The sequence below is a fragment of the Rattus rattus genome, chromosome 1 (genome assembly GCF_011064425.1).
Source record: "Rattus rattus isolate New Zealand chromosome 1, Rrattus_CSIRO_v1, whole genome shotgun sequence".
In the NCBI taxonomy this organism is placed as follows: domain Eukaryota; kingdom Metazoa; phylum Chordata; class Mammalia; order Rodentia; family Muridae; genus Rattus; species Rattus rattus.
Window position 1 is genome coordinate 5,235,399 of NC_046154.1, and position 141,703 is coordinate 5,377,101.

The 141,703-nt window shown below is 48.6% G+C and overlaps 3 protein-coding genes, 1 long non-coding RNA gene and 1 pseudogene across 5 annotated transcripts in view; 3 read left to right on the forward strand and 2 right to left on the reverse strand.

Moving 5' to 3' along the window:
• Positions 1-1,551: 1,551 nt before the first annotated feature.
• On the reverse strand, positions 1,552-65,855 carry Cfap74 (cilia and flagella associated protein 74). The gene is made up of 39 exons (XM_032893404.1): positions 65,709-65,855; positions 60,146-60,231; positions 58,193-58,268; positions 57,911-58,054; positions 56,697-56,795; positions 49,855-49,959; positions 47,206-47,379; positions 46,581-46,691; positions 45,954-46,056; positions 44,250-44,407; positions 42,707-42,908; positions 41,343-41,501; positions 39,581-39,754; positions 38,771-38,889; positions 35,229-35,295; positions 34,693-34,782; positions 31,967-32,131; positions 30,714-30,849; positions 28,077-28,156; positions 27,237-27,359; positions 18,022-18,143; positions 17,510-17,638; positions 15,004-15,091; positions 14,143-14,316; positions 13,497-13,630; positions 8,735-9,011; positions 7,797-7,895; positions 6,589-6,719; positions 5,893-6,027; positions 5,646-5,755; positions 5,430-5,485; positions 5,206-5,325; positions 4,723-4,878; positions 3,764-3,893; positions 3,414-3,568; positions 3,075-3,207; positions 2,642-2,772; positions 2,256-2,390; positions 1,552-2,054 (listed from the first exon to the last, which is right to left on the reverse strand). The coding sequence occupies exons 2-39, from the start codon at positions 60,210-60,212 to the stop codon at positions 1,953-1,955; spliced, it is 4,869 nt and encodes a 1,622-aa protein (XP_032749295.1). The 5' UTR covers positions 60,213-60,231; positions 65,709-65,855; the 3' UTR covers positions 1,552-1,952.
• Positions 65,856-74,650: 8,795 nt separating this feature from the next.
• On the forward strand, positions 74,651-86,718 carry Gabrd (gamma-aminobutyric acid type A receptor subunit delta). Of its 2 annotated transcripts, XM_032893420.1 has the most exons (9): positions 74,651-74,807; positions 82,648-82,760; positions 83,070-83,137; positions 83,231-83,451; positions 83,777-83,859; positions 84,410-84,547; positions 85,086-85,241; positions 85,499-85,710; positions 85,987-86,718. In XM_032893420.1, the coding sequence occupies exons 1-9, from the start codon at positions 74,740-74,742 to the stop codon at positions 86,275-86,277; spliced, it is 1,350 nt and encodes a 449-aa protein (XP_032749311.1). In that variant the 5' UTR covers positions 74,651-74,739; the 3' UTR covers positions 86,278-86,718. The 2 variants fall into 2 exon arrangements, with proteins under 2 accessions (XP_032749311.1, XP_032749304.1); XM_032893413.1 differs by lacking the exon at positions 74,651-74,807 and having other exon boundaries at positions 82,235-82,760.
• Positions 86,719-108,528: 21,810 nt separating this feature from the next.
• Positions 108,529-109,339, forward strand: LOC116886048. The gene is made up of 3 exons (XR_004386087.1): positions 108,529-108,705; positions 108,834-108,991; positions 109,228-109,339. It is a non-coding gene; the product is annotated as an uncharacterized LOC116886048 (long non-coding RNA).
• Positions 109,340-110,318: 979 nt separating this feature from the next.
• On the reverse strand, positions 110,319-110,667 carry LOC116886054 (annotated as a pseudogene).
• Positions 110,668-114,790: 4,123 nt separating this feature from the next.
• The window catches only part of Prkcz (protein kinase C zeta), a 111,758-nt gene continuing 84,845 nt past the window's right edge, over positions 114,791-141,703 (forward strand). The window contains exons 1-4 of the mRNA XM_032893433.1: positions 114,791-115,029; positions 118,615-118,736; positions 120,056-120,145; positions 122,137-122,187. Coding sequence (XP_032749324.1) covers positions 114,959-115,029; positions 118,615-118,736; positions 120,056-120,145; positions 122,137-122,187 — 334 coding nt within the window. The 5' untranslated portion in view covers positions 114,791-114,958. The remainder of the gene's footprint in view (positions 115,030-118,614; positions 118,737-120,055; positions 120,146-122,136; positions 122,188-141,703) is intronic.

Sequence of the window (141,703 nt, forward strand, 5' to 3'; positions counted from 1 at the left end):
GAGTATCCGCCCTCTCTGCTGCCCTCGTTTCTTCTCTGTGCATACACTTGCTCATGTCTCGGGTTTCTCCCTCAGTGGGTAGGCGTTCTACAGATGTCCTATGCAAGTTGGGGCATGTGCCTTGCCTCTCAATAGCCCTTTCTGCCAGGCCAATGAGCCTTTGTTTCTAAGTCGCTTCTGTCCTTTGCTCCTCTGTCTTGGCTGTGCTTGGTACCCGTAGGGCCAGCACTAGAATAGGGAGAGTAGATGTCAAAAGTACAGTGTGGGGGTTGGGGGTTTAGCTCAGTGGTAGAGCGCTTGCCTAGGAAGCGCAAGGCCTTGGGTTCGGGCCCCAACAGCGAAAAAAAACAAAAAAAAAAAAAAAAAAAAAAAAAAAAAAAAAAAAGTAGTGTGTGAGGCTGGGACCAGAGCCTGAAAAGCTCTTGCAGAGGACCCGGGTCCGTTTAACCAGGTCTGGGTTCAGAAGGAAGTGGCCTGCCGAGGGTAGTGCTTTCTCTAGAGCATGTGCTGGTGAAGCCCAGACTGGTCTATTGGCCCTGCCTTGTCCACCCATCTGGCCTGGAATCAAACCTTGAGGTCATAACTGGTCAGCTACTGTCAGAGAAGCCAAAGGCCTGGGCCTGGTCTACCTCCGAGGGGACTCCACTACCTAAAGACTATACATTGACTTACCCTGTACTCTGACCTCATAGTTAGCAATGAATATCCTAGTAAGAGCACCAGTTCCGGGGAGGGGCAATGGGGGAGGTGGAGAGGGAACAAAATGCCATTTTTAAGATCAGTGCAGCTGGCTCAGTTAGGGGCCGTGTCAGGCTTGGAGGCATCAGGGGCACTAAGGGCTTTTGTGGGAACATCGTTCATCAGAGAGATGTCGTCCTCCCCATCGCCCTGCCGGGCCTAGGAAGGCTGACAAGGCTCTCTCGGTAGCTTGTCCCCATTGGGTGGCAAAGTGGGCACGCTGCATGGGTAGGGGGCCAGGCTGGATGTGCTCCAAGGAGAAAGCTTTCCACAGGCCGTACTTCAGAGGGAAGAGCTGGTGCAGTGTTGGAGTGGGGGTGTCAAAAGCAGAACCCATCCTTTTCAGAGAGGTATGAGCTCAAGCTCAGAGGCTGGACCCCCGCTTCGCACCCGGCTGGCCCCTCCATCATCTGGGTTCCTGGGACTTGGGAAGAGTTGAGAGGCTGAAGGGACCTTCTCTGCACTTTGGAACCTCTTGTCCCCCTCTTATCTTCCCTGTGCCTTTCCATATCTGAACCAGGCTCAACCCTGGCTCCGCACCCCCGCCCCCGCAGCATCCTGCGCCGGCTGCTGTTACCCTCAGTGATATGGATCTGGTGGCGTGGAGGGGGTGTCCTCCACGGTGTGGGGCAGGGTGAACTCCCTCTAGTTATCTGGCAAGATGCCACCCTCTGGGAGGTGCTTACTAGCCAGAACACTTTTATGGGTTGGGTTATGTGAGTGGGGAGGGGGGCGGGTATGGGTCAGATTTCCTTCAGGTTCTCCATCCACCTCACTCCGCCGTACTTAGGCTCCACACTGCAGACCCATGCGTTGGTTCTCAGAGTTTATTGAAAGGCCTATGTTGAGATCTCCTGGGATCTCTGAAGCCTGGGGAGGTGCTGGTGGGTTTGAGATCTGGGGGTTGGGATGTTGCATCTAGGAGCAGGCTGTGTGCGTGCGTGCGTGCGTGCGTGCGTGTGTTGAGTTGGATGGATTAGTATTTCTTGGTGTATGTGTGGGGGGTGGTCTTAGATTGCTCACAGGGCAGAAGGAATTAGCTATGTCTGTAGGCTGGCTCTGACTATGTCTGTTAGCTCTGGCTCTGGGGCTGTTCACTTGAACCTGCCCAGCAGGTCCCAGGCCTAGGGGAATGGATTGGCTTGGCCCACAGCCTGGGAAGGGGTTCAAGAGTGGATAGCAGAGTCCAGGAGGCTCTGAGGTTTCCTGTGACCTCACAGCTCAGTGACCACGTGGGCTACGAAGATGACTTTGTAGGTTTCCTTTATGTCCCCCCGGAGCTGCAGCAGGCTTGACACGATGAGTGGGTGGTCTGGCTGGAAGAAGAAGAATCCTTAGTAGGCTTTCCAGACAAATCTGTTTTGTTTTTTCTTTTCGGAGCTGGGGACCGAACCCAGGGCCTTGCGCTGAGCTAAATCCCCAACCCCGACAAATCTGATCCTTCCCAATGTGTGCCTTCAGCTCACAGGTCTGTTATAGCTGCCCCTCCCTGCCCAGCTTGGGGTCCCAACACTTACATCAAAGTCAGCAGGTGGTACCCAGGAGATGTTGATGGTCTTAGTCTGGCCACGCTCCACAAAACCCCTGGAGGGTTCGATGGAGAAGCCCTTGTGCTGAAGCCATGATACACTGTCGAGGCTGAACTCCACAGTCTGTGAGGCATTAATACTACTGCAGGTTACAGGGTCAGGGACTCCCAGGAGGTAGGACTAGAAGGGTGAGGGGGCCCAGCTTTACCTACCCCTCAACTCTGACTGGGGGTGGGAGGAGTCAACACCCTACATCTGCTGCAAAAATCCTATGCAAGGCCAGTGAGGTACAAGGCCAGGAGAGGTCGGGAAGTCCCTGGCCAGGGAGGTCAGGGAGGCTTCTGGGATTTAGCTCGAGCTAGGGTTGTGATCACCTTCCTCGGTGATGGCTGTGTGGTCCGGATACAGCCCACTTGCAGCTCTCGGGTGGCGGGCGAGGTTGTCGTGTCTGTGTCAAACTGGACATAGTTCAAGGTCACCAGGATGGGTTTTATCTCCTCAGCTTCTGGAGAGGGAGAAATCTAGCCGAATGGTGTCTAGAGGAAGGGTGTGGCCTGAGGGTGAGGGAGGGTAATTGTCCAGTGTGGCACAGCGGAGGTGAAGGGTGAACCCGGAGAGCTGGCACCCTCCAGAGCAAGCCTCCTGGCTCTGGGATCAATGGTCTGGAATTCTATCTGTCCTTCTCCACTGGGTCTCATTATGCCCACTAGCTGGCTTGGGGTAGCGGAGGGCCTAGTCATTGAGCCCTAAGGTAAGTACCCCTGCCTTCCCTTTCTCCGAGCCAGAAGTCACACGGTGGGGGCTCACCTTCTTTATGCTCTGGGTCAAAGGCAGTGGTCACTGCCAGGGACTCCACAGGCACATCCAGGGGGTCTGATCCCTCCACAAACATCATGTGCTCACGGGCAGCACCCTTTAGAAAGATCTGGTGGGAGACTTTCTGGGGACAAGAAGCAGAGCAGCCTGCCCTGAAGCTTGACAACTGAGAACTGAGGCTCCTTCAGGGGTGGGGCCTGGAGAACCGGGGTTGCTGGCCTCCAACATAAAGCGCCAGACAATCAAAGCTGCCAAGGGGGCAGACAGGGGACCTGTACGGATCCCTCCCAGGATGGGTGGAATCCCTGGGGGCCCAGCTATGAGCTCTACCTTTTCAAAGAGCACCACTTGGAGCAGGTCAGAGAAGTAGAGGCTCTCGTGGTCTGGACTGAAGGTTACGGTAAACTCTTGAGCCTTCCCGGGGAACATGAGGCCCTCAACTGGGGAGATACTGAATACGCTCTGGCCATTATAGTTCTGAGTGCCTGTGGGCAGGACAGGGGTTATGGTCAACACTGCCATCCTCCTCCACTGAGCTCAGACCTCTCTACCTCCCTTCTCGCCCAGCCTCTCCACGATCTGCCTGGCCCCACTGCACCCCAAACACCACCCTCTTTTCCCAGCACATATCTCATGGAGCTGTACCTCTGTGGCTCCTGGCAGTGCATTAGTTAGCTCACCAACTATTTCTGTCCTCTGCTCACGGGAGGTAAGGAACTTTGGCAGCTGCTGGTTGGTCTCAGCCTTCTTTTTGGAGAGGCTCTCCAGGCGCACCCAGAACTTAATGGGAAGCAAGGACTCATTCTGTAGCTGCAAGAGCAAGATGTCAGCTGACTAGCACACCCGTGCCTAGGTTACCTGCTGCTGGATCACTGGTCAGGACCTTGGTGGCACTACACTCTAGTAGTCCTTTTTGGTGGCATTATGTGCCAACAGTAACTACAATAACAGTGTTTGCGGCTTTTGCTATTTGGTCACTCCCTTCTCCCTGACCTTTTCTAAGGCTGGTTGGTAGCCTTCTTCCCTGCCCAGCTGTGTGGCCAGCTCTGTGCCTGTCAGCTGTTGTCCAGAGCTCCTCTTGGCTGAACCACATCCTCATGTAGTCTCCTCCCCTCCCTCGATCCCCTTTGGAAAGCACTGTGTCTTGTGCTCTGCTACAGGACCCTACCAGAGCAGATGGGGAAGTAGGTTGCTTGAGCCCAAGCCTAGGGTAGACATCAGGATGAGGCAGGCCCATGCACATGGGGAGATGAGGGAGCCCAGGTGATGGCATGGGTCTCCTTAGAGGTCTACCCACTGCGGGCCATCTGCACAGAGCTTCAGAGAAGTAGACTGGTAGCAAAGCAGAAGCTCCATGAAGGCCTGATGCAGAAGGACATGAAACATCCTGCAGGCCGGGGCTTTGGCTGAGGGTCAAGGGAGGGGTGCTCTCCGCTTCCCCCATAAGGGTGGGCTCTGGGGTCCCTGCTAGAAATGCATCAGAAATGACAGCCTCTTGGGAACAGAGCATTCGAGTGGGGGGGGGGGAGACTGTGCCTCCAGTGACTCCTCAACCAGCTGGGTGCCTCCAAGTGCAGAGTTCACTGCCTCCAAGAAATCCTTTCCCAGGAAGCTGGGCCAAGACAAAGGCTTAATTCACCTTAAAACTTGTTGAGACAGATTCTCTGGCAAGCACATAGCCCATGTTGAGGGTGTTGCCTTCAATGGAGCATGTAATCATGGATGCCACACCGGTGCCCAAGAGGGTGAGGCTGAGAGTGCCTCTCTTGGTGATGATGTCCAGGGTTTCTTGAGCCTAAGGGGGTCATGTCCTTTAGCAAAGAGCAAATGTGGGAGTTTTTCTCAAGAGCCGCTGGCTGATATAGCATTGGGCTGCCACCGAGACGGCTTGGAGATCTTTGCCTCCACAGACAACTCTTGTTGGCAAGAGTTGGGGTCAGGAGGATAGGCTGCTCTCAGGCCGCAGTTGATCGTTTGGCTCTGAGAGCATGGGGTATTTTTGTCCCGTCCCCCCGGCCTCCACCCCCTCAACACCCCTTCCCACCCACACTATGGTGGCCACACTATGGTCCTGAAGTGTGAGGATCCCAGGGCAGCAGCATTGCCTGGGGGCTGCACTCACCAGTATGCTCTCACGGGGTGAGAAGGACAGCACTAGGGTTTGTGTCTCACCAGAGCACAGCTTGCTGAAGGGGTTCAGCCGAACGAAAGGGCCGTTGGGGTTCAACACTGAGTACTCCAGCTGGGCATTGTCAAGGGTGAAGGTAACCGTTTGCAGGCTCTGCCACACACCTCACCCCCATCTCCAGCTCTGGAAGCTGGCTCACTGGGTATGGATAAGGATACAGTAAGGTCCTCATTGCAAATGTTCTGGAGGGTGATCTTCTCTATGCTTCGATGCCCTGAAATGTGGCAAAGAGTCAGGTAACAGCTCCTAGGCCCCGAGGAGCACCTCTCTCAACGGCATGGTCAGGAAGCAGATGCTAGCTGGAGCAGCCCTGGCACCCAGGGTAGAAGCTGTGCTCCAGGGCGTGAGAGCTGTCAGTATACGTCAGGACTCACCCACAGCAATATCGCCGAAGTTAAAGACAGTCTTGCCGTTGTGGGATGTCACCACAATAAATGGAGCCACTGCTGGACACCACAGCTCCAGATATAGAGTATTATGGGGGCTAGAACCGGGACAAGGACAAACGAGGGCATATTAGGGTGACCCAGTGCCCCTCGGGCCTCAGATCTGACCAGCAGTAGAGGAGGGGCAGTGGGTTTATGGCCAACCACACCCTAGCCTGTCTCAAGAACCCCACACCTGAAGCTCAGAGGTTCCGTTGTCTTCCTGTCTTTGATGTCACCACTGGCAACAACACAGGGGATCACAAACCTCTCAAACTTCCCCTGGAAGGCCTTGGACAGGGTGGCTTGTGCAGTTTGGAACTCAATGGAACTGGAAGGAAGCAACAGAACACATCCATGCACGTTCCTCTGGCCTCTCAGGCTCTGCCCCTGGGATACGGGCGGTGCGGGACCAGGCCTTCCTCATCTGTAATGTGTATGGCTACTCTTTAGGGCTCGGGCTCAGGTGGACTCTCTGGGGAGAGCTTCTTCCCCACTGTGGATCCTGGTTACCCAGAGTGAGCAAATGGTCTTGTCACTACAGAGCCATATTCCTGGGTCCACAGGGACAATTTCTGGGCTGGCAAGGGGGCCCAACCTATCAGTGCTTGCCTGGGCTTATTCGTTTTCTGGGAAGGCTACAGTCAGACCATGGAGTAGTCTGTTCAGGGGGACACAAGGTCCACAGGGATAGCCAAAGAGCAGATGCTCAGCAAGAAGAGCCCTGGGTCCAGCTACTTCTGAAGCCGGTGAGTCCTGCAGACACACAGGCCAGTGATGCTCTGCTCCATGCAATGTGTGGGAAAACCTCTATTGAACAAGGTGAGTTTCGTCCGAGCAGGGGTGGGAGATGGTGGGTGGGATATAGATGGGGAAGACCCCTTCATCCTACCTGGTACTGACCTCCAGCCTCTGCAGTTCTGTACTTTGGGTCGTGGAGGTCCGGGTCGGTCGCTCCCGGTTGTGGACCCGGACCATGGACAAGGATTGTTTCCACAGTTCTTTCTTTTGCCCTGCTTCCTTCTGGAAATGTAAGCAGGAGCAGATGCTGTAGGGTGGCCCCAGGGGCTTATCCCTGGGCATAGCAGGCTTAGTAATGTCTCCCCCACCACAGGCTCCTCTGAGGCCTGGCCTAGCTGGCTTGGTCTGACCGCTTGCTGAGTGGCAGAGGCCACCAGTTCAAGTTTGGAGAAAATGGTGTCCTCAGACCAACAGGTACCCAAGGGAGTCTGACAACAGGTGCAACAGGGGATTAACACAGTAAGCAACGGGGTCAAGGAAACATCTAGGGGAACCCGGGAAAGCCCAGCACAGAGACAAGTTCATGGGCTGAAATGTCTGAACTTAAGAGGGACCAAGCCACAGACAAGTAAGTCTACACAGCTAGGGTCCTAGGTGTCCTCCCGCCCATGACTCTCTTGTACCTCACTGCCTCAGCAGCGGTGGCAATGTCAGGGCTCTTTGCCTGTGTGTATACCGTAAAGACATGAGGCCATGGTGTGGCCAAAGGGCAAGCCCACAGCTACTGGCTTTCCTAGGCTGGGTGCAGTGTGCAAAGCCAGTGCATAACACTGGGTGAGGCTTGCCCTCTGTTTCAAGGCTGCCTTTCGAGGGCGGTTTCCATGTTACCCTTGGTGAGAGGCTATGCTGTGTTTTTATCCCAGTTCTGCTTTGGTTAAAACCTCAGCTGCCTCCTTAGGGCCAGCTTTGTCTGCCCGGTGGTGCTTCCAGAAGAGGGAGAGGTCTTGCTTTGTTTTTTGGTTCTTTTTTTTTTTTCTCCGGAGCTGGGGACCGAACCCAGGGCCTTGCGCTTGCTAGGCAAGCGCTCTACCACTGAGCTAAATCCCCAACCCCGAGAGGTCTTGCAAGACAACCTTTCACACCCTCTCTCCTCCCCTTGCCCTTCCTGGGGAACAGCTTAAAGCACAGTGCCAGGAAAGCCTGCCTTGTACTTCTGTCATATGGGCTAGCCTAGGATAGGTTGCAATCCCAAGTGCCACACACATCTGCACCCCCTTCCCTCTTCTGGTCTGCCTTTCTTCTTTCCTCATGCCCCTCCCCTCTGGCCACTATGCACCTCCTCTAAACTACTTCACGTACCGTCTTGGTCTCTGTTTCCTTGCCCAGGAGCTGAATGGCTTCCTCTAAGATTTTGTCCTGTGGCAGTATGGGCTGGAAGGCCACCTGGACCAAACACCTCTGCAAAGAGACACTCGGATTGCCAACTCTCCCCCTGAAGCCCAGAGGGCAGGGGTGACCCTGCTGGTACACCTCTTTCCTCCCATAGTGTGTTCTCTCTCTCCCTCTGTCTCTGTCACTTTCTCCCTCTCTCTGTCCTCTCTCTATCCTTCTCTCCATCTCTTTTTCCCAAGACAAGAGTCTCTCTCTGTAGCCCTGGCTCTTGTGAAACTCTGTCCGTAGACCAGGTTACCCTCAGAGTCAGAGATCTGCCTGTTTCTGTCCCTCAGAAGGCATGTGCCACTGAGCCTGGCTGCATTTCTCTTAAGATCATTTGGTTTCGAGACTTTTAACATCGTATGCCCTTCCAGGAAGGTTCTCCTTGATGACTGTGGACTGGAGCAGACTTTAGGCTCTGTATGTTGGGGTCTGTTAACTGTAGGTACTGAAAGCAGAGTCTGGAATGGACCAGAACCTCACCAGACAAGAGTAAGGATGAGACAGGGAACAGGGAGCCCTTCCCCATCTGCGGCAAGTCTCCATGGGACAGATCTCTGGAAAGATTCCACGTTGAATCCCATGTGGGTCATGTCTCCTTGATGCTCAGGACAGGGAGGGTGTAGGGGATAAAGTGATGGGTGAGAGGCAGAAGAGAAGACAGAGGAGGACAAGAGTGAAAGGGGGAGGGAGAGGAGGGAAAGGAAAACCATGTCTACTTTCCACTATTCCTATTTGGTCTCTGGATCATGTTCCTTGGCCCTGCTGTGGTTAAACACCCATAGTTAGGGTAGGCCAAGCCAACCCTGGGAGAAAGGCAGGGGAGTTTCACCTTCTGGCTCACCACTGGGGCCCATACTCACCTTTCCAGGTAACACGGTCCCCACAGACGGGGAGATGGTGATGGGTGACTTAGGAGGCAGCAAGAACTCAAAGGATGTTGGTCCCACTGGGGAGGCTTCCTCTGAGCCGATCCGAGGCAAGGAGTGGATCAGCTTGTTCATGCTCACGTGGGAGTTGATCACATACAGTGTGGACACAGAGGTGTCGTACAGGGACGTGGCTGAGAACTTGATCTGGTAGTGGGACAGCTCCAGGGGTGGGTGGACACCTATGGCTTGGCAAGACAGCTTGAAGCACCTGAAAGCAACCAGTGCACGTGGTGTTCATCTGTGCCAGGGCATCTGCGGCCCCTCTGCAACCCTGGGTGAGGAGACACTTAGCTCCCCACATGCCAGCTGTGATGGGCAGGTCTGTTGTGCTGGTGACATCTCAGGCACCCAGGACTTACTCCTGCAATTAATTACCACAGTTATTTACTACCTGACTAGCCGATTTGGAAAAAAAAATGTGTTGGCTGATATATATATATATATATATATATATATATGGCTAAAAAAAGTGTAAGCAAAATTATATAAACAAAATAAAAAAATAAGTGGGTTCATGGATGGAGGGATGGCTAGACTGGTGGCTCTCAGCTTTCCCGAAGCTGTGACCCTGTAATACAGCTCTGCATGTTGTGGTGATCCCAGCTATAAAGCTATTTCATTGCTACTCTTTATAACTGTAATTTTGCTGCTGGTATGAATTGTAATGTGAACATCTGATGTCCAGGATATCTGATATGCAGCCTCCAAAGGGGTTGGAATCCACAGGCTGAGAAATGCTGGCTTATGAGTTAGGACCTGGGTTCAGTTCCCAGCACCTACACAGTGGCTCACAAGCACCTGTAACTCCAGTTCAAGGGGAGCAAAGTCCCCTTCTGACTTCTGAAGGCACCTGTGTGCACGTGCTGTGGTGCATATTCAGATAAGCAAGCAACCACGTACGTGTAAATAAAAAATAAATATTTGAAGAAAAAAAAGTAATACAAAGGGTTGACTTCTGGCTTATGATATTAAATATTTATTGACAATTAAAAGTCCTCCTTTCTTTACCTCCAGAATGCTGGTATAACAGGAGTGTTTCACCATGTCTCTTCTGGGGGGCGGTGGGCATGGAATTCAGGGTTTTGAGCGTGCTGGGCAAACATGCTGGGCAAGTGCTCTACCACCTGAGCTGCATCCCCAGCCCCGGAGGGTCGGCCTCTTTAACCACTGGACGTTTTGCATCCTGTGTTTTCCCTGTGCTCTCCTCACCAACTTTTTGTTTTGATTTTGTTTTTCAAAAGAGGGTTTCTCTGTGTAGCTCTGGCTGTGCTGGAACTCACTCTGGAGACCAGGCTGGCCCGGAACTCAAGGATCTCTGCCTGCCTCTACCTCTGCCTCCTGAGTGCTGGGATTAAAAGCCTGTGCCACCATAGCCTAGCTCCTCATCAACTATCTTTTTTTTTTTTTTAAAGCCTCCTGTGATTGGCACAGGCACATCTCTCTCTCTTTTCTTTTGTTTATTTTTTATTTATTTATTTTTTTTAAAGATTTATTTATTTTATATACAGCATTCTGCCTGCATATGTGACTGCAGGCCAGAAGAGGGCACCAGATCTCATTACAGATGGTTGTGAGCCACCATGTGGTTGCTGGGAATTGAACTCAGGACCTCTGGAAGAGCAGTCAGTGCTCTTAACCGCTGAGCCATCTCTCCAGCCCTCTTTTGTTTATTTTATGTGAGTACACTGTCCCTCTCTTCAGACACACCAGAAGAGGCATTGAATCCCATTACAGATGGTTGTGAGCCACCATGTGGTTGCTGGGATTTGAACTCAGGACCCCTGGATGAGCAGCCAGTGCTCTTAACCACTGAGCCATCTCTGCAGCCCATCAACTCCCATCTTAATTGCACTTGTTTTCTGTGCTGAGGATTGAACCCTAGTCCTTGTGCCAGCCTTAGACGGAGCTTAACTGTTCAGTTGCCCACAGCACTTGTTACTCGTTTGTTTTAAATTTATGTGAGTGGCCATTTTGCCACATGTCTGTGCACTACAAGCTTGCAGGGGTCAAAGAGGGCATAGGGTCCCCTGGGATTTGGGTTATAGACCATCGTGTGCCACTGTGTGGGTGGTGGAAATTGAGCCTTGGTCCCTCCTAAAAAAGTGACCAGGACTTTTAACTGCTGAGCCATCTCTCTAGTCCCATTACCTGTGTTTTTAATGCTTTAAACCAGGACATGGAATACCCAAGAAGCTCTCGCGTATAATCAAAGTGTGTCCGGGGCTGGGGAGATGACTCCATTGGTAGATCACTTGTAGGGTAAGTAAACAGACCCATAGAGCTCTTATCCCTTAGAACCCACATAACAATCTGAGCACAGCGGCACATACTTATAATCCCAGCAATGGTGAGATGGGAGGGAGAGTCACAGCTCTTTGGAAATGCGCTAGTTGGCTAGCCTGGCCTACTTTGTAAAGTTCCAGGCCAGGGAGAAACTTTGTCACAAAGAAATATTGAAAGGTGCCACACCCTAGGCTCTATACACGTACATATGTGTGTATATATGTGTATGTATGTGTGTGTGCTTGCACATGCTATAGTGCCAAGGGCAGGGACGTCAGAGGACAGCTTTGACAGTTGCTTCTTGCCTTTTGCCTTAGTTTGAGGTAAGGTCTCTTTTTGTTTACTGTTTGTTTGTTTGAGGCAGGGTTTCTCTGTGTAGTTCTGGCTGTCCTGGAATTCACTTTGTAGACCAGGCTGGCTTTGAACTCACACAGATCTGCCTTCTTCTGCCTCCCAAGTGCTGAGATTAATGGCATATGTTGCCATGCCTCTCCAGGGTCTGTCTGTCTGTCTGTATTTCATTTAAAAATTTTCTTTATATATACTTAGTGTATTTGTGTGTGTGTGTGTGTGTGTGTGTGTGTGTGTGTGTGTGTGTGTGTTACATCTGTCATGGCATATGTGTGGAGGCCAGTTCTCTCCTTCTACCAGATTGCCAGGCAAGTGCCTTCTCCCACTGACCCATCTCACTAGCCCAAGGCTCCATCTTTTTGTTGAGGTTCACTGCTGTCTATGCCAGGCTTTGTCTATGCTGGTCCTTGGGTCTTACGAGGATTAACACCCTCACAGCCCTTAAGCCTTTTATGCTTTGTTTTTTTTTTTTTTAAGATTTATTTATTTATTATATATAAGTACACTGTATCTGTCTTCAGACACACCAGAAGAGGGCATCAGACCGCATTACAGATGGTTGTGAGCCACCATGTGGTTGCTGGGATTTAAACTCAGGACCTCTGGAAGAGCAGCCGGTACTCTTAACCTCTGAGCCATCTCTCCAGCCCTTATGCTTTGTTTTTTTTTTTTTGTTTTTTTTTTTTTTTTTTTTTTTTTGTTCTTTTTTTTTGGAGCTGGGGACCGAACCCAGGGCCTTGCGCTTCCCTAGGCAAGCGCTCTACCACTGAGCCATCCCTCCAGCCCTTATGCTTTGTTTTTGAAACAGGATCTCACCGTGTAGCCTTGGCTGGCCAGGAATTCACTATATAGACCAGGATGGTCTCAGATTCACAGAGATCTGCTTGCTGAGGGCTGGAATTAAAGGCATGCTTCATTACACCTGGCTCAAATCTTTATTTATTTATTTATTTTTTTCGGAGCTGGGGACCGAACCCAGGGCCTTGTGCTTGTTAGGCAAGCGCTCTACCACTGAGCTAAGTCCCCAACCCCTGGCTCAAATCTTTAAATTAAAATTTAAAGTGTGGCAGGGCAGTGGTGGCACATGCCTTTAATCCCAGCACTCCAGCAGAGGCAGGTGGATCTCCGAGTTCAAGGCCAGCCTGGTCTACAGAGCGAGTTCCTGGACAGCCCAGGGCTACACAGAGAAACCCTGCCTCAAAAACCAACCAACCAACCAACCAACCAACCAACCAACCAACCAACCAACCAACCAAACAAACATGTGTGTATGTGTGTCTACATGTTCAACTGTGTGAGTTTATGTGTGTCATGTGCGTACAGGAGTCTGATGAAGCCAGAGAAGGCATGATTTCCTAGAACTGGAGTTACAGATGATTGTGAGCCACCATATGGGTGCTGGGAACTGAACTGGGGTTCTCTCCAACAGGCAGTGAGTGCTTTTAACTGCTGACCCATCTCTTTGACTCCTCTTAAATTGTAAAACAAATTTTTTTTTGTTTGTTTTGAGACAGTTTTGTTTTGTTTTGTAACCCAAACTGGCCCCAATCACATTACATGGCCAATGATGACCTTCACTTTTACTGTCCCGCCTCTGCCTCCCACGTGCTGGTATTATAGTCACTTATTAACAGACCGGCTTCCTGTGGGCTTCAAGCATGTGAGGCGAGAACTCCACCAAGCTATGCCAAAGATACCAACTTACAAAGGCCAACGTACTGACAGTGAATGATGGGCGAATACTTATACCAAGATACTTTTCAGAATGTACATGCGCACACACACACACACACACACACACACACACACACACACACACACACACACACACACGCTCATGTTTACAACACTCAGGTTTAGCTTATCATCATTTCCTTATCTCCTCACATGCAAGGACAAAGCTGGTACAAAGTAAACGGTCATGGAAACCCAAAACCTATCTCTTCCTGGGTCCTGGGCTCCTATTTGCCACCAGAGCTGTCGATTCTGGCCCGAAGGTCAGCCTAGCAAAATCTGAGGAGAGGAGGGTCACATGCCCCCTCTTGTCTAGCAGGCTTACCGGTTTATCTCAGATTTGCAGGTCAACTCAAATTTGTATTCCCTGGCCTTGATGGGCTGGAAGATCAAATCGAGTCGCAAAGTTTCCAGTGGCAAGATCGTCCCAAACCCATCATTGGGCTGGATGTCTATATACTGCAAAATGGGAATGCATTAGAACAAGAATGAAAGCCGTGCTTGGTAGAGTAGCTGGTTGGAAACGATGTGCCCTGTGGGGGGAAGGGAGATGTGAACATGCTAGTTTTGGAGCACACATGGAGGGTATGAGAGATGTGTATGCGCGTGTGTATGCGTGAGTGCTCAGCCTAACTGAGTGTGAGGGCAAAGTGAGCTGAGTGTGTGGGAATGGGTAGAGGGACAGCCTAGCTCCTTAGGCTGATGGCAGCCAGGCCTGGGCATCCTTTTAGACTGTCCTGTGGGCCTTGGTCAGGTTAAGTCTTAGAAGGCAGGAAGGGAGAGAGAGAGGCTGCAGCTTTTTGGGTGTACCTTACAGACAAAGAATTCGAGGTCAGGGAGGGGCCTTTCCGTCCTGAACAAGCAGAGGGTCAGCTGGGAGGTATGGAGGACAGCAGGGTTGCGGATACCTGAGCCTGGAGAGCAGCTGTTACGTCTCACCCCTTATCGCCAGGGCTGACCAGAGCAGGTACCTTGGGAAGTCCAACGAACCCAAACTCCTGGGGCAGCAGGGAGAGGTTGCTGAGGCGGAACTCTGTCCGGATAGCCTCGTAGATGGTACAGTAGCCAAAGTTTATCTCTGAGGGGTTGATTTCCAAGTCTGAGGTGGTGACGATGGCCTGGACAGTGAACCTCACTGGTTTGATCTGAGGTTCAGAAGGCAGAGAACATTCCCAGCCACGGGAAGATTTATGCAAAGCCCCCAGGTAATAAAGGCTGCCCAACGCCATACTCTTTCTGGAACGGGAGTTCCTCAAGCAGCCCACTCCCCAGTGTTATCTGGTGAATGAGCATCTGAGCCAGAGATCCATGGCGAAGATTAAAGGAGGGGCTGGCAGCAGTGTAAAGGACCAGCTGTGGCAGTGAGTGCATGGGGCTATGTGTGCATGGATTGCCTGTAAGCACAATGTGTGGAGCCCTGGTGATAAGGATAACATGTGTCTCTCTCTCTCTCTCTCTCTCTCTCTCTCTCTCTCTCTCTCTCTCTCTCTCTGTGTGTGTGTGTGTGTGTGTGTGTGGTGCATTCATGTGTGTATCCATGTTCAATTATGCCGGCATGTTTTTTGTGTGTATATGTGAGCAAAGCATTTGAATCAGCTTGCTTGGACCAGAATAAGAGGGGCCCCTTGCTGGCCCACGCATGCCTGCCCTGTTTCATACTATGTAGGGGTTGTGTGGATAGATGGCAAAGTTGCCTGCCAGGCCACTGGCCATCATCAGCTGGAAAATGAGAATGGGTTCTGAAGGTGGGGTTCTGTGTGTGTAGATATTGTCATTGAGGGTGTGGGGTTTCACTGCCCTGGAGACAGTCCCAGAGAGTGTTCTGTACAGACCTGGTCAGCTACCCGAATTGTCATCGGAGCCTCCAGAACTCGACTGGCAGGGTCGAAATACTTCCTTGCATCTTCTGGGAGGGATTGTCTGCAAGAGGTAGAACCCACTTGAATGTACTTTTCCTCTTTATACTTTCTACAATAAAAACTGTTCTAAAATCGAAGGGCAAGGGCGAATAAGAAAATGCACACACACACACACACACACACACACACACACACACCACACCCCCACACACACACACACACACACACACACACACACACACACACACACACACACACACACACACACACACACACACACACACACACACACACACACACACACACACACACACACACACACACACACACACACAGACACACACACACTCACACACACACACACCACACACCCCCCACACAACCCATCTCACACACATACACCCATCACACACACATACACACATCACACACACACACACACACACACACACACACCACACATCACACACACACACCTACACACATACACAATACATATGTATAATGACGGATGTGTGAATCAACATTAGGACACTCATTCCTTCATATACTAACTTTGAAAACGAAATGTCTTGCCCACCAAGTCGGCTAAGCAGGACTCTCATGGGCTCACAGAGAATGAAAGGGCAAGCACAAGGCCTGCAGGGGTCTGCATCAGGCCCTCTGTTGTGTTATGGCTTAGTTTGGTGCTCCTGTGGGACTCCTAACGGTGGAGTGGGTACATCTCTATCTCTGACTCCTTTGCCTCTTCTTGAGACTCCTTCCCTGCCGTTGGGTTGCCTCTTCCAGACTGAATACGAGGGCCTTTTGCCTTGTCTTATTGTGTCTTGTGTTGGCCTGTTTGGCTGCCATCTTTTGGAGACTTATCTTTTCTGAAAGGAAATGGAGGGAGATCTGGGGGAGAGGGGAGGTGGAGGGGACCTGGGAGGAATGGAGGGAGGGCAAACTGTGGTTGGGATATATTGTATGAGAGGAGAAGCTATTTTCAATTAAAAAATTAAAAAATAATTAGCTTGGCTTAGCCAGATGTAGTGGCGCATGCCTTGACTCCGGCAACTTTAGTGGAAGATGCAGGTTACTCTCTTTGTGTTTGAGACCAACCTGGTCTCCATAGTGAGATCCCGTCTCAGACAAGTACCAAAAAAGAGAAAGAGCTTAGTTTAATTATGCCATATTCTCCCATTCCTCTCTATTCCCTGAGTGTATTAAGACATCATATATATCTCATAAATATGTACAGCTCTAATTCTACAATGAAATTAGAATTCTATGGTTTTATTTTGAGGGGGAACTTGTGTATCATTGTTTGTGTGTCAAGGTCAGGGGTTAACTGGCAAGAGTTTGATCTCTCCTCTATTGTGGATTCTGGTACGTGAACTCAGGTCACCAGGCAAGCCATCTCTTTAGTCCAAAATAAAAGTTTTAATGACAAAAATCGATAAACTGGTAGGGCATCTATTATTTGAAGGAATCCTAAAATTCCCTTTCAGAATTATTTAAGAGCAGGTTGCTCATGGGACTGGTATATGCCTCAGTGGGAGGTAGAGCACACGGCCCTGGGTTCGAACCCCAGTTCGGAAACATGAAGTGTTTGGTTGTATACACCTGTAATAGGCCAGAAGACCATAATGTAAGCCAGGCAGCCTGAGGTACTCGGTTATGACTCTGTCTCGAAAAGTTTAATTTTTTTACTATAAAAAGAATTAGTGTCATTATAGAAATATAAAAAAAAAAAATACAGAGGAAAAAATGTCCCCTTTTACCATGATGGGCAGTCTGCAAGAATGTCCAAGAAGCAGCTCAGACTTTAAAAAGCTTCAGTTCCTCTTCAGTACCCTGTGAGTGTGCCGCCTGGCAGCAGATCGCCCTTGGCCGCCCAGCTCCACAGCCTGCTACACTTACTTCTCTGGTCCAAACTCTGTTGATAGCCTAGGATCTATATCTTAGCCCCGGGAAACAGGCTCAGTGGCAGGAACCAGGGGTCACTTAGGGCAACAGAGCAACCAATGTGAAAAACAGGACTCTGGGTTGCCAAAGCACCAGAAAAGTTGAAGTCCATCTGAGGAAAGGCAGAAGCCAAAGGAAAGGACATACCACATAGCAAAACGGCATGGACACCGGCTGTGCAGGTATCCCAAGGGTAAGAACCAAGAAGTGGGATGCAGGGAGAACCGGGAGACAGAAACGCCTTATGGAGCGTTGTGACAGAGGTAAGGAAACAAGCTTCAAGTGTTCGCTTCAGGTAGATGCAGGGCCTCATGGAGCCGCAGGAAGAGAGAAAGATCTCCAAAGAGCAGGATGTATTCCAGCAGAAACCAGGGTAGGACCTTGCGTGGAGTGTCAGGGTATTCTTATCTTGGCAGAGTCAGGTCCCGGATGCCGTGACCAGCACAAAGCACCCACTGGCCCCGCCCCCTCCTCCCATCATGCTCTGGTCCTGCTCCCTCCCATCATGCTCTAGGGCTTTCCTAGTTCTCACCGAGGCAGGAACTTGAGCTGTACTGAGTAGGTGGACTGGGCCTGGATGTAGCCAGTTTCTGGCAATAGCTCTATATGGCCTCTCAGCTCCTTACAGACTTCAAACTTCAGGCGCAGGGCTGCTTTTGATCTGCAAGAGGTCACGGGTGACTCTGTGTGTTTAATCCCTCGACTCATTAAGGTATTTGTAATGATAGAACCAGTGTGAGCATCTCAGAGGACAGAGGCCAAAGGGGGACTAGCCAGACTAAAGGTCAAGATGAGGTAGAACTGGTTCCTTGTGGAGATTGCAGGGGACCCCCCTAACCCTCTTTAGATTCTGGCATTCCATAGCTTGTGGTCCCTTCCTCTGTCTTCAGATCTGTACCTCTACAACGACTGGACAACACTGGGATCTCCTGGAGAGTTAGGATTACTTTCTTTAAGGTTCACAGCCTAGTCAGCTGCCTAGTCCTCTGCCATCTGTGTTTAGCCAGCTCTAGGCATGGCACTCCTGGCCACCGTGGGGCTCACCTCGTGTGGACAGTGATGGAGTCCTGGTAGAGTCGGTCATACATGCAGATCTTCAGGTCCACCGTGGCCCTTGGCACCCAGACTGGCACATCTATGGCAGTTCCAGTGGCTCTGAAATATAACTGAGGTAGAACATATGTTTAAATTGCCGTGTAGGAGTCTGCAATGAGCGTTAACACCGTACTCAGCAAAAAGTTTCATGGCTTGACTTTTTGCAACTTACTGAATTACAAGCATGAGGTTGATAATTGAGCGTGGCGTGTGCTAAAGGGTTTTGTGATTTTTTTTTCCATGTGATTATCCTTTTCTACGGGATCCAGAGAATTGCCGCATAATTTTTGCAGAGCCATTGTGTATGGCACGAATTCCAGAGTGATGGCTTCTTGGCTTTGAAGTAGCCTTCTGTAAATACTCAGTGTCTGTATCTGAGGTTTTATGGGGGTTCCTTTTGAAGGATCCACAGCTTCTCTGAATAACGTAGTCCCAGAGGAGATGTACTTGGCAGATCAGGAAGTCTCTCTTCTGTGGCTAAGAGTTTTTTAGGTAATGATTCCTTCAGACAACTCCTGGATCAGATAAGAGGTTTTGGTGTGTGGAAATTGACTTGCTGGGAGCATCTTTGTGTACTGCAGAGTGGGGTTGGGGTTCGGTCCCGCAGAGGCTGATCCCCTGGCTGCTGAGGAGCCTGATTCATCCTGCGTTTCTTTCTTTGTTCAGTCATCCTAGTAACCCCAAATACTGACAGAAGATAATCTATAACAGTGAATGAGATCTGTTAAGTGTATAGCAAGCCAGATCGGTCCATAGTTAGATGGTGGTAAAACATCAAATTTGGTGCTCAAAATCTTCAGCGGATTTGGGGTGCGATGCTGCACATCTTTAATCCCTTACTTGGGAGGCAGAGGCAGGCAGATATTTGTAAATCTGAGGCCTTTGTGGTCTGAATTGTGAGTTCCAAATCAGCCAAGACTACAGAGAGAAGCCCTGTCACCCCTACCACCATCACCACGAAAATCCATCAGAAATCAACTGGGGCACCGTGTTGAGGCAGAGAGTCTTGGAGAGAGAGCAGGGTGTCTCTCTGGATGAATCTTCCAAGCAAAAGAACAAATGACTGCACACGGAAACATCATGTCCAGGGAAGGCAGACTGGGAGCTGACGTCGATGATCCCACCACAGCTGAGCAGTCAGCCCCTTACTGACGGCATTTCAAACAGCTCCATGGTTCTTCATTAACTGCCCACCGCAGTCAGAAGCTTTTCTGACCGAGGTTGGGATCAGCACAGATGTATACATTATGTAAATATAGATACTTAGAAGACACTTAGACCACATGACCATGGCAGTGGGTGACTGCCAGATGAGGCATTCGCCTTTCTTTGATTCAATGTTAGAAGAATTAATTATTAATGACTGTAAAAAGAGGACATACAGGAAATTTTGAAAGAGGCGAAAGAGGATCTTTAGGTAATGTGGAGGAGAGAACTGAGGCTGGGTGTGATAAAGACATGTTGTACACGTGTGTGAAAATGTCAAAGTACAACAGACCGGGATGATAGCTCTGGATGCGGTTGGCCTCTTCTCACTTCAGATCCAGACAAGCTTATCTTACAGTATCCTCCAAGACCCCTTGTTCAGGGATGGGCTGCCCCTCATCCCTACCCTGCAAGAAGGAGAATGGTAGACAGGAGAAACAGTCCAATGTTGAAAATAGCATGTCCTTGACAACAAGAGAGTAAATCATTTGAGTGTGGACAGCTGACAGATAAATAATTCCCATCAATCTTCCCACAGTGAAATGCTCAGCTATCCTGTGGTATAGAAATGTCTGTGGTGATGCTGGGCGGTGGTGGCGCACACCTTTTGATCCTAGCACTCGGGAGGCAGAGGCAGGTGGATCTCTGAGTTGGAGGCCAGCCTGGTCTCTAGGGCGAGTTTCCGGGACAGCCGGGGCTACACAGAGAAACCCTGACATCCAAAGCAAAAAACAAAACAACAAGAATGTCCATGGCGGGACTAACTGAAAGTCTCACCCAGGAGGAGATGTCCTGTCTGGGACAGTCTTTGTTCACCAGTGACTCTAGTGTCTCCCTGTCAGTTTCTGCTTGACAGTAAGACTGATGTAATGCTTTTTGCTTCTGGTTGTTACTTCTGCCTGCCATGTCCCTAACAAACTCACTCACTCAAATCTGAAATTACAGCTACCTCCTATAGGACATTATCATCCTAAAATGTCTATTGTTTGCTTATTGTTTTTCAAGACGGGGTTTCTCTGTGTAGCTCTGGTTGTCCTGGAATTTACAGGGATCTACCTGCCTCTGCCTCCTTCCTGAGTGCTTGGATTAAAGGCGTGTGCCACCAATGCCCATCTTAGAGTGTCTTCCGTTATCAGCAATTATAAACATAAAACATGTAACTCAATACTGAATGGCCACAGACTTCTCATCCAATTTAAAGTTTAACAAGATTTTAAATGGCTTGAAACCTTGGGTTAGGGATGCAGCTTGCCTAGTTTGTTCAAAGCCGCCGGTTTGACCCCCAGCACTACAAACAAAACAACGCAAATCCTTGATTGGAAAATAACACACCATACAGAGAGGGGTGTGTGTTGTGTGTAGGACTGGCAGAGATAACACAGACTGGAAGCTACAAAATCCAGCCATTGTGCAGGGATCTGGGAAAGTAGTGGTGACTTTCCTGAGTTTTTGCCTGCTGGTTCTCCCCACTGGGGCTCACTGGGTCTGACTGGTTGAGTAAAGTGAGTGGGTGGTAGCCTGAAGGGATGGCAGAACTTGGAACTAAAGGGAGCTTGGCATCAGAGTGAAGTCCACTGGGTAGGTACTATTGTGTCCTGATACTATTTGGTTAATAGAGACCTCTGAAAATCTACATGACTAAAGGACTCAGCCTGGGATAGAGGACTGTGCCTTTTAGACCATCGATAGGGTAAGTTGGTGTGGGAGTTAGTGGGTAAGAGGTTTCCTTTTGCATAGGCTAAAGGGCTTGTGCCATTTAAAATGTTCCAATTATCAAGTCTGAGGCCACGGGGTGGCCAAAAAATGCAATCTATTTCTGGATCAGAGACAAAGTCAAAAAACATTCCAGGGACACGGTTCTGCAGGGGGGCAGGAGCCTGCACAGGCTGGCTGAGATGCTAAGGGGTCAGTGTAAGCCTATTACAGCAGAGACTAGGTCCTATGGGGCATGTGGGTAGCTTAGATCTGGAGGACAGACAAGAATGACAAAAAAGGAAGTTCTAGTAGTCTCAAAAAGCAAGGGAAGTCACAATTCGTAGGTGGTCCAGCTAGGATGGATCCTTCTCTTGTCTTTGTCCTCCTCCGTCCTCATCCTCCTTGTGAGCTATCTAATTTATTTCTACTATTTTGATATTTTACATTTTTGGATCTTCAAGACAGTCTTTTTATTGTTCTTAGTGGAATTGTTGAGGCACATCCAGTAAATACTGCATTTTTATTTGGAGCATCCAGAGTTCTCAGATAAGACTGTTACCTACTTTGTCACTGAGAGGGATTGGTCCTCAACCCCTGGGGGCAGGGAATACTGGAGTGGTTCAGGGTACAAACTTGGGACAGGGTGGGTAGGGTGTGAGGCTGGCAGTGTGGACTCTGTCAAAGGAGAGTTAAAAGAATGAAGGAAGCCAGGGACAGGGGCTAATACCTGGGTCCTTTTCCCTTTATATGAGTTACCCACCCCCAAACAAACAAACAAAAAGCCAGAGAGAGAGAGAGAGAGAGAGAGAGAGAGAGAGAGAGAGAGAGAGAGAGAGAACTAAAAAGAAAATGACCACAAAATGGAGTGACAAATGGTGTTTGTTTGGGGTGAAATCGTAACTCTAACTGAAGCGTGTACTCCCTCATGTCCCAACCAGTAAAGCTGTTCTATGATCTTGACAGCAAGACATGTAAAAACATAAACAGGAAGGAAGACAGATTCATGGGAGGGACAGTAGGGAAGTGACCCTGTTACTAAGTTTGTTTTCAGCTTCAAAGCAGACACACCTTTCTTGCAGCTACTTGTCATTTCTGGATAAGCCTTGCCTCTGCTAACAGAGAAAACTTTAAACACTTTTAATACTAAAAAAAAGGCAGGTCACCGTTTTTGGGACCTGACACCCTGACAATACTCATTCTTTTGGGCAGGAGACCCTGGCCAGCAGTAGAGGTCCCTCCCCACAGGAGAACATATGTAAATTATACATCAGACTGGTGGGATGATGGGCTTTGATACTGTTAGCATGTCTTCCTGGCTGGGGCAGGCTCACTAAGTCCAGCTAATGTGCAGGTGCCTTAGTCACCATTCCCCACCGCCTGCTGTGTACAGACGAAAGGCAGGTGCAACTCAGAGGCGAGGCAGTAGGACCTGGTAGAGACTTTGCCTCTGCCTCTCTGTAGGCAACCATCTACACTCCAAGAGGGATTGTCCAAACCATTCTTTGAGTTGTCCTGTTGCTCCATTTCAGAGAATGGTTCGTCTGTTTCTTTTCTAAAATTTATTCTTCTCTCACATATCACTTCCTGACTGCAGTTTCCCCTCCCTTCTCTCCTCCCAGTCTCTCCCCAAGATCCACTCCTCTTTGGTTTCTCTTCAGAAACCAGCAGACCTCCCCAGGGATATCAACCAAACATGGCATAACAAGCTACAATAAGATGAGGCACATGTCCTCACATCAAGGCTGGACGAGGCAAGTCGGTGGGAAGAAAAGCAGGCAAAGGAGTCAGAGGCACATCCTTGTGGTGTCCTTGACCCCTCTGCCTGCTACAATTGCCTGTGTTCAGTTCTATCCTAGGTCTCTGGGCTGGCCAGCCTCTTGTTCCTGGCCCTCCAGGCAGTGTCAGGCGTGGGCTCCCTCTTGTGGTGTGAGTCTTGGACAAGGCGTTGTTGGCCACTCCCATGAATTTTACCCCAGCACATCTTGTAGGCGAGACAAATTGTAGGTTGAAGGTTTTGTGGCTGGGTCGGTGTCTCAATCCCTTTCCTGGAAGCCTTGTTTGGTTACAGGAGACAGGATTCAGGCTCTGTATCCCCCATCACCGTCATAGATTCCAAGAGTTTCCATTGCACTAGGTTAACTACCTGGCCCGAAATGTTCCCCAGCTCTGGTCATCCCTCTTCCTCCACCACGTGACCTGATTCCTCCTGTTCCCATCCCCACCCATCCCTAGTCCACCCCTGGAATCTATTATTCTATTTTCCCTTCCCAGGGAGATCTATGCATCTCTCTGAATGCTCTTTGTTACCTGTCCTCTCTAGGTCTGTGAATTGTATCATGATTATAGCATGATTATCCTTGATGGCTAATATCTACTTATGAGTGAATACTATGTTTGTCTTCTGTAGGGAGCAGTATTGGATTTGGGCCTGGACGCTTTGTGACTGTATGGCCACAGTTAAGATGACTGCCATAAAGTCTTGAGATTGTTGGACAAAAGCCTCTCTCATGAATTTACGGCACAAGAAGATAACAATCACGGAATGCTTTCAGCCTGAACAAGACCCTTCTGGGTCTCTTGCAGGGTTTGACCCCTGCTAAGCCCTGCAGATGCATGTGGAAGCCTTTTGTTCCTAACAAAGGAGCAGTCTGGCCTGGTACCACACACCTGAGTGGTGGTCAATTCTTTTCCTGCCTTTTGTCTTCTCGGTCTTTGTCTTTAAGATTTAGGCTGGTCTTCCTGGATATTTCCCTAGTTATTCAGGTCACATAGTCGGTCTCGAGCCAGGGTTTCCCACTGTGCTTCCCAAATATTTTCTACCTGGTGTACTTGGGGTATATAGTTCGGTGAATAAAGTTACAGGAGGCCCTTCCTCTTCTGGCTTGACACGAATAACCTGTGTGTATGTTTCTATAATCCCACAGGCTTTTGCCCGATTCTCGGTACCCTGTCGGTGCAGACGCCGACAGTCTTTCTAGGTCTGGGTTACCTCACTCAGGATGATTTCTTTCTAGCTATAGCCATTTGCCTGCAAGTTTTGCCTGCAAATTTCATGACTTTTTTTTTAAACTCCATATGACATTATGCTCAAGGTCTGTAAAGAATTGTGTTGGGGTTTTGATAGGGATTGCATTGAATCTGTAGATTGCATTTTTACTACGTTAATCTTATAGATCCATGAGCATGGAGATCTTTCCACTTTCTGATATCATCTTCAATTTCTTTCTTCAAAGATTTGAGGGACTGGAGAGATGGCTCAAGCAGTTAAGAGCACTGACTGCTCTTCCTAGAGGTCCCGAGTTCAATTCCCAGTAACCACATGGTGGCTCACAACCATTAGTAATGGGATCCAGTGCTCTCTTCTGGTGTGGCTGAAGACAGCTACAGTATACATTAAGTAAATAAATCTTAAAAAATTTGAACTTTTTGTCATACAGGTCCTTCATTTGTCTGGTTAGAGTCACCCTAAGATATTTTAGATTGTTCGTAGCTATTGTGAAGGATGTTGTTTCCCTGATTTCTTTCTCAGCCCGTTTGTCATTTGTATATAACAGGGCTACTGATTTTTTTTTTTTTTGCGTTAATTGTGTATCCAGCCACTTTGTTGAAAGTGTTTATCAGCTGTAGGAGTTCTCTGGTAGAATTTTTGGGGTCAGACCATCTGTGAACTGTGATACTTTGACTACTTCCTATCCAATTTGTATCTCCTTGATCAGTTTTTTTTTTTAATTTGTTCATTCATGTATATGAGTATACTGTAGCTGTCTTCAGACACACTAGAAGAGGGCATCCAATCCCATTACAGATGGTTGCTGGGAATTGAACTCAGGACCTCTGGAAGAGCAGTCAGTGCTCTTAACCTCTGAGCCACCTCTCCAGCCCTAGTTATTTGTCTTTTTTTTTTTTTTTTTTTTTATAGCTTTAGCAAGAACTTCAAGTGCCATATTGGATAGATTTGGAGAGGATGGACAGCCTCGTCTTCCTGGTTTTAGTGGAATTTTTGTTTTTCTTTGAGTTTCTCTCCATTTAATTTGATGTTGGCTATCAGCTTGCTTTATTGTGTCTAGGCATGTCCCCTGTGTCCCTCATCTCTCCAGGACTTTTATCATGTAGGGTATTGGATATGTCAATGGCCTTTTCTGCATCCAGTAAGGTGATTGTGTGGTCTTTCTTTCGTTTGTTTGTTTATATGGTAGATTGTGTTCATACAATGTTGTATGTTGAACCATCTCTGAATCTCTGGGGTGAAGCCTACTCCATCATGGTGGATGATTATCTCGGTGTGCTGTTGGATTCGGTTTGTGAGCATTTTATTTTTACATCAATGTTTGTGAAGGAAATTGGTCTGTAATTCTCTTTCTTTGTTGTATCTCTGTGTGATTTGGGTATTAGGGTGACTGTGGCCTCATAAAATAAATTTGTCAATGTTCCTTCTGTTTCTACTTTGTGGAATAATTTGAGGAAAATTGGCATTAGCTCTTTGAAAGTCTAGCTCTGGGTTCTTTTTGAATGGGAGAGTTTTAACGACCGCCTCTACTTCCTTAGGGGCCATCAGTCTATTTAATTGTTTATCTGATTCAACGCTGGTAAATGGTATCTATTGAGAAAGTTATCCATTTCTTTTAGGTTTTCCAGTTTTGTGTAGCACAGGTTTTTGAAGTAAGACTGATGATTCTCTGGATTTCCTTGGTCTGTTGTTATGTATCCCTTTTCAGTTCTGGTTTTGTTGATTTGGATACTGTCCCTCTGTCTTTTGGATGGTTTGGGTAAGGGTTTGTCTATCTTGTGGATTTTCTCAAAGAACCAGCTCTAGGTTTCATTGAATCTTTGTGTTGCTGTCTTTGAATTCAGCCCTCAGTGGGATTGTTTCCTGCGTCTACTCCTCCGGTTGTTCAGGTGCATGGTTAAGTTGCTGGTATGAGATCTCTCCAGGTTCATTATGAAGGCACTCAGTGCTGCGAACTTTCCACTTGGCGTCACTTTCATTGTGTCCCATGGGTTTGCACATGTTGTGCAGTCTTTGTTTCTTTCTTTCTTACTGATTTGACCCAGTGGTCATTCGACGTAGAGTTGTTGGGTTTCCATGATTTTTTTTTCCCTCCAGATAGGTTTCTCTGTGTAATCCTGGCTGTCCTGGACTCACTTTGTAGGTCAGGCTGGCCGCAAATTCACAGAGATCTGCGTCTGCTTCCCAAATGTGGGCCACCACTATCTGGGTTAATTATCCATCTTTATTTAATGTGTATGGGTGTGTTTCCTCCATGTTTGTCTGTACACCCATGTGCATGCAGTGCCTATGGAGGTCAGAAGAGGGCGTCAGATACTCTGGAAGTGGAGTTACAGATGGTTGTGAACCACCATGTGGGGAGGGGTGGGAGCTGGGAATCAAACCTGGGTCTTCTACAAGAACAGTCAGTGCTTTTAGCCAGTGAGCCACCTCTCCAGCCCCTGGGATTTCTTCTTTACCTATCCTTGGTGTTTCCACATTAACCAAGTGATCATCTTCTCTGATTATAATTTAGTAAATCTATAAGATTGTAAATTAAGAAACACATTTCTAATTATTAAGTGCAGGGGGTTAGGGGAGCTGGACAAACAGCTCACCAGGTGAAGGTGCTGGCTGTGTAAGCATCAGGCCAGAGTTTGGGTTCCTAGCACTCACAGAAAAGCCCAGTGGGCACAGTGGACTCTCTGATAATCCCAGGATGCAGAAGATAAGAAATCTCATGAGTAAGCTTACTATCGAGGCTAACTGCGTCAGTGTGCTCTGGTGTAAGTGAGAGACCTCCCCTCAGAGTGTAAAGTAGATAGTAATCAAGAAAGAGGCCCAATATCAACCTCTGGCCCCGTAAACAAACATGCATCACATTTGTACACACATGTGTGACCATATGTATGAACATTCATTCACAGGCATGTACACCAAATACATGGAAAACTTGCAAACAAGAGTACGGACTAGAGCCTGAGGTGAGGCTCATTGGCAGAGCGCTTGCTCAAGGTTCTGAGTTTTATCTCCAGTGATATAAATATTTTAAAAAGAGAGGTGGAAGAAAGGAGAGAAAGGAGAAAAAAGCAAAGTAGTTTGTACAGGTGAGCATCTGAACACTCATGTGCTCATGCGCGTTATTAGCTGAGGTGTCAGCCATCTGTGCCACCCACTAAAGATTTAAACAAGGGCAAGTGAAAACCTCACATCACCAAAAGCAGCTGTCTGGTGTAGCTGTGGAGATCAGTCACACCAGGTAGCACAGGGTACTCACCGTCGGACTCTGTGGATCCTTAAACACGACCTTGAACTTGTTTTGCACCTCTCCTGGGATAATGGGAGTGAAGATGATGGGCACTTTGATGGAACTGAAGGGACCGATTTCCCCCTCTCTTATCTGTGTAAGAGGAGAGGTGCCATGGGGTCAGAGTGTAGGCATTGTGGTTTTTAGTAGGGTGCTTCCTACTCACCCTGATGCTTGCTACCACTGCATGGATGGGTGGTAGCAGGACCATGTATGTCCATTGGTCACATACAGGTATTCTTAGTTCTAAGGCTGTCTCTGCTCTTGAGTGCTTACTGCTGTGGAGTCCCAACAGACTCTGCAGTGAGTCACCTGTGTGCTTTCCACACATCCTCAGTCCCAAACAGAGGCCAGGTCCTTTTCACCAGCATTAAAGCTTGATAGAAGACGGCTGCATTTTCTATCTTGTGTACAGGACACACAATTCCCTACCACCCTACCCTACCTCCAAGCTCCTGGAGTTTCAAAGATCCCATTCCTGATTCTAAGGTTCATAGTCCACTTGGACTGGGACGAGAAAGGCAGCCTGAACCTTTCTCTGCATCTCCCTCCACATTTCAGCTCATCCTTGGTGTCCTCTCTAAGCCGAACCACACACAGAAAACTGGCCCCGCTGCTCCGGTCCTATCTATGGTTGACACTGGGAGGGGATGCCTTGGTACTAGACGACAGCTGCCTGGAGGCTGTGGGTTTAGTCTGGCTCTGGACAGGTGAAAGAGCACCCTGAGAAGAGGGAGGTCGTTGATCAAAGAGGGTGTGGCTAGGGCTGGAAGAAGATGAGCTGCTACCTGGCAGGGCAGGTGCACTCACCTCCCCCAGTGTGATCTCTGCCTGCTCCTCGCTGGGAGGCACGGTCATGGCACTGACCGCAGCTGTGGTAACCTCTGCGTCTGGAAGAAGACATATGAGCCTACATCAATAATCAGTAGAAGGAAGACTTTCTTGCTGCAAACTCAGAGGCACTGCTGAGGAAAAAGTAAAGATCATGTGACCCACTGGGCCACCATCCTTATGGTTGAAGACTCAATATGCCAAGATATTATTTCCAAACTGGTGACACATTCAAAACTGTACCAGTTATATCCATTCCAGGCTTCCCCTCTTTTTCTTTTCTTTATTTTTGTTTTTGCTTTCTCAAGACAGGTGTTTCTGTGTGTCCCTGCCCCCTAGGCTGACCTCAAACTCACTGAGATCTACTTGCCTGTTTCCTGAGGACTGGGATTAAGGGATTGAGCCACCATGCTCAGTCTTCTTTCTCTCTCTCTCTCTTTTTTTAAGGTCTGGCTTAGCCCAGGGATGGCCTTGAACTCAATGATCTTCAACTCCTGATCCTTTTGCCTCTATTTCCTAGGTGCTGGGAGTATAGATAGATATGTATCAATGTACCAACATGTATGTATGTGTGTGTGTGTGTGTGTGTGTGTGTGTGTGTGTACCAAGAAACTAATTCTAAAATGCAACTGGTAATGCAAGGAACCAACACAATGCAAAGCAACTACTTTGAAAAAACAAAGTTGGGTAGCAGGCACTTCCTGGCTTCAAGACTTAGTCTAAGCTCACCAAGAAAGTATATTAGTATAAGGTAAATTGATCAACTGGTCGGAAAAGAGAGCCAAAAGTATATTCCTGCTTAGATAGTCAATAGATTACTAGCATAAACAACCCATTCATCCAAACATATATTTCTTTTTTGTTGTTGTTTTTTGAGACAGGGTCTCTCTGTGTAGCCCTGGCTGTCTTGGAACTTGCTCTTTAGACCAGGCTGAACTCAGAGATCCTCTGTCTCCTGAGTGCTAGGATCAAAGGTGTGCGCCACCTCTGCCCAGCCCAAACACATTTCAGTGAAAGTTTCGAGAACAAGAGGCCGTCCTCACAGAGACTGAGACGCAGACAGAAGCTAATTTGAATGAGTCGGTTCTAAGGATTCAGCTGCCTCGCCGTCGATGCCTCACCCCGTGTTGCAGCCTACAGCCAGTTTCCATGAAGGAAGTGCATTCCTTATCCGGTCCTCTATTTGTCTGACCCCTTTGCTGATGCAGGTAAGGACCTGCTTCCTCCTGGGAATGAGAATTGTACCCAGGTAAGAATTGAACAGAGAGATGGCAGGAAGACCCATACATGCACCGTCTCCTGCTGATGAGAATGATGAAAAGGACCCAGCCAAGGCGTGTAAGAAGAAGTGTGCAGAGGTAGGGTCGTCGCACACAGAGTGTGGAGAAGTGACTCAGCTTCAGCCTCACAGTGGGAGAACACGTGACACGCTGGGCAGAGGTGGGAAAGCGAAGGGTGATTGGCATGCTGGAGACCCGTGGGTTTTAAGTGCTTGCGGCTCTGAGGCTTAAGTGACAATCCCTCAAAATGGGTGGTGTTTGGACTATGACAAACTGAGAGGAACTCCTCAGCACAACTTTTTAAAGTTTGAAATAGACTACTGACAATCATAAATGTATGTGTCACAGTTGTATGACATTTGGCATGGGGAGGATAGCTCAAAGGGCACACACACAGCCAAAACAAAGATTAAGTTTGTAAATCTTAAAGAACTACAGTTGGGCAGTGATGGCCCATGCCTTTTAATCCCAGAACTCAGGAGGCAGAGGCAGGAGGATTTCTATGAGTTCAAGGCTAGCCTGGTCTACAGTGTGAGCTCTAGGATAGAGCTATGTAAGCTGTGCGGCTACAAAGAGAAACCTGTTTTGAAAAAAAAAAAAACACCAAAAAACCAACAAAACAAGAAAGAAAGAAGGGAAGGAAGAAAGGAAGGAGAGGGAAGAAAGGAGGGAGGGAGAGACGAAGGGATGGACGAAAGGAAACAGGACGGGCAGCAGGCCGCATTACATTAAGGACCAGTGCCTTGACAAGGTACTTCTTTTTCCAGTCAGCACAGGATTGTTCAGTTTTAAAAACTGTCCCCGTATATCATCCATACTTCTGTGTAGTGTGAACCAAGAACCCTCCTCAGAGACTGGTTACCCTGATAAACACCAGCACAGGCAGGGACCATAGGCAGGGCCTTCAAAGCCCTCAAACCTGCACATCCTGTGACCAGCCTGGCTGTCCAAAGCTGGGGCTTCTGTTGATGCTGTTAGTTTTAACACAAAAAGAATCTCAGTGCACACCTCACCCAGTGCAGGTTTGCGCATCTGAGTGTCTTTTATGTTTACTGTCTCATAACTGAAGCCCCAAGAAAACTCTGCACTTGGGTCACAGGCCTGTCAGTCTCTAAGACTCTGGCTCTCTGGCTCTTCTGGTTGACCTGAGGTACTGTGGTGACTGTGCTGAGGGTGGCTCCTGGATGGCCTCCTTGGAAGGCCCTTGTGCCCATGCCAGCCCTCTTTGTTGTCTATTGAGTAGGCACCTGAGCCCCACTGTCCTAGCTGGCTCAGGGGTAGCCTGAGGTAGGCGCCTCTTACAAGGCACCCCTACCCCCGCCCCCCCAGCCCTTACCATCCAGCTGCTTCTCCGACTCCTTTTGGCTCAGGAGGTCCATTGAGGGGAACTCATTGACTTCGAGCTGTTGCTCAGAGTAACTGCTAAAGAGCTTCTCATACAGAGTTTTGTCCTCACAGTTGAAGAGGCTGCTCTGAAAGGAAAGGAAGACTAATGTCTTCAGTGCCCATTCAACTCACCAGATACCCTTGTCCCAGGAGAGGATACAGACGCGTCTGTCCCCAGGGCTCCCATTCCCCCATCCTGGGTCGTTAGGCCACAGCAGCAGCTTGCCTAGGCTGAGAGTGATTATTTTATCTTGGCCAAGCTGGCTCCTCTCTGTCATCAGCACCCATGTTCCATCATGGACCCCACCCACCTGTGAGCAGCTGAGTCCGCCATCTTTACACTCTATAGGTCATTAGTCCAGAGGCTGGCTCTGCTCTCGCCTGGGTTGACTATGCTTTCTTCACCGGTGGTTGGAGGCAGAGCTTCTAGGTGCCTGGGAGCCTCCTGAAGAACCCACCTCCCTGCCCAGAGCAAGCCTGGTTTCTCAGTCTCCCGTTCCACCTGCCTTGCTCTCTGGTTCCTTCCCCCACAGTAGCTTGCTGTTCATCCTGCCTTGGCCACAGCTGCTCTATTTGCCCTGCCATCCCTTGGAGTGAGATTCTTTCTGAGGTCTTTGTTTGGGCACCTGAACAGAGACAACATGATTGCTCCATGCTTCTCAAAAGAATGCTTGACTCTTTTAGAAGCATCTAGGGAAAGGTACATCTCCTTCTGTTCACCTTCCCCCATCTCCACAACTCATGAGCATGGTGAGCTCATTTCTTGAGTACGATTACCCCCTTGCTACCCCCACCCCCAGGCTGTTGCTGTTCACTACGGCCCCTGAACAGTCTTGGAAAAGGCAAGAGGGTCTCTTCCTGCCTTGGGAAGATAGATAGCCGTGGTCTCTGATTAGATTCTGGTGGGATTCCAAGGGTTCCTGGTCAGTGAGTACCCCCATTCTGCCTCTGTTGCCCCTAAAGCCAGACTGCATGTGTGTCCTCACTGGAGCCAGACATTTTGCTCTCACTGACTTAAGGCTATCCTGACATTTTCCTCTCCCCCCGCCACCGATTTGCTGACAGCCTTATTTGCTCACTCATTTCTATCCATGTGAGGTTGCATACATGGCTGGGAGGCTCCCCATCCTGTCCTTGGATAGGCAGAACTGCAGACACCCATGGTAACCATGGCTGCTGGTCAGAAGCAGACTGAACACTCACTATTTTTACGACGGGCTGGGAATCGTCCATCTCATAGAGCTCGGAATCGAGGAGAAACTTGAATTTGGTGCCCAGGCCCCCGACATTGGTCAGTGTGATCATCCGAGATGTGGTCTCACCCACTACATAGCTCCCAAAGTCAATGAGCTCCTTGTCCAGGGACAGCTGCCAAAGAACACAGGTGTGAGCCATGGCGGCCTCTAGAGCGGCTGGGTCCTCAGTCACAAGGGAGGATGGGCGGATGCTGCCAGGAATCTCGGACCAGAGGACCCAATGTCTCATTAGGAGAAGCTTTCCTCTCCAGAAATATCAGATGTAGTCCCAAGAAGCCAGGGTAAACCTGACTCTTCTCCTTCACAGACGCCTGCCTTACACTCCGGTCAGGACAGGAGGGGTTTCGTGGGCCTCTGTCTCCTGTGCATCAGGGACTCAGCGGCTTAAGAAGTCACAGATCATACAGTAACCAGGACAGCTTGGGACTCCTTTCTTAAGAAAATCAAACCAGCAGCTCCCTGATTGAGAGATGACAGTAGTTGAAAGAGGGGAGTCTGGGAGGGATGGACAAGCCAACAGCTGTCACTCCTGGCTGAGGTAAGCTGTGCGGCAGATACAGGGCCTGGAAAGTGCAGTGTTCAGAGTGGGGTTGTGTCATTCATGCCGTCCACGGGCCACAGACTCTCTGTGTTCAAACTACGAGTGCCATGCCTGGGTGTCACGATGGTTCCACAAATGGCCATTTCTCACAAGGCTGTTTGGGAACACCAGATCTAAAGCCAGGGCTCCACCTGCAGTGCTTTTCTCTAGAGATGAGACAAAGGACCACTAAAACAAGCAGAGCAAAGTATAAAACAGAGTAGTCCAGATGCAAGTCAGAGAGGCAAGTGCCGTCATCTTCCCCAGTCCAGACAGAGCTCTTACTATGTTTGCAGCCTGGCCTGAGAGCTCTCTGCCCTGAGAGTTCCTCTTGCATAGGTGGGCCTCAATGTCTGTGACAGAAACTTGGCATGCAGCAGAAGGGAGTGTGGGACACATGGTGCATACAGCACCAGCTTCCTAAAAATGGTTCCTACTTATAGTGAGGAGAGAGGATTAAAGGTGGGAGGGAAAGTGGAGGGGGAGGGACTTAAAATAGTCCCAAAGTACTTCATATACATACACATACATAGGAAAGTGCCCAAACCCAAACTCAATGAAAGCCATTTTTTAATAACTACTTCTGTTTTATTTTATGCATGAGTGTTTTTCCTGCATGTGTGCATGTACATGCATGCCTGAGGAGTTCAGAGGAAGGCATAGGATCCCTGGAACTGGACTTACAGATGGTTGTGAGCGGCCATGTGGGTTCTAGGAGTGTCTGGGAGCGCAACAAGCAAGTACTTTTAACCAGAGCTGTCTTTTAGCAAAGGACAAATTGGCCTTAACTAGAATTCACCTCTCTCTGCTTCCTGACCCTAGGACACGATGTGACTAGCTGCCTCAGTCTCCTGCAGCCATGGTTTCCCCACCATTAGGGACCGTATCCTCAGACCATGAACCAGAATAAATCCTTTCCTCAAAAATAAAATTGTTTTAAAATCTAATTTGACCTAGTACCTAATTTAAAGGAACACAGGGGGACAGTGGTGACACGGGGACTGGGATATCAGGGGGGCAGTCACAAAACACAACGCACAGGGTTTTAAAGAGTTGGCTGAGTAAGGCCTTATGACCCAGCACTGGAAAGGGGGCTGCTCTTCTAGGTCAGAAAACATCAAATGTAATCTCAGTGCATCAGAAGTAACTGCTCTGTAAATGGTATTGTGGGGACAGTGGGTGCTTTGGCTATTCATGGAGTATTGGTGACAATCAGGAGCTGCATTAAGACCCCACTGGTGTGATGCAGACTCTTACCTCAGCTCTCCCCCCTTTCTTCCACATATCACACCGGAGAAGCCCTCTCTCGGCCCCACTGGTTTTGAACTTGTATGTGTGCCTTGGTTTGGCCAATAAATCCCTGGGATATGTGTAATAGGTGAAGGAAGACATTTGCTGGTACTGCTGGCTTTGATTTCCATGAGAACGTCATGCTAACGGAGGCTAGACATTACTCTCAGAAGGTCACGGTGAGATGCTGGGGCAGAGCCCCGACCCCGCTCAGCCCACGTCATCAGATCACAGCAAACCTGTGACAGGCTTATAAGCCTGTGTGGGACTAAAGCCATGTTGCAGTCTGTCACAAACACTGAGTCTGTGTCCTGTGCAGTGTCACTGGAAAGAAACAGTGGCATGGTGGGCTCTGTGTTTATTAAGGGTGTTGAGTTTGATGTTGGTAATTTCCTGTGAAGTGGCCCTACAACAGTAAGTTGTGTATAGATGAAGCCAATGTGGCAGTGTTGAACACTCCCTGATGTAGGTAGCGAGCATATGAAAATTCACCACATGATTCTGTTCTTAATTAGATTTGAAAATATACTCACAATAAAAATATCTGGAAGCCAGTAGCGGTGGTGCAGATCTTTAATGCTAGCACTCAGGAGGCATAGGCAGAGGCAGAGGCAGGTGAATTTCTCTGAGTTTGAGGCCAGACTGGTCTACGTAGTGAGTTCAAGGACAGCCAGAGATGCATGGTGAGGCCCTGTCTATAGACAGAGGTAGATGTAGATATACTTCTGTGGTGGAGCTCTGGCCTCATGCCCTCAGTACTCCAAGGCCCTCACCCTGAAGAGATTCAGGGAATTGAAACTTACAGAACATTTTTTCGTTGAACACTTCAGTGGAACAGAAAAGCCGCCCGTCTGAGCCAAAAATGAGACATTTCCTTCCAGATCTTTATTTATCTAAAAAACAAAGCAACCCTAGTCACCTCGTCAATGATATCTCTGATGTCACAGTTATCCAGGCAGCATCTATATAACCATGCCTGGTCCTGCCTGCGACTTGTCTAGTGGACTCCCCCACCCCGGGGAAGAGTCCCAAAGTGTTTCACATAAGCAAGTCCTGAAGAAACGCATGTCACGGGGTTGGGGATTTAGCTCAGTGGTAGAGCGCTTGCCTAGGAAGCGCAAGGCCCTGGGTTCGGTCCCCAGCTCCAAAAAAAAAAAGAACCCCCAAAAAAAAAAAAAAAAAAAGAAAAGAAACGCATGTCACAGCCTACCGGAGTCTCTTGGGTCAAATCAAACTTTCCAGCAAGGTTTATTTCACTAGCATCACAGAATGATGCTGAATGTTGTTGTTGACATTAAGCTAGAAAAAAAACAGCACCCCGTGTGGCCGTTTGACTTACCATAGGTTTGAAGGTGACAAGGACTTCACAGGACATGCCAGCTGACATGGGACCAGGGGGGTCAAAGCTGCGGAAACAGGGATTCACAGCACATGGGTCGTTAGGTCCCTGTGGAAAGTGGATGCTTACTACAAACTCGTCTGGGCCTTCTGGAGTCTCTTTTCTCTTTCTGTTCCAGGAACCACACCTGTGCTGGCTAGTTTTATTAGTCAAATTAACACAGGGTAGATTTACTTGGGAGATAGAAACCTCCATGAGATCCAGCTGCAAGCAAGCCTGTATAACATTTTATTAATTAGTGATTAATGTTTGAGGGCCCTAGCCTATTGTGGTGGTGCCATTCCTGAGCTAATGATCCTAGGTTCTGTAAGAAAGCAGGCTGAAGCCATTATGAGCAAAGCCAGTAAGCATCACCCTTCCATGACCTCTGCATTAGTTTGAGCCTTCAGGTTCCTCTCCCATTTGAGGTCGTGATTTCCTTCAATAATGGACTATGATGTGGAAGGGTAAGCCAAGTAAACCTTTTCCTCCACAACCTGCTCTTGGTTGCAAGGTTTTACCCCAGCAGTAGAAACCTGAGCTGAGACACCGCCTCTGCCTGGATGCATTAAGTTAGCAGCCCTAGGTCTGCTGTGCTCCCTTCTGACTGCGTCTTCTGAAGAACAGGAGACTTGGGCAATCTTCAGATATCTGTCCAGTGAGGGAGCCAGCACACTAAGGGAGGTACATTCCCAAAAGTCAGCTCCAGGAGGATGGAGCTGTGGGCTGGGGACACACACCGGGCCTAGAATCAAGGACGTTGACTTCTAACAGCAACATGAAGTAAATCAGGCCATCCAGTAAAACAGCCCCAAACTGCTGAGAAATGAGATGGGAACCAGTCAGCGCTAGAAAAGAGCCCAGTGTGGTGCTATGTCCTTGGGATCGCAGCACTGGGGAGGCAGACTGGAGACTGAGTGGTAAGAATCCAAGGCTACGTGCACGTGGGTGTTCATGAACCAGTGCAGTGAGAACCAGGGCCCAACTCTTTTTTTTTTTTTTTTAACTTTTTTATTTATTTATTTATTTATTTATTTATTTATTTATTTATTTATTTATTTATTTATTATACTGTACACTGTAGCTGTTGTCAGATGCACCAGAAGAGGGCATCAGTCCCATTACAGATGGTTGTGAGCCACCATGTGGTTGCTGGGATTTGAACTCAGGTTCTCTGGAAGAGCAGTCAGTGCTCTTAACCACTGAGCCATCTCTCCAGCCCAGGGCCCCCAACTCTTAAGAACACATACAACAAACTACTGAAACTATTGCATGACTGAGTGGAGCTTCTAAAAGGCATGTGGTAAGAGAGTAAAGCCATAGACAGAGTTATGGGCAGGAGGAAAGAAAAGGACACTTAAGAAATGCCAGCTCATCTGAAAAAGAACTAGGAATTTTTAGAAATGAGAAAGTACTGAAACAAGACACACAGTCAGCAGTTTCTGCAGCCAGCTAGACGCAGCTGAAAAGACCAGTAAGCTGGGGACATCACACACATCCCTGAATAGGCACTGGGTGTGAAGCAGGCGTCATAAGGACAGGGAGGCTGGAATGGCAAGGCTTTGCATGGGAGGAGCAGGGCAGACAGTCATGCGGGGAGGCCGTCAACAGGGAGAGAAGATACTTGCGGCCTAGGAATAAGAGATTTCTAGAGCTGCTCAGAGATAGGAAACTCAGATCCAAGACATACAATGAGTCTAAGGAGAATCAAGCAACTCAGGCATGCTGCAGTAGGGGCTCCAGGACACAGGGCCAGGGGTCTCAATGCAGCCAGGGGAAACTGAGGAACACTCTAGATGGACACAGCTACAACAGCAAAAGAAATCAGAAGACAGAAATGGAGAGAATCTTTAATCCAGGCCTGGGAAGGGGAGCTTTGTGGTAGCCGAGGTAATGGTGACCACCTAGTCTGGGTCTTCCATACACTCTTCAGAAACCATATAAGCTAACAGAAGCAAGTGACTCATGCTAAAAAGACAGAGAAGCTCTGAGGTGTCACGTGAACACAGTGGGTAAAATGAACAACTTTTAGCAATAGTCCCCCCATGCAAGCACTTTGCAGATAGCTAGGAGATTCTGCAAATTGTCAGAAAGAGGGAGCAGAGAACCAAAGATCCTCCTGTCCACCTTCACTCAGTTCCCAAGAGGACAGCACCTCTCAGGTGGGAAGTACCTATCAGAGCTCTGTCAGCCCGTGCTGCCTATGGAGAAATGATACAGCAATGTAGTCCCCTGGGGGGAAGCCCCATGAAGAAGTCCTGCAGGGGAGAAGAAAGGGACCCCTGGTATAGAGGGATTTTAATCCAGTTACATGGCTACTCTGGCCGGAATGCAGACTCACTCTTAATGCACACCTTTAATCCCAAACAATGAAGGTAAACCTAGTTTGTAGAAGGAAGTACCCATGTTTGAAAGTGATATCTAATTGAGAGGCAGACAGAGTGACGAAGCAGAGAAAGTTTTGACAGGATAGGATATGCCCAGCTCTCACCAGAACAGAGAGAAAGACAGACGACTTAAGCGAGAGCACTGCAGAGAGAGAGGAGGGGAGACGGAGGCTTTACCAGGACAGTTGTATATATACAGGCTGGAGAGGGGGTTGATTCAGTCAGAATCTGAAAGAAGTCAGTTTACTCAATCGGCGCAGAGAGGAGTTGGAGCCACAATAGTGGAGTTCAGGAAGATCTAGAAAGGGTGAGCTTGTTTAGCTGCGAGTCTCAGGTTAAAACCATTCTAGGCCCAGATAAGACTGCATGGAGGCGAGACGCTTCCGGGACTAGGCCACGGTTAGCAGATGGAGGCAGTAGACCTCGGAGATGACAAATACTTCAGGCAAATAAGGTACTTTTCCCACCCTGAGCAGAGGAGTCCCCATTTTAGAAACTGCATATCACACACTAACAGATGTAGGTGGCTTGAGCTGTGAACTGACCTGTCTATAAGCTGGATACAGTGAAACACACCTGCAGTGTCAGCTGTTTGGGAACAGGGGCAGGAGAATTGCATGATGAGTACAAGATCAGGTGCAGAGCAAGACCCTGTTTCAAAAACAACAAAAAGAAAAAAGGAAAAAATAGAAAAGAAATGGAAGGCCAGATGCTGAGCAACAAAAGACGAGAAAATGTCGGGGAGTGAAGTCAGGAGGGCGGCATGGATGGAGAAGCAGCAAGCGTCAAAGGGAGCTACAAAACACATGCCTAAGCCAGCAAAGAAGTGACTGCACGTCCACCAGGAGAGTCCGAGGAGAAGAAGGAAACTGGAACACTAGCACAAAGAGAAAAAAGTAAATTATGGTTCAGAAAAACAAGTCTTGAAATCCCAGGGAGAGCATGCTGGCTGCCGACTTGGTCTCCTACAGGGCCGAACAGCATGCACAGTGACAAGCGTTAGGAGAATTAGGCAGCCTATCTGAAAGTTCCGTCATGTGTTCGGGGGAACTGGGCTGGTCTTTGTGACCTCTCCAGTTGGCCTGTGGTCTCATGCTCAGACTCCAAAAGACTTACTCAATATGGATGAAGTCCTTCAGGTTCTCCTCCACACCCACCAGCTTGCAATAGTTGATTGTGTAAGTAGCATTGATCAACGTGATTTTCTTTTTGTACACTTTGCCAATATCAAAGTCCTGTAGAGATAGAGGGGACGTGATGACTCCAAGTCCTTCAACTGGAAGAGGAGTCTACCCTGGTGCTGACTCAGGAGAGGTTAAGGATCCTGAGGTAGAAAAGGTTCCCCCGGGGTTGGGGATTTAGCTCAGTGGTAGAGCGTTTGCCTAGCAAGCGCAAAGCCCTGGGTTCGGTCCCCAGCTCCGAAAAAAAAAAAAAAAAAGAATTAAACAAGCTTTAAAAAGAAAAGGTTCCCCCGGGTCATGATATCCAACCTGAGGTCTGAGAAAGACAGGGAAGGGCCTAAGTCATGAGAATTTTCTCCTCAGCAGGATATGAGTTTTGTGGGGACTGAATGGGTGGGAAAGAGGACAGAAACACAGGCTGCATATCTTACAGGTGCCCTTCTGTAAATGCTAATACCAGCCAGGTGGTGGTGGGTGCTGGTCCTTGGGGCCACCTCACGAGAAGGTGGGATTTGCCAAGCAAAAGGGGCCTAACAGGTAATTACCCTGTTATTTTCCTTCCCAGAAGTCCAGGCCTCTATTAAGGAGTGACCAGGTACTTTCTGTTGCTTAGACTGTCATCTCAGCCCTGAGCTCCAGCCCCAAAGCTGAAGACTTTTCTGGGTTTTCCATGGTTGAAACAGAAAGCATTCGAGGCAGGAGAGTGACAACAGGCTTGCTTTTCTGACCACCCCTCAAGGCTCACCTTGAAGTGGATGACCTCAGGCTTGCTGTTGAATGGGCGGCCCTTGAACTCCCGCCCAGATACCACCTGCTTTTGGATCACCCCACTGCGCAGCCTCTCCATGGTCCGAGCCAGGATATCCTTTTCCATCTTACTTCCGCCCACAGGTTTCCGTTCCATGTCCTCCTTGGGCACCTGGGGTTCAGATAGACAGAGGTCCGTGCTTGTTCAAAGCCTAACAGTGAACAAAGTGCAGGACCTAACAGGGCTTGCACCCAGGAGACTGTTCTGAAGGGTCCCAGCCTGAGAGAGACAGAGACAGAGAGACAAGCAAAGACAGAGATAGACACACACAGAGGGGGAGGGACACAGAGACACACAGAGAGGAAGAGACAGAAAGAGAGAAGGGCCAAAGGGAGAAAAGCAGAAATACTTAAGACTTTGTGGGAAGTAACAGCAGAAACGACTGCTCTAGATTGCCGAGTCACGGCAAAAGAACACTTTTGGGGGATTCTGTAGGACACAATTTTTTTTTTTTCTTTTCTATTTTTCGGAGCTGGGGACCGAACCCAGGGCCTTGCGCTTGCTAGGCAAGCGCTCTACCACTGAGCTAAATCCCCAACCCCCACACAGTTTTTTTGAATGACAATGTTAGTGTAAATCAGGCAACCTTGATAACTAATGTTAGCAATTGGAAAAAGTGTAATCCAAGATGGGCCTAGAATTTTCCTTTTGACATCTGTGTGAAATCTGCCTGAGACCCTGGGCATCCAGGTTACTGGTTGGATTTCTCCCTGATTCTGCAGCGTGGGGAGTGCCTCATGCCTGCCTAGGTCACCATCTTTCTGCTGAATTTAAATGGGATGGCTAACCCAGCCTGCCTTCTCCACTTCTTCCCTAGAAGAAGGAGACTCAAATCTCTGTTCCAGGCGTGATGTTAACTGATATTTACAGAAGCTCAGAGGATTCTGCTTGGGGATAGGGCTGTATAGCCCGTGCCTCTTGTAATCTGTGATCCAGAGAACCAGTATTCCCGGTGAGGCATGTTTCTTGAAAAGGGCATTAAAGGAAGTTTGAACTCATGGATTTTTACAGAAATAAGTTTTCTTGGGCCAGAGAGATGGCTCAGCAGTTAAGACTGCATAACTCCTCTCCCAGAAACCCTAACTTGATTCCTAGCACCTATATCTGGCAGTTTACAGCTACCTGTAATTCTAGTTATAAGAGATCGGACACCTCTGTGAGTGCCTGTGGACACACACACACACAACACACTAAAAATAAAATATTTTTAGAAGGGAAGTTTTCTCAGTAGTAAGCAGAGTGATACAAGCTCATTTTGGAGCCTTTTGGCACCTCTGTTGCTCCAGGCTATGTGCAGCAGTGTGTGGTTGAGCCCTGAGTCACAGTGAGAGGGGGACAGAAGTGTGGGTTCATCATGCACATCCCAGTTCTCTGTCTCTGTCTGTCTGTCTGTCTGTCTGTCTGTCTGTCTGCCAGTCTATCTTGGTTTTTGAGACAGGGTTTCTCTGTGTATTAGAACTTGCTCTGTAGACTAAGTTGGCCTTGAACTCAGAGCCTGCTGCTGCCTCTATTAAAGGCATGTACTACCACCGCCTGACACAGGCCATTTCTCTTAGAGACTATGGAAAGGGATGAAGGTCCTAGAGTTTGGGGTGACAGGTACAGAATGGGGCATGAAGGTAAGTAACTGTAGGAATCTGGAATCTCAGTGTGGCTCGGTGTGACCCTGGCCAAGGACCCGATGGAGGAAAGCTATTACCTGGTGTGGCTGGTATGACTCTTTGCTCCAAAGCCCTGGGACATCTGGTTCAGCCAGCACCTCGTCCTCTGTATTGATACTCCCCGGGTCCGTCTGCATAGACTCACTGGAGATGGCTTTCAACACACGCAGAGGCTTAGGATATAATAGCATCTCGTCCTGCGGCAGAAGAGCAGTGAGACGAGATTACAGAAGGGACCGCGTGCAGCTGAGTAGGGCAACACGTGCTCATCGCAGAGTGCGGGGCCTGACAGTAGAAACAACCCCCGTTGCTGCCTTCTGGGGACTCAGCCCGACAACCTCACACGGTCCTTCCAGGTCTTTTGTTTTTTACAGAGAGATAATTGTATAGTCATAAATCCTTGTCACTTTTCCATTTAAAATACAGCACACATGTCTGTGGATTACCAAATGCCTTCCTATAGCGTTCAGCAGAGGCCACTGCAAAGGCTTGTTCGTGGGAATAGTGTGAGTTGTGGACGCTTGTGATTTTCTCTACCGTTCCAGCAGCCACGCTCAATTCGCTGGATTTTCATGACAATGGCACACCAACCCCAGAAGGCCGTCCTGGCTTTACTGGAGCTGTTTGGGGGGCCAGGACTCTAGGGCTGCTCTGGGAAACCAGGGTCTTCCCTCCTGGAGGAAAGGTCACTGTGAAGCCTGGGATGTGTTCCCAGCAGGGTAGACTAAGGCTGTGGGACAGGGGCATTAGAAATGCAACTGTGGTGTGCGACTGTGGCGTGGCAGGGAAGGCTGCCGGAGCCGAGGCTGCCGGAAGTGTGTAGAATGTGCCTCCAAGGGGGAACAGCGGTAAAGGGCCTGATGGGCCCCGCGTTGGAAGTGGCTGGGATGCAGAGGCCCCACCTGGCACCTGTGCAGCGGCACCAAAACACACAGGAAATGCTCCAGGGGCCAAAGACCAGGCCGCCTGTGGGCGGGGCTCATGTAGGGTGCAGGGTGCTGCGTTAAAGGATATCCAATGTCCTTGCACTATACCCTCAAGGAAAGGAAAAGTAGAAACAAATCTCCCCAACTCGGGATGTCGGCTACACAGGCAACGTCTCAGATCAGGCCTTTAATGTGAGTGAGCATTTGCTACACTGGGCTTTCAGGGAGACTCTAGGAACGCCTGGCAGTGGCTACACACATCTCTTCACATGAGGCTGTCTCCACATTGTATGCAAGGATGAAGGAAGGACTTTCCTCCGTCTCACAGACAGCATCTCCGTAGGGCTGCGTAGTATCGTGAGGGAGAAGAGGATCCAGGTACAGGGACATGGCCTCCTCTTCCCGGCTGAGCCTAGCTCTCCCACCTGCACTGTCAAGTGCCTGACCTCAGCTTGAAAAGGCCTCTTCCTACTCACCACCTGGTAAGGGCTGGTGCACACATTCTTCCCTTCACAAATATCAGAGATATACTTCCAAGTCCTGTCTCTCAGAGTCCATCGGTCTATGGCTTTAGGGGGTGGACGCTGTCTCCTTTTCCTTTGCTCTTCCTCAGCTTCCTCTTTCAAAATCCGACTTACAATCTCCTGCTTCCGGAGTTTCTGCTCCTCTTCAAAAGCCCTGTGGGGGTGTTTCTCAGGTAAGAGCCAGGCACAGCACCCACTAGCTGGGCACCCGGAGGCGCCCTGGTCCTTGCCAAGAGCTTAGGTTTAGCCTAGGAGGGCTCTGGTGTAAGGATACCCTGTCTTGGGCAAGCTCCATGGAGAGTAGAACAGATAAACCTCACAAGGGCAAGGTGGCTGGAGGTGTGACTTGAACTCTTACCTCACCTTAACCCTCCCTGCCCTGTCCAGCTCTGTACCTGACCTGTTTAGCTTCAGTCTACAAGTCTCCACAGCAAACCCTGGCCCTCGTGAGCCTCCCTGGCCCTCGTGAGCCTCCCTGGCCCTCGTGAGCCTCCCTGGCCCTCGTGAGCCTCCCTGGCCCTCGTGAGCCTCCCTGGCCCTCGTGAGCCTCCCTCCACTAGTTTCTGGACTGGCAGCTGAGGAGTCCTCGATGACACAAAAAGCAAAGGCAACATGAGCGTTGGCGACCTTTCCCTCGGTCTCTGTTTCTTCACAGCCATCCCCAGGAGGCACCACCCACGCAACCGATCTACCAAACACACATGGGCAGGCTGACGGGACACATCAAAACTCTGGTGGCAATTGTAGGCTGTGTGTGTGTGTGTGTGTGTGTGTGTGTGTGTGTGTGTGTGTGTGTGTTGCATATTTGTGAGACACTGTGAAGAGGAGAATTCCCTACAGCAAGAAAGCTAGCAGGCGGGGTTGGGGATTTAGCTCAGTGGTAGAGCGCTTGCCTAGCAAGCGCAAGGCCCTGGGTTCAGTCCCCAGCTCCGAAAAAAAGAAAAAAGAAAAAAAGAAAAAAGAAAAGAAAGCTAGCAGGCAATATCCAAGCAGATCCTCTGCAGTGACCAGCAGGGAACAGGGACTTGGAAGACAGGGCTTGGCCCTTCAGAATGAGACAGCTTTAGGCAGAGACACCAAGAAGCTGGTGTGTGCAAGGTGTACAAGTCTAGGTGTGAGGCAGGCCCCTGTGAGGGAACTCTTTAGGACCAAGCCTAGGGGAGACCAAAAAATGAAGCAGAAGGGTGATTTGTGTGGAATGAACACCAGGTATTCCCCAGGAAGGAGGTGGCCACAGGAGTTCAGGAAGCCAAGAGAAGAAATGAGGGAAAAAGTATCATATACCCACTAAGAGCCTCTACATGAAGTCCCCAAATGGCAGAACTCCCTGGAGACTTTTCTTGGGAGCTGGGTTGGTTGGGGACGGGGTGCTGCGGTCCTCTCTCACAGCCTGCAGCAGCTTTCGGGCAGGAATGCTTTGTTACCTTCAGGTGTTGCCTGCTGAGCCTCTGACCCTCTGTGCCCACTTCCCAGACAGGTGCCTCTCGGTTCTCACCGCTTCTGGGCTTCTAGTTCCTGGTGCTTTTGTTGATGGCAAAGGTACTTGAACGCATCTCCACCTTGGGCCAGGACCTCTTCTTTCTCTGTAAGGGCCTTCTGATTAGCCAGCTCTGCCCTGGTTTGGCTCCATACTTGGAACTTCTTTAGCGTTTCCTGGAAATAGGGGACTCTAAAGTCACAGGATCAGCATATACCCATACACACACACACACACACACACACACACACACACACACACACACACCCCTTGCATATACTCATTCAGATATTTTCTTTGAATGGATGCCTTTAAATCAATGCTGAAACATGTAGGTCCCATGGTAGGAAGTTTTCAAACACCCATAATTTTTCACGTGTTTCTCACCTAACACACAGCCCAGGGCTCCTGGGTCTAGAATTCTCTGCAGTACTGAGCATGTTGACTCTGTGCAGTAGTGTGCGTGTTCATTCTGTGCAGTGGTGAGCATGTTGACTCTGTGTAGTGGTGTGCGTGTTCATTCTCTGCAGTACTGAGCATGTTGACTGTGTGCAGTGGTGTGCGTGTTCATTCTCTGCAGTACTGAGCATGTTGACTGTGTGCAGTGGTGAGCATGTTGACTGTGTGCAGTGGTGAGCATGTTGACTGTGTGCAGTGGTGAGCATGTTGACTGTGTGCAGTGGTGAGCATGTTGACTGTGTGCAGTGGTGAGCATGTTGACTGTGTGCAGTGGTGAGCATGTTGACTGTGTGCAGTGGTGAGCATGTTGACTGTGTGCTGTGGTGAGCATGTTGACTGTGTGCAGTGGTGAGCATGTTGACTCTGTGCAGTGGTGTGCTGTGTGCAGTGGTGAGCATGTTGACTGTGTGCAGTGGTGAGCATGTTGTTGACTGTGTGCAGTGGTGAGCATGTTGACTGTGTGCAGTGGTGAGCATGTTGACTCTGTGCAGTGGTGAGCATGTTGACTGTGTGCAGTGGTGAGCATGTTGACTGTGTGCAGTGGTGAGCATGTTGACTCTGTGCAGTGGTGTGCATGTTCACTCGTGTGGTGAGCATGTTGACTGTGTGCGGTGGTGAGCATGTTGACTGTGTGCAGTGGTGAGCATGTTGACTGTGTGCAGTGGTGAGCATGTTGACTGTGTGCTGTGGTGAGCATGTTGACTGTGTGCAGTGGTGAGCATGTTGACTCTGTGCAGTGGTGTGCGTGTTCATTCTGTGCAGTGGTGAGCATGTTGACTATGTGCAGTGGTGAGCATGTTGACTGTGTGCAGTGGTGAGCATGTTGACTCTATGCAGTGGTGAGCATGTTGACTGTGTGCAGTGGTGAGCATGTTGACTGTGTGCAGTGGTGAGCATGTTGACCTTCTCCTATTGGTTGCCATGCCTGTGAGTGTTCATGATGTGGCCCACTCTTCCATAACCCAGGTCTGAGCCCTAGTGCTGGCCCTCACACTGCCCTTGGCCCTGTGACTTCTGCTCCACTGAGAAGAGGCCCTCTCAGAACAGTCTAAGTTGTTCTCTTTCTGCTGGACCATGGTTCCTGTTTGCAGTCCAGGTAGGAAGCCTGCGGTGGAGGCAGGCTGGTTGATTCAAGGAAGGATCCCAAGGATAGAATAATTCTGGCTTCCAAGAACAGGACCCAGGGCGTGGTCAGTTGGCTAAGCATGCCAGAGGCTGGTGTTGGGGCCCAAGTAGCCTAGAGGTGAGTGAGGCTCCACCTACCCGACTGGCACTGATGTTGTTCTTCAGGGACAGCACAGCATCCATGCGCCGTTGCATGTGCTTGCGCGACTCCATCTCTTCCTTCTGCTCTTGCTCACGAACTCTGCAGTAATGTGCATTTTATTTATTTTTATTTTTTGTTTGTTTGTTTGTACTGTGGCAGGGTCTCTCTATGCAACCCTGGCTGTTCCTGGAACTCGCTATGTAGACCAGGCTGGCCTCAAACTCAGAGATCAGCCTGCCTCTGCCTCCTGAGTGCTGGAATTGATGCCTGGTATAATGTGCATTTTCAATAGGGATGTATGCAGGCAATGCTGGTGATTACAGAGCTATAGGAGCCTTAGGTGCTGGCCACTTCTGCCAGGAAAACAATAAAAGCCGACAATGTGAAGGTGAATGGTTAGGCTCTCTGTCAGGGCTGTCCCTGTGCGAGCCATGGCCGGGGATGTTCTCTGCACTCTAGGGCTTCAATGTGTCCCATGCTCCTCTTGCAAGTATAAATAGCACTTTAAACTAAAACTGCAGACATATTTGTTTCTGATGATTAGGTAATGACTTAATTAGTGAAATCTAGGAACCCACTCCTTAAGGGCATTGTGGAAAGAAAGATTTAAGGCAAAAACCCACCTTCCCAGAGAGGCCTTCAGGAACTTCACTGCGATTCTGTGGTTTCTCTGGGCATCCTCCACGAGCTTCTGATGTCTCAGCCCCAGCTCCTTCTGTGTATGTAAAGATTTCCTGCAGTGACAGGCAGAAACTGGAGTAAGTGTCACATAAACTTGTCTGTCACAGATATGAAGGTGCTGCTGGGGGCTCTGGTATGAGGAAGTCATCAAAACCAGGGTTTGACCCAGGCTGGGCAGGAACCTGACAGGAGAAGAGACCAGCAAAGATGGTGGTGTAAAGAGATAAGAGGGGCCTCTCCATCTTGAGAGAGCAGCGTCCAGTGGACCCGATGTCCCTGGGGGGTCAGAGGTTAAGCAGAGATAGGCAACACCTCAGTGAGACGTGTGCAGGCAAAGGAGTATCCAAATGTGCGATGGAAGCCAGAAGACAGCACAGCTGGAAGGGATAAAAGAACCCGCAGCAGGAAGGGCCTGATGGCTGCAAGTCAGTGGCTGCAGTGGGCACTTAACATGGAGCCTTCAGGACCCAGCACACAGATGCAGAGAGGGGGCTGTGGGCTGCTTCTGGAGTGACTCAGTGTAGAACAGGGAGGAACTGGCCAGGGCCACGTCTGGGTGGTGCTTACCGGGCCCTCAGCAGGCGGTTCCTCTCCGAGTTCTCCAAAGCTTCTTTCTCCTTTTGAAGCTGCTGAGCTGAGTGCACCTTGAGGCTCCTCTGTCTAGCTTCTGCCTCTTCTTCATGATGCTTCCTGACATCCTCAAAAAGCCCCTTCTGGATCTCAATGTGCCACATGGCATTCCTTGTGAAAATAGACCATTTGTTGTTTATAGTGGCTAAGGATTTGAAGACCTTGGTCCACTCCTCTGTGAAGCACCCATCTGGGGATTGAGAAGATCTTTCTCTTGATAAACCCTCTAGGCAGATATTAGACACCACTAATGAGGAGTCAGCACCCTCCTCTAAGGCCTGGGCTTGGCTCAATATTACCAGAGAACGAGGTCTCACTACCTGGTCTCTAAAGGAGAAAAATCACCGTCACATTAATTCTAGCCAGAGCTAACATCTGGCCTCAGGCACTCACCTGACTTCAGATTGAGTCAGCTCTGCAGGAGCCCCCTTGCCTGACTGAAGTGGAAACCTAAGGGTTCTTTGGAAAGTTGGTCAGATGGTATTTTGCTGGGGCAAACACATGAAGGAATGTTTTATTAAAGTAGACACAGATGTGAAAGGCTAAGGCAGACTCATTAAGGAACATTTAGCTGAAGCAGACACAGGACAGAGGATGTTCTGCTAAAGCAAGCACGTGAAAGGACACGTGATGAAGGATTCTTTTCTAACAGCATGCCTGTATTGGTCTGCCTTACATTGCACAGTTGAGCTGCATTTGTTGGACCCCATAGAGAGAGATGCATCAACAAACTCTGGTGGTGAGCTGCAGTTTCTTGCCGATTCAGAGGACTTGGGCTTATTGGATGCATGTGCTGAGGTGAGACCAGTGCTGAGGCAAAACCAGTGCTGAGGCAAGGCACATGGAGGACATGTGATATTTGGAGGGCATAAATAGGACTCCACGGAGTGACGCAGACAGAGCTTGGCTTGCCGGTACAGCTAGCTGTGTAACACTTGTTGGTCTCCAGTGATCTTCACTTCCCTGAGAAAGGCACAGCTGAAAACTTCTCCTTCTGGGTCCCTCCTGCTGAAGCCTGGTTGTCTCTGCTAGGTTGTGCCACCACTGCTGATTCCTGTTCGCTATCGGACTCTACAGAACTGGACTGCTGGTATCTGTGAGGTGTTTGTGAGTGGATTGACCTGTGAACTGATCTGCTGATTTCCAGACAACATAGATGGGGATTGCTGTAAGGAACCCTTCTAAACAGGCCCACTTTCCCTGTATCCTTTTGTTCCCACTACCTCTGGCAGGTGGTGGGCTACAAGGGAAGTTAAAGCATTTAAGAACCATCATTAAAAATAGATTTTGAAAAAATTAAAGTTACACCTGGCTTGAAGAAAGATCTAGAAAATGTCTTCTGAGAGGTTCATTGGAGCTACCACAAAACACCCCACGTCTTCAAACACGCTTAGGAAGAGGCTCAGAGAATGGTAGCAGCCATTCTCTGCCTGGGGCGTATCTGGATAACAAGGGATCTGGCTGACTCTGGTCTTGGGTGACTCGGCATCTCTGGTGACTGTGGGGTGCACAGCACTCCCTGGGTTCCCAGTACCAGCCCAGGAGCTCTGCAGCTCTTCTTCATTTGGGATGAGATGCAAGAAAGAGTTGCCTTTCCTAGGATGTGGGAATCCGTGTGTCCCTGCATCTGTGCGTCCCTGCGTCCCTGTGTCTCTTTAAAGAGCTAAGTTTCTAGCCATCCCAGCTGACACATATAGATGTGCTACAGAATACTGACCAGCGTTACACACACAGCATCATCTCCTGGGGCCTTGCCCTGCCTGCAGGATGGCCTGGCTGGAAGCTCTGCCCGGAAGACCCTGGCAGACCAGAGCTAATGACAGAAGTGCACGGGTTACCACACAGCACTGGGAAGAAGTATTCCAACCCTACAGACCTGACAGTAAGGCAAATACCTCAAATCATCTGGTGAGCTGAGAGCCGTGGGTCTTTAAATAAATGTGCTAACTTACATTAAGAAAATGTCCTTCCGTTCTTATCCTGTTTAATTTTTAAATCGTGTTTATGGAGCTGAGTCCAGTCTTTTCTCCTCAGTCAGTTCCATGGCAGTGGGAGGAAATCTGGACTGAGTTGAAATACTAGGAGTTCCTCAACGCTGGGTGGCAGAGAGAAGGAAGGAGCCGTGTATCTGGAGAGAACGTGCTACGGAAGTTTTGTCTTGGGTAGGGAGCACTCCCATCAATACCGCTCCAGTAACACTCAAAGCCATGATGGCCCTGTGACATGAATTAGGGATACAGGTGGGAAACTCTGCCTTTAGAGATGGGCTCTGTATTGATGGCATCCCAAGAGCCAGAGAGAGCGGCCGGGGGGACATGCTTGGTCAGTGTGCCTCAGTGCAGAGAGGACAAAAGGCTCAGGGAAAGTGGCAAACTGTTATCAGATCCTACACAAGTGGGTACACCTCTGGAGACCTTCATTTCCATCACCACTGTGGTCAGGAGATCACAGCAAGAGAAGTATTAAGGGAAAAGGAAGCTACTGGCGCTGAAGACAGGAGATGCCATAGCCACTAGAAATTACCTGGTAATTAATTAGCCAGGTGCTAACTTACAGAGCTCGTCTTGCAGGCTCTTGTAAACTTACTCGCTTTCCTTCAGCATGGCTGTGATTTTGGACTGCAGATCTTTCTCATTCTCTAGCTCTGTTTGCAGGCGTCTGGATGCAGCCTGGAGTCGGCCGATAGCAGCCCTGGAGAACAGCAACAGAACAGAGGATGGACTGACAGCAGGTAACCACAGTGGCCTTACTGACAGGGAGAGCACTGAGGACAGCATGGTGCTTTCCCTTGGCCATCCCTTACTCAAGAGGAAATCCATCTGAAGCAGATGACCAGAGGTGAGATCCTGTGGTGTCAAGTAAGGTGTTTCCTACACCCATTTCCAGCTGGGCAAGTAGGACCAAGGTAGGGCCTTATCCAGGGTCTGTGGAGGTCACAGGTTGGTGGGGTGGGGGTTTTGTTTTCATCTCCACTCATGCACTCTCTGATACTCTCCTTTCATTTTCCCTTAGGAAACTAGAAGCCAAAGTCCTACTTGTCAGGCCCCTCAGAATATAGGGCCAAGGCCTTAAGTTCAGGAAGGACTAGCACACACCCTGAACACACCCAAGGCCTGGTACACTATCCCAGAGCCACTCTAAGTCTTCACTATTCCCCTCCCTTCGTGTACTGTCTACTGTTGTTGAGGCCCACTCATACCACCAGATGCAAGCCCTTTATGAAGGGTGAGCCAGTATCTCCTCTCAGCAGAAACATCTGGAGGGAAAGCCAAAAGGCCTTGTCTTTGGGAAGTGCCTGAGGACATGGCCAGGGGACATGGATGAAGAATGCTCCTGCACTGTGCAGTGCCGGTGAGCACATTTCTTGTAACTGACCGACTGACCATCTGTGGACACCAAGCTGCTGATCACAGAATCAGATGGGGTTTTTAATCCCACAAAGAGCTGTGTGGTGGCTCAGTCTTCTGGTGCTTGGGGTTTGCGAGGCAGAGGACTGTGAACCTGAAGATAGGATGGACTTCAGAGTTAGACTCTGTCTCTAAATAAATAAGTCAGCAGATATAAGCATTCTACAAAGAAGCCATTCCTACCAGTGACCAATGCTACCACTTTTGCTTCAGGAGCTGCATGGACTCAGCTTTGTCTTTTCCCTGACTGAGGTATCCTATACTAAAATTTCTTGGCACTGGAGTGGCAGGTCCCCCACAGTCCAGACACCGCCTGGACCTGAAGGGACCAATCAACAGCTCTCTGCACCCAAATCCTGTGGGAGGGAGAGCTAAACCTTCAGAGGGGCAGATACACCTGGGAGGACAGAAGAGACTACACTCGGCCCACATTTCTGACTCCAGAGGAAAACACCTAACGCCATCTGGGACCCCGGTGCACGGGAAAAGGCGGTGCAGGCCCTCCTGGTTGCTGCCCTCACAGAGAGCTCAAAAGCAGCCCCCCAGGAGCCATTTCAGGTGTGGACGACAGGTAGGACCAACGTTTCTGCTGCAAGTGACCTGCCTGGTAGACTCAGGACACAGGCCCACAGGAACAGCTGAAGACCAGTAGGCAGGAAAGACTACACGCAGGAAAAACTACACGCCTGAAAGCAGAACACTCTGTTCCCACAACTGGCTGAAAGAAAACAGGAAGACAGGTCTACAGCACTCCTGACACACAGGCCTATAGGAAGGTCTAACCACTGTCAGAAATAGCAGAACAAGGTAACACCAGAGACAACCTGATGGCGAGAGACAAGCACAGGAACCCAAGCAACAGAAACCAAGACTACATGGCATCATCAGAGCCCAATTCTCCCACCAAAGCAAACACTGAATATCCAAACACAACAGAAAAGCAAGATCTAGATTTAAAATCATATTTGATCATGATGCTGGAGGACTTCAAGAAAGACATGAAGAACTCCCTTAGAGAAATGCAGGAAAACATAAATAAACAAGTAGAAGCCTATAGAGAGGAATCACAAAAATCCCTGAAAGAATTCCAGGAAAACACAATCAAACAGGTGAAGGAATTAAAAATGGAAATAGAAGCAATAAAGAAAGAACAAAGGGAAACAACCCTGGATATAGAAAACCAAAGGAAGAGACAAGGAGCCGCAGATACAAGCATCACCAACAGAATACAAGAGATGGAAGAGAGAATCTCAGGAGCAGAAGATTCCATAGAAATCATCAACAGAACTGTCAAAGATAATGTAAAATGGAAAAAGCTACTGGTCCAAAACATACAGGAAATCCAGGACTCAATGAGAAGATCAAACCTAAGGATAATAGGTATAGAAGAGAGTGAAGATGCCCAGCTCAAAGGACCAGTAAATATCAACAAAATCATAGAAGAAAACTTCCTAACCTAAAGAAAGAGATGCCCATAAACATACAAGAAGCCTACAGAACTACAGAACTCCAAATAGATTGGACCAGAAAAAAAATCCTCCCGTCACATTATAGTCAAAACACCAAATACACAAAATAAAGAAAGAATATTAAAAGCAGTAAGAGAAAAAGGTCAAGTAACATATAAAGGCAGACCTATCAGAATCACACCAGACTTCTCACCAGAGACTATAAAAGCCAGAAGATCCTGGACAGATGTCATACAGACCCTAAGAGAACACAAATGCCAGCCCAGGTTACTGTATCCTGCAAAACTCTCAATTAACATAGATGGAGAAACCAAGATATTCCATGACAAAACCAAATTTACACAATATCCTTCTACAAATCCAGCCCTACAAAGGATAATAAATGGTATAGCCCAACATAAGGAGGCAAGCTACACCCTAGAAAAAGCAAGAAACTAATCGTCTTGGCAACAAAACAAAGAGAAGAAAAGCACACAAACATAATCTCACATCCAAATATGAATATAACAGGAAGCAATAACCACTATTCCTTAATATCTCTCAATATCAATGGTCTCAACTCCCCAATAAAAAGACAGATTAACAAACTGGATACGCAATGAGGACCCTGCATTCTGCTGCCTACAGGAAACACACCTCAGGACAAAGACAGACACTACCTCAGAGTGAAAGGCTGGAAAACAACTTTCCAAGCAAATGGTCTGAAGAAGCAAGCTGGAGTAGCCATTCTAATATCGAATAAAATCGATTTTCAACTAAAAGTCATCAAAAAAGATAAGGAAGGACACTGTCATATTCATCAAAGGAAATTCCACCAAGATGACCTCTCAATCCTAAATATCTATGCTCCAAATACAAGGGCATCTACATACATAAAAGAAACCTTACTAAAGCTCAAAGCACACATTGCACCTCACACAATAATAGTAGGAGATTTCAACACCCCACTCTCATCAATGGACAGATCATGGAAACAGAAATTAAACAGAGACAGACAGACTAAGAGAAGTCATGAACCAAATGGACTTAACAGATATTTATAGAACATTCTATCCTAAAACAAAAGGATATACCTTCTTCTCACCACCTCATGGTACTTTCTCCAAAATTGACCATATAATAGGTCATAAAACAGGCCTCAGCAGATACAGAAAGATAGAAATAATCTCATGTGTCCTATCAGACCACCACGGGCTAAAGCTGGTCTTCAATAACAATAAGGGAAGAACGCCCACATATACATGGAAGTTGAACAATGCTCTACTCAATGATAACCTGGTCAAGGAAGGAATAAAGAAAGAAATTAAAGACTTCTTAGAATTTAATGAAAATGAAGGTACAACATACCCAAAATTATGGGACACAATGAAAGCTGTGCTAAGAGGAAAACTCATAGCTCTGAGTGCCTGCAGAAAGAAACAGGAGAGAGCATATGTCACCAGCTTGACAGCACACCTAAAAGCTCTAGAACAAAAAGAAGCAAATATACCCAGGAGGAGTAGAAGGCAGGAAATAATCAAACTCAGAGCTCTAATCAACCAAGTAGAAACAAAAAGGACCACAGAAAGAATCAACAGAACCAAAAGTTGGTTCTTTGAGAAAATCAACAAGATAGATAAACCCTTAGCCAGACTAATGAGAGGACACAGAGAGTGTGTCCAAATTAACAAAATCAGAAATGAAAAGGGAGACATAACTACAGAATCAGAGGAAATTCAAAAAATCATCAGATCCTACTACAAAAGCCTATATTCAACAAAACTTGAAAATCTGCAGGAAATGGACAATTTCCTAGACAGATACCAGGTACTGAAGTTAAATCAGGAACAGATAAACCATTTAAACAACCCCATAACTCCTAACGAAATAGAAGCAGTCATTAAAGGTCTCCCAACCAAAAAGAGCCCAGGTCCAGATGGGTTTAGTGCAGAATTCTATCAGACCTTCATAGAGGACCTCATACCAATATTATCCAAACTATTCCACAAATTTGAAACAGATGGAGCACTACCGAATTCCTTCTATGAAGCCACAATTACTCTTATACCTAAACCACACAAAGACCCAACAAAGAAAGAGAACTTCAGACCAATTTCCCTTATGAATATCGATGCAAAAATACTCAATAAAATTCTGGCAAACCGAATCCAAGAGCACATCAAAACAATCATTCACCATGATCAAGTAGGCTTCATCCCAGGCATGCAGGGATGGTTTAATATACGGAAAACCATCAACGTGATCCATCACATAAACAAACTGAAAGAACAAAACCACATGATCATTTCATTAGATGCTGGGAAAGCATTTGACAAAATTCAACACCCCTTCATGATAAAAGTCCTGGAAAGAATAGGAATTATCAAGGCCTATACCTAAACATAGTAAAAGCCATATACAGCAAACCAGTCACTAACATTAAACTAAATGGAGAGAAACTTGAAGCAATCCCACTAAAATCAGGGACTAGACAAGGCTGCCCACTCTCTCCCTACTTATTCAATATAGTTCTTGAATTTCTAGCCAGAGCAATCCGACAACAAAAAAGAGATCAAGGGGATACAGATTGAAAAGAAGAAGTCAAAATATCACTATTTGCAGATGATATGATAGTATATTTAAGTGATCCCAAAAGTTCCACCAGAGAACTACTAAACCTGATAAACACCTTCAGCAAAGTGGCTGGGTATAAAATTAACTCAAATAAATCAGTAGCCTTCCTCTACACAAAGAGAAACAAGCCGAGAAAGAAATTAGGAAACGAAACCCTTCATAATAGTCCCAGATAACATAAAATACCTCGGTGTGACTTTATCCAAGCAAATAAAAGATGTGTATGATAAGAACTTCAAGCCTCTGAAGAAAGAAATTGAAGAAGACCTTAGAAGATGGAAAGATCTCCCATGCTCATGGATTGGCAGGATTAATATAGTAAAAATGGCCATTTTACCAAAAGCAATCTACAGATTCAATGCAATCCCCATCAAAATACCAATCCAATTCTTCAGAGAGTTAGACAGAACAATTTGCAAATTCATCTGGAATAACAAAAAACCCAGGATAGCTAAAACTATCCTCAAAAATAAAAGGACTTCTGGGGGAATCACTATCCCTGAACTCAAGCAGTATTACAGAGCAATAGTGATAAAAACTGCATGGTATTGGTACAGAGACAGACAGATAGATCAGTGGAATAGAATTGAAGATCCAGAAATGAACCCACACACCTATGGTCACTTGATTTTTGACAAAGGAGCCAAAAGCATCCAATGGAAAAAAGATAGCATTTTCAGCAAATGGTGCTGGTTCAACTGGAGGTCAGTATGTAGAAGAATGCATATCGATCCATGCTTATCACCCTGTACAAAGCTTAAGTCCAAGTGGATCAAGGACCTTCACATCAAACTACATACACTCAAACTAATAGAAGAAAAAGTGGGGAAGCATCTCGAACACATGGGCACTGGAGAAAATTTCCTGAACAAAACACCAATGACTTATGCTCTAAGATCAAGAATCGACAAATGGGATCTCATAAAACTGCAAAGCTTCTGTAAGGCAAAGGACACTGTTGTTAGGACAAAACGACAACCAACAGATTGGGAAAAGATCTTTACCAATCCTACAACAGATAGAGGGCTTATATCCAAAATATACAAAGAACTCAAGAAGTTAGAATGCAGGGAGACAAATAACCCTATTTAAAAAATGGGGTTCAGAGTTAAACAAAGAATTCACAGCTGAGGAATGCCGAATGGCTGAGAAACACCTAAAGAAATGTTCAACATCTTTAGTCATAAGGGAAATGCAAATCAAAACAACCCTGAGATTTCACCTCACACCAGTGAGAATGGCTAAGATCAAAAACTCAGGTGACAGCAAATGCTGGCGAGGATGTGGAAAAAAAGGAACACTCCTCCATTGTTGGTGGGATTGCAGACTGATACACTCATTCTGGAAATCAGTCTGGAGGTTACTCAGAAAATTGGACATTGAACTACCTGAGGACTCAGCACGTGTGTGTGTGTGCGTGATGTGTATGTGCATGTATGCTCAGTCACATATGTACATGCATGTACTGATGTGCCAACATCAAAAGTCTTTCTCAATCATTCTCTGCCTAATTCTTTTGAGACAGCCTCTGTCACTGTGTCTGGAACTCACAGATTCGGCTAGTCTCGTCAGCCAGTCAGACCTCTGGATCCTCCTGTCTCTGCTTCTCCTGCGTCGGGATTAATGGTGTGCTCTGCACTGCTGTACACGGGGGTGGGGAGTGAGGGTGGGGTGGGCTCAGATGCAGGTCCTCATTCTCAGGTAGCCAAGTATTTCACCAACTGAGCCAGCTCCTAGACTGACATTTCTTCTTTGTGTTATATTGTCTGTTTGCCACCTGGAGAGAGCTATTTGCCTCTTGACTATCTGAACACTGCTGGAACTTAACACTATTGTTAATTGTTGAATGAGTGAATGAACCTCTGTGGCATGATACTATCTTAGTCATCATGGTAGCACTTCGCTGTCCAACCTCCTTGTAGGTCACAGGATGACCTACATGTTGTTGGCTTCTTTCTCTGTGGCGATCTCAGCCGCCAAGCTCTCCTGCTGTTTGTCGAGGAGGTCCATCCTCTGACGACAGATGCGCAGCTCCCCTCTAGAACATTGAAACAAGAATTGGCATGTTTTCCTAAGGTTCTATCTAGCCCCGGAAGGGGCCAGTGGAGCAGGGAAGGGAGGAAGCGTAAGGTCCAGGCCAAGGACTAACAATACTTTGTTTTCCAAGGGGTCTCTGACGCTGTCAAGTCCCATGACTGGGATGCTTTCTAAAAACCCTCCCAAAGGTGATATGACTAGGAAGCCACGGGAAGCAGAGTTAACGTGGATCCGAGGAGCACGCAGCTACACACAGCTGCAGCTCTTCGTCAGCATGCAGCAACCCAGACCGGAGCAGTTCCCTGTGTAGGCCTGGATGAAAGGCTCACTCCTGCTATGTGACTGTCATCTCAGGGGAAAGCAACAGAACACAACCTAAAGTGAGTTCTAAAGGACACCCAAAGGATTTTAGGACCACGCAACACGCCATTGCTGTTGGGTAGAATCCTATACCCACAGGTGATGTCATGTGTTGATGTCTTGAGAAGGATGCTTTTGTTTTTCAGAGACACTGAAATAGGAGCAAAGCATCAGATTCAGCACAAGAATCACAGCTACCACACACACATGCACACACACGCTGACATGCTGACACAAACACATACACATATATACACACATACATACACACACGTGCTCACACACACACACACACACACACGCTGACACACTCAGCGGGTGTCATGAGGGGACATCTGCCTCCTACTAGTCTCCAACCTTCCTGTGTGTTGGGGACACACTCAGTATTCAGCCGACTATGCTGTCAGGCCAAGTGCCAGGGAGCCAAGGCCAGCAGGACCCTGAGAAGTAGCAGGCTATGCACTAAGGCCTCAGTCACACCCGAAATATGTGGAAACGAGGTGGTCATGGAGGCCCCAGCAGGACCCGGGAGCACCTTACTTCTCTGGGAGCTTGTCTGGACTGAGGGTGGGGGTGAGGGGAGCTGGAGCCTTGGGCACTTCATCTGTTCAGGCTTGTGGGTTGCTCCCTCCCTGTGAAGACTGTGACAAAACTCTCCAGCACAGCGCTCTCAGGAAGACAAAAGGCGGGACCTCCTACAGGGACGCTGTACAACAGAAGGTGTGGCTAGGCCTGGTCTTCAGCTAGAGGGCTCACTTGGTCTTCTGGATGAAAACGTCCTTCTCTTCATGCATCTTGTCTAGGAGGTTCAGGCTCTTCCGAAGATGCAACGCCTGGACTCTGTCTTTCGTGGTTGTTTTCTTCATTGTCTCCAAGTCCGCACTCTGAGTTTTGGCCAAACTTGACATAAAAAGATAGCACTTGCTTCACACACAAGCCCTAACACTCAGCTTTACCCTTGACTGCTCTCCGCCCCGCAGCTCCACTAGGGATGCAGCCTTCCTTCGAAGGAGGGCAGAATGCGTCTCAATGAATTACCTGTTGTCACTGTCATCCTCTAGTTCCTCAGGAGGCTGTTCTACCTCAATCTCCAGATCCTCTAACTGGATTCTTTCTAGAAATCAAGGGAACAGTCAAAACAAAACGGAAACAACACAGAGCCAAACCACAGTCAGAGGGTGGTGGTGCCCGCCGTGCCTATGTTTCCAGCACAGGAAGGATAAAAGCAGAAGCAGGAATTCTAGGTCAGGTCTAGGAAGTTCGAGGCCATCCTGGACTATGTGAGGCCCTGTCTCAAAATACAAAACAAAAAATATCATCAGGAGATAAAAATACTTTTAAAAAAGAAAAAAAAAGTAAGCATATACACGTGTATCCAGGGAACCCTGGGTGTCCTCACTCAGACGGTTTCCATGGATACCAACACTTCATTTTCCCTTTTCTTTCCACTGTTTGGTAGAGTTTGTGGTGGCCACAGGACTTGTACCATGCTGTACCTGTTCTCTGTTGGACCGGATACTATTTCAAGTACAGTAGTTCACCATTGCTTTTTAGAGGTATTTCAACTTTACCTTTTTTTTTTAGATAAGGTATTTATAGCTTACACTGCTAGACCTGACCTTGCCACCGCCCTCCTGCCTCAGCTGGAGTTTGAAAGTTGTTTCCACCAAGCCCAGCTCAGTTTTTACATTAGCTATGACTTGCTTTCGTTTGAGACAGGGTTTCACTTTGTATCCTAGCTTGGTCTTGAACTCATGTCAGTTCCTCTTGCTTTGACCTCCCAAGTAGAGAGAGATGATCTCACTGTACAGCCTTGGCTTCCCTAGATCAGGCTGGCCTCAAACTCACAGAGATCCACTGGTCTCTGCCTCTGGGATGGGATTAAAGGTGTGTGCCAATATATATATATATATTATAGAAGGGTTCTCAAAAAACCTGAAGGCCAGCTAAATGGCTTAGTGGGTAAAGGAGCCTGCACACAAGTCTGATGACCTGAGTTCAAATTCCAGAACCTACACATTGGAAGGAGAGAACCAATTTAGGCAAGTCGTCGTCTGACCTACACACACACCCCACAAAGTAAAAACCACAATTTTGATTTTTTTGTATAAGTGTTTTCCGGCATGTATGCATGTGCACCTTGTCTGTACCTGCAGTAACCAGAAGGTGGCAGCAGATTCCAGGAACTGGAGTTATACATAGCTGTGAGCTGCCATGTAGGTGCTGCAAACTGAACCTGCTGTAAGGGCAGCAAACCTCTGAGACAGCTTCCTAACACCTATTTTTAAAAAAAGCCTTTTTTTTTCCTTTTTGAGAACATTGTCCTGAGAACATCCCTGTAGACTTTTAAAAAACACGGAGAATTATGGGTTTATCTCCATATACTTACTGTATTGATGTAAAAATTACTGAATAGAAAATGCAAAAATTCAGAGCCTACCACCACAAGGAGGATGAGAAAGAGGCAAGTGGGTGAGAGGAACATACAAACCCAGGAGGAAAAAAAGTTGGATCAGGGAGGAGCAGGGTCTGGGTCAGACAGGAGCAGGGCCAGAGAAGAGCAGGGCCAGAGAGGAGCAGGGCCAGGGAGGAGCAGGGCCAGGGGTCCTTATAGACCCAGAAAGCAAGGTCAGGGGGTCAAGTCTGTAGGCTAGAAGGGATGCCAAATCAAGGACATCTCTTAAAAAGTTTGGATCATCAGAAAATTTTAAAAGAAATTCTAAGACAGTCCAGAAAAGGAGAAATAGGTCAAAGGACTAAGTTTTAAAAGGTGTCAGTTTATTATTAATGGTGGTGTTAGAAACTAGAAAAACAAAGTGTCACATTGAAATTCTCAGCCTATTTATTATTTTCTAGCTGAGAACAATAGCAGAATTCCCTGTTTGAAAAGTTAATTTAGACGACAAACTTTCCCTGGAATAAAGGGCAACCAGGAAACACACTGTGTTTCCTGTTCTGAAACAGTCTGTGCTGGGAAAAGGCCTCTATTACCGTCATCCAGGGTAGGGAAGTTGTCCACAAGTTCCTCATCAGAAAACTGGACAGTAGGTTCTTCCATACTGGGAGTCAGAAATTAGCTGCAAAATAGTATCATAAAATATACATCAACAAGATTATAGATTAAAAAAGCTTTAAGATTTCTAATAACTTAAGGGTGCTGAGAGACTCGTACCCGTGGTCCCAGAAATCAGGAAGCTGGGGAAGAGAGAAGTTTGAGAGTACCGTGGGCCACACAATACCACTCAAAAGTACAAAAATCTGTAATGATTTCTCTTATATTAATATCCATTAAGAAAGTGGACAAGCTAGAGACTAAGAAAAGATACTTACAGAGGAACCACTGGTAAAACTTTGTATCCAGAAGATAGAGGTCCTAACTGTGAACAAGGTAAAACTACAAACTTGCAAAGGGTAAAGGCTGTTTAATACATGTTGCAAACGTGATGCAGAAATGGTGAGTAAACCTATCTGTTCACTCTCACCTAGCATGGATGGTCTGGGTTGCTGAGGTGGTTCAGAAGGTAAGGGCGCTTGCTACCAAGTCTGACAATCGGAGTTCGGTCCCCAGGACCCACTTGATAGGACTGGCCCCCGACAGGTTGTTCTCTAACCACACGCGTGCTCCGTCACATACACACAGATTTAAAAGATACTAAAGGTAAAAATGGATCAAATGACCCAATTTCTTCAATGAATAATCATCACCGAGCAAGAGGAGAGGTGGGGATGTCTCTCGGATCAAAGGCTCCAAAGACAAACCAGCCATGTGGCCCGTGGGGATTGTGTTTGGTTCTTGATTCAAGCAGACAACCCTAAATGAGATTCTTGGGATAGTTACGGAAAACTGGCAACAGGTGTTGATTTTATGAAGAAATGACTGTTAATTTTGTCAGAGTTGAGATGGCTTTGTGAGTTGGCTGAAAGTGCATAGGCGTCTACTAATGTTTTCAAAGAGAGATGACAGAGTATGGTCAGTCATCTTCACGATGTGTCAGCCCAGTCGGAATAGCTGTAACAGGAGTAAGACAGCACTGATCTTGCTGTTGGAATCTAGGTTTCATAGTATCCTTCTACGGGTGTGTGTGTGTGTGTGTGTGTGTGTGTGTGTGTGTGTGTGTGTTCTCTCTCTCTCTCTCTCTCTCTCTCTCTCTCTCTCTCTCTCTCTCTCTCTCTCTGAAAGGCCAAAGAGGGTTTCATATTCCCTGCAACTACAGTTACAGGTGGTTGTAAATGGCCTCACATTGGCTCCAGGAACTAAACTTCAGTTCTTTGCAAGAGCCACAAATGCTCTTAACAGTTCAACCATCTCCCCAGCCTCTTCTCCTTATTTTTGTGATTCTGGACTTTTCTCTTTAAAAAAAAAAAGTGCAAAAGGAAGAAAACAAAGAAACAGACTCAGGTTCAGGCACTGGAGACATCCTATAGTCAGTCAATTTTAGATTCTCTAAACTGTATTCAAGTCTCAGCAAGGGTCTGAACATGTGTCGGCACCTGTGTGCGTCCGATTGAGGAAAATAAATCAGAAGCTTGCCCAGTGGATTTTAAAATATATGTGGAAGAACAAAGAACAGTCGTATTGAAGAAGAAAGAGTGTTGAGTGTCCTACCAGTATTTATTCTAAAGTTACAAAGTTACAATGGTACCAGGCACAGAGAAACAGGCCTAGAAACTGGTTGCTAAGGACTGAGGCCACTTAGTACAAAATCTGATTGCTCTCCAGTAGGGCTGGGTATATTTCAGTGGGCATGATAAGAAGCTGGACCCTTTCCTGGAAAATCAGCTCCACGTGGATTAAGAGCTCGTTTATGAAAAGTGAAACCACCACAGTGGAAGTGGCCAAGACAGGTTATGACATCTGCGTTCCGAAATAAGACACCAAGCATATCAGGTATGAGAGAAAATGCTGGAGTCACACCTATATTTGCATTTAAAACTTCTGATAGATGACATCCTAAAGAGACTCGGAGAAAAGCTATGGGGCAGAGGAGAACTACAACCTGTAGCTTAAAAGGGTGACCGTCAGGCAGAAGTTTCATTGCTAGGAGCGTTATAATAAAGGACATTCTACCAGCACAGGCAGGCGCCAGTGTTCAGTTCATCAACATCCCTGCTGTACAACTCTTCTCCCAGTGTTATTTAATGGCGTCCTCATTTGAATGATAAACGATCTCCTGAATATAACCTAAGAAAGGCTGAGCAGGGTGATGGAGGTGCACGCCTTTACCCAGCACTAGGCAGGCAGGGGCAGGTGGAGCTCTGAGTTTGAGGCTAGCCTGGTCTACAGATTGAGTTCCGGGACAGCCAGGCATCACAGAGAGACCCTGTCTCGAAAACCAAAGGGAAAAAGAAAGAATGAAAAGCTGTTCAACATGGTCTGGAATCAGGGAACTGCACACCAAAGCTACAGTGACCTGTCATTACATGGTTGTCAGACTTTGGAGCACAAGAACACGAGGATTTAGCAGGCGCTGGACAGCACACGAAACAGTAAAAAGGCTCCAGAGTGGAATGAGGCAGAAGAACTGGGGCTTGGGCATTAGGAGCATTCCGCAGGGAAAAACAAAAACAAAAAAGAACAAACTCTTTGCGTTCCCTATTTTTTTAAAAAATAAATTACCACATATTTGGTGACTTAAAACAGTACAAATTTATCTTGTGCTAGAGCAGTAGTTCTCAACCCCATAGCCCTCCCTGGCTGGTTTGTTTTCTCAGATGAGATCACTGGTGTCTTACATGGGACTTTATAGCCAGATTCTGCTTCAGAGACGTCCCTGACTTCCCAATTGAGCCTCTCCGTTTTTGACAGCATCTCATTATAGCCCTGAATCCATAATCCTCCTGTCTCAACCTCCGTAGAGCTGGGGATAACAATAGTGTGCCACTGTATCCAGCTTTGATATTTGTAGCCATCTTTGGCTACTTTGTGGTTCTTTTTTTTTTTTTTTTTTTTTTTTTTGGTTCTTTTTTGGAGCTGGGGACCCGAACCCAGGCCTTGGCTTCCTGGGCAAGCGCTCTACCACTGAGCTAAATCCCCAACCCCGGTTCTTTTTTCTACCCATTCATCCCTCTAACACTAGACAGAAAGAGGGATAGAGAGGAAAGGGAAGAGATCCCTGAATAAAGTCAGGGGTCAGAAAGAGGGTGATGTTCTCATTAGACTGCTTCCTACTGATTAGGGGCACTGAGTTCTGTGGGGCAAGCTTGACCTTCATGTCAGGATATCTAATTTCTTGTTGTTTCTTCTTTGTGTAGAGCTGTTTAACAAACCGTAACAGACAGCAGCCAACGGCAACCAGTAACCAACCAACAGCCCAACAACAATAACCCACCTACCAGGGCTCTAGCACTTATGATACCCTCTGAAAAGTCCTCAGACTTCCAAACACTCACACACTCACAGAAACCATTTGCAGCTGGCAAAATCACACCCCTGCTCGAGCACGAGGCAAATCGCAGTCAGCCACGGTGGTCAGTCTGAAGTAGACCTGTAGCCCACACCTGGAATTAAGGCAAAAGCATATTCTTTTTTTTTTTTCCTTTTTCTTTTTTTTCAGAGCTGGGGACCGTACCCAGGGCCTTGCGCTTGCTGGGCAAGCGCTCTACCCCTGAGCTAAATCCGCAACCCCCAAAAGCATATTCTTAAATATTTCTGTGTCTTTTAAAGAAACCAGAACTCCCAAAATGTCACTACGGATAATTGTTTTCAGATACATCGGCACACTACAGAACGATTGAGTTTGCTCTGGTTTTATTTTGAGGTAGGGTTTCTGTTTAACCCCATCCCTCACTCTGTAGACCAGGCTGGCCTCTAACTCACAGAGATGGCCTTGCTCTGCTTCCCGAGTGCTGGGATTAAAGGCGTGCGCCATTGCCACCCAGCAAGTTTGGATCTTCGCTCTACTCCACAAATTGACCCAAAGTTTTTGACCCACACTCGGGTTCTATCTGGTCTGCTGCCATTCGGGCCCACACTTATAAGCTCCTGTCCCCCAAAGCCTGGCAGTAAACCGCGCTTGGTATAAGCCTAGATTTGTCTTTCTCTTCTTTTCAGTCTCACGGCACCTAGAGGCTCGTCCTTATAAATCAGGAGTGGGTTGTTCTGCAGCAGCAGGGCTGTGTGCACCTTCTTGGAAGCCAGAGAGGGTGTGTCTACTTTCCTGGCCTTTCCCTTCTGTCTAGAGCCACCTTTGTCAACATGTTCAAAGCTGCAGTGTCAGCTGAGCCAGTCCTGCCGTAGCCTCCGATGATCTCTCTCCTACCTCCCTCTTCCACTGAGAAGACCCAAGATAATTCTTCCATTTCAAAGGAAGCCGATGAGCCATGAGCCACCTCAGGTCCTCCTAGCCATATTTTAACTGGTTCGGAGGACTGGAAACGTTGGAATCTCTGGGGCCACTGTACTGCCTGCTTTAACTTTTCTTCTGAGAGGATGACCCTCTCCTTAGCGAAGGCTGCAGAAACTCTTACTTGTCACAGTAGTTTTCCAGGGTTGTCATAACAAAGTGGCTCAACCTGTATTCTTTACATAACTGAAATGTATTCTGTCAGTCTTGAAGCTTGTCTTATTTGTTTTTTCCCTCTATCTTTATTAAATTGGGTATTTCTTATTTACATTTCAATTGTTTTTTTCCCTCCATCTTTATTAAATTGATCTTATTTGTTTTAAAGACAGGGCTTGGGGATGGAGAGATGGCTCAGAGGTTAAGAGCACTGTCTGCTCTTCCAGAGGTCCTGAGTTCAATTCCCAGCAACCACATGGTGGCTCACAACCATCTGTAATCAGGTCTGGTGCCCTCTCCTGGCCTGTAGTTGCATACATGCAGGCAGAAAGCTGTATGATGTATACATAATAAATAAATAAATGGTTTTTTTTTTTAAATAAAAATAAAGACAGGGCTTCAAGCTGGGTGTGGTGGCACCAGGACTTCTAGTCCCAGCATTCGGGAGGCAGCAGATCTCTGAGTTTGAGGACAGCCTGGTCTGCAGAACAAGTTTCAGGATAGTCAGGTCCCAAAAACCATTTAAACTATTGTAGAAGTAGGAGTGAGAATCATGGGTTTGTTCATAGCCAGAAGAGGAGGGTACTGTGTTATGGGTAAAAATGAGATTCTATTTATTGTCTAGGGTGGGCTTTGGATGATTGTTTGAAAATCACTCCTTAAAGTGTACACAAGTTAGGCATCATGTGTCTGAAGAGAATATCCATCAGTGAATACCTGAGCAGTCCACTCACCACCTAGTGCGGTACTTGGCCCACAGGAGTATTTTGCTAAGCATCCTTACCCAGATATAGGAATCATTTTATGGAAAATCAAGCTAAGGAGGCCTATCCACTTGCAATGAGGGTTCTGTATTTAAAACCAGGCTGCAAGAGCGGGATGTGACGCCTACTTGCACCTCTCAGACTGATGCCTGACGCTTCACCAGCAGCGTTGACTCTGCCTCTTCCTATGCTGTGGTAACCACGTGATTCACGGCCACGCGTGCAGAGACGCCAACCGTGTTCAGAGCATCCTCAATGTAACTCCCAGCCGAACTCCTCACCAGTACCCACCTCTCTGGCCAGTCCAGTGATGTTCCTCAGCGATGAGATTTCAGCAAAGTCCCCCAGGAATGGGCTGGACTGTGGGCAAACCCCCTCAGGAACGGCTCCTCGGTGGAGGTCTCTCAGCAACAGCCCCTCAAAAATGGTTCCTAGAGACCTCCCCCTTAGCAACGACCCCTCACAAATGACCCCTAGACAGTGGTCCCGCAACAGGGTCGCCCCCCCAACCCCCAGAAACAGATCCTCGGCCACGGTTCCTCAGCACTGGCCCCACAGGATCAGTTCCTTAGCCTCTTAACTGCCCGACTGCCCCTCAGCCACAGTGGGTCTGAGGCTGCGTAGTTTGGACGCGCAGCTCCATGGCAACGGAAGGCTGTGTAGGGTTGGCGGGCAGGGCTGTGGCTGCGCAGGCGTAGTGCAGCAGCCGGTGGGGTGGGGAGTGGTAGCGGGGGAGGACTTGGGAGGGCTTGGGAGCGTCGCGAGGGCTGAGTCGGAGGTGACTGTTGCCCCTAGGATTCTCCTGGAGACTGGGGCAGATGATTGATTGCTTGACTGAAGCCAGCTGAAGCTTGGGGGTCAACTACTAACTTAAAAGACCATTACATAAAAGTTGGAATCTCCTGCGTCTCTTGAATCTGGATTCCGGCTTTCTCAGGTCCTGTGCAGACCGTGTTCTGTCCTCTAGGTGGTGACATTTGACTCCTCTGTATAACCCACAGGACTCTCTGGGTTGTGTTTGGTCGTTTAGGCTGGCGTTGTGACCAGTCAGGGCAGGAGGTGGGCTCAACAGTGGACAGGGCAAGTCCCCTTTCCTCAGGATTTTGGAGATGGAGAACCTTCAGCGTCAAGAAGTCCTCCAAAAACACCGAGGCTGTGGAAATGTTAGTGGAGATTGGTGCGGGTACCTCTGCACTCCCTTCAGATACTTTGTCTCTCAGAATTGTAAGCCTGAGAAATATTACTGCAATACTGTATAAGTGTGTGTGTGTGTGTGTGTGTGTGTGTGTGTGTGTGTGTGTGTGTGGTGCGTGCGCGCGCGCGCGTGCGGTGTAGATGGGAACTGAACCCAGGTGTTCTATAAATTTGGAGCATTGTGTATGGAAGCCGGATGTCCTAGTTTGCTCCTCAATTGCTATGATAAAACACTGACCCAAAGCAATTTGGAAATGTCGGTATGTAACCTTTAGCTGTGGGAGAGTGTGAACTGAGCCTCCTTTCTCTGGGTTGTCCCTGGTATATGGCTGAGCAGAGATGGTTGTGAGGCAACCATATCCAAATGCTAATATTTTTTGGTAGGAAGTGTAATCCCCACCTCAGTAAAATAAGTGAATAAATTGACCTTCTCTTTCACGTTGCCTCAACTTGCAGAGACAAAACCCTAATTAACACGTGCACAGTATTCTCTTGTGGATACTGTGCTCCTCTGTAGGGTTGGTCAAACCTATACATTAGGTTTGTCCCCCTCCTACTTCTATCTCAATATGTCAGTTGAGAATCAAGGACCGAAGGCATTCTCAGTTACAATTCTTTCCCCTCCGCTGATCATCCCAAGATGTGAGCACCTACTAAATTTCTTGAGTCCCTCCTTCTATCCCACATCTTCTAACTGGAGGACATGGGTTGGCACCAGGGGTGCAAGAAATGAGGAAGCGGACTGCAGGGGATTTGGAAATGGGTTACTCACTGTCTTCTTAGCAATGAGGAGCCCTGCCTAGGCAGCACGTGAGTACCTCGTATAAGGAGGCCATCGGTAGATGCTAACACCCTTCTGAAATCTGGTGTTACCTTGGTAGTTGGTAGGAGCCTGATCTCTCAAACAGAGAGAGCAAAAGACAAGCAATGCCGGAACAGGAGTGAGCTCCAGGAATGACCAAGTCACTGTTGAACAGGCTTTACCAAAACTAGGCCACAGTCCTATCCTGTGGACCAGTGCCCAGGCCTGTGTGGTGGGTACTCACTGATGTCCTTGTGTCCTTGAGTATGGGGCTGTCCCAGACTCTTCTGAAATGACTTCAGAGCATTTCAAGGTAGCGCCTGCCTTACTAGGAAGAGATAGCACCCCCAAATAAAGACACAGTAGTGGTTTGGTGCTTTATTTTATCCTCTCTCCCAAGGGCAACAAGGGGCAAGATACTTTCTAGTCAACTAATAAGTAAAATCCACGGGCTGCTGACTTGTACTGAACTCCCAAGGCCCAACTGACCAGCTCAAACCGGAACCATTCTCATGTCACCACAAACAGCAGGGTGTTTCCTTGACCTGAGAAACTGGGAGAGCAATGTGATAGCCAAGGAGTTTCATAAGCATCAATGTAAATAAACCAGGAAATGCCACACGAAGACATATAATAAACAGAGGTAAGACATAAATAAACTATCTTTAAAGCACCCAAAGGAAAGACCCAGTTTTATAGAGTGCACCAAGAGAACCAAAGCCACAATCCAAGGGACAGACATCCTGAAAACACTGAGAAGAATAAGCAAAGGACAGACTGACAAGTGCACCAATAACCTAAGGACAGACTGACAGGTGCACCAATAACCTAGTTACCTGTGTCCTAGGAAGCTGGCTGTTGAAAATGAACACAATGTTATAGCATGCAAACCATTGACAGAGAAGTTGTTTTCGTTTAAAAAATAATGGCTGAGCAGACGGTTTAGCTCAGTTGACAGAGTGCTTGCCTAGCATGCATGAGACCCTCTGTTTAATCTCCAACACTGCATAAAACAAGCATGGTGGCACTCATCATTAATCCCAGCCTTTGGGAGACGGACAGGAGGATCAGAAGTTCTGCAGTATCCTTACTTACATAGTGAGTTTAAGGACAGCCTGGGCTACATCACACACACACACACACACACACACACACACACACACACACACACACACACACACGCTGGTACTCAGAAGTTATGAGTATTTCTCAGAGAACCTAAGTTGGTCCTCAGCACTCACACTGGGAAGCTTACAGCTGCCTGTAACTTTAGCACCAGGTTCGGACACACCCTCTGGTCTCTGAGGGCACCTACATGCATATGGCATACGCCAACAAAGACACACTCATATGTATAAATAAAAACTATAAGTTAAAAGATAAATTCAGGGCTGTAGAGATGGCTCAGAGGTTAAGAGCTCTACCAGAGGACCACAATTAGGTTCCCAACACCCAAGTCAGTAGCTCAAAACCCTCTGTAATTCCAGCTCCAGGAGATCTGATGCCTTCTTCTAGACTCTGAAAGGACCCGAACTCACGGACACACAATACGCTTTTTAAAATAAAATGTTAAGGGAAAAAATGTCTTTAGATTTATTATTTTTATGTTGTGTGTATGAGTGAGTGTTTTGCCTGTATGCACGTGTATGCGCTACATGCATGCCTGGTGCTTTCAGAGTTGAGAAGATGTATCAGATCACCTAAACTGGAGTCACAGATGTCTGTAAGCCACCATGTGGGCCAAATTCTTTTAAGTGCTAGCCCCTAAAATAAACTTTTTAAAAATGAAGATAGATAGGCAGCATAACTTGGTGGGCAGCAATCATAGATAACATGTGAAGGGTCCTGGTTTCAACCCCCTGTGCTGCAAAACATACAAATAAATAAATACATGAAAAAAATAAAGGGAAATTTCTGTTACTTTCTTTCTTTCTATCTGGAACAACTTTTAAAAAAAACACTGAACAAAATACACAAGACGTAAACAGTTCTCATGTTATTGGGCATCAGGTCATGACCTTGGAGATGAGAAGTGTTAAGTTATTGGGTATCAGGTCATGGAAGTGGGCGAGGGAGCTTATCTTATTTTTAGGTCACTATGACAAAACACCGTGATGAAGGCAACTTATAAAAGAGAGCCTTTAGTTTGTGCCTCACAGTTCCAGAGGGCTAGAGCCCATGATCGAAAATGGTGGGAGCATGGCATCAGGCAGACCAGGAGCTGGAGAAGTAGCCAGGAACTAATCTGACCCACAACGATGAGACAGAGAAAAGGAGCTCTGCAGATAACCTGAATCAGGGACACCCCTCCTCTAAAAAGGTCACACCCCTCATCCTTTCCAAACAATTCCACCCAGTGGAAAGTAAGCTCTCAAATATAGATCCCCATGAGAGCGATTCTCATTCAGACAGCCACAGAGCCCTCAGATGATGCCAACTTCTACCAAGGAAAGTGCCCAGGCCATGTTCGAGGCAAGACAGCAACAGTAAAAGAAAATATATAGTGTAGATTATTTAATAAAGATTAAAATTTTCTGGGCCAGCAGGGCAGTGGTGTTGTGAACCTTTAATCCCAGCACTTGGGAGATAGAGATAGGATCTATGAGTTTGAGGCCAGCCTGATCTATAGAGAGAGTTCCAGGACAGTTAGGGCTGTGCAGAGAACCCTGTCTGGAAAACAAACAAAATAGCAAATGAAAACAACAATCTCTGGGCCTGCAAAAGATTGGCTGAAATGGAAACTAGAGAAGCTCTAGACTGGGTGGAAATATTTATAAAACATTTCTCTGAAACAAACATAACTATCCGGTTCAATAAATAGAAGGCAAGTAACCTCGTTATTTTATTTAGTAAGAAATTAAAATTAAACACCAAAAAGGTACTCAGCACCTTAGTCATTGCAAAATTGCTCATTATATCTGTAACGAGATACCTCTGCATAGCTTTAAACTGGTCCAAATTACAGATTTGCAGTGTTAAGTGCCGGTGAGGAGGCGAAGTAATACGAGACCTCACATATCACCAGTGGGAGCACTAAGTGGTACAGCCACTTTGGAGAGCAGATCCCAACAATCTTACACCTACATATTTATCCCAAAGAAATGAAAACATATGTCCACTCGAAGACTTGTACTTGAATGCTCAAAGCACTCTTACTCATAATAGCCTAATGACTGCCCACAGGTGGGAAGTTGAACAAATTAAAGTCCATTCAGGGCAAGGAAGCTCGGCAATAAAAACAACGCGGATGGCCAGGCATGGTGGTGTATGCCTTAAATTCCAGCTCTCAGGAGGCAAAGGCAGGCAGCTTTCTGTGAGTAAGGGTAAGAATCTATCATTCCCCTGCCCTGCCCCCAACCCAAATTGCGGATGCACCCAGCCACAATGTTCGTGTGTTCCCAGCTCTGCAGTCACCTGTCACTTGAGATTCAGGGGGCTCAAGGTAATTCAGGCATTACCCACTTAGAGGCTCCATGAACGAAGGGGACACGATTCAGTTTCTCTATCTGGGGACGGGGGCCGATGTTCCTCCTGGCTTTGAGTATGTCAAAGCTGACCTCCTTTCCTTCTCTGCCATCTGTCAGAAGCACGATGAGTATGGGGCTCCATCAAAGAATGGAAACACCAGATGTGCCTGCAAGACGTAAGCCAATGTTTTTCCTGACCAAGGTGATTCCTTTACACCACAGGAATATCACTGGGTCCAGACCATATAAAGGGAAGTGGGTTCTAGGAACCAGAGGCAGGATTGCTGGAAGCAACTTTGGAAGGCTACCTACACCGTGTTCCATTTATAAAGTATGGAAACAAAGACAGAGATCATACTTTAATTTTTTTTTTTGAGGCAGCATCTTGTTATCTAAACTAGAAAGCTAGGAATATGCTAATGTAGCCCAGTTGTGTCTTGTCCTCCTGCCTCAGCTTCCTGAAGGCTAGAATGACAGGAATTCACTACCATCCCTAGCAAACCTTCATTGACTTGCTAGACATCAGCACACGTAATCAAAGAATCCAGGTCCAGGAGACAGGTAAACCTTTCTCACAAGGGCAGCCACAGAAGTTCCGGTCTGACCCCTTGTATATTAAGTCTAGTATAGGGTCTTCTTAACAGCCATTTTTAGGAGTCTTGTGACATAGACCCACTTATGCTAACACCTAGTGTAGAGTTTTTCTCATTGATTGACAGCTCTTTGTTTAGAAATGTTAATTTGTGTCCAACATTTTCTATCATGTGAAACATTTCAATGTGTCACCTTCAAAACGGAATTTGAGAATAGAATTCGGACTTTGCTACACTAAATTCAAATAATGGCACTTTGATACCTGTCTTGCTCCAGGCAGAAACAAATGTTCTAATTGTCCCGGGTAACTCTTTAGTGAGGTATGGGGTTGAGATTACTGAGGAACCTATAATTAAACCCTCTTCTGAGTGGACCACATGTTTTCTTTGAGCAGTCTGTGGTGTTTAGTCTGATCCAAGTATTTTGTACTTGATCCTTTCTGCCAAGTTTCCCCTGCTTATCCAGATGAACAACTCTATCTGAAAACCACAAGATTAATAATTACACTCTAGGCTCAATGAAACCCTATTTGGATCACTGTCATTTTCCGTATTTAGTGCATTTCCCCCAGGAAAATAGCAAAGCGACTTCATAAGCGCATCAGGCAAGGATTTTAAATTTAGCCAATTGTGGTTTCCTCTTGTAGGCTATGTGACTCACCTCCACCTCCTGGGGCCAACCTGTTGCAGTAATGGGCTTAGGCCAGCTCCCCTGCCCAGGTCTCACATTTGTACCATCCCTTCCCTTGTGCTAGGTGCACCGATCAAGTGACCATCCAAATCTAAGAAGCAATGTGCTTCCCCCCTCATCCCCCTGGAGCCATTGCCTTGATCATCTAACAATAGATTCTACCCAATAGGAAAAACAGAGGTGGTAGATGATGAGTAAGGCTCTCCCTCAGAGCAAGAATAGGAGTGAGTGGAGAGAACACAAGAACAATCTATAGTGTTTGCAGAGGAAGAAGCAGGCCAGGGCAAATTAGAAACAGCCTAAGGGGTTGAATGCACTGACTGTGCTTCCATTGATCCTGAGTTCAATTCCCAGCAACCACATGGTGGCTCACAACCATCTGTAATGGGGTTTTGGTGCCCTCTTCTGGCAAGCAGGCAGAACACTGTACATTATAAAACTTGAGAGAGAGAGAGAGAGAGAGAGAGAGAGAGAGAGAGAGAGAGAGAGAGAGAGAGAGAAGAGAAGAAGAAGAAGAAGAAGAAGAAGAAGAAGAAGAAGAAGAAGAAGAAGAAGAAGAAGAAAGGAGGAGGAGGAGAAGGAAGGAAGGAAGGAGGAGGAGGAGGGAGGGAGGAGGAGGAGGAGAAGAAGAAGAAGAAGAAGAAGAAGAAGAAGAAGAAGAAGAAGAAGAAGAAGAAGAAGAAGAAGAAGAAGAAGAAGAAGAAGGGGAGAGGGGAGAGGGGAGAGGGGAGAGGGGGGAGGGGGAGAGGGGAGAGGGAGAGGGGAGAGGAGAGAGGAGGGAGAGGGAAGAGAAGAGAGCCTAAGACCAACAGCCATGCAGGACCAAGGCTCTGTTTCCTGGTCTTGGGCAAGTTAGCTCCATAGTTGTCTTTCCTGATTCCCTGAGAAGAACCCAGGTGAGAGGTAAAGACAGACCCATAATTCATGTTCAAATATATACACACAACCAATATGCATATATGTGTAGGAAGGAATCAAAGCTCAGAAACTACTCAGGAATCTTGCTAGGAACAAAATTTTGAAAGCTTGTAGTCCCAGGACTTGAGGGGAAGCCAGATGGATGATCAGGAGTTCATCCTTGGTCATTATAGAAAGTTCAAAGCCAACTTGGACTACATCGGACCCTGTCTGAAAAATGAAAAATATCTACAGAGACCCCCGTGTTAGAAGCTCTGTAAGTCACCTTTTTCTATTTCTATGCACCTGACTGGCCAGGGGCCAGGCATCTCCAGGGGGGCTTATGTCACCTGAGCATGTAGGACATTCTTACTATGTCGATTAGGCTGTATCTAAACTCCTGATCTTCTGCTTCAGTTTCTGCAGTAGCTGGGACTTCAACTGCTCACCATCTGTAGGTGGACTCTGCTTATTTTAGTGTTTTCTGTGATCCCAGGCATCTAGTAAGGTCAGTGGATGCAGCTGAACAGGGGCTAGAGCTTGTGATTAGTTTTTAAAGGGAATCCTCCAAAACTCTGTACTCAAAAAGAATTAAAATGGAAGGAAGATGTGTCCAGGGAAAGGCACACTAATTGGTTATCCAATACCAAATGGTCAGCCCTGAGAACAAAATACAAAGTAACATTATACACACTGAGCCAGTTATATATATGTGCATATATATATATGTGTAACTATATATATGTAAATATATATATTTGCACATAACAACAATTAATGAAAAAAGAGGCCATGAATTTGAAAGAGAGAAAAGAGTGGTGGTATACAGGAACAGAGGAGGAAAGGAGGAAATGATAAGAATTGCAATTTCAAAAATAAAAAAAGACAATTTTAAAAAGATAAAAGATATGTGAGCCTTCTGCTCTCCCATGGATGGTTGATGTCAGCGTTGTCAGCAGGGCCTGTCCTAGTTGGTGTTGGATAGGTAAGGAGGGGCCTGACCATCCAGATTCAGGTCTCAGTATCCTCTCTTTTCAGCGCCGGGTCAGAGAGGTAGTCAATAGTATCTACCAGCTTTCTCTCTCACGAGGGAGGCCGCTCAGATCGAGGGTGTCCAGGGAGTGGGATGTGGGGAGGTGTCTTTTCCTTGATAGAGTGGACAGTGGCTTCAGGAACGCCCCCTGCCTAGGCAACCCAAGCCTGATACCCTCACAAACCTCTCCAGCAAGCAGGGCCTCAGGGGTGAGATTTTGCACTACCTGTATAAGGGAGTCCTCACAGGTCTTCTGTCCTGGTCGCTTGTGCTCCAGGCAGACACGTGGAGGAACCTGTTTGCTGACAGCCAAGGGCCACAGCTGGAGGAGGGTCTGGGCTGCCTGACTTCTGACAGCAATGGAGAGGACGCGGTGTGCGAGGCTCTGGGAGCGCGGTGGAGCTACCACCCGGTGCTATGCGGTGCGCAGAAGCCTCCCGCGTGCAGTGGGGCGCGCGAGCGGGGGTGGGACTGGAGCGCGGGGCGGGGCGGGGCGGGGCAGGCTCGACGTTCCGTCCTCCCCCCGCGCCCGTTCCACTCTCCTTCGCGCTCCCGCCCTTCTGGTGCCGCCGCGCGGCCGCAGGCGAAGCAACTTTGCTTGCGCTGGGGCTAGCCGGACCTGTCCCGCGCACAGCCCGCAAGGCCATGGACGTTCTGGGCTGGCTGCTGCTGCCGCTCCTTCTGCTGTGCACGCAGCCGCACCATGGCGCCAGGTGAGCAGCTCCTGGGCCGGGGACGATATGAGGCGGGAGGGATTCGTCCTTTGGCGGGCACCCTCGGTGGGGCAGAGTTCCGAGTTGCCAGAACCCTGAGTCTTCACCCATTAGGTCCACCCAGTTTTGCTTTGCGCGTGCTGCTATTCCAGTTCTGAGGACCCCTCTGACCTCTCTCCCGCCTCCCGGGTGCTGTCCGCCGTCCTCGGTGCTGAACGCTGTGCTTTGGGGAGGGATTGGAGTCGCCAGGCGAGGTTAATGTAGACACCTCTCTTCATTCTTGCCCTTGGCCACATCCCACTGAGCTGGTACCTACTCCTCTGGTACCCTTCCAGGTGCTGAGCTGAAGCTCGGCAGGATGAGCTGAGGGCAAGAAGAAGGAAAGACTTAAGAACTGGGAGGGGGGGTGTGTGAGGAGGGGAGCGGGTCTGCCCTTGCGTGAGTAGGGAGAAATGATTCTCCCTTTGCCTCTGGCTTGTATGAACGCCTCAGGAAGATTTGTCCCAAGCCTGTCAGTAGAGAGCAAAGGTGACTGTGGGTCTTCTCTCAGGAGTTGCGTCCAAGTTTACACACTGAATCCTGATTGCAGGTGAATAGCAGCCAAGTAGTCCTGTCGCATACGCCCGTGGAAGGAGACTATCTATATTCTTGGGGAGGAAAGAGGGCTGTTTCCCCAGAGCGGGAAGAGCCTAAGTAGGAAGGCCTTAGGCTGGGGTTTCCTCTCGGGGCCTCCAATACTCTACAGTCCCTGCCTTCTTTCTCTTTTCGCTGGGACTTAAAACCCAATCTTGGTCATCTTGGGCCGAGCAACTTGCCATGAGAGTCACGAGAAGCAAGTGAAGGGGCCTTTGTGAAAATCCTTTGAGGGAAAGGCAGGAGGCAAACAGCGGAAACAGGTCCCTTGAGCTCTGGACTTGAGGGCTAACTGGTGCGGACATGGGAGAGGGTTGGACAACAGATATGGCTACACGCCATCTGTGTTTTGGCCGTAGATACCCAGGAAGCACGTCATGCAGGTGTCTGAGCTTCTCTGCTGGCAGGTGGGGGACAGGTCCAGAAGGCCTAGATCTGGCTACAAATATAATAACTAGGTTGGGGAGCAGAGAATGGTCACTGACCGTAAGTCTCTGATCAGCCAATGCCCAGGAAAGGGTTTTCCTTATTTAGTTCCTGTGGGCTTTACTTCCTTTCTTCTCAGAGGGTGAAACATAGTAACATGGCTGCAGCTGTCACATTTGCGGCTCTGAGGTCAGAGGTTGGCCCTGTCCATGGCCACCTAGTCAAGAATTTGAAAACCGAGAAGCTCTGACACCCCAACATTTTAGTCTGAGCATGACACTAAAACTCATTTGTTGGCAAATCCTGTCCTATGCTGACAAGGAAGCTCATTTTTTTCTGCCTATTTATTCTATTTATGGGACCTATTTATAGGTTGCTTGCTGGGAAATTCTCCAGACCCCTCCCTCAACTCTGCATGTGTAGCCTATCCCTCTTCCCCAAAGTGAAAAAAAAAAATCTAAATCCTGGCTTGTGCAGGACTTCTGAGGCATTAGACAAGGGGTTGTGTACCTGTTTTTTTTTTGGGGGGGGGAGTTGAGGGATCCAAGCCTGGGGCTTATCATTATCCTAATCTTATGTGAATCGGCACCATGAATAAAGTGGAGGACGCACTGCTCTGCTGAGTCTCCATTTCATCCTCGAATCGAAAAATAGTTATGGTCTTGTCATATCTTGAAAGTCTGTCCTTAGATGGCTCTGTCCAGACCTCCTTCTCTTGGTCTGTCCTGACAATTACATACCTGTCAGTGGGATAGGGCTAAAAGCTCTCTGCAGAGAGGGAAGGAGCCAAAGGCACAGCTGCCAGCACAGCCCTTGTAGTGACCTTCAGATTTAGCCAGGTGCTGTCTGTCTGTCTGTCTGTCTGTCTGTGCTCTCACCTTTTCCGGCCCCTCTACTTTGGACACCTTCCCTTCTCCGTCTCCAGATCTCCTCGGTCTTAGCTTCAGCGGTTCCTTGTGGGGAAGGCTTTGCAATAGGAGGACAGCGTCTGTGTCATAGTTGTGGGCTGGGTGAAGAGTACGAAGACCTGCATCTATAGTGGGCACCGTGCGGTTGTCAACTGCACTCCCGTGTGGGTGTCCCTCCCAGGCTGTTGGCACCTCTATCTCCCTGGCACTCACGGTGCGATGGTCGCAGTCCTCGTCTTTGCCTTGGTAACTGGGATGCTAGCGAGGAGCATGCTGCTCTAAAAGCAGAGCAGTGGGATCCGTGGGCTAATGTGTGCACAGGGGGTGCATGCTGCAGTGAGGAGCATCCGCTGCCTGGCTCAGCTGCACCCACCTTCCTTTTCTGTCTCCAGAGGCATACGGGTGGGCTCGTTTCTCAGTGGGAGAGGAGGGAAGACGTTCCCATAATACACCAGAAGGAGTTCAAGGCGGGGTGGGGTGGGGGGAGAGCTAATGTGTTTTCACTGCACCTACTGTGCTCCAAGACTTCGAATCCCCAAAACCAAAGCCTGACACGTGTCTCTAAGCCTCTCTGTCCATCTATCCAGATGATGTCCCAACCTCAGGTTATCAATGGTCTCCAAGGGGTCTAGGAGCACCAGCAGCCCTCTGCCAAGATCACTGTAATTTACTAGTAAGAAGGGAGACCTTTCTACTCCATGTGATCTTCCTCAAGTGCACAGCGTGTGTACTCCCTGCCCATTAGCCTACCCGCTCTGTAAAACCTGTCTCGAGCCACTGGGTAAGAGGAGAGCTGAAGGAACTGTGGGCTTCAGATCCCAGAACCTGGTGTGTACCTGGGTCTTTCTCACACCCCAGTTCTCTGTACTCATTCAGAGCTGAAAAGTGGCAGTCGCTCTCCCACCAAAGAAGAGATTCCGGAGTGAGTAAGGTGTCCTCCTTTCTTGCTTCTAGAACGTAGTTAAGAGCCTTGTCTCTGCCAGCTCAAGGTGTTCTCCCCGAGGATCTTACTTCCGTGACCTTAGTTTCACGTTCCGAGCAGACCTCGTATGAGGATAAGGGGAGAGATGTGCACACACGTGCACACATGAGCCACTGCCCTGAGACAGTGGCCAGGAAGGACAGTGTCTCCTGATGGCCTCATTCCGAGCGGGCAACATGACAGCTGGCTAGTCCAAAAATAAAGCCCATTTCAAGTCCCTTCACATCTGGCCTTCAGGATGACTTTCATTTGCATTCCTAATTGTACTTTGTGAGAGACTAGGACTTAATTTAACCATTTCATACCCTGTAACCACATTGTCTCATCTCCAGCTCTGTCTATCACTCCAGGGAACTGCTGGGGGGCGGGGCAGTGGCTCTCTGTTTGGAACATCAGAACCCAGACATCTTGTTTCGCCTCTCACGACAGACTAAAGCATCAGTGCTTGGTAGGTCAGAGGTCTGGAGAATTTTGTCAGCTAAGGAAATCTTGATAGAAAGCTGATTCTTCGAAGTCCAGTACATGAAGCAGATGAACTGAATGGTATTCGTAGGACACACCTAAACGTAAACGAAGTCATAGGAGCATGGCCTGTGTGCAGAGAAAGGCAAGGCCGAGTCTGGCTCCCCTAGCCACTTTAGCTCTAGCAGAACTGTGTGGAGTGCGTGTGTGTGTATGTGGGGGGGGGGAGGTTGTTGTTACTGTCTGTTTGCTCCCCTCTCCTATTTGGTTCTTTGATCTCATGGAGCCCAGTATGGCCTTGAACTCACTACATATCTTTGGCTGGCCTTAAACTTCCTATCCTCCTGCTTCCACTTCTGAGATTATAAACACATGCTACCACACCGGGCAGAACTGTGTGTTTAAACTATGAGTTTAGCTGTGAGACCTGCCGTTTAGAACCCCAGCCCTGACTCCAGATTGAGGCTTTTCCTGCCTTCAGAGCCCTTCATGCCTACCTCCTCTGTGTCATCGCCTCTGATCATGGCCTTTTCACAGCCCAGAACCCTCTCTGTCCATTGTCACTGTCTCTGGGAGGCTGTCCCTCTCTACAGCCTCCGGCCTAGGCAGAAGAGATTCTGAAGTCCCACCTGTACAATGCATTTCTCTTAACACCACTCACATTGGCTTTTCTTTTCTTTTCTTTTCTTTTTTTCGGAGCTGGGGACCGAACCCAGGGCCTTACACTTGCAGGCAAGCGCTCTACCACTGAGCTAAAACCCCAACCCCTTCATTGGTTTTTACCACAATCCCAGGACTGCTATCTAACCTGGGCTGTGACTTCTGTCTGTGTTGTTTGACGGCCTGGAGAGATGGCTCAGCTGGCAAAGTGTTTGCCACACAAGGATAATGACTTGACTTTGAACCCTAACATATGAAAATGCTGGGTAGCCAGCAATGTGAAAGTACAGACAGGAGCCCACCTCCACAGTGCCGCACGTCCTCCAACAAGGCCACGCCTACTCCAATAAGGCCACACCTCCTAATAGTGCCACTGCCTGTGGCCAAGCTTTCAGACACATAAGTCTATGGGGGCTGTTCCCATGCAAACCACCACACCTGTGTGTGTGCTTTACTAGGCGTGTCCTAGGCTACTGAGAGACCCTGTCTCAAAAAACAGGATGGACAGAACCTGAGGAACGATATCCAAGGTTAACTTTTGGCTTCCACATGCATTTGCACACATAATCACACTCACATACATGAACGTGCATACGCACATATACACAGGCATGTACGTAGACTCACACACAACAGGGAAGATATAGGGAGGGGTAGAGTGGGAGGAAGAGCATTGTCTTCAGTAAAGCAGAGGGATGCAAGGGATGTGAGGTGGAGAGAGAACCAACCTGCTATTGGCCAGGGGGTGGTGGCAGTCCTCACACAGCAGGAGGGGATTCTGTGATTCCCAGTCTGAAGAAACAGGAGACTGAAGATGAGCCCGACTAACTGACCCTGCACTGAGAAGGAAGCAGCCAGTCTGCCTTAATCACACCACTCAGGAGGCAGAGACAGACGGATCTCTGTGAGTTTAAGACCAACCTGGTCTACAGAACTGGGTAGAGAGACCCAGTCTCAAAAACAGACAGACACAGACAGACAGACCAGACGATACCCCTCCGGCCCCCCAAGAAAAACAAAACAAAAACAAAGAAATAGAACAGGCAAAGCACAGAGTAGAGCCAGGTATTCAGTACCCAGGAGGGCTGAGGGGACTGTTGCAGTGGCCTGACAAGGTGACCCAGAAAGAGGTTGCATTTCTGGTAATACCCAGGTAGGATTCTTCCCCACTGTCCCAGATCAAAGACCTGGAGACCATGTCCAGAGTTACTCTCCTGTCCCTGGCCTCTGTTCCTCATCAGGAGATCCATTGGTTTTTGCCTTCTTGAAGACAGGACTTCTGTCAAGAGACCCAGACAATTTAAGTAGAAGTTTATTTAGCAGAGCAAGTGCTCAAAAAGAGACTGGAGTGGGTTGCGCCAAGGCAGGGAGCAGCTCAGTGGTTCTGGATTATGGATTTTAAAAGGCATTCTTATGAATGTGTATGAGGTGGGTGGTATATTTATGGGTAGAATAACACTTTCCCCTCCTAAATCAGGGTGGACAGGGTCTTTCTTTTGGGACATTTCCTCTCATGACTTGCACAAAAAGTTACGTGTCAACATCCCAGTGCAGGAGACACTCTGATAACAAGTCTTTTGAGGATGCAGAGCCTTCTTCGTTAGTGCACATGAGTTGGAGAATGTCCTGGTGCCTTTTGTTCCTGGTGTGGAAGGGACAGCCTCACTAAAGTTTCAAGGATGTTTAGCCACAAAGGGACATTCTGACCAATAGCAGACAGGATATTATCATCAATACCAGGATGCGGACTCATTTTCCTCTGTCGCCATGTCTAAGTCCTTCCTACCCCACATCATTCCCACACTTTTAATAGAGTTCCCTCGTTCATGGTGGACCATTTCCCCTGTGGGCATAGCATGCATTAGTGTTCTAGGCTGCCACAGCGAATTATACAAACTGGGTGCCTTCAAACAACAGGAAATGATTCTTTTGTGCTTCTGAGGCAGAAACCCCTAACCCTCTGTAACGTCTGAGGACAGTTGCCCTGGGCGTCCCTCCTCCTTCTAGTGGTGGCCACCCCTCCAGTACTCAGCTCCTATCGCCTTGTAGAGACACCACCGACCTCTCCTTTGTCTTTATCTGTTTTCTCATCTCGGCCATCTGTTTTCTACTAAGAGGCCTGCCTTGCTGCAATGTGGCCTTTTCCTAACTACACTCACAAAGACTTTATTCTCAGATAAGGTCCCATACTGGGGTTCCCAGTGGAAACAAACACTGGGAGGGTAAGGAAGGGTGGGGACTCAATTTCTGCAAGCAGAGAAAAGTATAGAGAGGTTCCCGAGGGCTCCCTGCTCTGACATTCATGGTAGGGTGGGTCCCAGTGTCTGCCTCATGTGTCGTTTCGCAACCCTTGGAGGGGTGTCCCAAACTTTTAGGGACCGCAACTCAGGATTTTTGGCTTCAGTACAGAAACATTTTGGGACTAATTAGTTTATTGAGTAGAGATTTATTTATTTATTTACTTACTTACTTACTTATTCATTCATACATTTATTTATTTATTTATAGGCAGGATCTCATTAGGAAGCTCTGGCTGGCTTGGAACTCACTGTATAAACCAGATCAGACTTTGTGAACACACAGGCATCTGCCTGCCTCTGTCTCCTGAGTGTTGGGGTTACAGGGCCAGATCTTATTATCTATATTTTAATATAGACTTAAACACGAGGGTTACGAGAAGAGAAATCAGTCAAAATGGCGGCCGTATAGCGTTTGCATGCTTCCAAAAACAAGCAGCAGGGAGGAAAATATACAGCATTAGCCATAAATACCTTTTCTTGTGGCTTTCTAGTTGCATCTCAAAGTGTTGCTAAGAAGCCTTTTTCTTCTTTTTTTCCTCTCCTGATAAGTGAAGATATAGGGCAGCTCAGGCAACATCCTGGTTATAGCTTGGTAGAATCAGAAGCCACTGAATTACACAAGGGGTTTAGGACCCGTGTTTTTTCCTGTAAGTGGGGTTTCTGGTGAGAGTCCTAGAAAACTTTACAGCTCAGCAAATGGGTGGCAGGGGTGGGGGTGGGGGTGGGGATGGTGGGCGAGGGAGGGGCTTAAGAGTTGTTGATTGTGTAGAATTCTTGCTTTTCTGTCAGCCAGAAGCCTCAACTGGATTCTCAAGTGAGTGGGTTCCTCTCCCTTCTCATGTCCCCAAGATTTTTCTACCTGGCAGCCTTTCTGTTCTACCTGGTAGCCCTGCTGGGAACAGCAGGGCCAGCACAGGTTTTTGTAGTGCTGTCCCCAACTGTTCCACGGTCAGGCTAAGCCCCAGATAGGCATGGCTGCTTGAGGAGCTGGGATGGGAGGGTGGGGCAGGCTGGGCCTTCCTGAGAAGAGAGAGCTAGAGTTTCTAGGCATCTCTCACTTCTTTCTCTTCAGCCATATCCAGAGGGTCTTTGTGGTCTTGTCGGGGTTCTCTGCTTTGGAGAAAAGCCCTGGGGATTGGGACTCCAGTTGCCAAGCCTTTGATTTCCCTCCATAGACACATGGAGGAAGGGGACTAGGGAGATACCTCAAGGGAGTCTGGGATCCCCGCCTATATTCTGGGGTGGACCCAGGGCATCAGTCCTCAGAAGCAGACAGGAGGGTGCCTAACGCTGGGCAGAAAAGGTAGCAGAAGTGTGGAGGACCTCTTCGTTTTCCTGTGTCTTGCCTGAAGGGCCCAGAGGGGTGGCTCCTGCTCTCCCTTGGCTCTTGGTATGTGTGCTGAGGATAACCCACCATCCCCTGGCCCTGGTGTTCTGCCTGTTGTGACCAGTTGGCCTTGTGTTCCCAGAGCAATGAATGACATTGGGGACTACGTGGGCTCCAACCTGGAGATATCCTGGCTCCCCAACCTGGATGGCCTAATGGAGGGCTACGCCCGAAACTTCCGACCAGGCATTGGAGGTACAGGCAGACGATGGCGTAGGAGCATGCGCAGACAGAAACAGCTCCAGCCCTGGATTTGCTGTGGGTGTGGGCTCTGCTGGGCTCTGATTTGAAAACTCCAGGGGTTCACGGGATTTCAAACCCCAGGCATCCCAATAGAAGAGATATCTCCCCAGGCACTGAGGCAAATGTGTAATGGCTCCAAGTTCCCTGAAAAGGCTGTGGGTGTCTTTTGTCCCATCTGTCTGGGCTGGCCTAGCGGGGCAGCTGGGTGCTGGGCTGGGGTTTCTACTATGACGAACGCTAGCAGGCCGCTCCTTGTTACAGGTCCTCCAGTGAATGTGGCGCTTGCCCTAGAGGTGGCCAGCATTGACCACATCTCAGAAGCAAATATGGTAGGTGCCAGCCCACACTGCTCCCTGGGTTGCGTGCCACCAGGAGGAGAGCCAGGGGACACTGGTGTCAGTGCTTCCCCTCCTTCTCCACAGGAATACACCATGACAGTGTTCCTGCACCAGAGCTGGCGAGACAGCAGGCTGTCCTACAACCATACCAACGAGACCCTGGGCCTGGATAGCCGCTTCGTGGACAAGCTGTGGCTCCCTGACACCTTCATTGTGAATGCCAAGTCTGCCTGGTTCCATGATGTGACCGTGGAAAACAAGCTCATCCGCCTACAGCCCGACGGTGTGATTTTATACAGCATCCGGTGAGCCGGGCCTACCTTCCCATACCCTGTGAAAGAGCATCCCATGAGCTCAGGCTCAGACCCCCACTCTTCCACAACACAGATACATGTTGGTAGACGGTGGTACCTGTTGTCCCCTCCAGCTTTCAGGGCTGCTCAGTTGACATTAGCTTCAGATGTTATAGTGGGCAGCTGCAGGTGCAGGTGGCTCCTGATGACTAGGTGGCTCCTCCATGTTGGTGCGGGGGCTGGGGGCTGGGGGGGGTAATATCTGCCGTCTAGGGGCAGGGGACCTGCTAGCATCTAAGGGACATCATGACCTCACGAATCCACTTTGCTTGTGCAGCATCACCTCCACAGTGGCCTGTGACATGGACCTTGCCAAGTACCCCATGGACGAGCAGGAGTGCATGCTGGACCTGGAGAGCTGTGAGTGCCCTCTCTAAGGCTGGGGTAGGCTCCTTCTTGTTTGGGGCTGCCCTGACTCCTCCAGTGGGGCAGGGCAGTCAGGATTGCAAGCCTTTGAAGCTGTGGGTCAGAGCCAGGCTGGCCTGGATCAGAGGATGGACAAGGGTTTCCTTAAGAGCCAGTAGTCTGTGTAGGGCTGGAAAACTTAAAGGAACTTAGCCAGCACAAGTGGAAAGGAGCCCAGAAGATCTGACTTGGCAACCAGGCTGTACCAACAGAACAGAGCTCAGATAACCTGGGCCCCTTTGTATTCCTCATCAAGGATGGCTCCAAATCTGTCAGCACCTCTGGCCCCGTCGTCCTTCTCAAAGATGTAGAATGTTGTGCAGGAGCTGAGGACGCTCCCCCATATTCCCACCCCCACCCCTGACTGGACATGACTGGATGAGGTCTCTGCTGCTGTCACTTGGTCAGCCCCACCACTCAGGGTCTCCATGTAGATGGGGCAGTCCCTCTGAGGCTGCCAAGGACTGAGCTAGGCCCTGCTGCCCACTGGTGGGCTCTCTTACAGATGGCTACTCTTCTGAGGACATTGTCTATTATTGGTCAGAAAACCAGGAGCAGATCCACGGGCTGGACAGGCTGCAACTGGCCCAGTTCACTATCACCAGTTACCGCTTCACCACGGAGCTGATGAATTTCAAATCAGGTAACTCGGCCCCCACCGTGAGCTGCCCGAAGGTTTCTTGTGCTTTCTAAGTGAGCTCCCAGCCAGTTTTGAGGATCGGGGAAGCACCTGGAAAGCCGCTGATTTAGGCATTCGCTGGGTGCTATTGGCTGTGCTCAGGTGGAAGGGGAGCACGCCACCATGCCATCCATGTTCTACCTTCTCATTCTTGCGTTATTCCTTCCCAGTATTTTAGGCTTAGAGAGAATGTGAAAGTCAATATTATAGGCCCTTAGCCACAGGACTAAGTCCCTTCCTTGGCCACCCTTCCTTTCAGCGTGTGGATATGCATAGGGTGGGGCAGAAGGCACAGAGAGAGGCGAGCAGGTACCCTGACATTAGCTGGGCAGGTTGTATCCTTGTGGCTGGACCTAGAGTGATGTGCGAAAGGCATATTTTCTAGGGTCTTCCATGGGAGCCTCACAGTAGGCCCGACAGGCAACCAAGTCCCCTCCCTGAGGGACATAGGGCAGACGGAGTGGTTGGGAAGAGCTCATCTGACAGTGGGCTGTCCCCACAGCTGGCCAGTTCCCTCGACTCAGCTTACACTTCCAGCTTCGGAGGAACCGGGGTGTCTACATCATCCAGTCTTACATGCCCTCTGTCCTCCTGGTTGCCATGTCCTGGGTCTCCTTCTGGATTAGCCAAGCAGCGGTGCCTGCCAGAGTATCTCTAGGTATGAGTTTTGTCTTTCCTTCCCATGAGCTGGTGGGAGAGATGCCTAAGGGCCCTGCTAGCCATGAGCCAATTCTCTGGACTGTAGACCTCATTCTGTCTGCCCTGTTCAATGGCCGGTCAGACTAGGGTTGGCCTCATGAGTGTACGGTGGGAGTGGAGGGCTGAAGAACCCCCCTTTTCCTGGGACCCAGGCCCTGTTGGCTAGGGTAAGGAGGAGAGGGTAGGGCTTCATCGCTGACCATTCACTCCCACCAGGCATCACCACTGTGCTGACAATGACCACACTCATGGTTAGTGCCCGCTCCTCCCTCCCACGGGCTTCTGCTATCAAGGCTCTGGATGTGTATTTCTGGATCTGCTATGTCTTCGTGTTTGCTGCCCTGGTGGAGTATGCATTTGCCCACTTCAATGCGGACTACAGGAAGAAACGGAAAGCCAAGGTCAAGGTCACGAAGCCAAGGGCAGAGGTGAGAGAGCGTGTGGGCTTGTCTCGGGGCTCGGAATCAGGGATGGGTTCCTGTCTGGTGCAAGGGAGCAGAAAGAAGGATTATTCTTCTGCTGGGCAGCTCTGAGGTCACTGTTGGCCCTGAGCCTCTGTCTCTGGGGCTATCTCCTCAGCACAGCCTGCTACAGGGTCACAGCAGTGCTTAATAAATACAGACAGGAATAGTACTGCACAGGAGTCCTGGTCAGTCAAGGCACACTCAGCACTGTCCTCCTGTCTCCTGCCCCACTCTCTGCAGATGGATGTGAGGAACGCCATTGTCCTCTTCTCCCTCTCTGCTGCCGGGGTCAGCCAGGAGTTGGCTATCTCCCGCCGTCAAGGCCGGGTCCCTGGGAACCTCATGGGTTCCTATAGGTCTGTAGAAGTGGAGGCAAAGAAGGAGGGAGGGTCCCGCCCAGGGGGCCCAGGAGGCATCCGTTCCAGACTCAAACCCATCGATGCAGACACCATCGACATCTATGCCCGCGCTGTGTTCCCGGCAGCCTTTGCAGCAGTCAACATCATCTACTGGGCGGCGTATACCATGTGACGGCAGTGCGTACACCACGTGACGGCTTTACATGTACCACGTGCGGTGGTTGCCACAAACTGCTGGAGGAACAGCCCTCTCCGTGGGTCCCAAAGTGGGACAGAGAGGAGGCTCCGCTCCCTGGGCTTTACCTCAATTTTGCTCTACCAGCCTGCACTTCCTGTAGATGGAGCAGGATGGGCTTTGCACAGAGGGCCATTAGCTGGCCTGTCCCTGAAGCTGAGCCTGGCACTACGGTGCCCTTGGGAGCTGTAAAGTTTTAGACTCAGGATGGTCCTGATTTCTAGGACTTTGCTCTGTGGGATCAGGATCAGAGAGAAAGAGAGTAGGGGTGGATGACCACTCTCATGGTGAACTGGAGGAGAAGGGCATTATGAGGCCTCTTTGGTCCCAGCATGAAATAAAGCCTTGGCCTGGCAGCTGGCTTCTGTCTTTGTTGCACATGGCAGTTGAACTGTGGTCTTTTCTGCCTGTGCTTCTCTGACACAGGCGACCTAGGAAGGATGTGGGGAGGGGCAGCCTACAGAAACCCAGAAAATCTAGGGTAAGCATGCACTGTGTGCAGGGGAAGCAATGGGGTCAGGATCCCAACAGGGAGGCTGACTAACAGAGGATGGCACCGGGAGAGGGGGCTTGGAAAGAAGAATAATCATTGTTAGTGACATCATCACTGGTAACACCAGCATGGGTGACACCAGTGTGGGTAACACCAGCATTGTGATATCAACATGGGTGACACCAGCATTGATGACATCATCATTGGTGACATCAGCATTGGTGACACCAGCATTGGTGACATCAGCATTGTTGACACCAGCATGGGTGACAACAGCATTGATGACATCATCATTGGTGACATCAGCATTGTTGACACCAGCATGGGTGACAACAGCATTGATGACATCATCATTGGTGACATCAGCATTGGTGACAACAGCATTAGTGACAGCATGGGGGACACCAGCATTGGTGAAAACAGCATTGTTGACACCAGCATTGTTGACATCAGCATCAATGACATCAGCATTGGTGAAACCAGCATGATGGATTGGTATCTGTTCCTCCCTGTCACTGGACTACATTGAAGCCATCTTCACTAAGGCAGACGCAGACCCGTGAGCATGAGCTGAGAACCCTAGATTCCAAAACCACATAATTCAGAAATGCCTTCCCAAAAACCTCAGGAACACATTTGGAGCCAGGGAAGTCCAGGGATTGCATCCCAGAGGATAAGCTATGTGGCTGTATTTGAAGGGTCGAGAAAGGCAGAGGTGCAGAAACTCAGACATGGCTTAAGAAGTCATTGATCCCTTGGTCACCTGGTGGAGGTTGAGGCCCAAGGTGCAACTATGGTGCCTTCTTGAATGAGGTCATGGGAATTCAGAGCCCATCTCAGGCTCCACAGACACCCCTTAGCTACTTCCCACAGCAGCCTGAGGAGCCTGAAGCCATCGGAGCATGTGACAGGCAGCTCCTAATAAAGGGGTCCAGCTTTTCTATCCATCGAGTCTTCCATGTAGAAGAGGTGAAGGGTACAATTAGCAGAACAGCTTTTCACCCTGGGTCTGTTCATAGTCAGCAGCTAGCAGCTCAAGAGATGACAGAGTGAGGCAGACTCACCACTCTTCTTAGTCAGGGTGCGGCCAGACCGTGCTCCGTTAGTCCTGAAGCCCGATCCTGGTGGGCCCCCCTCCCCCACTTGCCATTGGCAAGTGGCCGGGTTAACCAGTGCCCATAATAGAATCTGGGCAGTGACCCTCCACGGCCCCGAACCAATGTAGGTGGCAGTACCACTGCAGGGCTCATGAGGGACACTGGACGGTGCTGTTCTTAAAGTGTAGAGGAAGGCATTGATTGGCCTCTCTGCTCAGACCATGGACCAGTGCTCATTTTTTCTCTCCTTCTCGCAGATCTAGGATGCCTTCCTCTTGGCACCTTGGCTACTTTGTGCCAAAGTACTGGTGGGAGCACCCAGGTGTGGTCAGAAACTACAATGATAGAATGGGTCTAGGAGCCAGCAGAGAGCAGGTGGTCAAGCAAAGCCAGATCTGGGTCAGCTGGGGCTCCAGTTCCTGACAGCAGGAGAGGCAGAACAAGTCCAACCACCCTGGGACAGCCACAGGACAGGAATGTCCCTACTTGGGCCCAGGGGGTTGAGGTTTTTTTCTTCATCTCTATATTTCTGTCCTATAGGCATCCTACATAGTTACTGTTCCCACCTCCATCAGTTCAGAGACTTGCCTGGGGATAGGGACATAAGTCCTAGATGGGGCACACTGTAGCTAATCCAAGACAACTTAATGCTACTTCTCACCTTTAGTAAAGTCTAGGTCCCCACTCCCAGGGGTTGAGGTTTTTTTCTTCATCTCTATATTTCTGTCCTATAGGCATCCTACATAGTTACTGTTCCCACCTCCATCAGTTCAGAGACTTGCCTGGGGATAGGGACATAAGTCCTGGATGGGGCACACTGTAGCTAATCCAAGACAACCTAATGTTTCTTCTCACCTTTAGTAAAGTCTAGGTCCCACTCCCAGGAGAGCAGGCAGGGTCAGTTCCAGTTCTCTGGGCCTTTGGGGAGGGGCTGGTGGGTTCAAGTTTTCAGAGCTGCAGAGTTCACCTGGACCCAGAGGCCAGCAGCCTAACACCTCTCCAACTACACAACCTGCCAGCTTCAGCACCCGCCTCTGCCCTGCCTCTTGCCGCCTGCAGTCTGCCCTCTTTCTGCTGCATGTACCCACGGGGAGCTATTTAAAGCGGCCTTTGCGATTGCCTTGGGCTCCCACGCAGCCAGGCCCACCCGGGCAGCAGCCTTCGCCTGATTCTGCAACCAGCAATCACTCCCTCAGCCTGCAGGCTTCTATTTCTGCCCACATGTTTACAGGGCAGGAGGAAGGACAGGAAGGACTGATGCTTTTCAAACACCAGCTTCTGTTCCAGTGGTGAGGACAGGAGCTGACTGAAGGCTAGGGGTGGATCAAGGGCTGCAGCTGAGAAGAGACAGCTTGCAAAGAGGATGTCAGTGCCTCCTGCCTGCAATGGCACCAGGGACAAAGGGTGACAGGCAGGGGGCTTTTCATCCTAGCAGGGACAGCTCTCGGAACTGACAGTGCCTTCCTCTTTGTCCTGGGCTGGAGTGCATGCTTTGAATGTGGACAGTTCCTCCCCAGGCTGGAGGCTGATGTAGCTAAGGGGGCCTAGATGTCAGGAGACAGCCCTGCTTTTCTCTAGTAGCAAGGACAGGGCAACCTCCCAGACTCAAGGTGAGAAGACAAGCAGGGTATCAAAAGAGCTGAGACAGGTCTGGGGTCAGGGTTTCTATTTTCTAGGGCTACAAACTGTTCTCTCAGAGCTATGGAGATCAGAAGTCATAAGCCTAGGAGTAGACAGGTTGTCTCCAGGGAAGAATTTACCATGACCTCTTTCTGCTTCCTGGGTTGCCTGCATTCCTTGGATTTAAGACTTATCACCCTGACCTCTGTGTCCATTACCACACGCTTGGCTTCTGTCCCTTCTCTTCTTACACAAACACCTGCAAACTCGAGCGTGGCTCGTCTTAGCCAATTATATCTGCAAGAAGCCTATTTCCAAATAAGCCACATTCCGAGGTTCTGGGTGTGAAGCGTCCTAGAGGGAAGTTGTTCAGCTCAGTACAGATGGCAATACCAGAAGCAGAAGAGTATGATGTAGGGAGAGAATGGGAAAGAGGAAAAGCAGGAAATGTGCCTCATGACCCAGAGTAAGGAGCAGGCATCCTGCTGGGCATCTATCCATCATCTCTAAACCCCCCCCCAGTGAATGACTGCCCCCAGGTCCCTAACGCTTTCAAGCTGAGTGAACATCTCCAGTGCCATGGTATCAGCAGAAAGCAAGGCCTGTCTCCTTTGGCTGCTGCTTAAACCAGGGCCAAACAGGGTCATCTGCAACCCACCTCTTAATACTGCTTGCATACACTTACGCACCACATTAAGCCATTTGTGGTGTCTTTGTAGCTGTCATTGTGGCAACTGTCATTGTAGCCACACTGTAGCAACAGCCACCAAAACAGACAATAGGAGGTTGGTGAGATGAGTTTAGCAATCCCTTCCTCTATAGTAGCCCCAAGGAGTGAGGCCATGCCTGCATGTCATGAATCCATTCCCTCCTCACCAGCTTTAAGGCTTAGGTGCCTCTGATGCAGTGACACATGCCCTTCCAGGTGCTGGCCTTGGTCATCTTGACCATACAGCAGTCACTGGGCAACTGTATGCCTATGGGAAGCTCCAGTAGTAAGTCCTCCAACGTCCAGACCTTCTCTTCCCAACCTTTGTGGGTTTCTCATGTTAACCCCCAAATCACAGAGACTCTGACCTGGCTTCTTCTACCATAGACTTTGTTTCACAGGTGGAGAAAACAAGGGTGTGTTAAGCTCTGCCCTGTATCCATCCTGGTAGTTGACAATAAACCTCCCACAAGACATTTATTGGGAGGGAAGAACCAGGGAGGGTGGCTGCCTCTGCTGGGGTGGGAGCAGCAGCAGAAAGCTAATCAGAAGGTAGGATTATGTAGGATTTCTTGTAGGGCGGAGCTTTCCAGAATGGGGATTGGTGAGATTTCAAGTCTTGAGCCTGGGCCTTTTACCTTATAGGGCAGGGGCCGGATCCAGCTGTTAGGGCAATTGGAGTGTTCTGTGGGTGGAACCTGATGATTGGAGGTCCTTGGGAGAGGGGCCTGGCCACTTGCTTCCCCCTATTTTATCATCAATAAACAATATCAAGGGATCAGGAAAGGGGGGGGAGCAATGCTATCATTAGCCTACTTTCTGCTGAACAAGGGCATTAAAACTTTACCTTGACCATCAGGGTATAACTGGGAGTCCTAGGTCTCTGGCTTGGTAGCTAGGGACAAATGACCCTGTAATAGCAACTGATTAAAAGTCTAGTTAGAAATCTTTTGGATCACAGGCTGGAGATAGCTCAGTGGTTAAAAGCATTGACTGCTCTTCCATGGGTCCTGAGTTCAATTCCCATCAGCCACATGGTGGCTCACAACCATCTGTAATGGGATCTGATGCCCTCTTCTGGTGTGTCTGAAGACAGCTATAGTGTACTTATAGATAATAAACAAACAAACAAACAAACAAATAAATAAGGGGTTGGGAATTTAGCTCAGTGGTAGAACTCTTGCCTAGCAAGCGCAAGGCCCTGGGTTCAGTCCCCAGCTCCGAAAAAAAGAAAAAAATAAATCTTTTAAAAAAGAAAGGAAAAGGGGGTTTAAGACTAATATCCAATTCTGTATTGGACTGTCAATGAGTCACTGGCTAGAAACATCCATGTGTTTCTTGTGTTTTGGGCGTGGGGGATCCGTCTGGAGTTATCAGATCTTGTTGTCTTTTCTATACCTGACCGGTTGACATAGAAGCAAACATTCCTCCCTGAGGAGGAGGCAAAGCCCACCTCTCTCTGTTGTTAGTAAATCCAGTCCTTGCTGATTTTATAGCACTGCAGTGGCCAGCAAGTCTGTCTGGCCCTGGGGGTTAAAGTTGCTCTGAGCCACCTGTTGGAGATCCTGAATGAACTTAGATGAAAACTGAGGAAAACAGCTAGTGAAGTAGTCAGTCCTGCTGCTCCAGTGGGATTCCAGCGGCTATAGCCAGGACTTCGAGAAAGGGTAGGCTCTGAGCCACGGGGTTGTCATGCCGTGCCACTGGGAACCCCGTGATGGGAATTGGCAAGGGTTCTTTAACAGGTACCACTCCTGATTTTAGAAAAAGGAACATCAGGGCACAAGTTCCAGACCCTTTAGCAGGTAGGCATTGGTAAACCTGAGTGCCACAGAGGATGGACGTATTGTGAGCGTTCAGACATAAGGGCCAGATGTCAATGCTCAGAGTCGAGGTGTTATTTTTTTTTTTCTTTTTTTCGGAGCTGGGGACCGAACCCAGGGCCTTGCGCTCGCTAGGCAAGCGCTCTACCGCTGAGCTAAATCCCCAACCCCGAGTCGAGGTGTTATTACAGTCTGAGTCAAGGTGTTATTACAGTCCAAGGGATCCAGTGTGCCCATGAAGTATGTCCCTGAAGAGTTAAAACAGTCTGAAATACCGATGGGAGACATAAGGGTGGCAGTGGTACTAGAACCAGAGCAGTTACTGGGACGTGTGGGGAGAGTGTCCCCTAGTCCAATGGGTGAGGCTAAGAACCGGTGGTCCATGAGTTTGACCTGGGAGGGGCACACAACCAGCACTATCCAAAGTGGCTGGGCATAGTGCTACTCAGTAGCTGCAATTAGGATGGCCCAGGTCTGATCCATGAAATTTACAGCATCAATGTTGGTAGTAATGGTAGTAATTCGTTAAAGTTTTGGCCTCTTTTTACAGTAATTTTTATTTATTTATTTATTTTTTTGGTCACAGAGAAAACAGGCATGGGGGTAAGCCCCAGAGAAGGAGACATGGATAAGGGAATTGTAGGGGATCGAATCAGTCTTTGCCAGCTTGATGTAGAGAGTGATTCCCTGACCCTCTTACGACAGGGCGTTGGTTAGAGGTAGGGATCTCTTGGATGTTAAATATCTCCATGTAAGAGCTACCCTGACAGAGGTAGACAGGGAGGAATACAGGAGGAGAGAGCAAGTTTAAGAGAGTCAAATCAGCAGCTTGAATCAGTCTGAAGTGTTGGGAGGTGGCCATGGCTGAAAGGTAAGTGTGCATCTTCTTAATGCTACCTGAAGAGAGAGAGACAACTGGGGCAGGGGGTCATGTCTGGAGACCCTTGTTTGTTAGGAGGTAGGACGTGTGGTGAGGAGAGGAGACAGTAAGAGGTGACACCAAGGTTAACTTCTTGGATTCACGTATAAGAATTTCATGGAGGTGTAGCTTTTAATACGTCATTAAACAAGCATTACTTTTGAACCCTATCTTTTTTGTCAACTGAATCCAGTGACCAGAAAGCCCAGAGATAAATTCTGATCTCTGGCAATCAAAGCAGCCACAGCAAGCAGTGTTAGTTGTGGTGGCTGGTGGCTGGCAACAGCACACAAACCAAAAACAAAACCAATGAACACAGAACGATGAACACAGAACGACGAACACTGAACGATGAACACAGAAAGCCCACACATTCAGAGACCAGTCAGACACAAAGCATGCTGTGGCCACCATCGTTCGGAAATTCATCTGAGCCCGGCCGATCTCCGTCTCGGCTCCCAGGTTTACAACGGAACTTAGGGACACACCAGAAAACATAGACCCATCTGCACAGGCAGGCAGGCAGGCAGACAGACAGACAGACAGACAGATTATCTTTCCAAACAACCAGAACCATGAAGGCGGGCTACACCTTGCCCTCTGCCCTGGACAGGAGTGAAAGGGCTTTGTGATTGGATGAGAGGGGAAAGACGTTTGCTATAGAGGGGCTTGGGGTGCCCCATACACGGGATCTACCTGGGAAGCTGGTAAAGGGAAAAAGGCATCAGATTGTGTGGTTTGGAGGAGAAGGGGGTGGCTAGAGAGCCTGGGGTCAGGCAGATGTGGGGAACAAAAGAAATAGAGCTTCCTACTTTAGCTAGGGGATCTCTTCTCAGGAAGAGAATAGGACAGGTTGGTACTAACAGGAAAGAATGAATGGGTAAGGGGAATGTCCTTAAAAATACAGCGAAGAGGCGGGGTTTGATGAAGCTTGTAAGGCTGTCCCCCAACTCTGACGATAGAGAAATGAGAAAGAGAGGTGGGTCCCCCAAACTCCATCAGGATTGAAAAAGTGGCTCCAGTGTCCAGAAAGTAGGAGACGGATTCCCCCGATACTGTGATGACTACCAGAGGTTCCATGTTGGAGATGGCAGTGATCGGACCCTGGGAGCCTGGGCCCCCTCAGTTATCCATGGTCAGACCTAGGAGGTTGGCTGGAGGGCGATTTGGGCTTGGTGTCCTTAGGCCTTAAAGGACATAAGGACAGACAACAGCCCAATGTCCCTCTTGATAGCACTGTGGGCATGGTCAGAATGATTTGGACAGACCCTGGCCAATGACCCTCCTGACCCTGACCCATGACCCTCCTGACCCTGACCCATGACCCTCCTGACCCTGACCCATGACCCTCCTGACCCTGACCCATGACCCTCCTGACATCATCTATAACAGGTACCCAGAAGTTCTCAGACTTTGGGAGCCCAGGCAGCTGAAAGGCCTTAACCAGCATCAGGTTTTTTTTTTTTTTTTTTTTTTTTTTTTTTTTTTTGGTTCTTTTTTTTTTCGGAGCTGGGGACTGAACCCAGGACCTTGCGCTTCCTAGGCAAGCGCTCTACCACTGAGCTAAATCCCCAACCCCAACATCAGGTATTTTTGTTTGGGTTTTTTTTCCCCCATTTCTTCCATGGTACACCTCGAAGGCCACTGCTAAGACTTCTGCCTATGGAATCAGAGGCCCTTTCTCTAGATGTTTAAGTTTGGCCCTAATATCAGGAAAACCCTGGAAGAAATATGTCATAAGGAGTTGTTTTCCACCCGAAGACTCAGGATCCAGATTGGTACACTGCAGAAGGGCCTTTATAAGGCGGTCTAGGAATTGAGACACACTTTCTGGTTCATCCTGGATGGCCTCTTGGGTATTTTTGTTTGTTTGTTTGTTTTTCATAATTTACTACTTTAAGGGCAGCCTTGCAGGGAGTGGAGGGGTGGAATGCTACCAGCCTAGATGCAAGTTATAAAACTAACCCCAGAGGGTTGGGGATTTAGCTCAGTGGTAGAGCACTTGCCTAGGAAGCGCAAGGCCCTGGGTTCGGTCCCCAGCTCCGAAAAAAAAGAACCAAAAAATAAAAACAAACAAATAAACAAACAAAAAAACAAACAAAAAAACTAACCCCAGCGAGGATGCCTCTGGGGTATTGTAATTCCATTAGGGTTCTGGTCAGGGACTGTCTCAGCTCCAGCTTGGTGGGTGGCATTTGTTGGGTAGATTTTGTCTGCCTGTGCCTGGCCCCAGGTTTGCCTGCATTCCTGGGGGTGGGGTTCGTTGGTGAGAATCATATAAACATCATGGAAGGTGAGATTGTTAAGATTGGGTAACATGCTGGAATTCTTAATAAAGGTGGAAGAATTAGCAGTGTGGGACCCCAATCTTTTTGCTATTTGAGACTGTTTTCTTAATAAGAAGGAATGTGTACCCTGACCAAGCTATCTCCTTGGGCAGCCTCCTACAAAGGGAGAACTGTGGCTGGTTTAGGCTGAGTAGGGGGAGGTTAAAGGGGAAGGGGGGTCCCACTCATGGTGGAGTGGAGAAAGAAGTGGGAGGAATAAGGGCTGCCAGTGGACTGAAAGGGCACCTGAGAGAGTTGATGTGGATGGTTTATCACTAAGGAGGGAGAAAGGGAGACTGAAGAGGCCAGAGAGGGAAAGACCAGACTGTGGGTTGAGGCCAATAAGGGGAGGCTTCCTGGAGAAATCGTCTGGTTTGGCCTTCACAGCTAGGAGGAGTTGTTTCTTCTCTCCCTCTCTCCCTCTGCCCCTCTCTCCCTCTCTCCCTCTCTCCCTCTCCCCCTCCCTCCCTCTCTCTCTCCCTCCCTCTCTCTTTCTCCCTTCCTCTCCTTCTTTCTCTCCCTCCCCCCCCCTCAGTTGGATAACAGTATGTGGTCACTTCTAATCAAGATGTGAGTGAAGTTACATGGCAAAAACCCTAGCAAAGATGTCCGTGGCCCAGGTCTCTCCATTCTGATGGGGGGGGATAGTAGTTAAGATGGCAGCAAGCCTGATGTTTCCTTTAAGATTGTCTATGTGTGTACAGACTTGCCTATCAACCTCAGTGCTTACAAGTCTTAAGTCAACCCTCTCGTTACAGGTTTTACAGAGTTTTAATCATACCCAATATACTTACGAATCTTGGTGTACGGGGAGTCTACATAATAGTCTTATGAATCTTGAGGTGAGATTTATACGTTAGTAAATATTTTAGAGAGCTAAACCAGAACCAAAAGAGTGTGAGATGAGATGCAAAGTCCCCGTCGGGAACTGTCTGTCTCTTTACTTTGTTTTGCTCTCCTTTCTCGGTCACCTAGTAAAGTGGCCCTGCTGATATGGGAGAGGGATTTTAGAGGAAACCTTTAAACAAGCAGACTTGGCTCTAGAGGAGAGGGAATCCACGCCCCACTCCAGAGCTGGCTTCTAATTGTCGTGGGACAGTACAAAGCAACAGTCTAATGCCTCTCGTTCCTAAAGACACCAGAATCCCTGTAAAACTGAATCCAGTAGGCTAAGAACAAAGACGGCTTAGAGACAGGAGATGTGTGAGTCCCGGGTATAAACAGAGGACACTGCAGCAGACAGCTGAGGGACGTACCAGCCAGCAGAGTGTGTGCAGGGAGGACGTGAATGGTATACATTGTACCTGACCTACTCCTCTGCTTTCTCCCTCTCCTGCTAGGTGGAGCTCTGGGCTCTCACTTCACCACAAACTTGCAAATCCATCACTGGTGACTTAAAAGACAGCATATGTACATCGTGTGTGTGTGTGTGTGTGTGTGTGCGTGCGTGCATGCGTGCTGGGGAGAGTAGACAAAAACAAACAGGGCTTGGAGCTGAAAAAAGAGAAATAGGGAATGTCTTTCCATTTTCGTGATAGCTCACGGTATTTGCAAAGGTCCTGAATCTAGGGTGCCTTTAGGTGGCCCTTTGGGCTGATTGTCTAAGGGATATTGGGGCCAAATTTGATTGCCATAAGCAAATAAATTTAGGGACCTTCTGATTGGGCATGAGGTAGAGAGGCTGAAGGTTTTCTAAAAGGCATCCTAAGGAGGAATGAGGGGATAGAAGACAGTGTTCCCATGGATGAGAGAGGGAGGGAAAATGTCACAGTAACATGTAGTCCAGGGTGTCCCCAGGACTCAGGGAGGACCAGAGGAAGACCCAAGCCATTTGTTGGGTCACCACACTCAATGGAAGATAGGGGACTTGGCCTGGCTAAGCTGAAGGAGAGAATCAATGCCTGGTACCAGGTCTTTTGTGGAGGCCAGAAGGTAAGCTCAGAAACTGAGCTGGAGGAGTATCCTTATCCACAGGACAGGGTTGGAGTCACAGAAGCCAAGAGGGCCTAGAGGAGCTGAGACATGGGCTTGGGGTGGCTACAGGTAGCTCTAAGGGAAGGTGGGTGAAGTGGGCAGGAAGGGGTGTGATAATCCAGATGGGCCTAAGAAAACCTTGCAGGTCCAAGGGTGATGGAGATGGATTCAGGTGAAGAGGGCTTTAAAGGTTGTGGCTGGGGGTACCAGAGGTGTGCTGGGTGCTCAATGGTCATTTCCTTGGATTCAGGGAAGCATTTACACGGACCAAGGGGAAAACTTACATAATTGCCATGGTGGATGAGGTGGTGACCTATCAGTGAGCTGTTAGGTGAGCGCGTTGCCACTGAACCAGAGATGAGGGATAGGATCCCAGTACATCTTAGACCCCTGAGATGGAGTGCAAGCTCCTGGGGATCTTATCTGAGTCATCAATGCAAGTGTTACAGTTCTGAGAAGAAAGGTATTCTGGCTGTCAAGAGACAAAGTCATACTGCAGAAGACAGTGTAGGGTAAGAAGGGCAAAGGAAAGAACACCCTGACCCTGACTCCACCACTAAGATCAGGACCAAGAGTCAGAACCCCACCAATCTCTGATCATGCCACAGAAACCCTCCAATCACTGAGCACAAACACCCACCAATCCCTGGACAGGAAAGCCCACCAATCCCTGAGTTTGCCTAAAAACTCAGTGGAGAATTCCAAGGTGAGGACTGGTGGAATTTCAAGTCCTGGAAAGCTCCATACCCAGAAATACCAAATAAGCCCTGTCTTTTTATATACATATTTAGGGCTGGAGAGATGGCTCAGCGGTTAAGAGCACTGACTGCTCGTCCAGAAGTCCTGAGTTCAAATCCCAGCAACCACATGGTGGCTCACAACCACCTGTAATGGGATCTGATGCCCTCTTCTGGTGTCTCTGGAAAGAGCTACAGTGTACTCATAGAAATAAAATAAAAAGACTGATTTATTTATTTGTTTTATGTAAGTTTACTGTCACTTACAACACACCAGAAGAGGGCACCAGATTCTTTGTGAACCACCATGTAGTTGCTGGAGTTTGAACTCTCCAGCCCCACCCTGTCTTCCCTTAGTTGCTTGCTGCTTTTTGCCTAAGCTAAGGCAGACACCCCGCTGGGATTTTCCGTTTCCAGTAAATCTCTTGTGTAAGGTGCAATTTTGTATTCCTTGGTTCCTTACTGCCAGGTGCTGAGCTGTAACATTGTTACAGGAACAGAATTCTCACTGGGGAAACCTCCCCTTGTTGGAACAGAAAGAGCTATACTTGCAATGAGGAAGCCAGCATCAGAGCTGAGCTGTAACATTGCTATAGGGGAAGCCTTTCCCTCAGAGCTACAACATTTACACAGAGCTTACATAAGATTTTTTGGAGGGTGGAGATTTCAGGATAGGGATCGGTGGGATTTCAAGTCCTGGGCCTGGGCTTTTTGCTCTGTAGGGAAGTTAAATGCTCTGTGGATGGAAATTGGCAGTTAGAAGACCTCAGGGGAGGGAACAGCCATTCAAAGTATACTGGGTACCTAAATACAGTCCCACAGTTAGCAGAAGCTGTCAAAGAAGAGTGAGTCTTCCTTCTTCCAATGTCCTTATGTAGGCCTCTAGAAGAAGGTGTGACCCAGATTAAAGGTGTGTGCCACCATGCCTAGATCTGGGACTTGCTTTGTCCCAGGCTGACCTTGAACTAGAGATCTCCTTGCCTCAGTTTCCTGGGATCAAAGGCGTGTACTACCTTACCTTGGCCTAACCTTTTCATGGCCACTATGCCTCAAGAAATCCATGCCAAGGTTCAGGTCAGAAACTTGTGTCTTCCAACCTCAAGATCTGGATTACAGGTGAGCCCTCCAATTCTGGATTGTAGTTCATTCCAGATATAGTCAAGTGGACAACCAGGAATAGTCATTATAGCTGGCAACCATCATGACCTAGTTTCAAAGGCCCACTAAGGTATATTTGGACTGTTCCACCTCTATGGGAAGTTTAATCCTGAGTCAGATAAGGATAAACTACTGATAAGCCCTTCCCCACCAGCCATTCTCTGGACCACTTGGGCAGCTGACCCCTGGACTCTGCCAGATCAGATGGCTCAGGACTCAGGAACAATAGGCTGTTGTCCCCAGCAGAAACCTGATGTGTGTTCAGGCTATGCTGAGAACTGGTCCCACCTACTTGGATGCGGTGAGAGACGATTCAGACTTCTGTCCTCAGAACTGGGAGACAGTAAATTTTTGTTTATAGGTCTGTGGCTACTTGTTAGTAGCCGAGCTGCAGAAAACCAAGGCAATAGACATTGTTGTGCAGGACATCCTCGAGAACTTCAGACAGGGGAACCTCACTCCTCTCCTCTACCACTGAGGTGCAATGAGGTGGATTCTTTGGGAAAGATTCCATCTGGAGATCCATCAATCAAAATCACAAGACTCCTTGAAGGTCAACAGCTTATGATTAGTTTTTGGGACTGATTTTCAGCACTGTCTGCTCTCTGGAGAAAGTCTTTTTAAATATATCCTGGAGAAGTTTCTGACCTTCAAGCGTCCCCGAGGCCATAATTGGCTATAGTATCAGCCTTAGGGTAGGCTCCAAATGCTGTCTGGCATCAATCACCCTGTGTTCTCTAGTAGAGATTCCTGGTCGTCCTTGCACTAATGAGAAAACCAATTCTTTACTGGCTTGGAGCTATTGTAAGGACCAACCCTATAAGTAGGCTCAAGAGACTCCAGAAAATTCCTGTAGAGGTAGAAGTGAGGGGGTGAGGCTAGACAGAGGGATTTAATGCCAATGGGTGCCACAAGTGTGCTAGCCAAATGCCATTCCTGTCTGCAGAGGTTTGCCCCTGTGGGTATCAACTCCCTTGCTCTAAGGAAGAGAAACTCATGGGAGTGAAGTTCCTGGATAAAACACTACTCACACATTGCTTAGTCCCCCCCCACACCCCGAAACCCATCTCCAGCATCCCCAACCCCATCTCCCCACCCCTTCCCCCCAGTGATCTTTTTTTTTTTTAATATTTATTTAATGTTTATGAGTACAATATAGCTGTCTTCAGACACACCAGAAGAGGGCATCAGGTCCCATTACAGATGGTTGTGAGCCACCATATGGTTGCTGGGAATTGAACTCAGAACCTCTGGAAGAGCAGTCAGAGCTCTTAACCACTGAGCCATCTCTCCAGGTGCACCCCCGCCCCCCTGATCTTAACTGTAAGGATGAGGGATGGGATACCAGAACATGCTAAGCATGTTTGGTATAATGGAGGTGCACTCAGGGAGAATGAGCCTGCGTTTCCTTGCTGAATAACTGTCTTTAAGAAGTTCTAATACCTAGTGGCCTGGAGTACTGTCTCTGGCGAAGGCCTGGTGTCTTAGTCTACCACCCACTATCTCTACAACATCGAGCAAGTCGCCCAGGACCTCAACATCTTCATCTGTTTAAATGTTTGAATTTTCCTCTTTGTTTTTTGAAGACAAGGATATCTCTGTGTAGCCTTGGCTGTCCTGGAACTAGTTCTATAGACCAGGCTGTCCTCAAACTCATAGGGATCTGCCTGTCTCTACCTTCTGAGTGTTGGGATTAAAGGCGTGAGCCACCCCTGCCCTGCTAATGGTTTGAAATTTAACACCCCCCCCCCATAGACCCTGTGTTGAAGTCTTGGCACTACTCGGAGATAGTAAAAAACATTTAGAAGGGAGGCTTGGTGGGATGAAGAGCTTACTGGGGTGTGCTCTATCCTGTCTCTTTCGGTGTTCTGGTGGCTATGAAAGAAGAGCTTTGCTCCACCATGCTCCACGGCCCAATGCTCCCTCTGCCTTGCTTCAGGTCCAAAGCAATAGTATCAGGCAACCACGAACTGAAACCTCTGACACCAGGAGCCAAAACAAATCCCTGCCCCTCGACTGCTGGGCATGATTTGTAATCCAAGCGTTCAGGGGTCAGAGGCAGGAGACCTGCTAAGCGCTGGAGGCCAGCCCATGTTTTGGTTTGGATCAGGCTGTTACTGCATATTGTATAAAACACTGGTTTGGTTTGGTTTTTCTCCTTTTTGGATTGTGCCTCGCCCCAAGAGACATGTTTCACATACAAGCAGCATTTGATTTCAGTTTGTGTGTAGCTTCTGAGGCAGGGGGACTCTGTTTCTTGTTGTGCACTTAAACGCCACCTGTTCATCACCGCCTATGAGTCAAACATGGCACCACCCTAAACTCTCACCAAAGTAAACAGACTGTATGAGTGTATTAAAATGGTATCAGGAAAACCAAACCTGAGAACTTATCAAATATACCACATGGAGGGAGGGTGTGGTGTTAACCTGTAAACAGGAGGTTATCTCATACTGTAATGGCAATGACCCTTGCCTCCCACACATCTGTCACCTGGTCATCTAGTGAATGATTCAAGGGACACCAACCAGTGAACTCCCAGCTGCCCAGGAGCTTCAGCTTGGCTTTGCTCTTGCTGCTCCTATGACCTTCTCAAATGGCCATCTGTCCAACTACCCAATCCGCTGCCTGAATCTAATTCTGTGTCGTCTTTACTCCTGTCTTCCATTTTCTTGTCCCTCCCTTTCGTAACCCTACTCAATCGTGAAGCTGGAATCAAACCTGTGACCCTGTGGTTTGTCTCTCGCAGAGCCTTCAGCAGCTAACGGGGTTCATTATCTGACTCCCACAGATGACTCTGTCTGTCTCTCATCAGAGCTCCTTAGCTCTCCCGCTTCTTTAACTCTGTGTGTGTGTGTGTGTGTGTGTGTGTGAGAGAGAGAGAGAGAGAGAGAGAGATGTGTGTGTGTGAGAGAGAGAGACAGACAGAGGTGTGTGTGTGTGTGTGTGTGTGACAGAGAGAGAGGTGTGTGTGTGTGTGACAGAGAGAGAGAGAGACAGACAGACAGAGGTGTGTGTGAGAGAGATAGAGAGAGAGAGAGAGAGAGAGATGTGTGTGTGTGTGAGAGAGAGAGAGAGAGAGAGGTGTGTGAGTGTGTGTGTGTGTGTGACAGAGAGAGGTGTGTGTGTGTGTGAGAGAGAGAGAGACAGACAGACAGACAGAGGTGTGTGTGTGTGTGTGTGAGAGAGAGGCAGAGAGACAGAGACAGAGAGAGGCAGAGACAGAGAGAGAGAGAGAGACAGAGACAGAAACAGAAACAGAGAGAGGTATGTGTGTGTATGTGTGTATGAGAGAAAGACAGAGACAGAGACAGAGAGGGGGAGAGAGAGAGACAGAGACAGAGAGAGACAGAGAGAGACACAGAGAGAGGGGTGTGTGTGTGTGGGAGAGTTACACATTCATGATGTGTATTTTGTATCTGGGAGTTAATATTAGCAATTAAGTTGGATAAAGAATCTGTTTGCTAACAGCCAGCTATCAAGGGAAATCAGGAATACTTGACAAATTATAGCCAACAAAATCAACATAACTCATGAATTTATTAACTATCCAATAAATTCAGACATTGAAGAAAGATACCAATGTATCTGTCCATCTATGTGGCCTAGTGTGCTCACAACAGCTCCGTGGTAAGTTTCAGGCTACCCTGGGCTACACAATGAGATGTTGTGTGAAAAATCAAGTTGTGTTTTTTCCCCAGGTATTTTGTGAGAACAACAGGAAGTTAGCATCTCCCATAAAACCAGTTATCTTAGTTAGGGCTTTACTGCTGTGAACAGACACCACGTCCAAAGCTACTTTTAATTGGGGCTGGCTTACAGGTTCAGAGGTTCAGTCCATTATCAAGGCAGGAGCACGGCAGCATCCAGGCAGGCATGGTGCAGGAGGAGCTGAAAGTTCTACCTCTTCATCTGAATGAAGGCTGCTAGTGGAAGACTGGCTTCCAGGCAGCTAGCACTAGGGTATTAAAGCCCACACCCACCGTGACACACCCACTCCAAAAAGGCCACATCTCCAAATAGTGCCACTCCTTGAGCCAAGCATAAACAAACCATGACACCAGGCAACATCACTTCTTCTGTCAAGCATCCAGAACATTGTCTGTCTCTTGCTCCACTCAGCAGATACCGTTCATTTTTATTAATTGGCTACTCTCCTTTTTAAGTGCCAATAGCCTTTGTGGAGCTGGCACCTGCCAGGGCTACCTACTACCCCGGATGAGGTGGAATAGCCCCTATACCACACGTGAAGAACTCAAGGCCTGGAAAGGTTGAGGTAACTCCTAGCCATGTGACAGGCAGGACTCCAGTCTCTCTGGCTCAGCCCTCTCTGTCTCTGTCAGATGAGTGTTGTGGCTGTGTGTGCCCCTCATTTCCAAGAGGTCTATTAACCCTTTGTTTCGAGAGACTTCCTCAGCATCCTTACCCTCAGCAGCCCAAAGACACAAGTTCTGTGCAGCCAGCTTGGCTGGGGAACAGGTGTCGGGGGAAGGTAGGGACCTTGGGTTCATATGCCTAGGATGGACCCACAGCTACCATGTCCTAAGGTACAAAGGAATCTACATTCCTGGGCAGTGTCCACAGTGTCAGGGGAAAGGTCAAGGGGTCCAGCAGGGCCCTGGCCATAGGAGGCTCCTGACCTCTGGCTTTGTGAGATCCTAATGAGCTGCTCTCAGCAAGAAAGCTCAGATGCTTCCAAAGAGAAAGACGCCTGGACACAGCCAAGCTGCAAGGCCTCGGTCTAGAGCCTCCCTGTAGAGCAGCAACTTCTCCCCCATCTGCTAGTTTGCTGGAGCCAGTGCCACCCAGCAGGGGTATAGCTCCTTATGCCCTGCCAGGATAGCTCCTGCATGGCCTGTATGAGTGCCAGGGTCATGTGTGGGGGTGGATCTATGTGTCCAAATACCTTTCATCTCAAAGGCCAGGAGCCGCTGGTCAAGAGAAGTCCATGGTAGTTTTGGGGTACTCTTTGCTGCTGGCCAGAGCCACCTCCTAACCTGGCCACCACAGCAACTTGCTGACGACACGTGCTATAAGAGTTGTCTGTACTTATGGGTCTTTCCTTGGATTTGGCCCCCAGGAGAAATGATCAAAAAGATGACATGGGTGCTATTGAGGCTCTGCTCTGCTCTGCTGCCTCCGTGAGCTTGCTCTCTAAAAACAAGTCCCTAGTAGGCAGTTGCAGAGTGGGGCTTCTCCCATCCCACAGCCTTACCAGGCCAGAGTACCTACTGGACAATGTTTTGGCTCTCCGTGCATCTACAACCTGCCAGGCTCACCCAGAATGATTTACACGTATTTTGGTCCTGAGCTCAGCTTAGGTGCTGGCTACATCACAGACCCTCAGGCAGCTGGACACCCAAGGCTGTAGAGCTCAGATTGCATAAAGTTAGTAGGGGTTAAAAGGGAAACCTTTTACTGTCTCCCGTGATTGTTTGAGTTAAAGTGACTCTATTTTCATGGGGCTAAAATAGTGCTTGTAGTCCTAGAGCTGGTGCTGTCATTGCCATGGCGACACAGTTCTGGCAGACCACCTTCCCCCTCCCCCCAATCCTCCACTGGGTCTTAAGTAACCCCAGTCCTTCTCGGGAAGGTGCAGCAGGGCCCAGTCTGTTTGCAGAGGCCTCCAGACTGGTGCATCAGAGTAGCCCAGCTGCCTTTGTGCCTGTATGCTCTGGCAATGCCCCTAACCTGTAACTCAGGCCTGGGTCCTGGTCCCAGACAGGCCCTGAGACAGGAGCCCAGCTCTGTGTTCAGCCAAGGTACAGAGAAAGAAGTGAGCATATGTGTTGTATTGCTTCGGCCTGGAATACCTGCAGGGACCTTGAGCCTTTGCCCTGCTTTTGCAGCCATGTGATCCTGGAACAGGTCCAGTGCCTCTCAGACCTTAGGCCTGTACCCTGGGAGCACGTGACGGAGAAACAAGTGTAGAACCTCCTAGGCATGTAGAATAAAGTCTTGACTCCACATCCTGGGGAATGCCAAGGCTTCGGTGGAGATGCCTGGTGCAAAGGGAGCCACAATTGTGCCCTGTGCAGGATATAGCCCTAGAGCATGGCCTGGGCCATCTGCACAGTTTGGCTGGTAAGTGTGTGGGAACAGCCTAGATGACTGTTCGTTATTTTACAGCTCTTCTATACTTTTATCTAGCTTCCCTTCTTTCTAGCCTCTTGACCCAACAACCCACAATTTCTCTTAGCTTTTCTGGCTTTGCTGACCTAGCATTACTCACATTCAAAACATTCAGATACAACACACACACACACACACACACACACACACACACACAGACACAGAGACATGCACAAGCAGACACACATACACTCACACTCACACATACACTCAAACACATTCACTCACACACACAGACATGCACAAGCAGACACATACACACACTTACACACACAGACACAGACACACACACGGAGACATGCACACACAGAGACACATACACACACACACACACAGGCATACAGACGCACAGAGACACACACAGAGGCACACACAGAGGAAGATTATGTCTACACATTCAGGGACATGGGTACCCTCAGTGTCCTAAGGTCTAAGTGCCCACAGGTTTTTATTTTCTGAAAAATGTTTTATTTAAAGAATTACATGAAAATAGGGTTGGTGGATTGACTCAGAGGGTGAAGACTCTTGTTATCAACCTTATCTCCATCCCTAGGTCCCACATGATAGGAGAGAACAGATTCCTACAAGCTGTCCTCTGGCTGCGTGTGCACTGTTACAGATGCACACACCCCTCTACACGCACTACACATAATAAATGAATAATATTGAAGGATGGCATAATTTAATTTAACTTGTAGAGTTGCTCATCCTTTGACTGAAAACCCCTAAGTTAAGACCTCACACAGCCCTTGTATGATTATTAGAATAAAACACTTAATTCCCATACTATTAAGGATACATTTTATCCAGGTTTCTCAATGTATGAACAATGTTTTTCTGTTTCAGATCCCATATTGCATTGCCCTCCCCCTCCAGGTCTCCATGCCCCCTTTCTCTCTCTGAGACAGTTTCTCTGTGTAACAGCCTTAGCTGTCCTAGAGATCGCTTTGTAAACCAGGCCGACCTGGAAGTCCCAGAGATGGGTTTGCCTCTCTCTGTCTCCCAAGTGCTAGGATTAAAGGCGTGTGCCATCACATCCAGCTCTGACCTATTTAGTTTTCAACATGCATTGAGAATAATGCTTTCTACATTCTAGGTACTCTAGGGACGGAGCTACACCCCCAGAAGAACAGTATTTATTTTTATTTTTGATATTAAGTATAAAGCCAGAGGATAATTCTTTGCAATAATTTCTGGGAGGGTTTCAATAGAGAAAATTTCCAGTTGACAAAGCAAATAAAAGGCAAAATACTATTTAAATCCAAAGAACAAAATTACTTTGTTTCTTGTGGTATTATTGAAAGTTGAACTTAGGACCTCATGGAGTGCTACAGAGCTACATTTCCAGCCCCACATTTCTGGTTTTTACTCTAAGCCAGAGTCTCATTAAGTTGCCCTGGCTGCCTTGAACCTTCAATAATTCCTTTCTCAGTCTCCTAAACAGGTGGGAATTACAGGCTTCCATCAAGAGGTTTGTTTTAGCAGCCCATAGATTTAAAAAAAAAAAAAAAAAAAAAAAAACAGAAAAAAAAACCAAACAAAACAAAAAACCCCAGGGATAATTAGCACAAGTAACTGCAGTGGAGGAAGGGGCTACAACTAGAAGGGCAGATGTCTGGAGAGGCCGAACTGAAGACACAGGAAACATCCTATGTGCATGGAAGGAGAGACGCAGGATTGTACGCAATGGCGTTGGGGGGTAGCCTGCCAGAGCTCGGATCACTGAGGGAGCAGGGCACAGCACACCCACCTAGCACCAGGATCGAGGTAGGGAACAAAGAGCCAAGCCCTCCCTCAGCTGCGTCCCTCCTGTGCCCCCTTCTGGGAATGCTCGGTACTGCGCTTGCCTGTGGAGGACAGGAAGGACCAGATGGACTAGAATTTCATTTCACTTTAGAAGTTTCACTTTAGGAGAAATGCAAGGTCGAGGCAAAATGACCAGAGGCACCTAGGACTTCTGGTGTGCCCCCCAACCGTGTCACCCACCCCGTATCCTCCTTCCCACCGCTTCTACAGCTTTGGATTTCCCAGAATTCCCTGCTTCCCAGGGTCATAGGCCTCTTTTGCAAGTCCATCAACTTCCTTCCCCTGTAATGTGTTGTGAGCTTCCCAAACCAGCCTCTTTCAGAACCTGGTCTTCCATATGCAACAGATCTCGCCATGTACTTGTTTGTTTAGGTTTTTGTACATGCGGTGTGCTGGTTAGTTCCCTGTCAATTCTGAGAAGGAACCTCGATTGAGAAAACGCCCCCGTCCAATTGGCCTGTAGGTAAGTCTGTGGAACATTTTCTTGATTGGTGGTTGTCTAGGTGCCATTCCTGGGTAGGTGTATCGGAAAGCAAACTGAGCAGGCTGGGAGGGCCGGCCAGTAAGCAGTGTGCCTGCACTGCTTCTGTTTCAATCCCTTTCCTATGTTCTTGCCTTGGCTTACCTTGATGGGCTGCGACTCTGGAGCTACCTAAGCCAGATTTCCTCCCTCAGTGGCTTTTGGTCATGGTGTTTATCACAATAGGCAGGGAACCAAGACCCTGTGTATGTACGTGTGATTGAGGTAGGGTTTCTCCCTGAACCTAGGAAAGACAGCAAGGCTCAGTGACCCCTTGCCTCTACCTACCCTCAGAGCTGACTTACAGGTACATGCTGGACAGCTTGTTACATGGGTGCCACTGAGCCACATCTCCAGTCCCACAGAACTGTCACCTCTATAAGTCTGTGTGAAACACTGACAGCAGCCTGTTTCAACTGGCGTCAGGCTGCATGAGGGAAGAACCCTGGCTTATGACTGCACAACTTTTGGCACTTAATAGGACATCAAGCAATGTCCGATGACTGACTGACTGACTGAATAAATGAAGTTGGTGTTGTCACTTCATTTGGTTTCTCTAAGTCCCATGATCTCTGACAAAGGAAGGAAACATCTGCTGTAGGGTGCCTCCCTCAGATGTGAGTGCCAAGCACCAGTCAGCAAATGCACTGAGCCCTTCCTGTAGCAGGTGGGTGTCCTGCCAGACTCCACCCAGGTCAGCCTCACATCTGGAAAGGGGAACAATGTTTCTTCTCCCCCACGGGCTCTGAGAAAACCAGATAACAGAGATCCACAGGGAAGCCAGGACTTGGTAGAGCCTCCTGGGGAGGTGGGAAGAGCCCTCACTTAACCCTCTGTGTGCCACTGGCCACTCCTTCCCCATACCTGTAAGTATCTATCCTGTTCCTCTGTGCTGGCAAGTTTTACATCAGCTTGACACAGCTAGCATACGAGAGTCAATCGAGAAATGCCTCTCTATACAGTTGGGCTCTAGGCAGGCCTGAAGGACATTTTCTTAACTGGTCATTTGGAAGTGCCCAACCGGTTGTGGGTGGCACCACCCCTGGACAGGTGGTTCTCCTAGGCAAGTGCTTTTTTTTTTTTTTTTTGGTTCTTTTTTTCGGAGCTGGGGACTGAACCCAGGGCCTTGTGCTTCCTAGGCAAGTGCTCTACCACTGAGCTAAATCCCCAACCCCCAGGTGGTTCTCATAGGCAGTCTGAGCAAGCCAGGGGACTATAACCAGTCTGAACAAGCCAGTATGCATTCTGCCACGGCCCATCACTCCTTCCTCTAGGTTCCTTCTCTGTTCGAGTTCCTGCCCTGACTGCTTTCAATGATTAACTGTTATATGGACGTGTAAGAGAAATAAACCCTTTCCTCCCTTTTGGTCAGCATTTTATTACAGCAATAGAAACCCAAGTAAGACACTGTCCACCAGCTGGTCCCAAGAGATCTGAGTGAAGCCAGGCACATGGGTCCTCTCCACCCAGTTGGGTTTTGGGAAAGGGGCTTCATTGACAACCTCATCTTCTTGGAAAGTGAATTTGTATTTTTATCTTCATTTGGAAAACAGTCTGTGTTTGTGACTACAGGAATCTGTGTTTGGGAGTATCCAATGTCTGCGGAAGACTGGGGAACCACAGAAACTGTAGGAGGCAGAAAGGAGCTGCCTTCAGTGATCCAGCCAGGTTCCTGTCCCCACAACCCCACTCCCGAGGTCTGCCTCACCTCACAGGTTCCATGGGTCACCTCCAAACCCTATCTACCTGGAGGGAAGTTCTTGAAACCTGCCATTCTATTACACCATGACTGGTCTGGTCTGGTCTCCATGGAAGCTGATGGAATCCCTGCCCTCCCCTTGGTGGACAGAGCCTGAGGCCCTGGAGCCCATGTGGCCCCAGGAATCCCATTGATTACACTGGGTGCCTGGTGCCGGGTGCCAGGAGAGCCCACGGGAACACACAGTCGGGTGTTCATTGGTGAATTGGAGAACAAATCCTGTTGTCTTCTGCCAGGGAACATCCCAAATCCATTCCCAGGGGAAACCTGCAGGTCCCTTCACCTTGGAGCCTCACAGGTTGGGGTTTTAATTTGGGAGTTATGGCTGTGACCAGCTCCCACAGGCTTGGGGGTTGCTTTGCTTTGCAAATACTAGCCTCAGGAGAGGAAGGCCAGAGGGAAGGATGGTTAGGTATTGGGGAAGCTTTTAGTTATAACTATAGGCATACATTTTTTTGCAACCTACTTTTTTTATATATATAGTATAATGTGGCATATTATTTATTGTCAATTAAAAACTCAGTTGAAAATATTTACAGGGGCTGGGGAGATGGCTCAGCGGTTAAGAACACTGACTGCTCTTCTAGAGGTCCTGAGTTCAAATCCCAGCAACCACATGGTGGCTCACAAGAATCTGTAATGAGATCTGATGCCCTCTTCTGGTGTGTCTGAAGACAGCTGCAATGTACTGATATAAATAATAAATAAATCTAAAAAAAAGAGAAAAGATTTACAATATCAATTGAGCTCAATCTAAGGAATCAATTCTCATGTTTTTTACATGTCAATATTGGGTACTAAAAGGACAGTTGATATAATTATGTTCAAAATTATTAGTCGATCAAAATTATTCAGCCCGCAACTGCAAATGTTTGGTTTTAGGATGTTTATATACAGCTCAGTTTTAGGTGTTGAGTTCTTTGGCTTCTAGGAAGGACATTTTGTTTCCTTCACTAATGGGATCGTCTCTTAATGCTGGGATGGCGTCCTCTTGGTAGCTTTTCCTCTGCTGGTTTTTAGCATGGTTATCTGTGATCGTATGAATGGAGTCAAGTGGAGAGGAACTCACCGTGTGGATTCCCAATAGGGCAACGCAACCGCCCAGCATTGCTGAGGCCAGCAAGTTAAGCCTAAGGAGTTTAACCAAGATTCTGGAACGAAAGCCCACATAAGAAGCCGAACTGAGAGCTTAGGAAACGAACAAAGCCATAAATCGCACTTCCTGGCAATGGTGATGGTGAATTTTCCATCATCTTTCCTGTGGCTTTAGACAATCTGAGGAAAAGCAGGGGCTACCAGGCACCTCTGCTGCTTGGCACAGGGGCACCATGACTGCAGCACGGGGGTGGGGGAGTAGCTGCAACCTACTTTTTTTTTTTTTATATATAAAGACCTATTTATTATATATAAGTACACAGTAGCTGTCTGGAACCGAGGACTGTCTCTTTCATTGAGAACCACCACCGGAGCATGGAGCAGGCCTTGGCCTACAGAGCTGCAGCCTAAGCCTCCTGCAGAGGGACTCTCTGTGCTTCCAGGCACAACTGCAGCCAAGCTAAGGACCTCCTTCACAGACAGCATCTGACTCTGCTCTCAACTTCTCCAGACTCAGTGGGGCCCGAATATCCAGGCGTTTGGGAGTGCCTTTTCGAAGGCCTGTGGACACCGGATACTTCATTCCTGACTCCTCTGTGAAGCGACCCACAGACGACTGGAGTGTCCAGGGGTCTGGGAACCCCTGCTTCACCTCTCCTACATCTCAGAGACGTATCTTGGGGCTTCCCTGAAGCCCAGCACCTGCCCACACGGCAGCTTGAAATAGGCACAGATAGTATTTTGCTTCCCCAGACTGTGCCCTGCGGCAGGGGGTCGGAACTCGGACCCACACCAGCATCCCTCCCCACCAGATTGCCTACCTCGCCCAAGGCATGCCTTAGTCTTCCCAATAAGAATCAGGAAGTATTAAAAGCTGTACACTAAAGTGCGTTCAAGATGGCTATAGGGCTAGCCACACACGGAGCTGGACAGGTGGCCGGCACGACTTTCCTAGATCATGATTGCTGGGCGGAGTGTGGAGTCCTACTTGGGCCCAAGATAGATAGATGTTCATCGTGTCTGTCCAGCCATCCACCACATCACCTTCTGTCCAGTTGCCTTTTAGTGATGGGGTGGGGACAGACTGCTCACATGGACTTTGAGTGTGTTTGTTGGGCAGGCATCAGAGCAGGTGCCCCCTGAGAGCACAGGCAAAGGCTCCACAGCCAGGGGATACAAGGTCAGTCATGGGGTGGGTGAATATGGGGGAAGATGACAGCAGAAAAGGAACGAGGTCCCAGGGTCCTATGAGCCTATCAGCCATGGTGAAACACTGGCTTTCATCCAACGGCAGGGGAACAACGGAAGGCTTTTAATATACACATTTTTATTTTATGTGTGTGAGTGTTTGGCCTGCATGCATCTATGTATACCATACATGTGCTGGTGACCCAAGAGACCAGAAGAGGGCCATGGGTCTCCTGGAACTGGGATGTGAGTTAGGTGTGGGTGCTAGCTCTTAACCATTGGGCCATGCCTCCCACTTCTTTTTTTTTCCCCTCCATCTTTATTAACTTGTGTATTTCTTATTTACATTTCAATTGTTATTCCCTTTCCTGGTTTCCGGGCCAACATCCCCCTAACCCCTCTCCCTCCCCTTCTATATGGGTGTTCCCCTCCCCATCCTCCCCACCATGCCTCCCATTTCTACCAGAGGCTTTTAAACACCAGACTACAAGCCCAGCAAGGACTGACTTTGTTTGTTTGTTTGTTTAAGAACTTGGGATGCTGTGTCACGATCCCAGCACAGAGAGGGAGGCTAGGCCAAGGGGCCTTAATGAAGATAAAGGGAGGCGTGTGGTAGATTGTGAGAATATGTTGAAACTGTGAGAATGCGCAGGGGGATGTGAGGTCTTGGGGGCCCGCTCAGTGGAGGGGGTGGGGGTGGCAGCAGTTGCTGGGGCAACTTTCAGGAACATGCAGGAAGAAGGGCTGCGGGAAGGCGTCGAGGAGCATGAGGCTTGGTCAGGGCTTGGAGAGCATCTGCTTGAGAAGCCACTAATGTCTGAGGGTCTGGGCACACAGACTGACGGGCCATGTGATTAGGGAATCCAGTACTTAATGACTCAGGCGGGTCACAGCTCTAGATGGACCGGGGCCACATAGGGAGCCCTTGTCTTAAAAAACAAACAAACAGGGCTGGGGATTTAGCTCAGTGGTAGTTCGGTCCCCAGCTCCGAAAAAAAGAAAAAAGAAAAAAAAAACAAAAAAAACAAATGAACAAAAGTAAAATGTAAAGACTGTGACCAGAAGGTTGGAGAACAACACCCTGGGTGAGTCTGTTGCTGTTAAAGGTGACCTGGACATGGTAGAGCATGTCTTTAATCTCAGCACGAGGGAGGAAAACAGGCAAGCAGTTTGAGTTCGAGGCTAGCCTTGACTACAGAGTGAGTTACAGGACAGCAGGGGCTACATAGCTACATTACCCAGAGACAAACAAACAGAAAAGTAAGAAGAAGTCCAAGCAGCACAGCCTAACTCAGGCTGTCATCTTAACCACTTGGAAGACTGAGGCAGGAGGATTGAGGGTTCAAGGCTGGCCCAGGCAATTTAGTGAGATGACATCTCAAAAATAAATACTGAGCAGCTGTATCAAAGGCTCAGTGGTTAAGCGCACTGGGGCTGCCCTGGCACCCGGGCGTGCCTTGCCACGCCCACATGGCATCTCGTGACTGGCTCTAACTCCAGTTCCAGGGTGAGGCCGATGCTCTTCTAGACTCTTCAGGGCACTGCACCCAAGAGGTGTGCAAATACACAGGAACACACATGCTGGCAAAACAACACTCATATACCTAAAATAAAAATAAACCTTTTGTCCAGTTCCCAATTCTAAAATAAACAAAAAGTGTCTGTGAACTGAGAATGACACACATCTGGGATCTCAGAGAATCCCAGGCGGGTTTGGATAAGGGGCGCTCACAGCTATTGCAGGAGTCTATACAGAGGTTAGAGAGGTGCAGAGAACCCAAGTTTAAGGCCAAAGGTTAAAAATTATTATCTGAGGGGTTGGGGATTTAGCTCAGTGGTAGAGCGCTTGCCTAGGAAGGGCAAGGCCCTGGGTTCGGTCCCCAGCTCCGGAAAAAAAGAACCAAAAAAAAAAAAAAATTATTATCTGAGACATTACTGGGGATTACTAGACTGATCTTACGGTTCCAGGTCCTCCTGCCTCAGCTTCTTTAATATTGGGATTATAGGCATGCCACCATTTTTCAAAAATTATTTTTAAGATTAAAGTGTTTGGGTTGGGGATTTAGCTCAGTGGTAGAGCGCTTGCCTAGCAAGCGAAAGGCCCTGGGTTCGGTCCTCAGCTCCAAAAGAAAAAAAAAAAAAAAAAGATTAGTGTTTAAAAGCCACTTGAAGCCGGAGGTCGTGGCATATGCCTTTAATCCCAGCACTTGGGAGCCAAAGGAAGGTGGATCTCTGAGTTCAAGGCCAGCTTGGACTACAGAGTGAGCTCCAGGGCAGCCAGAGCTACGCAGAGAAAGCCTGTCTCGAAAAAAACAAAAACAAAAACAAAAACAAAACAAACAAAAAGGCATCTGAAGATGATGACCAGCAGGCTGCCAACAGGTGTCTTCTAGGGAGAACACAGGATCCAAGATCAGGGCCGCTGCGTCTTTTCAGCCCTCCAGCGTCACCTCTCAGTACCTGGCACCAAGGAGAACCAGGCACGCGTGTGGAATGCAGAGCGAATGGCTAAGAAAGTACGGCTTTCCAGATCCGTCCGGCCGAGAAGCTAACTGGAGCAGAGGCAGACAAGCCTTCCCGGGCGGGGATGCGGGATGCCGCTGCAGTTGGGAGGGCTGGGACCCGAGGGCCAGACTAGCTTGCACTTTGATGAGTTACTCAGCTCCTCGCAGTCTCGGAGACCCCGCGGACAGCTGGGAGTTCGTACGCCGAGGGTCTGAAAACACCGGACGACCCCAACACCCAAGCACCTCCAACGAGTTTGTTCGGCTCTTCGGCACAACAGCTCCAGTAAGTCTCAGAAGCGCCGGGCAGAGTGGCCCGGCTGTCCCTGGGCTACTCGGGTCGCCGCCCGTTGCCGGGCAAAGCCACACCGTGCGCGCTCTCATTGGCCGCAGGTGGCCGCGCCCCTCCCGACAGGTAGTTCATCCTGTGCTCTGATTATTGGGCCACGGCCGCGCGGCCCCCCAAGGATTGGCCCAGGTGGCGGCCCCGGGGAGCCCTCATTGGCCACAGGTGCCTCCCGCCCCGTGGATTGGCCGTCTCGACGGCCAGGTTCCGCCCCCGCCCAGTGCGCCCCCCGCCCCGCGCACCGCCCAAGTTCCGCGGAGTTGGCGAGGCGGGTGCCGTCGGTCCCGCGCTGCGCGCTCCCTTCCGCGTTCCGCCGTCTGCCCCGCCTGGCAACCCGGCCCTGCTCGGGGGCCGCTAGCCATGGCCGGAGTGCCCTGGACACAGCGCTGACGGCGGCTGGCGGAGTGCGCCATGCCCAGCAGGACCGACCCCAAGATGGACCGGAGCGGCGGCCGCGTCCGTCTGAAGGCGCACTACGGCGGGTGAGCGCGCAGCGCCAGACAGCGGGCAAAGCGGGTTGCGCGGCGGCGGAGCTTCGGGGCAGTCGGGGTGCTGTGCGCGAGGGAGGCAGGGAGGCGACAGCGAGGCGCCCCGGGAGCTGCCGTGGCGCCCTTCAATGTGGCCCGAGGGAAACCTCGAGGGCGGGGCGCGCTCCGCGTAGCTATTTCTCTCCGGGCGCACACTGCAGGCGGGTGTTGCGCTCCTAGCCGTGGTCTCAGTCAGGGACATTAAGGACAAACTTGCATGGTCTATAAAAGTTTTCATCAGATTGTGAAACTTCTGGTGCATTAAAACAAAACAAAACAAACAAACAAACAAACAAAAACCTACCCAAGGTTATTTAAATTGGCCGGGGTTTAAATGTAAGGAAAATCTTTGACCCAGGTAAAGCACAAGAATGCTTGAAGTTGTGGGAGCATAAGAGCACACTTTCGCAGCTTTGTTTGGGAGACAGAACTTTTTGGAGATCTCCAGAAAGAATACACTCTTACCCTGTGTTTTGGGACAGGAATGATGGACTTTTCCGTCACTTACCTAGAGTTGGTTTTGGGCTGGCCTCAGCCCTTAGCCCTGGATTCCGCCTTGTTTTCCGGGAGAGTGGGGGTGGAGTGGGGGGCGGATAGGGACATGAGCACTTGACAGTGGTCAGTAAGGTTGCCTGGGAGCATTAAGTGATGGGAGTGGAGAGGTGGTGTAGGTTTTCTGGTGGCTGATTCTTCCAAGCTGGGCTGGAGAATCCCATGATCTTGCCTCTCTCTGATTGTGTAGACAGAAGAGGGTAGAGGCCTAAGGCTTTGATGGCTTCTTCCTTAGGTGTTGTGTGTCCTGGAACCAACTTGGGTACTCCCAGGTCAAGAGTCGAGGGTCGCTGGTCTTGAGAAGGAGAAAGGGAGTGGAGTGGAATGCTGGTCCTGTGGCTGAACTGGGCTCTCAGCATTCCTAGGAGTTTTACAGAGTGGCCCGTCCCAGCGCAGAGACAAGTTGCTGTGGTCCTTTGGAGGTGGTTCCTTGCCTGGATAGAAGGAAGGCTTGCTTTTCAGGCTCAGGGACCCTCTCACTGTGGCCAACTTCTGGTGGTCCTGGATTTGGAGGTGGGTTTCTGGTAGAACCAGAGAAAGAAAGAGTTTCGGGGGGTTGTGGGGGAGGCAGCCAGCCTCACCTGAAGATGTCAGTCAGGTCTGCAGCCCTTCCTCTGGCCTGGAGTGCCCCTGCCAAAAGGGAACCCTTAGCAGTGTCTTCCGGCTTGTAGATTCTGTAGTGAGCCTGTTAAAGCTGAGAGACTGTCTCATCTGCCTGGAACCCCCAAGCTAAAGTCGAGGCCCTCAGCGGAGGGATCCACCCTTCCTTTAGGGTGGGTTCAGCCAGCACCTTAGGGTCATGGCTCACCTTGGACAGTTCCCCCTGTCCTGGACTTGTCAGTCTTGCCTACCCCTCCCTCCCTTTTGCCCCTGGGGAGCACTTTGGTTACTGGCAATGTAATTCAACCTGTTGACTCCAGTTTCCTCAACTGAGAAAAGCAGGGTCCCCTTCCCCTTCCTTCCCTACCTCCCCTCTCCGTTTCTCCACCCCTTCCTGCCTTCTTTCCTTTCTCCCCACTTCTCCACTCCCCCCGTACCCCTTCTCCTTTCAGCTCCCCCTGCAAGAATCTCCTCCACAGCCTTCCTCCCCACTTACTCTGAAATCTGCCAACTGGGTGGCTCTCCAGAGCTTGAGCCCCGGGCAGTGATATGAGAAATGCAGAGATACTCTCTCCGCTGTGAAAGTTGCGGATTTGGGCGGGGGGGTGTTCTGTCCAGGAAGGCAGTGTCTTGGGACCTCAGGATTAGACACTGCCTTAATGGAGGTGACAGCCGCAGCTGAGAGTCAAAGATACAGCCCTGTCCTTAGACAGTGATGGCCATTCACACTCCAGTTGTCCCTCCAGTCCTTTGAAGCTTGAGAGAGGAGTGCTGCCACCAGTGGTCACCTATATTTGAGTAGTGTCAGGCAAGGCTGTGTTCTCAGGGGATTACAGGAGAGGTTGACATTCTAAGCTGAGGTGCTTTTCTGAAACTTCAGACAGCACAGAGGGTGGGTCTTCCCTCCTGCTGAGGCTCTCGTTACAAACTTTCACGTTGGAGGGCCTGCTGTAGCCCTTGAAGATGGCAAGAGTCAGTCAGGGGTGGGTGGTCCATCCAGGCTGGTCCGACTTGTGTGAGGTGCTGTTGCTTAGAGCTGTAGCATGAGGAGAGCTCTCCAAAGACTGCTTGACTGAGGGGACCTGTGACCAGGATGCCAGTTCAGCATCATGTGGTACCTCCTAAGGTCCACCCGTCCTCTGGGCACTGGAGGCTGTAAGTGGAGGGTGGTGTCCAAGGGTTCAGAAAGAGGTCCAAGAAAGGGATGTCAGACCTGATTTCCAGAGTTCTCAGTTGGAAGGCTGACCAGTGGTGAGTATGCTGGGCAGTGTGGGCACCATGTCAAGGTGACCCCAGTTGACAGGAGCCTGGAGATGGGGCTTGGTCTTTGGAGTCCCTACTTTGGACATCTCTGTGCCTTAGTTTTGTTATCTGTCATGATTCTATGGGAGTAGGAGCAGGATCTGTTTCTGTCACAAGTGGGGGCCCTGGGCAGGTGCTGGCTGGCTGGGCTTAGTAGAAAATGGGGGTAGCTGGGGACATCTATCCATGACTCTACAGAGTAGGTGAGATCCATGGGCCAGTAGGTCCCAGAAGGCCTGGCTGGTGCGTTGAGGGTCAGGTAGGTGCTGGATCCTTTTGCTCTGAATTTTGTCAGTAGACAGGGTCTTTGTTTACAGACACTTGTGTGACCCAGTTCGGATAGCCCCATGGGGAAGCCAGGGGGGATCAGCTGCAACCCCAGCCAGTATTTCTGTTTCAGAGATTTTCAGGTTTCCTTTCCTAACCTTTTTTTTTTTTTCCCCATGAATGTCAGACATGAGTTGATTTTTTTCACTGCAGCTCCAGTGAGGGTGTGGTTCCTGCTTAGTTTCTATGGGACCGTGTTGCCGCTGCCCTTCCCTATAAGGAATATAGGGGAGCAACACCCCTACTTCTCATTTTCCTTCTTCAGGGCATGGCTCTGAGCCGTCTCCTACTACTGAGGTCCAGGTCCCATTTGGGAATGAAAAGATAAGAGACAGTGGCATTCTGAGGATGCCTAAGAACTGCTTTGATTAACTAATTGTTTGTTTACCTGGGTAACATACCCTGGTTTTTACCTTTTGGGAAAAGACTTGATTTAAGGTGTTTTACCTTAGATGGAGGTAATGGATATGTGTCTGCATCCTGGGCTTCTCCTTTGGCGCCTAGTAGGTGCGGTTGTTTGACCTCCACTAGGGGGCGCCTTCTCTCACTTCGACTTGGTTCTCTGTGTCGACTTGGGGTTGTTTCAAAAACCGGTCAGTGGTTCTATTTTGTGTTGGGCGCGCGGGGGGGGGCTTTCATTGTGTTTTTGAGGGGAGGGGGTTTTCATCTCGTTTACCTATTCAGCAGCTTGGCTAAGTAGCGTTTGGTCACATTCAGTTATGATCCTGGTGACAGATATCCCTGTCCTGTTTGTCCCAGGGACATCCTGATTACCAGCGTGGACGCCACAACAACATTCCAGGACCTCTGTGAGGAAGTTCGAGACATGTGTGGCCTGCACCAGCAGCACCCACTCACCCTCAAGTGGGTGGACAGTGAAGGTAGCCTCAGTCTTGGGACGGTCACTCTGAGCCCTGCTGGTCTTTGGCAGGCAGCTTCACCCACAAGTGGTACAGCTGAACTTGGTAGAACCAACAGTTCCTCAGAAGGGGCAGCTGAAAATGGGCACATAGGGCTGGCATAGACAGGGCAGCACTAAAAGCTAGGCAAAGGGCGGTGTTCCTGCAGCATGGGCACCTCTGGTCTCAGTTGGGGGTGGGGGAGGGAGCTTGGTGCATTTCCTGTCCCCCACCTGACTCCTTACTCTCCTGTGTCATGGGGTTTAGGAAGGACTAGCTCTTCGTTCCCCTAGAAGAACCAGGAGGCTAAGTCTGGCTCTGAGGCATCCTTTCCTTGCCTTTTGGTTTTTCTCTCCTCTCTTCTCCTTTCTCATCTCCCTCCTTTTCTCCCTTCTTTTCTTTCCTGTTTTTTTATCCTCTTCCCTTTCTCCTTCTCTCTCCTCTCTCCCTCCTTTCTGCCCCATCTCTCTTGCTTTCTGTTTTTCTCTATTCCTATCTGTCTCTCTGTCTCTGTCTCTGTCTCTCTGTCTGTCTGTCTCTGTCTCTTTCTCTCTCTGTCTCTCTGCCTCTGTCTCTGTCTCTCTCCCTCTCTCTCCCTCTCTTTCTCCCTCCCTCTCTTTCTCTCTCTCTGTCTGTCTCTCTGTCTCTCTCTCTCTGTCTCTCTCTCTCTCCCTCCCTCTCTTTCTCTCTCTCTCTCTGTCTCTGTCTCTTTCTCTCTGTCTCTCTCTCTGTCTCTCTGTCTCTCTGTCTCTCCCTCCCTCCCTCCCTCCTCTTTCTTTCCCACATTCAGACCCATCAGAAACTGGGATGGCATTGGGGATAGTCAGGAGAGACTCCCTATGCACCACTGACTACAGCCATCAGTCAGAGACACTGGAGCAGTCAGAGCACATAGCACATGGCTTCCCCTGTTTCAGCAGGACCGTTGGCACTTGAGGCTGGATTTGTGCAGCTCTACATCCATCAAGGGCTAGGGAGACCTCTTCCTTAACCTAGGCCGCCTCGGAGGAGGTTCTAGGTCTTATTTGCTGCCCCTCAAGCTCTCAGAGCCCCCAAGGCTGTTAGTGAATGTGACCTCTGTCCAGGCTCGACAGGTTCTTACCAGGGACCCTCGGGTGCCATGAGGGAAGATCACCTCCTTGCTTTGAATGGCTGTTCTGAATCTCTGTGTTGATCACAGACAGTGAGACTTTGCCCGCCCAAACTTCTGTCTGCACTGCTGAGTGAGCACTGGTGCTGAGTAGCTCAGACCTCTTCACCTTCGGTGGCCTCATTGGTACCTCTTGCCTCCGCCCCCCTAGGTGACCCTTGTACTGTGTCCTCACAGATGGAGCTGGAGGAGGCCTTCCGCCTGGCCTGTCAGGGCAGGGACGAAGTGCTCATCATCCATGGTAAGCGAGCTCTCTGGGGAAGACTCCTCACCTGTCCACTTGGTCTGTGAACATAAAAGGCCTGTCTGATTTGGCTTACACATCCTGACCACAGTCCATCACCAAGGGATGCCAAGTCAGGAACTCAAGCAGGGCAGGGACCTGGAGGCAAGAGCTGAGACAGAGATACCTGCCCAGGGGTGGCACCACCACCTGCAGTGGACGTCCCACAGCAGTCATGGATCAAGATAGTTGTCCCACAGACTTGGGTAAGGGGACCAGTCTGATGGAGGCATTTTCTCAATCGAAATTCCCCTTTCTCAGACAACCCTGGCTTGTGTCCAGTGCACCAAACAAGAACATAGCCTGAGGGACTCTCCTCATCTGTGGGGATCTTCTTCCAACTTCTAGTGATTGGAAGCCACCTGGAGGCTGGCAGTATAAAATCTTACAGTGCTCTTATGTGCTTGTAAAACTAAACTTATGGGACCGAAGAGATGGCCCAGTGGTTAAGAACACTTGTTCTTGCACAGGACCTGGGATCTGCTCTGAGCCACCCACATGTTGACTAACAGCTGTCTGCAACTACAGTCTGGAGGCCGGGTGTCGGTGTGGGTGTGTGGGAGGGGATCCAATGCCTCTTCTGACCTCTGCAGGCTCCGGCATGCATGCGGCGTATACACATACATTGTGTCAGAGGCACACACACACATACAAGTAAAAATAAAATTTTAAGAGTAAGTTTACTTAATTAGAAATGTGTTGTTCTATTTATTATATGCCTGCACATGTGAGCATGTATGTGCATGCATGTACAGGCGTGCCACTATCCGTCTGGCTTGATGGTAGATGCCTTTACACACCGACCTCGTGGCACAGACTTGCAATCCTCCTCCTTGAGAAGTGGTGAAAGGAAGATTGAGAAACTTCAGGAAAAACTTGTGCTATAGAATCAGTGAAAGCCAGCCTGGACCTTGTTTCAAAATAAAAAGTAAAAAGAGGGGGTTGGGGATTTAGCTCAGTGGTAGAGCGCTTGCCTAGGAAGCGTAAGGCCCTGGGTTCGGTCCCCAGCTCCGAAAAAAAGAACTAAAAAAAAAAAAAAAAAGTAAAAAGAGCAGGGGCTATGGATCCTATAGCTCAGCGGAACAGAAGCCTACTTGGCATTCTCAAAGCCCTAGGTTTAATTCTTAGTGATGCTTTTTAAAATTCAATTTTCAAGATAATAGCTGTCCTTTCTTATTTCTGAGTTACATTACTAATGAGAATTGCTAGTTTTCCTTTGAGAGCTTTTCTTTTTTTTCTTTATTAAATTACTTATTTACAAGTGTTGCTCCCTTCCCACTCCCTCTCCCCAAGTTCTACAGACACACACACACACACACACACACACACACACACACACACACACACCCCATATCTCTGCTGTTCAAAAGCCCTTTCCCCTGGCACCTTACATAGGGTTTGACACAGTGATATGATTGGGCTTTTGAGTTTCTCCTGAGGAACGTGTTCCAGGGTCCTTAGCTGGGTGGTGGTAGCACCCGCCTTTAAAATCCCATCGTTCCGGAGGCAGAGGCAGGTGAATCTCTGTGAGTTTGAGGCCCAGAGAAAGCAAGGAGGAGGAGGAGAAAGAAAGGAAGGGGGGGGAAGGGGGAGAAAAAAGAACAGATCTGGGCTGGAGAGGTGGCTCAGTGGTTAAGAGCACTGACTGCTCTTCCAGAGGTCCTGAGTTCAAATCCCAGCAGCCACATGGTGGCTCACAACCATCTGTAATGGGATCTGATGCCCTCTTGTGGTGAGTCTGAATAGAGCGAGACAGTATACTCAAATACATAAAAAATCAATGAATCGATTGATCGATCAATCAATCAATCTTAAAAAAGAAAGAAAGAACAGGTCCTCAAGGTGACTGGGGGAACACTTTGATCTGACTCAGGGCGGATGCTCCCTGAGGCACGGTGTCAATGACACATCCACCACTAATTTTATCATTTCTTTTCTTTCTTATCCAGTTTTCCCAAGCATCCCAGAACAACCGGGCATGCCTTGTCCTGGAGAAGACAGTGAGTGTTCAATTAAAAACGTATTTGTCTTAGCTTGCGTATGTGGGTGTTTCGCCTGCATGTGTGTCTTTGTACCACATGAGCATCTGGTGCCTGCCGAGGCCAGACGGTGGCATCAGATCCCCTGAAACTGGGATCACAGTTTCTCAGCCACCATGCAGGTACCGGGAATCAAACCCAGGCTCTCTGCACGAGCAGCCAGTGCTCTTAACCACCGAGCCGTCATTCTAGCCTGAGAGCTCCAGTGTTAAATCTCCTCTTCACACGCGCCATGTGCAACAGGTAGAACTGCTGTCCACAATACCAGGGCAGTTGAGTGGGTGTCGTGTGTGAAGTGGGGCCTTGGGGACCCAGAGTCATTTAACCCGGTGAGGGCTCTACAACCTCTACATGAACAGTGCCGTCACCTCAAGATCCCTTTTCACTCTGCCTAGCTTCCGAGCCATTTCCGTGGCTATGATGTGGCTGACTGGCTTTGTGGGCAGTGGGGAAGGTGAGGGCAGGAGGCATGGTTAGCTCGGTTCTTAGATGGCAGAGTGCCCTGGTTTATCCCAGGAGGGAAATGCTATGCACTATGTCTGCCCCAGTGGAGACCACCCCAGGCCCAGCCTTCTTGCTCTCTTCCTGCCTGTGGTGATCCGTTCAGTGTCCCTCTGGGTCAGTTGGTAGGAGATGAGGAAAGCAGGTCTCAGGAATGGTGGGTTCTGAGGGGAGTTTTGCCTTTGCTTCTGATTGTATTCTGGAGGCCATGCTTGGGTATTAAGGGGTAGCAAGGCTCTTCTGTGTGTGTTTTGTGTGTGTGTGTGTGTGTGTGACAACTTCCGGCTTATCTGGTTAGTGGAGAAGTGCCTGAAGTTGCAGAACCCGGTGTGATTAGAGGCAGGCGATTGGCCCATGTGTTTCGCCTCCAGTGGAATGGGGAACCAGCCCAGGGTCATAGGGTAGGGAGTCCAAGGGAGAATATCAATACGGTGTGTTTGTGCCTGTATGGGAGTGTCCCACAAAGAGGTCTTTCCACACTGGGTGGTGTGGAACCTGATGTTTCCTCTGGGGTGCCCATGTCCCGTGGAGAGTCAGGCATCTGTCATCTTTTATGAGTATGTAAAACGATAAAATAAGGCAGAGGCTGGCAAGGTGGCTCAGCTCGTGCCTGAGGACGTGAGTTCAATCCCCGGGACCCTTGTAAAAGGGGGGGAGACAGCCAGCTCTATGGTTATATACTCAGACCTCCAAACACACACTACAGCACACGTGCACCTGTGCTCACACACATGATACACATATACATGCTCACACAATAATAAAGTTTTAAAAAAATGAACAATGGAAGGCAGTTGAAGAGGATGGATGAGGTCATCCTCTCTGTTTCACTCCTGACTTTCACACCGATGTTGGTAGCCCCTGGCCTGCTTTCTGTCTGGATGGGTTTGCCATTTTCGGGTGGCCTCTGCCGCCTGGATGGCTTTTTGGCTGCGGCAACAAGATTGTGTTCATATCGTCTACCTTGTAACATTGGGAGAGTCTCCAGGGAGCTCACAGGGCCAGAGGGTGGCTCTAGGCGTTTGTACTCTGTCTCAGCCCTGCCCCATGGGTATAGGCTTCCTGGCTTCCTGCTTGTATGTGGATGCTGTAGGGAGGGTACTGCTTTGAGTTGGTGGGGCCGTTGCCATACCGTGTTGTCATTAAACGTGAGCCTGGGGCCTCTGTTGAAGAGGAGAAGGCAGGTGCGGCAGGGTGGGTCCCTACCACCCTGTGGGCGTGCAGAGACTGTAGCTGAGCCTTAAGAAGGGCTAAGCTGGTCACATGAGTACGCCCTTGAGAAGACTGCTGGGGTGGCTCAGTCTCTGATAGACACCGCCATTTTGTTCGAACGTGCCCCAGAACCTTTTGCTGAGATCAGAAACTGAGCATCACAGAAGATCAGTGGATGATTGACAGGCCAGGATCTCGTTTATGGACCACTCTGCCCTGGCTGGATGTTGCACTAGAGTATGGAAAGGCTTCTAATTCCTCTGGAGCGTGGAGTGTGTGACCCTAGCACAGGGTCCCTCAGGATTTGCATACTGGCATTCTGTTACACTTTCCCACTTGATCCTTGTACTCATCTCTGACACAGGAAACCCCTGTTGTGGTTGTCCAGGGGAACTGTGTGACTTTACTGTCTGCAAGGACATTTGCGTTTATAGTTTTGCTGAGGGTCAATGAGGAGGGTCAGCCTGATGGGATGTCTAGGACAACGTGAGGTGGAGGGATGAACACATGAGTAGACCATAAACAGAGGTGGATACAATTTTGCAAACTGTAGGACCTAGTTGACATGGAGCAAGGGAGTGTCTGGGAATGCCACATTGTATCTCAGCAGATCGCCTTTCAGCTCCCTGAACTCTTGGGGCTAGTCAAACCCTAACCTGCTTCTAACTCACTTAATTGTAAAGTGCTTAGTTAACATTTACCATTTGGAGGCAAACAGCATTAGAGCAGTACCCACTGCTCAGCTGCCACCACCTCGACCTCATCCTACATTTCAGCAGCCACCCAGTGCCATAGTGAGGTAGCCCCCAGCCTGCATTCTGTCTCGATGGGTTTGTCTGTTCTGGACATTCCGTGTGAAAAGACTCACGTGCTTCCAGTCCTTATCCTCAGCTTGTTTTTCTCAGTCTCACCCTGAGGTTCTTCAGTGCTGTAACTTATCAATACTTCACTCCTTTTCTGTTTTGTTTTGGGTTTCTCTGTGTGGCCCTGGCTGTCCTAGAACTCACTCTGTACACCAGGCTGGCCTCAAACTCAGAGATCCACCTGCCTCTGTCTCCCGAGTGCTGGGATTAAAGGAATGAGCCAACATGCCTGGTTTAGCTTTTGTATTTCATGTCTGGTAAAAGTTTTAACTTTTTCTTGTACTATTTGTTGAAAAGATTCTCCTTTTCCCTGGGATTAAAAGCATACACCAGCACCGCCCAGCCTGGCTCCTTTTGTTTTGTTGATTTTTAAATTTCTGGGAGAATACACATAATTAAGTTTTTATTTATGTACGTACACTGTAGCTGTGTTCAGACACACCATAAAAGGGCACCTTTTACAGATGGTTGTGAGCCACCATGTGGTTACTGGGAATTGAACTCAGGACCTCTGGAAGAGCAGTTAATGCTCTTAAGCATGGAGCCATCTCTCTAGCCACATAATTAAGTTTTTAAATCACCATTTCTTTTTCTTTTTCTTTCCTTTCTTTTGCCCCTTGAGATGGGGATTTCAGTGTTACCCAGGCTGCTCTTGAACTCTCGGATCCAAGCAGTGCTCCTGCCCCACCATATGGAGTAGGTAGGACTTCAGCATTCTTTGCCAGCCTGTGTTTGAATTGAGCTAGTTTTGTTTTGTTTTAATGCTTTATTTTTATTTTATGTGCATCGGTGTTCTGCAAGTTTTGTTTCTGTTGGAGGGAATCAGACTCCCTAGAACTGGAATTAGGGACAATCATGAACTGCCATGAGGGTACTGGGAATTGAACCCAGGTCCTCTGGAAGAGTAGTCAATGCTCTTAACTGTTGAGCCATCTCTCCAGCCACAGGATTGTGCTGTTTTTGTTGGTGAGTATTAGGGGCTGTTTGTATACTTTGAATCTTAGTCTCTGCTCAGTGATGGCTTATAAATACTTTCTCGTCCTGTGTGTTGCCTTTTTTTTTGTTGTTGTTGTTGTTGTTGAAAGACCCTTTTGACATTCATAGTTTTAAAGCTTTTCTTGAAGTTGTTTGTTTTCCTCATTTGTTGCCTCTGCCTTTGATGTCACATATGAAGGATTGTTGCCGAGTACCATGATGTGATGCCTTTGTTTGAATTTCCTTCTACAGTTTTAAGTTTAAGCCTTAATTGTGTGTGTGTATGCATGTGTCTGGTGCAGCAATGGAATCACAGCCTATCACATGCTAAGTAGGAACTTTACTGCCAAGCCACACTTAGTCTTAGAGTTTTGTGGGTTCTATTTCATATTTGGGTCATTGATCCACTTTAGGTTAGGTCTTGTATGTCTTTCCTTTCTTTTCTTTTCCCCCTTGAGACAGGGTTTCTCTGTGTAACAGCCCTGGCTGTCCTGGAACTTGCTCTGTAGACCAGGCCGGCCTTGAACTCAGAGATCCAGCTGGCTCTGCCTCCTGAGTGCTGGGATTAAAGGAATGAGCCACCATGCCTGGTTTAGCTCTTATATGTCATGTCTGTTGAGTTTTAACTTTTTCTTGTTCTATTTGTTGAAAAGACTCTCCTTTTCCTGATGAGGGTCTTGGCACCCATGTTAACCGTGTTCGTGTATATGCAAGGATTTGTTTCTGGGTTCTCTGTTTGTCATGGTTAGCACATGAAATGCCAACAATGGGCTCACATATTTGAAGATTTGGTCTAGAGCTGGTGGCGCTATTCAGAGAAGTTTTGAAACCTTTGGACACTGGACTTCAAAGGCTTAAATGGTGGAGCTAGAAATTTTAGCTCACTGGGTTTTAGTATGAGCTCTCTGTTCCCTGGTTCACCAAGATATGAGGAAGTTGTCACACGCTACTACACTGTGGTGTCTGCCTTGTCAAACCATGAAGCAAAATACATCTCCCTTAAGTGGCTTCTTATCGGGAGAGTGATGGCCATATTATTCCATTGGTCTTAGCATAAAGCGACTGATATGGTTACTGTAACTTTGTAGTAAGGTTTTTCTTCTGTGTTTTGTTCTTTTGAGGAAAAGTCTCATGTAGCCCAGTCTGGCCTCAAACTTGCTATCGTAGCTAAGGATGACCTTGAACCCTGATCTTTCTGCCTCTGGGATTATAGGTATGTGCCTAGATTTTCAGTGAGTTTTTAAGACAAGAAGTGTAGGGTGCTGGGTATATAGTTTGGTGGTAGAGTATTTCTCTTGGATGTGTAATGGCCTAAATTCCATCACCAGTTAATCTCTCTCTCTCTCTCTCTCTCTCTCTCTCTCTCTCACACACACCACCACACACACACACACACACACACACACACACACACACAGAGTGAGTCCTTTTATGTTTATCAATATTTGAGTTTTGAAAACTTTAATATTTCTTGTTTTTTTTTTTTTTTTTTTTTTAAATTTAGAATTGGGCTTCTATTTAAAAAAAAAAACTTAAAAAAAAAAAGTACTATTTTTCTGTGCTGGGGAACAAACCTAGGTCCCAAAGAACTCTAGGCACACGTGCTACCACAGAGCTTCACGTCTCTTAGTCTATGACCTGGAGGGTTTCACTTATTTATGTAGTTTTAAATTTCCTTTAGCAGTGTTCTGCAGTTTTCCTTTTACAGGGTTGGTTTGAATTGTTGTTATTTGTTTGCTTGTTTGTTTGTTTGTTTGTTTGTTTATGGTGCTGGGAGTTGAACCCAGGGCCTTCCACAGCATGCTTGAACTACTGAGCAATGTCCATACAAGCTGTTCACCTCCTCGTTTAATCTTTAAACCTTCGTTTCCTCTTCTTTCTGATATACTGTCATAAATGGAACTTTTTTGTTGTTGTTGTTGTTGTTTCCTTTTAGGATCATCCATTGTGCAGTGTTTTTTGTTTTGTTTTTTTCAAAATAGCAGGAAGACTTTATTCAGAGTGAGGGATGGTAGAGCAAGTACATCATGGACAGCAGGTCAGTGAGTGAAGCTTGGTCAGTTTCCGTCAATTTGACACAAGCCAGAGTTGTCTGGGAAGAGGGAACCTCAATGAGAAAATGCCTCCATCATATTGGCCGGCAGGCAAGTCTGTGAAACGTTTCCTGACTAGTGATGGACGTGGGAGGCCCGGCCCACTGGACAGTTCCATCCCTGGACAGGTGGTGGTCCTGGGTCGTATAAAGAGGCTGACTAAGCAGAGAGCAAGCAAACACATAGCCGCCCTCTGTGGTTCTACCTCCAGGTTCCTGCCATAGCTTCCCTAGTTTACAGGTTGTGACCTGTAAATGAAATAAGCCCTTCCCTTCCCAAGTTGTTCTTTGGTGATAGAAAGAGCAGCTTACAGCAGTAGAAAGCAAACTAAGACAGGTGATTTGTGCACGCTCACTTTTTTTTTTTTAAGATTTATCTGTTTATTATATACATTGTCGCAGTTTTCAGACACACCAGAAGAGGGCATCAGATCCCGTTACAGATGGCTGTGAACTACCATGTGGTTGCTGGGACTTGAACTCAGGACCTCTGGAAGAGCAGTCAGTGCTCTTAACCGGGGAGCCACCTCTCCAGCCAACACACTCTTTTGTAGCTTTCGACTTGACTGAAATTGAATACCAAAGTTGTTACCTTCTAACAACTTCCGTGGCAGCAATGACTTGTTCCTTTCCAGTGCGGGGAACTTGAATGCATCTCCTTCCACTGTTCTGGCTAGAACCTCAATGTTGTTGAGTTGAAGTGGTGATAACAGGCGTCCATCTTTGCCCTGGTCTTAGAGGAAAAATGCTGTGTTGTTGTTTTATTGTTGAGTGTGTGTTTTTTTTTTGTTTTTTTTTTTTTTAACTTTTGGCTTTTAGTAATGTTGGTTCAGCTTCTCTCTCTTCCTAGATGCTTGACTATTCTTATCATGAAAGATACTGGTTTTTGCCGTGGGTTATTCTGTACCTATTGAGATGATCATGTATTTTTTTTTTTAAACCCCTGTTACTGTGTATATCAACACTGAACAATTGTCTTTATTTACATGGGGGTATGGGGACATGAGTCCAGGCACCTGTGGAGGCCAGAGAAGGCATCAGATCCCCTGGAGCTGTGGTTAAGCGAAGTTGTCAGCCACCTCATGTGAGTGTGGGTGGCAGGGAACCAAACCTCGGTCCTCTGGGAGAGCAGAAAGTTCTCTTAACCACTGAGCCATCTCTCCAGCACTAAACTAACCAATTTTCAACTTTTGAATTTCCCTTGGATCCTGTTAATAAATTCCACTTGATCATGATGTATAATATCTTTTAATAGGTTGCTAAATTTATTTGTTTTTCTAGTATTTTATTGTTCTCTAGTTCTCTCTCTCTCTCTCTTTCTCTCTCTAATTTTTTAATGAGATTCAGGGCCCACCTGGATAATATAAGGATATGCATCATGGGCTTAGCACGTCTACAAATTATATCATACCAGCAAGGGGTTTTTGTTTATTTATTTTAGTCTGTTTGTTTTTTGTGTTGTTATTTGTTTTTTCAAGATAGGGTCTCTCTATGTAGCCTGTGTAGCCTTGGCTATCCTGGAACTCACCCTGTAGACTAGGCTGGTCTTAAATTCACAGAGACCCGGCTGCCTCTGCCTCCCCAGTGCTGGAATTAAAGGCATTTGTGCCACCACCATGCCCAGCCATGCCAGCAAGTTTTAAGGAAAGAATCTGGGCACATCTCAGTGGACACACATCTGTTCAAATGCCCTCAGTTGGTGGCTTCCATAAGTTCCATTTGCCCTCTGCCCCTTGTACATTGGTGGGTCTGGTCTGATTTCTTCCTCCATCCCATGTTAGCCCTACACTGTTGTGCTGGAGGCTGTGTGGGACTGTGGTGGCTGTGGGGTTGGATCCCTGCGAGTTCTGAAGTGTATGGCACGTTCATGCAAGCCAGGAAAAGACTTCCAGGTCTGTCTCTTGTCTCGGTGCACAAGCCTGTTCTTTCTTACGCCCAGTGTCCTCCCAACCTGTTGAGCCAGTGTGTTTGCTATCCCACCTATTCTGGTTAAAGATGTGAGCTTCCCGAGGCAGACAGAAAGTGTCCCAGACAAAGATATGGGCAGAGGAGGCCCTTGGAGGGGTGTGGTCACCAGAGGAAGCTGAGGTGGTCATCTATTCAGAAAACAATCTGAAGCACCTTGGGACGTGATGCGTGTAACCCGAAGGTGCTGGGAACAGGCCGAGGGAGTGGCTCTGTAGGAGAGCAGAGGCCTGGTGTTCAAAAGGCTTGGGTCTATCCCTAGTGTTTGGAGAGAGGAAATAAAAATGGAGTGTAATATCCACGTGGCTACCGTCTTATTTGGCCACCATATCTGCAGCGTGACTTCAGGCAGATACGTGAACTGTGTGGTGCCTCGGTTTCCCCCTCTGTAGGTGGGGACTATGAAGCTAATGGCGTTTAGAAGGGTACATGGCTATAATTCTACTTGGGAGGTAGAGGACAGGAAGATCAGAAATTCAATATTATCTTTGACTACATAATGAGTTAGGCCTGCCGTGTCTACTCACCTTGAGACATTCTCTCAGAAAAACAAAACAGCCGTAAAGACAAAGAAGGGGTCGCCAGAACATGGGCAGGGAAGCCTACTCTCTGATAATCACTGTACCTGCCAGCAAGCACAAATGGGAGTTCCTTACCAAGTGCCTCTAAAGCTTTCGGTCATCCTCGCCTGTAATGAGAATTCTGGAATTCTAGTTTCTTTAAAAAAAACAAAAACAAAAACAAAAAAAACACAGAAATATTGTAAGAACAAGTTTTCATTTTAATCCCAGGTGTGGGGACATGGGGCTGCTTCTGACTGGCAGCAGCAGCTGACTGTGACTTGCCTGATGCTCTAGCAGAGACATGGTTTTGCCAGCTGCAGATAGTTCCTACAATTGGGTGACATTCGGAATTCTGGGAACTTTTCAGAGGGTATGTAAATGCTAGGGCCTGGAGAGGCAGAGTTTGTTTGTGTTTGTTAGTAGTCGTGTTCAAAGAAGAAACAAGAAGAAAGAAACTAGATTCAAGGACCTCTCTCCCTTCTCTCCTCTTTTCTCTCCTATCCAGTGATAGGAGGTGAAACAGGGCAAGGGATGGGTGGTTAAAGGATGAGGGAAAAGAAGAATCCACAAAGTAGCGAGGCCTGCCACAAAGTAGCTAAATCTGGCTACACTCTCCTTGTCTTGGAGTTTGGGAGGAAGTGAGCCAGGCTTTGGGTGGGTGGGAGTTGTGGATCACCAGGTAGTTGGCAGGGAGATCCAGGTAGAGTTTGGTGGATTATCTCTGAGCAAACTGCAGAATCTTTTCCAATTTCCTGAGACTCTAGTATTTATAGGTTGGCCCATTGTTTGGTTAATCTACTTTCATTCATACTTGTCTCAGACTATTTGCAACAAATTGGAAAAGCTACTTTTGCACCTAAAATAGGGTCCTAACAAAATTAGCAATCAGCCCGTTCAGCCTTCATTTTCTAGAGTTTTTGCAAAACTGGATATTTTGGGCTGGTCTGGAAGAGAGAAATTGGCCAGACAGTGTTTGTGGTGTGATACAAATTTTTACATTGGGCACATTTTTCTCGTTGAAGCCGATCAGGGAGGTCATGGTTCAGTTATTGCATGATTTTATAATCTTAGTCAAGGGCTTGCAAACTTCCTAGTATAGAACCAGGAACTAAATATTTTTTGGTCTTTGTGGACCGTACAGTAGTACATCTCTATCTTAAACAACAGTTCCTATCACTGCACTGTACCTCAGTGAGTATCCCAATAAAACTTTTACATACACTGAAATTTGTGTTTTGGATATGTTTATGCCTTTCGAAATATTTTATCTTATTTCAGCAATTAAAAGTGCTAAGAGTTGTTTTTTTTGAATGCTGGAAATTGTGTCCACTGCCTTGTTCACACTAGGCAAGTGTTCTGCTATTGACCTAAACCCATGGCCCTTGGTTTTTAGAGACAAGTTCTCACTTTGTACCTCAGGCTGTCCTGCCTCTGCCTCTCAAGTGCTGGGATTGAAGGCGTGTGCCACCAATCTCAAGGGTCATTCTTGAGTCTTACTTGACTAGAGTACTAGGTGGCAGAAGAGGGGCCTTGCAAGCACCATGTCTATAAGTTCCACATTTTCTGAAGTGCTTTGCTGGTCAGCGGCCAAAAGAGGTAAGCTGGGAGAAATGGCTTCCCTCTGATCAGTGCTGGACTGAAGGGGCTGTGATTTGAACCCAGAACTCAGGTGAACAAACACAGATCTGAGTCGATGTCACTGTGGTGCAAGTGTGGCTTCACCAGCAGGTCCTGGGGTGGGCCCCACCCCATGTACCAGTGTGGGGAAGCATGAGGATCAAGCAGTCCATCACTGGCTCCCAGTCTGTCTAGGTGGATTGCAGCCTGGCAAGACACAGCTTAGTATGTTAGGCCTGCCTCCTAACCCTGGCTTGCATATGTGTGGTACCAGGCTGGCAAAAGTTGCTCAGTCCTCTGGGAACTTAAATCCTTCTGTTTTTACTTTGGCCATTACCCACTGTCATCCTCCAGGTGGTGAGGTCCTTGTAGTGGATGCACCTAAAATTTGCAAAGGCCATTTGAACCAGGCAGGGTTTGGCTTGCATCGATTGAGATCTCATTCTGGGCACAGGCTAGCCCCTGAGTGTTCACAGTCTCTTGGTGCCTTTGTGTGGAGCTCATATCATAGACCATTGCCATCCCCGGAGTTGCTGCACCCGGAGCCCCAGCCTGGGGCTGATGGGAAGGACCCTAGTCACCTGGGGTGTTTCCCAGATGTGATATTTTAAAGGCTGCTGAGTATGAGCCCTCCGTGGCTGGGCCCTGGCCAGCCCTCATCCTGTCCGCAGGCTCAGCACAGAGACGCTTGTTTTCGTGTGACGTCAGCTCCTCCGTATCCATGCCGCGTTTTAGTGTGTGCCTCAGCTGCCGGCTGTAGCTTCCCAGGGGAGCCGGGTACCACCCGGGCCTGGAGACATGAGGAGGCAGAGATGTGAGAGGTGGGGAGCAGGACAGTCAACCTTCTATTAGATGCCTGCTCTCCAGCAGTAACCCACCCTGCCTATTGTCGATCCGGAGACCCACCCAGCCCATTGTCGGTCCGGAGGCCAGGGGACGCAGCATCGGCTCCTTAAAGGGACGGAAGATGCCTCCTTGCGCGCCCACCTTCGGTAGAGCATAAAGAATTCCGTGCTGAAGAGGCAGCAGAGAAAGCCGGTGAGTAAGGCAGGACTCTCCTGTGGATTTTCCACCAGGCCCGAGGTGGTGGCGTTGCAGGCCTCGCGAATGCAGCGGCCGGGTCTGCGGAGCACAAGTCAGTGCTTTGGGTCTCATCTTGGCTCTGTCAGAGCCTGCGTGCTGCACAGATGTTCCAGCACGGACGCGACTAGGGCAGGGATGCTGCCGCAGCCTCTCGCGGTGATGTCGGAGGAAAGCACACCGAGAGGCTGTTGTTGTTTTCCCCGGTGACAGATTTCCAGAAAAATAAGCCACAGCACAGCAGACTGAGCTGCCCGTGCAGCTGACTTGAATGTGAGTGAAGGAGACGTGCTGGAGGCCTGGGGTGGGGAGCTTCTGCAGAGGCCGTTGAGGCTCTCTCCTCACTTAGCCTAGCACTGGGGAGCCTCTGCGATCTGGAGTGTTGCGGTGACTGGGCTTTTGCAGTCGTGAGTCTGTGTCGTGGTCAGAGCAAACATGCATGTCTTTTTTACTCTGCGTTGCTGCAAGTGGATGGATCAATGGGACCACAATGATGAGGTCCGGGCTCCCGCCCGACACTCAAAACAGCCAGCACCTGTTTCCATGAACAAGTGCACCTCTGGCTTGTAGCCTGGCAGGGGCGAGCCTACCCTGCCTTTCTGAGCCGTGCCTTTGCACTGGCAACAGCCTCGTGTTGGAGTCTGGGTGGCACGAAAGGCTCTGACGTGCACGGCGTGCTCCGCCAGGGTCCTCGGATGTCGGCAGGCAGTGCGGCCTTGGCGCCCAGTTCTCTGTCCTGACATGGTTGGAGGTAGATTTAGACGGGTCTGAGGGCTGTACAGGATTGAGGGAGAGGGGTATGCATGGCGGTGGGAGATGTTTTTCCGACGACCATTTTGCAAGGCTTTTCTTTTTAAACAACAAAAACAACTACCAGCTTCCTCTACCAAGCCCGGCAGGGCCTTGGGAGCCTGGAGAACCAGGTTGCCCAAAGGTAGCTGCCCCTTATTTGGAAGGTGCAGAGGTGCTGGCAAAGACATCCCCTCCCTGGAGGGGGGTTTGGTAAAGAGTGCCCTTCCCCCAGGCATGGGGTGCTGCTTGCAGCCAGAATGGGTCTCAAGGGTGGCTTGTTTGTTTTGGGTCCTTGAATTATGGAATTATGCGAGATCAGCTAGCAGGGGTGTTTGCTTGTACAAGTGCCTACTAGGGAGGAGAAATGAGCTGTGTCACAGTTTCTCTGGGCTGTATAAGGTGCCGTGGCCTCTTTCCATTTGTGAGAGACCGCTTGCTTGCGGTGCACAGCTAACTTGAACCCTTAGAAAGTGGACACGCAGCCAGGGTCTCCAAAGCTGGTAACTGGGTCTTGAGATCTTCCTGGTGGGACAGAGCCAGGGTCAGTGGACAGCCTCCAGGAGCCAGCAGGCCCTTCCCCACGAAGGCATCCCTCATAGCGGCTGGCAGAACACAGAATGGGTCATGGCTGCTGCATGTTACCTGTTTTTGTGTCTTGGCCAAGTCTGCATAGAGACCTCCTCCTCGTCTAAGCTGAATCAGCTTCCAGTGGGCTCCTCCCGCGTCTTTGTAAAGTTCAGAGGCACCAGTAATTATGTAAGGAGTTAGCTGTGAGCTCTGTTCTTGCCTCCCAGACTTCACTCCTGAGCCTCAGGCTGCTGCCTTGCAGTACTTCTCCCGGCTGCCTGCCTGCCTGCCATTCCTCGATCTGTCAGATCATGCAGGTCCAAGTGTCTGGGTACCCTAGAGCCCCTTTAACAGTTCATGCCAGGAGCTTCAAGCAGGTTCCCCGGTGGTCCACACCTCCAGCTAGGATGCAGGAACCGTTGGGGTTGGCTGTGGGGCCAGTGAGCGTTCTTGGAAGTTTTCCCATACGCGTTGTCTGATCTCTGATTTGTATGTAGAGTGTTCTGGTCACCATGAACGAGCCCGGGTCTGACCATTAGAGCTGTCCAGGGGGTTGTGCTCTGCACTGCCGAGAGACTTAACACAGAGTGGTTGTTTCCTTTGCTGACCTGGATTGGTTGTGAGGTGTCGTACTGAGCAAGGACCATCTTGGTGAGGGGCACACCTCTGAGTGGACTGTTTTGTGAGGAGACACCTGAAAAACCCAGAATATTTCATTTTTGACCTTGTCCCTTGGTACCCCTAACCCTCGGTTCTACGCCATCCTGCTCACTACTGTCTCCTGCAATCCATGGCCACAGGGCCTTTGCTTACACTGTGTCTTCCCTAATCAGCAGGGGAAATGGTGCTGCGGCCATAGTTACCACAAATTTACTTCCTAGGAAGGCCAGGCACCCCAGGAGCCCAGCCCTCGGCTAAGAGGTCAAGCCGGGAGCACGCTCAATGTGTGTTGCTCTAAGAAGGTTCAGAAGAGCCTTGTCCGAAGTAGGCTGTCTCAGTTCCCACTTGCTCTGTTCAGATCCAGAGACAGCCCGGCATCCCCCTGCCCCAGTGTGTTTATTTTTAGGACTACCCTAAATACGTGGAGTAGGGCACCTCATTACGACAGGCTGCCTCTCTGTTTCTGTCTCCCAGACCTCTGTGCAGAGTCTGCCAGATTCCGCCCCCCTCCCCCCAGGTAGTCACGGAACAGAGAGACAAGTGTGCGGCACTGTGAGACGGTCTCCAGCGTGACAGGAATCTGTCTGTTGCCACACCGCGACGGGAGCCTGCCTCAGTTTCCATCTGGTTCTCGGGGTTTATGTTGTTGTTTTTTACAGCGTTGGGGTTTGGCTGTGATTGATCTCGTGGGTGCGTCTGGGGCGTGTGTTGTCTTCACTTCTCGCCTCATCTTTTGAGAGGCCTCTTGCTGACCGTAGACTGGCTGGCCAGAGCAATCTGTAGGCCTGCCTGCCTTCCCCCTCCTGAGCACCGGGCTCATCTCAGACCTGGCTTTTTATGTGGGTGCTGGGAATCCAAACTCGTGCTTCCACGGCAAGTCCTTCACTGAGTCATCTCCTTTTTAAATGTCTCTTTTGTTGGAGGTTCTAAAAAGTCTGGTTTCCAGTAAGACGGAGCCACCGAATGTTGGCAGGCAAGGAAGGATCTGTACAAGCTGCCGGCGCCTACCCGTAGCCGCCCTGGTCACTGGTCCTGGACTGCTGCCTCGATTTGCTCTTCAGTGAAATGGGAGCGTTAAAAAGCACGAATTGAGGTCGCGATCAGCAGAGCCTATGTCTTGTCCTGGTCAGGAAGCTGCTTCGTCAAATGCTCATTTATAAACTCAAGAGTGTGTATTTAAGGTTTGTTGTTGTTGTTGCCGCTGTCATTTTTAAAAAGAAAGAATCTCACTGTGTAGTTCTGGACTGTCTACTCAGTGTGTAGACCAGGCCTCAGACTCAGTTCTGCCTCCTGAGTGCTGGGATTAAAGGCCTGGATCACCACGCCCGCCTATAACTAAATGTTTATGTTGAACTTTGTGTATTTCTGTTTTACTGTGCAGCTAGAAAGGGACTGGACCTCGTTTCCCTCAGCCTAGCCTCAACCTCAACCCTTCATTTTTCTTGGGGTCATTTCCACGATGTCGGCGTCTTTTTAACGTTTACCTCCAAGTACCTGTGTAACACCTCGGTGCAGTTATTTATATAGACTTGCAAATCTAAGTTGGTTCTCATTTCCTTCTCCCTCTGGACCTGTCAGTTCAGCTCTGTCCTCCCAACAGATGCAGTGCCCAAAGAGGTCAGAAGAGGGTATAGGATCCCCTGAGGTTACAGTCACGGACAGTTTCGAGCAATCACGTAGGTGCTGGGAGCAAACCCAGGTCTGCAAGAGCAGCAAATGCTCTCACATCACTCCAGTCTCTGCATTTACCGTGGAATCACCGTGCTGTTAGCAACAGTCACTTTCCCAGTTTTACAAAACTCTGTTTTCCTGGAGCGATTCCTGATTTTTGTCTTTCGGTTTTATCCTGTTTTTATTGGTTTGGTTATGCATTCCAGGTTGGGCTGGAACTGGATATGTGGTCAAGGATAAAGTTGAGCTTTGGATCCTCCTGCCTCAGTCTCTACCAGCTGAGCTGTATCCCTAGCTTCTCTCAGTTAAAAAAATTTTTTTTAATTTATTATTCTTGTGTGTGGTAGAGAGAGGTGCACATGTGTACACATGTGTGCTGTGCATATGTTTAGGACATCCTTTTATTATTGTGTGAGAGAGAGGATGTATATGAGGTGCACATGTGTACACATGTGTGCTGTGCATATGTTCAGGACATCCTTTATTGTGTGTAAGAGAGAGGATATATATGATGTATACACACAAACACATGTGCATGTACACATGTGTGCTGTGCATATGTGCAGGATATCCTTTATTCATTATTATTGTGTGTGAGAGAGGATGTATATGATGTACACACATGAACATGTACATGTGCACATGTGTGCTGTGCATATGTGCAGGACATCCTTTTGTGTGTGAGAGAGGATGTATATGTACATACATGTATACATGTATGCCTTGCACATGTGCAGGAGATCCTTTTATTATTGTGTGTAAAAGAGGATGTATATGATGTACAACACGTGAACATGTACATGTACACATGTGTGCTGTGCATATGTGCAGGACATCCTTTTATTATTGTTGTGTGTGAGAGAGGATGTATATGTACATACATGTACACATGTATGCCTTGCATATGTGCAGGAGATCCTTTTATTATTATTCTGTGTGAGAGAGAGGAGGTATATGATGTACACACATGAACACGAAGATGTATGCATGTGTGTTGTACATTCCTTTTTCAAACTCAGGTGGCCAGCCTTGTGCAGCAACCCACGGAACCAGAGGTCTCTAGCATTTTTGAGAAGTCCTGTCTTCCCTCTGTGCCTCCACCTCTTGGGCGGTGACACTTGCCTCGTGCATGTTTCAGGACCTCTGAGCCCAACCTAGAAATGGTGCCACCTCCTCTGCTGGTCCTCTTGGTCCAACCCATCTGCTTTTCCTTTTTGGTATAACTTATGGTTGAGATCCATTCCAGAGACCCAGGAAGGAGGACGTGGGCGGCAAAGTTTTAACTTTTCAGAAGTTCTCTTGCTGTAACAGCACCTACGGTGTCAGTTTATACCTTTGTATAAAGTACGTTTATGCAGACCTCACATTAGTCTGGCTTCTAGTGTGATTCAGAAGCCAAATATTTAGGCATGTGTGTGTGTGTATGCGTGTGTGCGTGTGTGCATGTGTGCATGCCTGTGTATATGTGTGTGTGCATGCATGCGTGTGTATGTATTCATGTGTGAATGCATGCATATGTTCATCTGTATGTGCATGTGTATGTGTTTCTCTCCAAGAACTTTTGTATCTTTTTATTTGTCTGTGTGTTCTTAAGCTTCCTAGTAATGGCCCTTGATGCAGGGCATTTATTTAGGTCTATCATACTAGCAGCTTTAAGGGTGGACACATATGTTGTTTGGATGTGGGGAGTTTCACAGTTAGGTTTTCTTGCATGACTGACTTCCTTTCCACTCTCTCTTTGGAGGTCCCCTCTGGTGTTTGTTTGGTCCTCCAGGACAGTCCTCCAGTCTTCCCTGTCTCCTATCTCTGTGTCTCATTTTTCCACATGTCCCAGGGTCTTCTTGTCCAAACCATCCCTTAAATCCTTAAGTATCATCCCATCCCCTCCTCAGGTATTTTTATAATCTAACGAGCTTCTACATATTATATATGTACATGTATTACTCTACATATGTATAATTTGATATTCTATTATATACATACATATAATATTTAACATATATTCTATATAATAACATGTATACACATACATGCATACATGTATATATCTAAGGCTGCCCTGGTACTTGCTATGTAGGCCATGCTGGCCTCACACTTTAAACAGTCCCCTGGCCTCCATCTCCTCAATGCTGGGATTATGACCTTTGCTGCTACTCCTAGTCCCTTCTTACCTTTTAACTTTCAAAAGATCTTCGCTGTTCTCCAATCTTCCTTTTAAAAACTGTGCCCATCTCTTGGACTGGAGAGATTCAGTTGGTAAAGGGCTGGGTTAGCTTGCAGCTGTCCTGAGTTCAATCCCCAAGACCCCGTAAGGCTGAGGTGACCCCATAGGGCTGAGGTGTCACAGCACGTCCATAACAGCAGTATTTGGGAGCTGGAGGGTCAAGACCCCATGCTACATCCAGCTCTGTCTCTCCTTGGCAGGGACAGTTCCTCAGATGGCCTGTGTCTCTGATGTCCTGTGAGGATTAGAAGGTGCTGGCTCACTTGGGTTAGGCTGGCACTTTCTCACATAGTCTGCTCAGGGTTTGGGAAGGAAGATTGTGGAAACGAAGGCCGCCTCCCTTGCCCCCTCATGGTCACCATGACTGTCCAGCATCCAGCCAGCTCAGTCCTGCTGACATCCATCGCCTGGCTGATGTCTCCCCACCAAGAGGTGACCCTCTGTTCCTTGCCCATTTAAGAGGAGGATGTTGGTTCAGACACTCACAGGGTGGGTGTCACTGTCCCACCTAAGAGCGAAGGTGCTACCCAAATGGTACCGAGTCCTCTGTGAGAACCTCGTCTTTTCTCCCACTTATGGATTTGCTGGATCTCCCTCCTGTCAGAGTGTCTTAGTGACTGTCTTAGAGTCATCGTCTTGTTCTCCTGCATGGATGGCTTGGCCTGAGCTTTGGAGCTCCTTCAGGTCTGCTCTGCAGGATGGTGACAGAGAGCCAGGAGGACATGGATCCCTGGCTGGTGTGGCCACTTTGATGAGAACGGCCCCATAGCTCGTACATTTGAATGCTTGGTCCCCATTTGGTGGAATTGTTTGGAAGACTTCGGATGTATGTCACTGGAGACAGTCTTTAAGGTTTCAAGAGACTTAGTCCATTCCCAATGTGTGTGTGCACTCCCCCCACATCTGTCTGTCTGTCTGTCTGTCTGTCTGTTTCTTTCTCTCTCTCTCTCTCTCTCTCTCTCTCTCTCTCTCTCTCTCACACACACACACACACACACACACACACACACACACACACACAGAGACAGATAACCTCTCAGCTCTTCCACAATGACATTGCTGCCACTTGTCCTATCTGACCTGGGTGCCTTTTTCCTTCTGAAGCTTTGGGTCTCTGGCCCTTCTGAGTCCTTCAAGACAGACCTGATAAAACTCAACCTTGGAGCTGCTGTTCGACTCTTAAGCCAAAAGGTGACAGAAAAAAAAAAAAAAGTATATGACTTTGAGCAGGGACCCTAATTAATCATTTTGTAAACATACTTGATTAAGGTCACACCTGGTACATGTTCAGCATAGACTCTCTGAGTGGGCCGTGGGGGTGGGGGAGTCAGAAGTTGTGCTTGCCAGGCAGACTTCAGGCTGTGCACACAGAGGGACTTACAAGGGCGAGAAGCCCACCTAGGGTTGGGCCTCACCGCAGGGTCCCTATTGGAGGAGGAGGCCCTTGGAATGCAGGCTGGGTGATAGGCTAACCTTAGGTAGCTCCTTTGGTTTTTTCCTCTTTTGTCTTAGTTGGTTTTAAGGGGAAGCTGCTTTCTAGCTGCCGTGTTAGTGAGTCAGTTTTAAATTCCTCAGGACCAGCTTTCCGTGGTGTACTCTCTCCTGTGTCACTGGCCCCCTGTGCCCCCTCAAAAATCTTCGTAGTCTCTGACCACATTTTAGGCCCCTTTGAAATTACAACAAGCCCTCAATTCTAATGGGCTTGTAGGTGTGCGGCCTAGTGTGAGCCTCCAGTACCGTCCCATTGTGAGCCTCCTGTGCTGTCCCTTCAGGGTTTCTGGAAGAAGGTGATGGTAGTGGGAGAAGAGGCTTCTGTATTGCCACATACCAGGGTCCCTAGATTTGTGTCTTTGTCCCCTCTCTGTGATCTCCAGCTCCTAGCTGTTGAGCTCACTGTTGGTATTAGACTGATAACATGACCACCAGGTACACTCTCTGCAGTTCTAAAAGTTTAAACTGAGCCAGGCGTTGGTGGTACACCCCTAGGATCCCAGCAATTGAGAGGATCAAAAGTTCAAGGCTTGCTGGGAGTTAGGTAAGTGGGGGGACGGCACACGCCTTTAATCCTAGCACTCAAGAGGCAGAAGCTGGTGGATCTCTTGCAGGCAGAGCAAGTTCCAGGACAGCCAGGGCCACACAGAGAAATCCTGACTCAGAAAAACAAAACAAAAGTTCAACCCTGCGTTACGTAGGAAGAAAGAAGAGAAAGAAACTTCAAATAAAAAGTGTTTTCATTTATCCATTTTTTTTTTTTTAAATGTAACCTAGGATTGTAGAGATGGCTCAGTGGCTAAAAGTACATGTTGCTCTTGCAGAGGACGCGGGTACAGTGGCCAGTACCCATGGGGTAGCTCACGTCCTCCATTAATTTGCTCCCTGGGAATCGGATGTCATCTTTCCTCTTTAGAAACTGTGCAGATGTAATATGTAAAGTAAGTCCTTTTTTTAAAAGAAAATCCATTATAAATTTGTATGAATAATGTTATTGAATGGAATCTACTTTTTATTCATTAATTTTTATAGTGCACAAGCCTGGAGTTCTGGCATGCACCCTACCACTGAATTCTGCCCTGGCTCTTTTGGAATTTATTTGAGACGGTGTTTTGCTAAGTTACCTAGGCTGACATTGAATTCTGGGTCCTCCTACTTCAACCCTACCAGTAGCTGAGATTACAAGTCTTTGCTACCAGGCCTG

Coding starts and splice junctions, on each gene's coding strand:
- Cfap74 (XM_032893404.1), bottom strand. CDS start 60,212: ATGGAAGAACCTACTGTCCAGTTTTCTGATGAGGAACTTGTGGACAAC. Junction 32,132..34,692: donor GTTCAACGAAAAAATGTTCT/GTAAGTTTCAAT, acceptor GTTCTTTGGCAG/CTGTCCCTGGACAAGGAGCT. Junction 28,157..30,713: donor GTCGGAGAAGCAGCTGGATG/GTAAGGGCTGGG, acceptor GTCTTCTTCCAG/ACGCAGAGGTTACCACAGCT.
- Gabrd (XM_032893413.1), top strand. CDS start 82,571: ATGTGTGCTGAGGATAACCCACCATCCCCTGGCCCTGGTGTTCTGCCT. Junction 82,761..83,069: donor CTTCCGACCAGGCATTGGAG/GTACAGGCAGAC, acceptor TCCTTGTTACAG/GTCCTCCAGTGAATGTGGCG. Junction 84,548..85,085: donor GCTGATGAATTTCAAATCAG/GTAACTCGGCCC, acceptor CTGTCCCCACAG/CTGGCCAGTTCCCTCGACTC.